The sequence below is a fragment of the Xenopus laevis genome, chromosome 4S (assembly GCF_017654675.1).
Source record: "Xenopus laevis strain J_2021 chromosome 4S, Xenopus_laevis_v10.1, whole genome shotgun sequence".
Lineage (NCBI taxonomy): Eukaryota > Metazoa > Chordata > Amphibia > Anura > Pipidae > Xenopus > Xenopus laevis.
In genome coordinates, this window is record NC_054378.1 from 90,263,206 (window position 1) to 90,407,384 (window position 144,179).

A 144,179-nucleotide genomic window follows, 5' to 3' on the forward strand; every position below is an offset into this window, starting at 1 on the left:
TGCTTTCCTTATAGGAGATAGCCACGGAGGAGAAATCAAGCGATGCACAATGGATCGTCGCTGTGGCGCCTTTTCTGAAGAGGAACGCAAGCGGAATTTCTGTACGTTATCTCTTAATAAATACTTAGCGATTCAACTGTTTCATTTGTCTTTGTGTTTTTTTTTTGTTCTATACTAACTAAGAGTCGTAGTATTTCTGGTCAGGTGATCTCTGAGGCAGTACAGAGACAATCACAAAATGGTGGTTCAAGGCAAGAGATGTAAAAGGGCAATATTTACTTAAATATATATTCCAATTTGGTAAGATTCTTTAATACGCCACTTAATTTGATATAAACTAATTGTTGCTTAAGTATTCATTTTGGGGGTATAGTTTTCTTTTAAATAAGGGACACTCCAAACAAATACGGGGGAGTATAACAATAAAGGATTGTAACGGGCCTCAAATTCTGTCATTATTTTAGTTTAACATAGTTGTGCCATTGAATCATTCCACCATCATCTTCCTCATCTTGGCTCTTCAATGTGCAGATGATGAAGGTTTCAGCCCAACCACTTGCATATTTCCATATGATCCCCTGAAATCACATCATATTTTTGTTGTAGACTAAGATTTGTTAATTTAATCAGTTAACTGTTGGCATGTGAAATGTTGTGTAATTTTTGTGTGTCTTGGAAGCAGCAGAGCAGTGGAAAGGACTGCGCATAAGCTTCCTGCACTCATGGTCATGTATGTGTTCCGGTGGTACCAAGGAGTCTTGTGATTTTCTAACCATAAACATTTTCCTAATGCAACTGGATCACAATCCAAAAGAATAAATCCAGGTGAACTCAGGACCCTTTATAAGAAACCAATAATGTAAGATGAAACACTGAGCTCTAAAGGAATGTTTGAGTTTAGAGTATAAAACGGTGCCAGAAATTTGGCTCCTTATTCAAGGGGGATGATCTGTGCTGTGTGGGAAGAGCATATCCACCTCATCCTTCTCCCATGGCACTTGCATAGTAGAGCTCCTCCTGCCTTCAGTTCCCATATCCCAAGTATAAAGCAGAGAGGTGGGACGTTCAGTGTTCCCAGCTGCAGTGGTATCAGTGATGATAAATGTTGGAAATTCTGACTTGCGACTATCATTGTCTTGACAAGTCTGCTCATCCTGACTTCGCTTGCGGGGAGAGGGCGGGAGATGTTTCCTGTATAGCACACTGTCATCCTGTCCCAGATTCCATTCATCCCGGGAATCCTGGCTCAGGCTGGTTTCAGTGGGGGGACATGTCTTGTTCTGTATGGAAAAAAAAAATAGAACAAATATATGGTTTAATGAATAAGGGTGGGTTACTTTCACTGAAACAAAAGCAATGTGAGGCGGCTGCACAACTTTCATGTTCTTTATTGTTATATTATGTTAAGTTTTCTTTATAAATATTGACACAGGGGATCCCTGGAGCTACCACCACCTTCAAGCTGGCTGTAAATTCTGGGCTCCCACTGTGGCCAATGTCTGAATCACGCACAAGGGTTGGTTTGATACTGAGTGCCGGAAGTAGATGCAATCCCGCCTTAGCACAATTTTGGCCACTTTGCAGCAAAATTAGGCACATGTTGATGTGTCAGGCACAACTTTCCCTCAGGGCAGCAATGATGCTGGAATTCTGTTCTACCGGTTGTAACCCATATCTCACTTTGCACCCAGAAAAATGACCCCTATAGTATTTTAATATATTTTTAACACTCTTTCATAACAAAACATAGGCACAGATAATGACCTAGGCTTAATCTGACCAGGGATATTTAAAATGTTATATTCTCTGGGTGTCTTATTTTCCTCTTATAGAACAAAAAAACTACTGTTGAATGAAATGGCTCACAATAAAACTGATAAATAAAACTGACCCTTGTGAGTTTAGGTGACTGCAATATAAAAATGATGCCAGAGCAAAGCCTGATGTGAATGATTAACAGTCCTTGAGTAATATGTCATCGCTATATAAGGATAATAATACTGTTCATCACTTTCATAAGATCACAATGTCTGCACACTAACCCTAGCCCTCTCCATCCTCCTGCATCGGCTTATTTTTGGACCATGTATGAAGAGCTTACAGGATCTTTAGATATTAATATTAGGAGTGGACTGATTCTTCTGACCTTAATCTCATTTTGCAAGAAGAAATAGTAAGTCATAGAATAAAGACAAAAATCTTAGTATTGTAGGTTTTAGAACAAATTGCTATGTATTGATGTAAAGATGCAGGTCGTTATTTATAGTAAATCGTTTTGATGAAGGCAAGTGATTGAAAGCTTGGGGGGGAGCTGGAGAAATGTTTTGAAGAAAATATACTAGCCTCTGGCCTGTACAAGCCTTAATGACCCAGTCACTGCCCAGGGCTTTCCAGCGCTGAAGGTATCGAAATAAATAAAATAATAAAAACAGTTCTGTGGTTTCATTTTGTAGCATATACCCTGGATAGTAAAGGGTGGTGCTTATGAAATCAAACAATAATGTGCAGTGGCAGCAAGTGACTGATCCTAGGGGCAGCTCATTATGCTTCTACCCATATGCTAATGAAATATGCCTTGGCACCTCACCGTGCATCTGTAATTCTTTGCTCAGATACAAGGCAAGACCTGTCATAGCAAGGCTATAATACTAGCTTCACACTTCAAATGACAGATATGTTACTGATGATTAGTGCAACCTGGTCTCACATGCTCAATTGTATATACTGACATAGGCTGGCTAGAATGGCCTTCACACAGCATAACAAGGCTTTGTTAGGAAAATGTTACTTATAATGAATGAACCCTACATGGAACAGCATTTTGAGAAATTACACATATACAAGCTTCCTCAGACTTGTTCTATTTTGAAGACTAATGCCTGACATGAGGTTTTCGTGAACCTGAATCATTTACTGCTGTAGCTGCCAATAACGAAATATTCTTAAATTGCATGCAGTCAATAGATTGATAACTTCTCCCAATAGCCAGACAATTAGCACCAATCACCACTCACGTAGGCCAGTAGGCACATTTGTTCCACTAACAGTCAGACCAATTGGGACAGGGTTAACTGGCCTTGTAAGAATATACATTCCTCAACTTGTATTGCAGTCAGGTTCTACCAATGTGGTCTATCTATCAGACCAAATGTGTGGTATTCTGCACAAGAAAATGTTGCAAGTTTGAAAGGCACATAAATGTAGGTAGGGCATTCTTTTCTAACTCAAATAAATAAAACCGAGAGGAGCATCATGCCCTAATGCTTGGCACACTAACTGCATGTTAGAGAGTTAAATTATATAAAGGATTAATACCAGTCTCCTCTTATTGCCTGCTGAAAGTGTAAATATTCATCATAATAATATATAATAATTAGTGATTGAGGTGTGTCTCATCCAATATACTGTAACTTTGTCTTCATACACAAAAACTGGCAGTTTTGGCAGAGTGGAGTTTTGGCCCATACAGACTGTCTGCAGTTCAGTAATTGCCATGGGCGATTGATTGACTTCTATTTGTAGCCAGGGATGGGAATTAAGAGGTACAGTATATGTAAATATATGAAAAAAACTGTTTACAGATTACATTAACATTTAACCCCATTCATTTTACTTCCATACAGGAGCCTTTTCTAATCTACTCACCAATTACATAGTTACATAGTTAAATTGGGTTGAAAAAAGACCATCAAGTTCAACCCCTCCAAATGAAACCCAGTGCACATACATATATACACACACCCACTGAAACTATATATAGGTATGGGATCCATTATCCTGAAACCCCTTATGCAGAAAGCTCCGAATTATGGAAGGGCTGTCTCCCATAGACTCTATAGTATCCAAATAATTAGAATTTTTAAAATAATTCCCTTTTTCTCAGTAATAATACAACAGTACATTGTACCCAAGATATAATTAATCCTTATTGGGAGCAAAACAAGCTCATTGGGTTTATCAAATTTTTACATGATTTTCTAGTAGAATTAAGGTATGGAGATACAAATTACAGAAAGATCCCTTATTCGGAATGCCCCAGGTCCCAGGCATTCTGGATAACAGGTCCCATACCTGTATATACAAATATCTATTTTATTGTAGATTTTAGTATCACTATAACCTTTGATATTATGCTTGTCCAAGAAATCATCCAAATTCCTCTTAAAAGAATTAACATTATCAGCCATCACAACATCACACAGCAGTGCATTCCACAACCTCACTGTCCTCACTGTGAAGAACCACCTACGTTGCTTTTAACAAAAGTTCTTTTTTTCTAGTTTGAAGGGATAGCCTTTGGTCTGATGATTGGAGATTGGTGTGGAAATACAAGACACACATTTGGCACTCCTCTCATGCTGGAGGCACACTTGTCAAAATGGAGTTCTCAAAGGAATTTTTATAGCTCACCGAATACCGATCTTTTTAACCAACTTTGATATTTAGCTCACAATATTAAGCAACTGGATAGTATTGTTGTATAACTATAACTGTGAAGCTATTGTAGTCGTTAATGTTACCATACCATACCAGAACTTTATAGTCCAAATCTTCTGCAGAACGAAAGAAATCCAGGCTCTTAGCAGCTGTTAGGCGTCCAGCCCCTGGATCTAAACTGTGTGTGCTAAGGGAGTCCAATATTTCCCCAAGAAGGTCCATCTGTCCCCTTGGCCTGGAAGACAAGCTCACATCATCAAATGAAGTATCACTATCATCAAAATATCCTGAAGCTTCTTCACTGTCCTCTGAAGACAACCTGAAGGAGAAAGAGAAAATATGTATTAACTGGAGATCATGGACTGTGAAAAGCATTACAGTATGAAACTCAACTACTAATTCATTAAGATGTAGAATGCAAATATCAGGTTAGGCATTTTATCATGTATAATAAAACTGAATATGATATCAAGTAAGAAAGAAATAATGGAAAATAATGGAAATTATAGGAATTGAATACAAACTCCAGCCTAAAAACGTTTTTGTTTTTTTTTGCAGAAAGGAACTTTCCAATATACATTAATTAAAATGGCTTTAATGTTCTATGCAAATGTAACTGCAATAGAAAGAAGTTTGTTTATCCCCTTCTGTTCACTGGGCAATGTAAACAATGTAACAGGAGTCTTTTGCACAACTGGCTTGAAACATTTTTTAAGGACAGATACTGCTTTCAATTACTTTCACAAAAAACAGAAACGTTTTAATTAAAGAACATTGCAAAGCTGCTTAGAATTGCATTTTCTTTCACTATGCAAAAGACAGTGTTCAGGTGAAAGAGCCCATTAAAATGATGTGGATAGGGTTAAAATTAGATAAAGTTACTGTAAATGCAGTTCTCTATTGTAAAATGAAAACTTTTGTTCTGTGGTTAACATTTGCACACATCGTTGTATCTCATTTATAAATAACGAAAAAAGAAAAGAAAGAACCCCTCTTCTGACTAGTAATTGGTTCACTTCTAAAAATCAAAATTCTAAATTCATCCACTTGCTGGGTACTTTAAATTAATTCTATAGATGCAGGATCTTAAAAATATAAATAGTGAGTATTTCAATTGATTAAAATTAAATGAAGGTGCTACTTCCGTGCTAATTCATTCGCTTGTTACGAAAGGCAGACTAAATCAATTCAATTCTGCCATTAATTCATTCCTTTACAATTATTCAACTGCCTAAAGTGCATGAGTGTTATAGAAAATAAGTTCATTTAAATACTTAAAGTGCAAGTGCATTAGTCCGACCAGGGACTTAATAAACTGTGAAAAATAAATTGTTGAACCAAATTAATTAGCGATAAATCAATTACCCTGCAACTCAACCCGATATAAAAGTAGGAAAAGGATATAAAGGAAGGTGGAGTTGTCCCAAAAATTTCTACCTATTGAAATTACTATCCCTGGGACACCACAAAGCAAAAAAAGGCAGGAAAACCAGGACTGTGGTCTCGATATTTAACTCTGGCCCTGTCTTATTAAAGAGCTATTCAAACCTCACAAAACCACAAATCCTGGTCCCCTTGAGAATCCCAGTGCAGGATACAATAGACAGAGAAGAAAAAAGAGTAGGGTTTGAGTGCTGATTTCCACCAACCAACCGCCCCCCTTGACCAATTCTAATAAGTTAAAAGGCTTGAAATTTCTATTAAAAAAGTCTTGTTTAACGTCCTTATTAAAGGCCTATTAAAAGGCAGAATTCGCCAACGCGCGTTTCGCAAGTAATGCTTTCTCAAGGCGAAGAGATTTTGAGAGGTGTTTCTCACACTAGGGGCTCATTACTTACTTGCTGGCACTATCACCAAGATCAGAATCCTCCAGTCCTGAGATATGGTTACCCACGTGGGTCAAGGGCCTGTTTGCTTGTGTCTGTAGAAAAAAACAAAACAACAAAGTGTCAGCAGTACTACCCGTTGTGTAAATTTGTGAATGTTACAAGGAGCTTCTCAATAGATTTTAAAGAATGTTACATAAAGGAGGAACTTGTCTGTAAAAGCAAAAGGCTCAACCTAGAGGAAAATAAAATAGGTTACATAATAAAACATGTTGCAGAACATGTGACATAAACTGGAGAAAATGTGTTAAGAACAACCAACAGACATGGTTAGATATTATATGATTTCATGATATTATAGGCACCAATTTTCCTTTAAAACTATTTTACAAATGACCTTTTATCAGCCACTAGAGGGCACTAACATACTTTTTTTTCCCCAACAGTCAAAATGTACTATTTTTTCACCTGCAGGGTAGCAATATTGCATTTTGAATTACGTAAATGCTTGATCATGAGAGAAAATCGTGCAAAATTATTCTGTTCCATATTATTATTTTTTACATGTGTTTCCTAAATTTGTGTTTGCCTTTCCTCACTATCCGATACACACACTGTAGGGATTAAGGGTACTCTAGGGTTAAAACTGAATTAATATATAACGATAACCAATACGAATCATGGAGAAGCTACTATTTCCTGATCAAAGGAAAGTAACCGTTATTCAAAATTTCCAGAATTTCCTCAAACAAGAACAAAAGGAGACAAAAAGACAAAGATACTTTGCAAACCAAACCTACAGGCCATCATTTAGACCAGATCTCCAAATGACTAATGTGGACTAATTAAGTCTAACTTAAAAGAATGTAGCTATTAGCATTGATGTACTAAACCCCTACCTCACCCTGGTAGGGTTTAAGGCAGTTAAGTATTTGCCAGGAAAAGAACTGTGCAATTGCAGAAACCCCTGTTCAAGGGCTGATATAGGCATCTAATATTGCCATGAATGGAACATTAGAGAACATAAGGCTGATACAAGGTCAGTTCAACACAGCCCCCTTATTTTAATATTTGCTGCTACAATGTAAATGATTGAAGATATGTCATTCTAACGATTCTAAATCACTGGCCATTTAAAATGTGAAGTTTAGAAAGCACAATGCACTAAAGTCCTCCAGTCTTTGTCCCAATAAAGAAAAAATGGTTATTGCTCGTGTTAAGGATGTGGAGAGTGCAAATAAGTTTCTGAATTACTACTCCATTGCTAACAATACACTGTGTCTGGTTTATCTGCAGCTGCACAAGTTGAATATTGCTTATGAACAGGTTGTTTTAGATAAGTAAAAAGAACACACAGTGCCTTGCTTGCCATGATGGCTCTCTAATTTGACCATTTAGTTGTTTATTATTTTGTAGTGCTTAAAGCTAACTTTTGATACTGTCCGGGAGGGATTTTGGCCCATTCTTACAGATTTTGAGGCCAATTTGTTTCACTTTAGTCAGGTAATGCGTGTGAATCTCAGTTTTCAATTAGTTCAAGAAATGAGTAATATTAAAAAACTATCAACTGGACTGAAATTGGGGCTTTGACTGGGCCACTGTGCGACTGTTCTTGAGCCACTGCAGTGTTACAGCTGGCCTTCTGTTTGGGATCACTGTCCTGCATAAAGAAGAATTTTAGCCCAGTCACCCATGTTCTTCTTTTAGAATTGCTGTGTATTATGCATCACACAACCCCCAACGTGCCCTACATGCTATAACATGGGATAATAAAGTTATTATTAACATATATCACTTTTAATCGCTTAGTATTTCTGTGAACATTTGATTTTGAGATCAGATTATATTTCAAGGGCAGTGGCACATGCAGTACTTACTACACTTTCATGCTAAGGTAACCGAAATCTCAGTAGTCTTTTACTGCTGACTACAATAGTAAGCATAGTCCATGATTATTACCTGAAAATGGATGATATTTCCAGGTGTCACAAGATACATTGCAATGAGACAGATATTAACACTGCAAAAATGTTTTAATGCTTTTAACTAAACAGGGAAATTTTATAAATGTATTAAATCATTCATACCCCAGAGCGAGTAGTATATGAGACAACTACAGTGATCAGACAAGTAACACAGATATTCACTTTAGTACTGGTAGAAGATCATGTACAATACATTCTGCAGCCACACAGAACATCAATTACACAATTCTTTCATTGACATTATACCCAGCATTAATTGCTATGCACTGAACAACTTCAACAAAAACAAATTCATTATGCAAGCACTGGAACGGTTTCCTTTAATCATTACAGGTGGATTAAAACTATCTGCTAAGAAGGACAATTAAATATTTCCAACACTGAGATTAGTAACCCACAAGGCTTAAACTAGTTCACTACTGAAATGAAAATAAGAGCAGATAAAGGGCTCCCTTGTTCCTTTGTGATGGCAATGCCTGCCCGCAAAGCAACTATAGGAGAAGATCATTATAATTGTAAAACTTTTCCATGACAGTATTAGTTTTGCAACAAATGCTGATTAAATAGAAAGCTAAATCAAACTAATATGTAGAATAGTGATTACAATACCAAAATAATGCAAAGATTTCAAGCAAAGGGTACTAACAGAAGTTATATTTGTTTAAAGGAATTGTTCAGTGTAAAAATAAAAACTGTGTAAAAAGATAGGCTGTCAAAATAAAAAATGTTTCTAATCTAGTTATATATTCAAAAATGTAATGTATAAAGGCTGGAGTGACTGGATGTCTAACAGAACAGAACACTACTTCCTGCTTTTCAGCTCTCTTGGTTTACACTGATTGGTTACCAGGCAATAACCAATGAGAGACTTGAGGGGGGCACATGGGTCATAACTGTTTGCTTTTGATTCTGAGCTGCACACTGAGAATCCATTGCAAACTCACTGAACAGTTTTGTTCCAAGTGGCCCCCCTTAAAGTCGCTGACTAACTCAGAGTTAGAGAGCTGAAAAGCAGGAAGTTTTGTTCTGTTAGACAACCAGTCACTCCAGCCTTTATACATTACATTTTTGGCTAACTATATTAGAAACATTTTTTATTTTGCACAGCCTATCTATTTGCCTAGTTTTTAGTTTTACACTGAACTGTTCCTTTAAGGGCTTTCTATGCAATGAAGCAGCATACTTCAGACAAAGACTGGGTATATTTCCCAACCTATTTCCCCCTTGGCTGTCAGAGAGCACAAGAATGCTGGGATTTTTTTTCCAGGCCTAATTGGGGGATTTCTTTGAGCGGAATGTTGACATTTTCACAAACGCTGCCAGGCTAACGAGAAAGTCAGTGTTACTAATTAGTGGAGCAAACTAGAAAGAGGAACAAATTCAGCAGAATAGTAACAAGGTGATGGTGAAAGATGTGATACTGAGAAAGGAGTAGAATTAAGGTACATTTATGAAACAGCATAGGAGTCTGTTATGGCAATGGGAAACCAACAAACCCAAAATGCAATAATCTAGGCAATGGATAAAAATGTCAGCACAACATAATATCACAAAAAAACACTAAACAAATACTTCAAAGAATACCCTCATTTTTATGGTTCTATCAAACTTTAAAATAAGTAAACAGGATTATAACAATACATTCATGGAATTCATGGAAACCCTGTTGTATCAATATTATTATGCATGCATCTATTATTGTATTAAATAATTATAAGATCAAAATGCACTTAAATTGGCAAAGAAACTATGGGCAGTGGAAGAGCATTTTGGGGGCTTTGATGCCCTGCTGTAGAACAGATTTAAATGAAAATCTTCCCATGTGCCATTAGCCTAAAACACTATGTTACACCCAATTAAGACCCTGCCTCCCCCATAAATCCAGGAGACCCATGAAAAACCTTAGTGGGCTTAGAGTTGTATAATACCCCAAAATATTTTTGCAGATTTGTACAATGAAATGGAGAAAACTACAAACAATACAACAAAGACAAAGCAAATATTAATAAAGAAGCAAATAAAGAGATGAGGACAATTTGCACTGACTGTGACAAATACAAGGGGAAAAGGGACATTTTAGAATAGTATGTCAGTGCAATAATTTGTAATTTTTGCTGTTTCATCAGTCTTAAATAACCTACAATAACAAGCTTATCGAATACGCAATGTTGCTATCTGCTAGATTAATACTCCTTTGGTTTTGACAAATTTCTGTTCCATCAGTTCAGCAATAAACATAATATATAATACAGAATGCCAGATGTCCTATCACAATTCATATCTCAATGGGCAGTTTAGTTTGTCTACTATTTTAACACTATTTTCTACTCATGGGTTCATATAATCTCTGAACTGGTATATAAATGCACTATTTTCTCTGGACACCTAATTTGGTCCTTCTTTCCTGAGATAACACCCCCCTACATTTATTGGAAAGCTTTCTAGTAGTTGAAGAAACTGTGAACAGTATATACTACCATTCCACCACAAGAGTACAGGTATGGGACCAGTTATCCAGAATGCTCGGGACCTGAGGTTTTCCGGATAATGGACCTTTCCATAATTTGGATCCTCATACATTAAGTCCACTAGAAAACCATTTAAACATTAAATAAGTCCAATAGGCTGGGTTTGCTTTCAATAAGGATTAATTATATCTTAGTTGGGATCAAGCACAAGCTACTGTTTTATTATTAGAGAGAAAAGGAAATAATTTTTCAACATTTGGATAAAATGGAGTCTATGGGAGACAACCTTTCCGTAATTTGGAGTTTTCTGTATAACAGGTTTCCGGATAACAGATCCCATACCTTAGTGAATGTGGTCACTAATGATCCCTGGCTCAAAGTCAACGTTCTAATTCATCCCATAAGTGTTCAGTTGCGTTAAGGTCAGGGCTCTGTGCATTTAATTTCTTCCACTCACATCTCAGCAAACAACTGTCAAGGAAATGTTAGTATATTTTAACATTAAGGCTTTTACTGGAACCAGAGACCAGAGCAGGTTGAACTGGCCCAGTGGTGCACTGGGAGATAAAGAAACAGTGGCCCCTGATCCTGTTGGGCCTCACCACCCTGGCCTGTCAGCAGGAAGTGCTATAGGTGCTCCCATCCTGCCATTCCCATTGCTAAATCACTAGAAGGGGTGGGAGTAGTGCGGCAGGCAGGTCTTTGGTTGGGCCAGTTCGACTCTGGGCCCTAGCCCACACCATGAAAAGAGCTTCAGACAATTAGCCATCCTTCAGTGCATTTACATATTCAGGCACTGGCATTGGCCAAAATCAAGGCATGTCCACCACACAGCCAGAAGGAGGAGACTGCTTCATAGGCAAAAGGTAAGCTTTACAACACTTCAGATAAACGTGAGGTATGGCTTATGTACGACTGCATACCCAATAAAAAACATGGTCCAGACAAAAATGTCTTTTGCTCATATCGCCTCCACTGAAAGGTGAACCTGGCAGGAGGGGGTGGGTACTTTAAGAAACAGAATGTAAAATATGAAAGTAGAAAAGTCATCAATACAGCAGAATTTATAAAGTGGGAATAACATTGGTTCGGCTTCAAAGAAGTAGCCCATTTGGCCTGTGGCTATACATAATATGCAGATCATTTTTAATTTGGTCAAGCCTACTGTGATCCATTAGTATAATAGGATTGTCAGAGTATAGTGAGAATGACATACATGCCCATGCTGTAAGGCAGTATGGTTAGTATTGTCCAAAACCAAATCTGGACATGTATGAGCAGCAGTTAAGTGCCCCTGTATAGTTACCCCTGACCTGATGACACTGTCAGACAACCAGCATGAATAAGAAGATTGTTATTGAGAAAAATAACCACTAGCCTAAGGAAAGTGCTTCTTACAGGAAAACTATACCCCCTAAACAATGTAGGTCTCTATAAAAAGATATTACATAAAACAGCTCATATGTAAAAACCCTGCTTCGTGTAAATAAACCATTTTCATAACAATTTACTTTTCTCGTAGTATGTGCCATTGGGTAATCATAAATAGAAAACTGCCATTTTAAAAAATAAGGACCGCCCCCTGGGATCATACGATTCACTGTGCACACAAACATACCAACAAAACATACTTGTTAAGTCACATGAGCCAATTAACAGACAGAGTTGTGTCTTTTGCTTCCACACTTCTTCCTGTTACAGTTAGGGTTGTAGTATTTCTGGTCAGGTGATCTCTGAGGTAGCACACAGACCATCACAAAATGGTGATTCAAGGCAAGAGATGTAAAAGGGCAATATTTACTTAAATATATAGACTAGTTTGGTAAGATTCTTTTATATGCCACTTAATATGATGTAAACTATCTGTTGCTTAAGTGTTCATTTTGGGGGTATAGTTTTCCTTTAAGCTGAACTCAGGTTTGCCAGAGCATAGGACTTGAGCTAGAAAACAATGTGCCTGCTTTCCCAGTTTCCCTGGGTTTTTAAAGATACATTGCCTCACCTTTCTCCTCTGATCACTTTGTCGGTTTGAGTAGTTTAATGGGAACGTGTTGGAGTGTGTATACTCTAAATTATAGTCGGAATCTTCTTCCTCAATGTCCTGTAAAAGAAATTTGCCCCCACAATCAGATTCACATTTAGATTTAGGTCCAAATCATTTATCCACAGGTCCTTTGGTACAGTCTCTGTGAGAACTTGCAGAAGATGTTACACTATCAACCTTGCACTATACTATATCTGTGATATTGAACGAACACGTGAAATGGGAATATAATACTTAGCTTCAACTTGCCTGCATAATATAATTAATACAATTCATAATATAATGAACATAATAATATAATTAATAAAACCCCATAACCTACAAGTACACCAACACCAATATAAAGTGCTAGCTAATAGCTAATGTGCTAGGGCTTAATTATCCCAGGAACCAGCAGTAGTGTAAAAATGTCAGAACAGAGGGTGAATAGTGGAGGCCTGAAAAGAAAGATAAGCAATAACAAATAAGAAAAAGCTGCAGTCTTTTAGACATTCAATCCACTACTAAATTTTGAAAATTAAATTTAGATCATTAGATGGCCCTTGGCTACTCAGGTGTTGTCAAGGTCTTAGAGGCAATGGATTCACATGATTCCTGCAATTTAAGACAAGAGCGGTTAACAAATACAATAATGAGACAGCGAAGGTTTTTTTTTGCCAGCTTTAGACTGCCTTAATATCAGGCTTTTAGCTCAACTAAGGGTCACATCCCAGGTGTTGAATATAGGAAGTGTTTAGAAAGTAGTGCATAGAAAGTTTAAAGAGCTTAAAAGAGAGCCATGTGTTGAAATTGTGGTACTGGCAGTATAAAATTGCTAATATTTCAGATAGCACTAAAAAAAGAAAATTAATGCATCACTCTGAGCAAGTTTACAACTATTCATTTTTTTTGAAGATCATATACTTCATTTTAGCCCTCTTATGTAGGTTTAGCTGCAGTTCAGCTGGCATAACACCATCATGCCCAGGGGTATAGATGTGTTATTTTATACAGGTATTGGATCCCTTATCCGGAAACACGTTATCCAGAAAGCTCCGAATTATGGAATGGCCATCTCCCATAGACTCCATTATAATGAAATAATCCAAATTTTTAAATATGATTTCCTTTTTCTCTGTATTAATAAAACAGTAGCTTTTACTTGTACTAGCTTGTACTTAGTACCCAACTAAGATCTAATTAATCCTTATTGGAAGCAAAACCAGCCTATTGGGTTTATTTAATGCTTACATGATTTTGTAGTAGACTTAAGGCATGAAGATCCAAATTATGGAAAGATTCGCTATCTCGCAAACCCCAGGTCCCGAGCATTCTGGATAATAGGTCCCATACCTGTACCTGTATTTTCAAGTGTACATGTTTCATATAAAAACTGAATACAGGTATGGGACCTATTATATAGAATGCTTGGGACCTGGGAGTTTCTAGATAACAGATCTTTTTGTAATTTGGGTCTTCATACCTTAAGTCTTCTAGAAAATCATTTAAACATTAAATAAACCCAATAGGCTGGTTTTGTTTCCAAACTAATTTTATCATAGTTTTGATCATGTACAAGGTACTGTTTTATTATTACAGAGAAAATCATTCTTAAAAATTTGGATTATTCAATTATAATGGAGTCTATGGGAGACCGCCTTTCTGTAATTTGGAGCTTTTTGGATAACGGGTATCCCATACCTGTACTTTAAAATATTGTTTCTTCTATGCCTTTGTACCACTGAATATGTAATATAACAAAATCTTGTAGCACTTTGCATAGATAAAAACAATGCAGTCCAGGAAGCATAACAAAATTGTTCAAATGGGGAAAAAATATACCAGTCACATTTAATATTACCATTTTAAGGACAATCATCTCACCTTGTGCTTAAGTTTGCTCTTCACCTCCTTGATACCATGCTTTGCCTGGTTTTTAGCCTGTGGGAACAGACAACCCATCAACGGAAAGGGTTAAACAAGGATGCCAGATATGCAATGGAAGAGGCATCTGTTCTTAACTGGAAATCTAAGTAAAGGTGGCCATAGACTCAAAGATCTGCTCGTTTGGCGACATCGCCAAACAAGCGGATCTTTCCCCGATATGCCACTAACGGCATAGCTATATCGGGAGTAATTCGAACGTTTGGCCGTATGGCCGAACGATCGAATTACGATGCGCCAAGGGGCTCCGACGGGTCGGTCAGTTAAAAATCAAACCTTCCAGATCGATATCGTGGCCAGATATCGATCGGGAAGACCCGTCGGAAGCCCCCATACATGGGCAGATAAGCTGTCAAATGGGTCCAAACGACCGATATCGGCAGCTTTATCTGCCAGTGTATGGCCACCTTAAGAGTGTTACACTTAAACTTAGACTGTAAACCTAATCTTGCTGACTATATAATATATAACATTTGTCTGCAGTTTATACACATTCCTTAGAGATCATGACTTTTAGACATGCTTTGCTTTAATATAATGATGAAATAGTAGCATTTCTGATACACTTACAAACTTATAGGCACTCTTCATAGCTGGGCTGGCTTTTATCACTGCAGTATTAATTAGAGATCCTCCCTTCTGTAAAATGAGACATAATTAATAACCATAAACATAATAAAATAAGCTCTAAAAGTGATTTGGCCGCAGTGTTTGTAGCCATTCAGCCTCTTGGCCCTATTAACATTTATTATCAAGTGCATCTGAGTAAATGTTTAATGAGCACTGAAGCTGAATATATTTATTAATAATATATGCTTATGTACTGGCTTTTAAAAGACCTAGCTTTTTATAGCTTAGCCATCTATTATTTTTCTTAACTCCTTTAATATTAAACATACAGGAAGGGATATTTTACCACTACCAGTCTCAGAAATTAGATTTTTAGTTTCCCAAAAAAACAGCATTCCCAATTATTCCAGCAAATGTAGAATGGAGCTGCTTGCTCCCATGTGCAGAGCAGTCTCATTGGCTTAGCACATACAATTCCTTTGAATAATATTATCACTGCATTCCGACTTCCAGGAGAATTTCTGTTGGTGCTTCAGTCCTCTGAGAATAGTCCCAGAACAGAGCTATTTAGGTAATACATCCCAAAACTACACTATTCATCACAAAACTATACTATTCATCACAAGAAAATATATAGCTATTGATTTGAATGAATGTTTCATACTAAAGAACAAGTATACCCCCTTTATCAACAAATAGGGCTTGCGCTAAACATACTTTTTGCTTATTGTCTTCAATAATAAAATATGTATAGTTTTTTATCATTTTTAACCATGGCAAAATCTGAAATAGAGAGTAATGTCTTACTGTATTCTATTAATTTGTAAGAGCACAATAAAAACACATCATTCCACTGAGAAGCAGTGTACTGTAGTGGTGGGTGAATAAATTCGCCAGGCATGGATTGGTAGCGAATTTCTGCGTCTTGCCACCAGCGAATGTGTTCGCGAAACTGCGTCAAAAATTTGCGGTGGAAAATCCACCGCGACACCCATTAACTTTAATGCATTTGGACAAAATAGTCACGCATATAAAAATTGACACGCGTCAAAATAATTTTGACGCCCATTGACTTTAACACGTTTCGCTTGGCGGAATAATTCGCCAAACGGGGAAAATTTGTAAAACGCATTGAAGTCAATGGGCTTCAAAATATTTTTGACGCGCGCCAGATTCACCCTTCACTAGCACTCTGTAAAATGATTCGCTAAGCCAATCAAATGCTTCAACTCTGGAGAAGAGGGTTTGTTTAACAGATGGCTTATCTGTGGACTGGCAATTTATTTTGATTGTAAATAAAGGGCTTGTTCACCTTCAAAAACTTTTTTCAGTTCAGTTAGTTTCAGATTATTCACCAGAAATAAAGACTTTTTTCGATTCACTTTATACTGTAAGACAATTTTTGTAATAAAGTGTAAAGTTGTATTTTTCACCTTCTAAAGCAGCTCGGGGGGGGGGGGGGTTGCCAACACTATTCAGAATTGATACATCTAGTTGATACATTTGTTATCTTTGGCCGTGCTGAGCAGAATCCCTGAGTTTCATTAAAGGCAACTGTTAGAATTTATACAATTATTATAATAATATAATTATTATTATTATAATAGTTGCTAATATTCCACAGCTAATGCCTAGAAATGTATCAACTAATTGTATCAACTAAATGTAGTAAATTTTAACAGTAAAGATGCTCCTGGACCACTGAGCTGCCAGCCTAAGAACACTAGAGACAGGAACATTCAACTTTAAACTTAAATTTTTGGAAAACAGTAAAAAGAAAAAAATAAATAAAAGATGTAAAGGAATTGAAAAAAGTCTTTGTTTAGGGTGAACAACCCCTTTATAAATAACAGACAATACTCATGTTCAGCACAGTACCTTATTGAACTAATAATAAAAACGGTGGTGTAGTGCCCCTTTAATTGGCACATTGATACTGTGTATGTATATTGCAAATATCTGACAAAGTGCTTATGTATAGTATTGTTTATACAACTTGGAGCACTCTGGGCTCCATAACCTTAGTGTAATGTATAGTATGACATGCTATATAGCAAAATAGCATATAATAAGAATACTTAATTATCTTGCCTTCATTGTATGCAGCCATTGCTGGTATGAACTTGAATTTCCTGAAATACACAAGAGGAAGAATATCATTATTAGCCTTTAACTGTAGCAGCACAATGTGAAAACTATATTAGGATAATGGATTTTAACATTTTTTCTTGAATTTATGCATAAAAAATAACTGCCACAAAAAACACCTGAAGTAATTTCTTCTTCAAAGATGTCTGTAAACCCAAGCCCGGAGTTGAGCTTTTCTAGCCGGCCATCAATAAACTGAAATGACAGGAGAAACAAAGACAGAGGTCAGAGAGCTTTATGCATACTCTTTAGCACTACATTGTAGAAATTGTCTCCATCATCTTATAATCAAAAAGACTATACAGTATTGGATGCCTTAACCAGCATCACCTTATCCAGAGTCTGCAAACAGGGACTCAAGGGAGTCCATAAATGACAAAATCCAGCAGCCCTGCCCCTCTAAACAGAATGCTGTGAGGGAAAGGAAATTTTAGACACACATGCCTGGTAACTGCTATCTTGCACAGCAATGGTGATTTACGCACTATGAACCATACTTGCACCAGTGTCTGCCATAGACACTGCATTTCCCATTCAAGTCAATGGAAGCTATGATTGCTTGATTGCCACAGTGTGCCATTGCTCTTAAAGAGGTAGTCTAACTTAAAATTAACTTTTAGTATTATGTAGGCAGCATTTTAAGAGAAACTGTATTAAGTCACCAGTTTCTAATTTTACATTTTTCCCAAATGTAGTAATCTGTGGCAACCAATTAGAGGTTTGTTTCAAACAGCTGATCAGAAAATGCTACCTGTTGATTGGTTGCTGTGGGTTACTAGGCAAGTGGCAAACTTTAGACTATTTGGTACATTACTCCAACGTCAATTTTGCAGCTCCACAGCTGCGGGGAACCTGCCTTTTTAATTTGTTTCAGTTAGAACTAATATTAGTGATTCTGCAACAGATCTCAACCGTATTAACTTTTTGTGGTTCTTGAATTCTCTTCCTATTCTGCCTCTCTAAACTGAAACTAAAACTACTTTCTAGCTACAAATAGAAATCCCATGCCACGTTGGCTGATGCACAAAAAAAGTTAATGAAAAAGTGTTTAACAACAGCGGTGAGGGCTCAATATCATTCCATTATCAATATGTAATAATGATGTCACAGGCAAGAAACATATACTGCTATTGCTAATATAAAGTTTGCTAATATAAAGTCTGCATAATAATTTACTCCACTTTCAACAAAAAAGATAACAGTGGTATGTCTTTCATTTCCCAGGAACATCTGAGTACTGGGGTGTTTTCTGAACAAAGATTTTTAGTGAAGCAGTATTCAGTTGTATGAAATTACATCAAATGTGAAAAACTGGCTGTGCAAAATTGTGGGTACCCTTGTAATTTAAATGCATATAACTGCTCAATACTGATTACTGTCAACACCAAATAAAGGCTCGTTAAGCCTTGAACTTCATAGGCAGGTGTGTCCAGTCATGAGAAAAGGTATTTATGATGGGCAATAAGTTGTGCTTCTGTTTGACTCTCCTCTGAAGCATGAGATCCTCAAAGCAACTCTCAAAAGATCTGAAAACAAAGATTGTTCAGTATCATAGTTTAGGGGAAGGCTGCAAAAAGCTATCTCAGTGGTTTAAACAGTCAGTTTCAACTGTAAGGAATGTAATCAAGAAATGGAAGGCCACAGGCACAGTTTCTGGCGGCTCAAGAAAAATACAGGAGTGGCATATGCGGAGGATTGTGAGAATGGTTACAGACAACTAAAAGTTGAAGTTACGCAGGGGTTGGATATTCCACCAAGACAATGACACTAAATACACTTCAAAATCTACAAAGGCATTTATGCAGAGGGAGAAGTACAATATTCTGTAATGGCCGTCACAGTCCCCTGACTTGAATATTATCGAAAATCTATTGGATGATTTGAACCAGGCTGTCCATGCTCGGCAGCCATCACATTTAACTGAACTAGAGAGATTTTGTATGGATGAAAGGTCAAAAATACCACCATCCAGAATCTAGACGCTCATCAAAGGCGGTATAGGAGGTGTCTAGAGGTTGTTACATTTGCAAAAGGAGGTTCAACTAAGTATTTCTATAATATCTCTGTTGGGGTGCCCAAATGTATGCACCTCTCTAATTTTGTTATGATGCATATTGCATATTTTCTGTTAATCCAATAAATGTTATGTCACTGCTGAAATACTACTGTTTCAAAAGGCATGCTATATATTAAAAGGAAGTTGCTACTTTGAAAGCTCAGTCAATGATAAACAAAACTCCAAAGAATTAAGAGGAGTTCCCAAATTTTTTGATATGACTGTATGTATAAGGTGTGTACTATAGCAGAAAATACATCCCTTAGAAAGGATATTAGAAGTAACCGTGGAAGGCCGTGTCTTGTTTTTAAGTCACTAAGGAGCTACTCTGTAATCTCTTTTACAGAGGTTACTCTTTTTTCAACACATACCAAGCACTTTCCAAGGTAAACTCATGATGCATGTAGAAAAATTATTATTATTTTTGATACCAAGCAGAAATACAGATTGCTTTTGGCTCAAGTTCATATCAGGCTGATTCATGGCCAGAACACAGAAAGATAAGGTGCAGGGTCTCGGAGTCTCCCTTTGAACAGTGTGGTGGTATTTTCTTGGGGGTATTTTCATTACCCTATAACTCATGGAGGATTTGAAATTATCAAGGGTAATTTATGGGCCCACCCTACATATTCCAGCAAAAAGACTGAAAGTGTTTGCCTCTGCTGTTGGACAGAAAAGACAATTTGCTGTAAAATACCAGTAAGCTTCTGAAGAAATGTGATGCATTATACACTGGTAGAAATATTTGCTCATAGGAAAGAGAAAGAAATAAAAGGAAAGCCCTAAACACTTGGGGGTTCAAAAGTTTCATAAACCTGCCCAGCCCAGGGTTCTGTGTGTGAAATTATATTTACAATAGTAGCTTAAATGAATGAACCTATGTTAAAGATTAATGTTGTATCCTTATTTTATCTAAGAAAATAAAATAAAAAGTTTTTGTCTGTTAACATGCGTGCATGTGCATCTTTCACCTTCTGACCATCATAAAGCAACTTTTTTTGTGCTTGTATATTTATATTTAAATATTATATTATATATTATATTTATCAAATACCTGTTTAAAAAGCTGTAGGTTAACAGCAGTCTCTAAGAACTGCTTCATGGTCCTGGAACGATGGGATACAAAGCTTTCCTCACAAAATGTGACAGGCTCACCCTAGAGTAGACAACAAGGGTTAATAATAAGTGAGCATTGAGCAGAACATACAAAAGCACATACAAACAGAAAAATGCCTTTAAACACACGAGGTATCATTCTCTCTTGAGGGGAATTATTTACTGGGAATGAAAGCTAATTATGTGCAATGAATTGCTATATACACTGGGAATGGCATTTGCAAAAAAAAAAAAAGGCTTTGTATCTCACAGGTTTATATCGAAGAGCATCTCTATATGACCCAAACAAAGCAGCCTGGGCTCTGACGAAGGCTCTAGACACACCATCCCCTGTAGATGTAGACTGTTTCTTTAATTTGCTTTTCAGTGTTGCAATCTGAAAGAGGATTGTAATAGTAACATTGACAGATATGAGAAACTTGCTGGTAATATTAATTTTGATGATGATGATGATGACGACAAGGAAAGTTTTGTGTGAAACAAAAATTACAAGATGATCATGAGAGAGGGAGGGTAAAAAAAAGGGAGTTTATCACAACTGTTCAATATAAAAGAAGAATAGAAAGGAAAAGAAAGCATTGAGGAGGAGAGTATAGAAAGAAAGGAAATAAAAAAAGGGTGCATACAATCATATGCCGAAAGAGGAAAGCAAGAGAGAGAGAGTGGAACAGAGCTCACACAAAGTGAATTAGCACTTGGGTAATTGACCCTGTAAGGGGTGAAACATATCCACCTGGCTCCGACCTCAAAGACAAAGGTTCAGCCCAAATCTGTGAGCATTTGTTAAAAAGCATATGCTACACCTGCTGAACTGTTAATGGAAAAGGAGGTGAGGGGGTTTCAAGGTGAGAATACAATATCTCTCACTTGCCTCTTCCTAGGCCTTCTACAAATCTATGTTTCATTATCTATGTCCCTTTTTTGTAGCCACCTCTCGGGTGGAACTGTAACCTATCACTTTCCCCAGAGAAACATGGAGAGCAGGGAAGACTGATGCATTGTATTATGTATCATAAACAGTTCTGTTACACTGACAATTTATTTTGTCTGCTCTGACTAAAGACTTTCCTTGCAGGTGTCCATACAAGATATCTACATTTGCATTAGCAAAGTTGAATGTGACTACTTAGCCAAGCTTTTCAGCAAATATTGCAGTTTGCAGAAAACCAAACATACCTTTATATGCACTGCACTTAAAAGAGGAGGACTATACAACTGGAAGACTGATAGGCCAGAAATAGTTCCTAGCACACTCAAGGGCAGGGGCCATAAAAATCCCAAAGTTGCAGCAGTTATCTAACACATAGTCATATCTTACATTCAACATATTTTGAGCCAAGAGTTTTTCTATTCCTATCATATTTTCCTCATTAGGGTGCACCACCCCTACACCATGTTTGCCTCATTTATTATCTAGGTATGAGTCATACCAAAAAATATATATGCATCCATACAGTGGTGCTTGAATGTTTGTGAACTCTTTAAAATAGTTTTTTTGTAAAATGTTTTCATTAAATATTCAAAAGATACAAAGTTGTACCAGTTTTCTATTATACATTTTCCATATAAATTAAAATAGTTACTGTTACAAATCTGAAAATTAAAGATTTGAGATAACAAGTAAAATTGTGGAATATAAATCAAACAGAGTAACTCATGTTAAATTCAACACATTTCCAAAAGTAGAAAACATTACCATATGTTAATAACAGGCGGATTAATTGGTGCCTCCTGGAGGGCTCAGTTCCAGTTTCTCTTGAAAGAGATAGCATGTAATTTTGTTTCCTTAATGAGTGTTATTCCCTAATAGTTCAGTGTCATACCAGGTGGTGTTATGTAGAGAGAGTGTGTCTGGACAAGGAGATTGACCAATATACTGTAGATTGACCAATGTGAAAAGAATTTTGCTGTATATTGCTCCTTATGTACAATTTTCTCTAGTCAATCCATGTAAAAAAATGTCATGTAGTTGTTGTTTAACCAGTATTAAGGATGGTGAATCAGGTGTGAGCCAACGAGGAAAAACTGGTTTGCTCAGGAAACACCAATTTATGTGACCAAAAGGTTTGTATTTTATGGCAGGTCCAGAGACAGTGTTCCAGGACCGCACCATAGGCATTGAACTTTGTTCGGGAGATTTCCCATTTTATGTCATCTTAATTGGGTTAAATATGCAGTTGTGTTCAGAATAATAGCAGCCCAACATCACTAAACTGATCACTGTTTTTGGTAGAAATTATATTTCTAAATGGCAAATAATTTACTAGTAGGTGTAGTAGAGTAATATAAACCAACAGACCCAACAATGATTACATGGATGCTACTGTTTAAGTAAAAACATGTCAGGAGGGAGTGGCTAATGCGAGGTATGCAAACGGGGGGGGGGCACTGATATGGTGTGATATGGGTGAATGGTTTCTTGTGAATTTATAATTGCATAATGTTATATTGTATTGGTGATGTTGCACAAATAAATGTTTAAAGTGAAAAACTGAACATATTTCTGAACTTAATATAGGAAAACTGCCATTTGAATGGATAGAATAGAAGACACAACCAATGATCAGCTTCAGGAAGATCAAAGAAGGTCTAAAGTTACCTGTGAGTACTGTTACAATTAAAAGATGCCTATGAGAAGACCCCGCAAAGTCCCATTGTTGAAAAAAATAAGTGCTGAAGAGGTCACAATTTGCCGAAGAGCTCATTGAACGGCCTAAAGAGAAATGGTGCAGCATTTTATGGACTGATGAAAGTAAAATTGTTCTTTTTAAATCTAGGGGCCTTAGACAATTTGTCAGATTCTGAATTCAAGCCACAGAACACTGTGACGACAGTGAAGCATGGTGGTGCAAGCATCATGATATGGAGATATTTCTCATACTACAGTGTTCGGCCTACTTATCATATACCAGGGATCATGGATCGTTTTCTATATCAATTATCAAAATACATGGCCATGTTGCTTTATGGAGGAAATGTCCTTGAAATTTGTGTTTCAACAAGCCAATAACCCAAAACACACGAGTAAATGAGCAACATCTTGGTTCCACACCAACAAGTTTGATGTTGTGGAGTGGCCAGCCCAAACTTGGCAATTAATCCAATAGAAAATGCTGTTTCTGAGGCAAACCCAAAAAATGCAGAAAAATTTTTAGAATGTAACAGGTGCCAGAAGTTTGTTGACTCCATGCAACACAGATCTGCAGCAGTTCTCAAAAATTGGTTATACAACTAAACATTAGTGAAAGAAGAACTAAACCCCCTTACAGCTAAAAGCCCCATTTGCCTTCTCCACTGGCCCCCCTCCCTGCTTCCTCCCAGCATAGTATTTAAAAAGAAGACCTAAACTTGCAGAGTAGCGCAGCAGAGCTCTGGGGCGCCATGTTCGGAAGCTTCCGTATGTTGAAGTGAGCAGCAACACTTCAGCCATTGGCGTATGCGCAGAGTTGGAGACAAAAGAAATGTTAGGTTAAGTTTTCCCAGGTTTGAAGTTCTTGTTGTAAGGAATCTATTTTGTTCCTCAGGTTTGATTTATATAAATCAGTGTGATGTTTTGGGATATTTATACAGAGAAATTAGATCTCTCGCTTTTCAAAGGGGAAATATACAGACCAACCTGTTTTTGAGGTATGCCTGAAGGGCAGAGCTTCAGATTTTTCTTAACTGATGCGGAAACTATGGCACCAACTCTATAGTATTGCAGGGACTGTCCACAAAACATTCTTCCAGTATCCTTCCAATTTTTCCACATGATCCTTAGCAAACTGCAGATAGTCAGCCATATTTCTAGGGGAAAGCAGTGGCTTGATCATTGCTACCCTGTCATACACACTATTGCTCTTAGTGTTCTCCTGATGGTGGACTCATGACCATCAACATTGGCCAGTGTGACAGGCCTTCAACTGCTTAGAAGTTACACTGGTTTCCTTTGTAATCTCTTGGACTATTAGACACCTTGCAGTTGAAATTATCTTTGTTCTGGGTAGGGTAACAACGGTCTTGAATTTCCTCCATTTGTACACAATATGTCTGACTGTTGACTGGTGGAGTCCAAACTCTTCAGAGATAGTCTTGTAACCTATTCCAGCTTTATGGGCAACAACTCTTTTTCTGAGATCCTCAGACATCTCCATTATCGAGCCATGATACACAAATCTGGTGTGTGTGATCAGGCTTTGTTGGACCCCCTTTAAAACAAGGTCTTTCACTCAGACTTGATCTCATTGGCATCTCATTGACTCAACACACCTCACTCTGTATGCCAACACTCCCCTTACAGTTATACTGACACAGCCTTTAGTATTGTTTGTACTGCCAAAGAATATGTTACTTTGAAACATAAATGTAGAGATCTGGATTTTAACCTGAGAGTCAAAAAGGGTTAAAATGTCCTGAGAGAACAATCACTAGGGTCTTACTTCATGATTATAATAGAAAAGTCAAGTTTATTTGCATTTAATCCTATAAAATCACTAATGAGGACCAAAAGAAGCCTAAAGAGAGTGAAAAGGGTGGAGAGAACAAAGCTGTGGGTGACAAGAGCATTGGCACAAGTGTCATTCTGTTGTGCACGGTGCTTGTATATAAGCATATCAAAGGGAAGATGATGTCCCACTGGGTGTAATTATCAGGGCGATAGAGAATCTAAAATGGTCTAAAACATATGTAACCCTTTCACAACCAGAGGAGCCTGTATTTACATTGTTTTTATGACCCCTGTAAAAAGCAACCCTGTATTATGATAGGGATATACTTTAACTGCCAGTGTTCATTGTACTATCCACTTGGCTTATTAGAGGAATTTTACATTTCTGTATGCTGTAAAATAAATACATTTAATGTAAAATAAATTTGAAGGTGACAAAATACGTTTTCTAGAATTCCCTGTTTCAGTTTCGAGATAATAATGTTGTTATTCCATTCAGGACTTAAATCCTTTCAGATTTGACAAAATTACTGACACACTAGACATAGAGGCCTAGGTACAGCCAAATACACTACACCACATCTGACTGCCATACATCAGCTGTCAAACATTTTGAGAGTAAAAGTGTTCTGAGTATAATGTCAGTGTAAAAAAAAAAATCAGCTGCTTGAAAATGCTGTGTTAAAAAAAAGTGATTCTCCAGTAGAAGAAAAAAAAATTATTTTTTTTTTACTCAAGCTTTTTGCCACCTAAATGATGCCCCTTTGATTAAAATGGGTTATGCCATAAATATAACTGCATGAAAAAAAAATATTTTACACAGCATGATACATTTTTGGTAGCTGACCCTTTGGAGAGAACTGAAATCCAACCACAAATGATCTTCTGCATCTTAGTTTGGATTTCTTCTTTTGCAAAGTGTTCCAATTCTCCTAGATTTGAAGGACACCTTTTCAGAACTTCAGATCTGTCTAAAAGTGTTTAATGGTATTTATATCTGGAGTCATTGCTTGCCACTTTAAAACCTAAAACCATTCCTATGTACGTTTTGAAGTGGGCTTTGGGTCATTTTCATGCTGCAATACTCATGGTCTGCTCCATAAAAGGCCTTAGTAATCTCCGAAGTTCATGATGCCATGCACCGACTCAAGGCTCCCAGGTCCAGGGGCAACCTCAAATTGTCAGTGAAACTTCTCCTTGCTTAACAAAGAAAAGGGGTTCTTTTCTCTCAAGAAAACAAAGAAATGTTGTGCTTTACCAAAAATCTCACATTTTGTTCCATTTATCTGAAAAACAAATGATGTCATCTGCGAATGCTATGAGTTTCTGAGATGTTAAGTCTGTATGGATGCCTGGGAGTTGTGAATGTATTAGAATATGTCTGATGGGGGGGGGGTCTATTGCTACATTGAAAAAAAAAGAATGATTTAGGCTCAGGTTTGTTTTGGCAAACTTCAATCAAGCTTTTTTATGTTTTTCATGAAGTGGGGTCTTTCTGGGTCTTATTCCCAAAAACACCCATTTTATTAATTTGCCATTGAATGGTGTAAATTGATACAACTGTACATTGTGCCTGATGAACAGCTTGAACTTGTCTGGCAGTTGGTAGTAAAAGTCATATTTGATTATCATTTTTTGGACTGCTAGTTCTGTCTCTTGAAACAATGAAAGAAAAAAAACAGAAAAAAAGGGCAGGAGCATCCTGTATTTCCTTTTACGTAATACATTTGGATGTGGCTATGGCTGCTCACTGCCAATCATATCTGTTATTGGTCTTTTCTATTGATGAACCAGAGCTCTCCAGACCCAGCTGCCTTGAGACAATCAGTACTTGGGAGTATTGGATTTGTTGTTCCAAGAGCAACCACATCCCTGGGCACATGAAATGAAGCATTACTGGTGACTATTGTCTCTGCAACATCAGTAATTCCTTTCACTGCCCCTTTAGGGGGCACATTCCACAGTCTGGAAACAACTGATGCAAGGCCAAGTACAGTAAGCAGGGTCAGGGCAAGTACAGTAACTTTGAAGGTTCAACAAATGGAGTAGGGTTTAAGCTTAAGTTTAGCCAGGGATACATGCTCATAGGACTCATTAAGAAAAGTTGGTGAACGTGGCAGGCTCCAATGTGGCCCAGACTGTTTTATCATCTGGAATATTAACAGCTATGTTCATTATTGGAGAGACAAAACCTTAACGCAAAAAAACAGACAACAAAGGAGGATAGAGGATAATGGTACAATGCACAAGAGCAATGAACAATGCAGAAGCCACAGCAGTGTGGTAGACATCATGGAGTGAATGGGTTGAAATAGTCAAATTATGACCTACACTAATTTATTTGCTAATTAGAACAAATTTGTGAACTAAGCAGTTGATAGATTTATGCATGAATGAAAAAGAAAAGTGAATCGTCACTCGTCCAGTGACTCAGTGGTGAAAAAGCCTAAGGCAACCAGGGAGACTAAATTAAAATATGCCTGAATCTCGACAGCTTCAGAACATCCGAGTTCTACTGGTGGCTAAAAGGAGGGGAAGAAGGGACTTCAACTAAATTAGAATATGCTTCTTCTACACTTTTCACATGGACAGTTAATAAAGGTCAAACTGCACTGCAAAAGCAGAGCTATAGAAAAATACACATACTTATATGCCCAATTCCATTTTAGATATATTCTGTTGAAAACAGATTTTGCTTTAAAACAACATATATATGTATGTATATTATGTATGTACCGTATATACTCGAGTATAAGCCGACCCGAGTATAAGCCGAGGTACCTAATTTTAACTACGAAAACTGGGAAAACTTATTGATTCAAGTATAAGCCTAGACACAACTACAGCCCTGTCTCCCAGCAGCGCACATTCCGCCAAAGCGACCCCCCCCAGCGATCAACCAGACTTCTTTGCAAAGTTGATGGTGACAGAGAATTGCCAAACGGATTACTGTGTGCATTGTCCCACTGTCCCACTACCATGTGCAGAGGGTGCTGTTTGATATTGCCATCACTGTTAATCTTTCGTATAACCAACAGAGGGTGCTGTGTGATATTGCAGTCACTGTTATTCTTTCATATAACCAACAGAGGGCGCTGTGTGATATTGAGATCACTGTTAATCTTTCGTATAACCAACAGAGGGCGCTGTGTGATATTGCCATCACTGTTAATCCTTCATATAACCAACAGAGGGCCCTGTGTGATATTGCCATCACTGTTATTTGATATAACCAACAGAGGGCGCACTGTTATTCTTTCATATAACCAACAGAGGGTGCTGTGTGATATTGCAGTCACTGTTATTCTTTCATATAACCAACAGATGGCGCTGTGTGATATTGCAGTCACTGTTATTCTTTCATATAACCAACAGATGGCGCTGTGTGATATTGCAGTCACTGTTATTCTTTCATATAACCAACAGATGGCGCTGTGTGATATTGCAGTCACTGTTATTCTTTCATATAACCAACAGAGGGCGCACTGTTATTCTTTCATATAACCAACAGAGGGTGCTGTGTGATATTGCAGTCTCTCCCCAAGCGAACTGTTGGTATAGGAATGATTAAAAGTGACTGCAATCTCAGCTACTGCCCACTGACTGGAGTACAAGCCAAGGTAGACTTTTTCAGCACATTTTGGATGCTGAAAAACTTGGCTTATACTCGAGTATATACGGTATGTATATCTTGATTATATGCCACTACTTGTATACACAGAGCTGTATATTCATACAATATAGTAAAAGTACAAACAGGGAAGACAAACATTGCAATAAATTAGGACTAAGTGTCATGTGCTAAGAGACACAAGAGGAAGATCCCAGCCCCATTCTGTCTACTGATTGGTTGCAGTGGGCTACTAGACCTGGAGCATACATTGCATTCGTTATAAATGTACACCCTAAGACAGATGGCATAATGGGCAGTTTCTTATACAGCTGAAAAAAATATTTAATGGACTGCCTGTAGAAGCACTTTTTAGGCTAAGAATTCTCTAGTGAACATTTTTTAATGGTGAAAAGTGCACCAATAACAGTGTTATCAGTTGTTTCATATTCAAATCAACAGGAGGCAGCAAGAAGCAATTTCAGGTGATTTTCAGCCAGCTGAGCAGTGCCCCATGTACTGTAAAATAGGCAAGGGAAACCCTCCAATCTGCTGTGATCCATTTGGGCCCAATACTTCAAATTGCTGAAAACTGCTTTTTTCTCATTTTTAATACCAGCAGAGGAAAGTGGTTCCTCATATCTAGAAAGTTTCTACAGACAAAACCATCAAACAGCCAAAGCAGAAAGATATAGTTAAGCAGCAGATGGAGTGCCACATGTTTTTTTTTTACACTGGAAATTAAATTGTTACATCCCAGAAAAAGGAAGAAGTGCACATGCAATTTCAAATAGCAGAAGCCCTGTTAAGGTGTTTTATTGTATGTAAATATCTGTGGAACTTTTATAAAATGTTGGCAAGAGCTTGTATTTCCATTTGCTCTCCTATTACACAAAAGAAGGAAAACATAGCTATATATGAAATGAAATTGTTTGATATGATATTTCATCCATAAGAAGGGAAGTGTGATTTTTTTGTTATTTTGATTATTTTATTCTAAACCTTTGCAGTCTGATTTATTCTTGCAATCTGAAATACTTTAGTAAGAGCGGAAATGCTACCGGCTGACAGCGTCTGCAACAGCCAGTAAATCTGAAATATTATGTGTGAATCCTGGAAGGCAGCCATTAGGAAGATTATGGTAAGGGACGCAGCGGGGGCATCCCTGTGGAGAAGGGACTCATAATGGGGGACAAGTGTGACCTTTAACCTTCGCAGGGATCAGCACTATCTAGACTAGTAATCAGCATCACATGCTTCCAATATCTTACAGCCTGGAGCCCTTCCTAAGACCAGAGGCAGGTAAGGGCAGTGACATGTTTAATGGGCTCAGTGGGGGGGACTGACACCACTCTAACAATAAAAATCACATGAGCAGTTAAAATATATTTTACATGTTCTTTTACTGAGTGATAAGATTGATTGCAAGTAGGAAAACTGCTTCAAGAGACTGCTTACATTTATTTTAGTACACAATTGTATAATATTGCTGGAAATATTCAAACAAAAGATAGAAAGCAAAATTTAGCAAATACATAAAATGCTAACAGTCTGCAGCTGGCTGGCATGGAAAAAAGTGCGTTACTGACTCAGACATCAGTAGCACTCACACTCCACATATGTTAACACATGGCAAACATTGGGGAGGGGTTTACAGGTAGAATATAAAGGTCTTAACTGCTGCAGAACATTTTTTGTTTGTTGCCTATCATAGTACTTCTTAAAGGAAAAACATCACAAGCTGTCCACAAAAGGGTTGAAGGTATCTGGATATACTTCATGGCCTATTTAGCATCTTCCCATCATGGAGTGTTAAGCAATGCAGAAGAATTTTTATGTGTAATAGTATACCATCCATTTCATACAAAATAAACATCATGGGGCAAATTCACTAAAGGGTAAATTTTTGCCAGCAACTTCTTCGCCAGGCACAAATTTATTACTACGCTAATTCAATAAAATGAGAAGTTGCGAACGCTGTGAATTTTCGCTAACGTTACTTCGGCTGGGCAAGCATTTCATAGCGAATTTTCGATAGTGTTCATTTCTGCCTAGCAAAACTTTGCTAGCACTCTTTCGCTTAGGTTCATTTGAATAGGATGGGTACCTAAAAGTCATATGGACGTCTTTATTAATAATGTTGGTGCAAATGCTTGAAGTGGCCACTTTTTCAAACACATTTCCAATGAGCCATAATAAAGACAGAGGAAATCCTCTAATGCCCTAGACATAAACCCACCCTTTAACAAATGTGGTATGCCCCTAAAATTGGTTAAAATTTTCGCCCTTTAGTGAATCTGCCCCCATGTTCAGTTCTGTATAACAAAGTAATTTCTTAACTTTCCTTCAAGTGGACCTGTCATCTACACACAAAAAAACTGTATAATGAAATAAGGACCACAAATCTTTTTGTTCATTAAAGTATCCATACCTGTTATAAAGGTGTTTAAATATCTGAGCTGTCAATCAAATATCTTTCCCACCTCTATGCCTGAGGAATAGAGGCGGGACAGTCAATTACTTTCACTTTCCATTCAGCACTTGACCTGCATGTCAATGCACTCCTCACATTTCCCCTTCCCTCCTCAGGCTCTATAATTGTGTAGGATACTGTGCATGGGCATTAGGTCCCCCATTCTGGTGCATACACAAGATTTTGGGGTGATACACAGTTTTAATCTTAATAACAGTGTCCACAAAAGGGCAGGCTGTGACTGTGTAATTCCAAGACTGAAGAAAGCTAAATTTAAATAATAAGTATAATGTAAGTAAAGTTTATTTTGCTCAACTAACATGATAGAAATAATTTGGAAATATTTCTTAGGGTGACAGGCCCCCTTTAACTTTAAACAACTATAAACAAGAGATCCACTACTATGATTAGTTTTTGTTTATTTATAATTTGTGTATCTAGTGTCTAAAAAAATATGGGAACTCCCAAAGCAAAGCTTGGACTGTGTAGCCGTATCCATGTTTTCACATTTGATAAATATTTTTTAATTCGGGTATAATGCAAATATTCCTTACTATTGTTCTTAATGTATTTCTTTATTGTCATATAAACAATATATAGTGTACATTTGGAAACCTCTGCTGAAATTCATGAAATTGTTAAATATGATGTTGATGTATTAGCCAGTTACATGTTTATCACATGGGACAGATGTTACTGCCAATGCAGAGTTCTTTACTTAACTACAAGGTTTGCTAATTAGATACACAGTTTTTTGGTAAAAGCCTGCATGCTTTGTCCATTATTAAATTTGAAAAGCAGGTTTTTGCAGTTGAGCAAACTGATTACATGTCATAGCATCTGGTTATATGCACATGCAATATGTGAAATGCAACACAATGCAAACAATGAAATGTTAACCACATTTACGGCTGCACTAAGCATCTGCCACTTTAATATAATCTAGACAACAAAGTTCCTCTTTAAATAAAGATATATCTGTGAGTATAAATGGTTGAGAAATATTTCCTTGACTAAAATCCACTAGAAGTCCTGAACCAGGGGTAGGGCGGCTACTGGGAAATCTCTCTTTCGGGTATGACCCCTCATTTTTGATAATAAAATGTAGCATTGAACAGAAATAAGCATAGTGTCTGCACCAGACAAACAGATGTTTCTCTGGAATAAGAGTACTGATTTATTTTATTGAAGATGAAATATATGTATTAGTGGTATAGGATCTGTTCTCTTCAGACAGGTCCAAATTACGGAAAAGCGTTCCCCCATAGATTCCATAACTAATTGATTCTAATTTTTTAAATGATTTCGGTTTTCTCTGTATTAATCAAAAAGAATGTCTTGTACTTGATGGTAACTAAGCTGCATGAATCCATATTGGTGGCAGAACAATCTATTGGCTTTATTTCATGTTTAAATCATTTTTTGCAAAACTAAAAAATCCCAGGTCCTGAGCATTCTGGATAATAGATCCCATACCTGTATTTGATCCTGGTAAACAAAAAATAAAAAACGCTTTCCTATCTTGGCCTCTGATTTAACATTATGTCAAAATCTCTTATGGGATCTGGTACTCCGTTAGACGCCTACCCAATGGGTCACAGTGACTCTGGAGCAGTGGAGTAACTACATATTACTTGGCCCAACAGCAAATTATTTTTCAGGGCCCCAAAATGTTTAGAGGTTGACTTGTTTTACCAATATTTATTGAAACTGTATATAAATTTGGGCCCCATGGGGCCCCTATACCTCCTGGGCCCCCCTGCAGCTGCAGGGTCTGCTTCCTCTATAGTTACGCCCCTGCTCTGGAGGGAACAAATCAGTCCTCAATTCTGTTCCTTGCCTCTGCTTACACTGAGCCAGCCAAATGGCTATTAACTAGCAAGTGTACAAAAAAAAATTCTTTAGATGAGAGACATTTTGAAAGTGAACAGCATCATTTTCAGCATTAAGGCATTTAATTTTAAACAAGCGATCAGTAAATACTTCCTGCTGACTGGTTTCTATAAGTGATTAGACCTGTATGAGCCTTTCATTGCATTTTTCCAAAAAGGTTGCAGTGCCCCTGTATCTGATCCATTATAGATGGACACACCATTGATGTTAAGCAGTACAAAATCTCATTTTACAATTTTGAGGAAACTAGAAGAAATGCTGTAAAATATGTTTTAAAATACTCGGGGGCAAATACACTATGCGCCAAAGCGCCTAACGCTAGCGTCAATTCGCTAGCGTTGGGCATTTTCGTTACTTCGCAAATTCACTAACGGACACTGGCATAACTTCGCTAGTGTAACTTCGCACCCTTACGCCTGGCAAATTTGCGCAACGGACGTAACTACGCAAATTAACTAACGCGCGCATTGTTCTGAACGCTACCTTTTACGCTAGACTTCCTTCGCCACCTCAGACCAGGCGAAGCGCAATAGAGTAGATAGGGATTTCTTCAAAAAAAGTTAACATTTTTTCTAAGTCCCAAAAAACGCTGGCGTTTTTTCTATTTTATGGGTGATAGGCTGAAAAAGTTCGAAATTTTTTTTGGGGCTCTCCTCCTTCACCCCTACATTTCCTAACTCATGGCAACTTAACTATACAGTGGGCACATGTGTAGGGCAAAATAAAAATTTTATTTGATGTTTTGAAGGTTTCCCAGGCATTTGTAGTGCTGCTACATATTCCTCCATTGAAATTTGAATTTGGCGCCGTATGCAAATTAACCATCGCTAGCGTAACTTCGCTTAGCGAATCAACGCTAGCGCAACTTCGCAACTTACGCTACCCCTGAGCGAAACTTCGGATTTTAGTGAATTTGCGAAGCGCTGGCGAAACTACGCCTGGCGAAGTGCGGCGAAGTTACGCCTGGCGCAACTACGAATCTTAGTGAATGTCCCACTCAAAGTTTATAAACACCAGAGTAAATTTTTGTTTAAAGTGAAATGCTTTACTGTGTTAATTAGGAGTATGGAAGTCACATGCAAAATCTAACACAATAAGTAATTTGTGGATGTCTGTGTTAGGTGTGAAAACTAACTGGAATTTACTATTTACAGAAGAACCGTTGGTAAGAGAGTCATCTGGTTAGAATACTCACCAAAAACAAAATTCTCTGTGTAAAATGAGTGCCAAGTTTGAGGAAATGCACCTACTAAAATGCATTAGAATAGGTAGGAAGGCAAAAAAAGGCATAAAATGTGAGAAAGTGAAACTGACTGTGTTATAAAGTTTTTTGTTTAGCAAATCAAAAGTGGATGCAGTAAATCTCCTGGCTACAGTGTGCTTTTAACAAAAACTTACCACATTACTTGGAAGTGAGCAGAGATCGTTGAAAGGTGTTTCAAGTGAGTTGTTATCTACATTTAGAACGACAACATCATCAAGTGAGCGGCTTTTCACCCTCTGACAAAAAATATATAAACAATGAGTTAGGCTATCATTAAAGATTACAAATCCTTAGTAAAATTCATAAATTAAGCTTTATCACTGCTTGTAATATAATAGTTTCACAAATAAAATAGTGTCTGATAACCCTGAAGTGATATCATTTTAGAATGAATAGCCAACCAACGGTGGTCTTTCCTCTTGCTGTGCTGCAGATACTTTGGCGAGAACTCTAATGGCAGAGACATACAATCAGATCCGGGGAGATTTAGTCACCCATCGATTTATCGCCTCTTCTTTGGGTGAGTAATCTCCCCGAACTGCCTTCCCTTGCTTTCCCGCAGGCTAGAATGTAAATTGCCGACAGGATGGCACTCGGAGCGCTACGTTTTCCAAAGTCACCGAACTTTCCTCACATGAATTGGTTTAATAAATGTGCCGCCCCAAGAATCATCATCATCATCATCATCATTTATTTATATAGCGCTGTCAAGATACGCAGTGCTTTACTGCAGTTATAGCAAACAGGGAATAAATGGTGGATAACAGACAAGGATTACAGAGTACAATAGGGTTTACAAACTAAAAGGTTAGGGTACAATTGAGACATTAGGATTGTATAAACACTTTGTCATTTTTGATACAGCAATGATTAATTAAGGTACATCGAATAGGCCTCTTTAAACAGATGGGTCTTTAAGGAGCGCTTGAAAGTTTGGAAAGAAGGAGAAAGTCTGACAGCTTGTGGCAGAGAGTTCCAGAGAAAAGCAGAAGCCTGAGAGAAGTCTTGTAGACGAGAATGGGCAGAAGTGACCAGAGGAGAAGTGAGGCGAAGATCAGAAGCAGATCGTAGGTTTCGTGAAGGAGTGCATTTGGAGATTAGAGATGAAATATAGGGAGGGGTTTCATTATTAAGGGTCTTGAATGTGAGTGTAAGTAATTGAATTTGATTCTAGAAGAGATTGGGAGCCAGTGAAGGGACATACATATGGGAGCAGCTGATGTTGAGCGGCGAGCTAGATGAATGAGTCTAGCGGCCGCGTTTAGAACAGATTGGAGTTGTGAAAGGTGACTTGTTGGAATACCTGTGAGGAGTAAGTTGCAGTAATCAAGGCGGGAGATGATGAGAGACTGAATCAGTGTTTTAGTTGATTCTGAACTGAGATAGGGTCGTATTCGAGCAATGTTGCGCAGTTGAATACGGCAAGATTTTGCAAGTGTTTGAATGTGTGGTGAAAAAGACAGATGAGAGTCTAAGATGACTCCTAGGCAGCGTGCCTGTGTGGTGGAATGAAAGGTTGTGTTGTTTACGGTGAGTGATATCTGAGGGACAGGGGAAGATCTTGGAGGAAATATAATGAGTTCTGTTTGAGAAAGGTTCAGTTTCAGGTGGCGCTGTGACATCCAGGAGGAGACAGCAGAGAGACAGTCTGTGACTTGGGAAAGGACAGAATTAGAAAGATCAGGAGTAGACAAGTAGAGTTGGGTGTCATCAGCATAAAGGTGATACTGAAGTCCAAATGACTGAATGAGTTTTCCTAGTGAAGTTGTATAGAGCGAGAACAGCAGGGGGCCAAGAACAGAGCCTTGAGGAACTCCAACAGAGAGTGGGAAAGTAGTAGAAGTAGAGTTAGAGAAGGAAACTTTAAAGGAACGGTCAGACAGATAAGATGTAAACCATGAAAGAGCAGTGTCCCGAATGCCAGATGAGTGTAGAATGTCAAGGAGGAGTGTGTGGTCAACTGTGTCAAAGGCTGCAGAGAGATCTAGAAGGATTAGAATGGAATAATGACCTTTAGACTTTGCCAATAGAAGATCATTGAGTGCAGTTTCAGTCGAGTGTGATGGGCGGAAGCCAGATTGCAAGGGGTCGAGGAGGGAGTTGTGAGTGAGATGCTGGATCAGGCATTTGTAAACAAGCCTTTCTAGTAATTTGGAGGCGAATGGAAGAAGGGAGACCGGTCGATAGTTAGTGGGAGAGCTGGGATCAAGGGAAGGTTTTTTGAGGATAGGAGTGATTAGTGCTTGTTTGTATAATGATGGAAAGGTACCAGTAGAGAGTGAAAGATTGAATAGGTGGGTAAGTGCAGGAGAGAGTGTATCAGAGATTGAGTGGAGTAGGCGAGAGGGTGTGGGGTCAAGGGAGCAGGTGGTGGGTTTTGAGCAGGCTAGAAGTTTACTAACTTCATCTAGAGTTGCAGGGGTGAAGGAGTGCAAAGTAGATGTGAGTGGACTGCACGTTAGTCTGAGATTGTTGTCGGACGGTATGCTCAGACTAATGAGATCGATTTGAAAGAAAGAATAAATAAAAACGAAATGTCTATGCATTAAAAATAAAAAGTAAACCATCATAAATCGAAAGGAAAGTCACAAGCTGGAAGTGATATAAAACACTTTTCATCAAGAGGCTTAAGCAAAAAAAATAAAATAAAAAAAATCTGATTTTCTGCATTTGTATTATTTTAATTCGATATGAATTTCATAAAAGACAGCAATTATCATAACTACATTCATGAAATATATTTTGTGGATCGAGCGGAAACATAATGCAATTAAATAAAAAAAATTGGTTAATCCATGTGGATTTGCATTTTGTAGAGTGCAACAAAACCAACGCCAATCAATCTGTAACATTTTAGCCTGTCCAGATAAATTATGAATGGCATTTGTAAGGATAAATCTGGAGCAGGCACTCAAATGAAGGCAGTCTTCCATCAAATAGTCAAAACAAAGTGAAAGTTTATTGCGTAGGACACTCCATGTTTTACTGCACTATGAAATGGCATTTGTGTTTAAAGAGTTTTTTTGCAGGATACAAATGATTTCTCTGTCATAGATACAATAATGGCACAGTCAGTTTAGTGAAGTTACACAACAATCAGTTATTTATCTGTTATGAACAACAAAGCCTGTCATCCTGTGTATTCAGATGAATGCCAGTTTTTGTATCTCACAGTATAGATGTAACAAAAATAACACTCAGAAGACCTAGGTTTTAAAACAATTAATATGTTTTGGTAATCAGCATCAAGCAAAACTAAGGGACATGGTTACCTGGATACCAGATTGCGTTTTTTTAATGATTTGAAAAAAAACATAAAGGAAAAGATGAAAACTCAAATATAATTTTATATTTTTATTTTGGGATGGGACCTGTTATTCAGAATGCTCTGGTTTTCCAAATAATGGATCTTTCTGTTATTTGGATCTTCATGCCTTAAATCTACTAGAAAATCATGTAAATATTAAATAAACCCAATAGGCTGGTTTTGCTTCCGATAAGGATTAATGATATCTTTGTTTGGATTTTATTAATACAGAGAAAAAGGAAATCGTATCTAAAATATTGAATTAATTGATTATAAAGGAGTCTATGGGAAAAGGCCTTTCCGTAATTCAGAGCTTTCTGGATAATGGGTTTCCAGATAATGGATCTCATACCTGTATTTGAATAAAAAAACACAGCACATGTACAAGTTGCAGAGTTTTTGTAGAAGTAAATGGGAATGGTCTCTGAATATTTTAAGAAACTGTATTTGATTTATTTTTACCCAGTTTATTAAAACAGTCAAGACTTTCAGCCTAAATGAAGCAATGTGATTTCCATTTGAGTGAATTTGATTGGGACCATTTTGTTCCATCGACCAACCACTCTAACTCACTAAAGTGAATACGTTGTGCTATATTGTCAGTTTTTCAATTGGAGAGTATTTTATAATGTCTTTGTTGTTTGTTTTCTATGTAACGTTCAGTTCTTAAATAAGATTAAATATATATTTAGCATAACACCTATACTAAAATAAGCTCTTGATAAAGAAAATCTGCTTTTCTACTTGTAATTTCCCAAAACATGACTTACCTCCATGAGACTTAGATGAACTCCAATAAGATAAGGCATGGGTGCACTAGAACAGGAGAACAAATAAAATAAAAAATAGCAGAGTGTCAAATATAAGCAATCTGGGTTGAGGCTTCAGTCAATTGTAAACAATTTCACCAACATGAAAAATCGCCTATAATTTACTTGGAGGAGGAAAAGCTGGTCAGGAATTGGTGATTTTTTGTTCAGTCTGTTTCACACCAAAGCTCATGCAATCTGATCTTTTGCTACAGTCATGGGTTTGTCCTAAGACTGTGTCAATACTTCATAAGACAGTATAAAAAAGTGTTACATAGTTACATAGTTACATAGTTAAATTGGGTTGAAAAAAGACAAAGTCCATCAAGTTCAACCCCTCCAAATTACAACCCAGCATCCATAAAGGATACGTGTTTTTATTTTAAAATACATAAAAAGACTTTAAACAAACCCCAAAATGACCTACACCTCTCCCTAAACTGAGTCTAATATATTTACTAAGATAGAAGCTGAAACCTGTAGCTGAAATCAGCAACTTCTTTATCAAGCTTGACACTTCGCACCTTTTAGTATACTGAACTTTCCTTCTAGTTTGAACGGGAAGTTGGTCATTAAGCTTTCATTGTGGCATTGGACTAGACTGCCCTATTGTCAAGCTGTTTTGGGATTACAGAGTTAAATTCTAGAAGGCCAATTTCATTGACCAAAGACAGGCAGTTTTTTGTCTGCATGCAGCAAGGCCAGAATCTTATTTTCTGAATGTCACTGGAATGTCACAAATTTAATTAGATGGATAATAAGTCACGAAAAAGGAGCAGATTTAAACAGCCTGGGTTGCTGATTTTCACCAAATTAATTCACTTTAAGGAGATATAAGACAGTCCTATGCAAAACTACAGCTCTGTCAGTCTTTCAGAATAATTTATCTGTTTCCAACACTAATTATCACATCAGCAGCATTCTAATTTCATTTCTATGATGAACAGAAATGCCACCCAGAAGCCACAGGCCACCCTGCATTCTTTGTAATGGTGCTATATACACCAGACAACTTCTGTTATGGAGATGCCAGATGATTTTGAGAAAATTTTAAAAAGTGAAAGGAACCCAATGAGCCACTGTATGCCTAAAGTCCGGGTAGTCTCATCCGCAGTCATTGTATCCATTCATGGATATGTTAAAGTCCAGTTTTAAAAGACATGTAAAGCCTACATTTTTATAGTTGGGCATATCTTCCCCACCCAAGCCACATCATTTATACTGCATATACCCCCTCCATTTGCCAGTGCCTTTACATTTTACGAAAACAAATAGCCGCATTCACAGCGGCCATTTTCCCTCTGACACGTCATCAGTAACATTGATATCTGCAAACAGCAGATGTATGCCGCAAAGTTCATGCAATGCAGAATGCAGGTTTACACCGGTACAACATGCTTTGATAAAAAGTTCTGCTGGGGTTGAGCACTGTAATGGTTAAACTGAGCTCAGAAGAGGCGGTTAGGAGAAAAAAATAGGATCAGACAGCTAGACTACGGGAATCTGCAATGCTATCTCTTCAATGGCTGTTAGACTGGAGAGTGTGTTTAGTAATCTGAGCTGAGAAGATCTGAGCATGCTCATGAGCCAACAGCCAAAGTAAATTCCTGAGGGAGGGGGCAGAGTGGATTAGAGGAGCAGAAGGAATTCTAAGTGATTAAAGGGCTGCCGCCTTACTGTTAACCTTTTAACAACCAGACTGGCAGTTATCTAAATATTTCACAGATGTTGCTTACTGATTACATTTTTGTGGGTTGGGTTTATATGTCCTTTAAAATGGGTCTCTTGAGAAGTTCTGTTTTAGTGGACATTTACTGTCTCAGAGATAAAAAGTATGTAATTTAACACAAAGACAGCACCTGCTTTGCTGCTGCTTTCACAAGTGAATGGATTCATGCCGCGGAAGAGGAGCAACACACTTAGTAAGACACTTGTACAATGTTACATTCTGATTCAAGTATGTTTGGGTTTCATTCCTAGGTCATTTTATTGTGACTTTGGTTGAGTATCTACCTCCACTGGTTCCAAAGTTTGTCCTGTAAGCTGATCAGTGACTTCTGATGGCAGAATTAGAATAAAAAATTGTATCTGTTTTAACCTGCTTTTTTAACACAAAAACCCAGATATACCTGATTACACAGATTTAAAGGAGATCATGCTAGTCTGTTTATGCTCCAGGTACCTGCTCCCCAACCCCCACCTTAGGCTATTCCATTGTAAAGTGATGAATTCTGGGATGTGAATCCCCTCTGCTTTCCAGAAAGTCCACACACCACCCACTATGGAAAGTACAGGGACTACAAGTACTAGAATACAACAGAACAAAGAAATAGAGGGGTTGCATTACATTGTAAACTGTAAAAATGGGGCATATTTTCCCTTTCAACGGCCTGTTTAACTGTAGAACTGTTCCAGTTACTTCCAAGTGAACTGTACCAGGTATCCCAAGTGTCAATGAAGTATCTATAATTAACATTCATAAAATAAATACATATAGACACTAAACTGTACAATTATTTTCTATAAAAAAATCATTTTTGATCAACATTGATAGGGTAAATATTTACACATAAGTCATCAAATAATAAACACCCAGTGACCCCTTTCTTGATAAGCAGTGGTTACATGCACGTTCTACTAGCATAAATGATGTATGAATGAACATAGAGCATAGTCTCAGTCTTCTTGTAGTTAGAGTTAGCTGAACAAGGGTAAGAAAGTTTAAAGCACTCACCAGCAGTAGTCAAGAAGGTGTGGGGGAAGCACAGGGATGTAAATGTGCTGCCAGTACATTGGATACAGAAGAGATGCTGAGGCATGGACACAGGCTGTAAGCTGTATGACAATAACAGGCATATTAGATGTAATCTCTGCTAATATCACTGCCAGTGATGTACCTGTATTTGTGCCTTATTCAAAAAAAAAAAAAAATAGATTCATAATCAAGAGTATATCTACACACACAATAAATGAATAAGGTTACTTATATATGTGAGCAGGGTTCTCTGATTCCTTCATTTTCTCCTATATATAAATGATGTATATAAGCAGAGTGTATAAAATGTTATAACATTAATGATTTAATAAATATAAGGGTATGTATCCTGGAAGTCCATTGTACTCAATACAATCAAAGGCAGATATGTAAAAACTTGCACAGAAACTGGTGTACTTGGAAACATTTTTAAAATGTACTTATCATAACAGCATCTATACAAGTTTTTCTTAACTTAGGCAACTTTTTAAATTAACTATTTACTTGGAAACACTATTCATACAGTGCTTTATCATTAAACAGTTTTTTACAAGCATATTTTCTTAACTTAGGCAACTATTTAAATTAACTATTTACTTGGAAACACTATCCATACAGTGCTTTATCATTAAAAAAATTTTTATAAGCATTAAGTGGGGTTAAAAGTGGGTTGGAATTTGTAACTCCAAGATAAAGACAAACCTGAAACATACTACAAGATTTAAAGCTGTTATTGCTGCAATTGTGAGGACTGAACAAATATGCTAACATAATACAGTAGAACTGTATCAATGCTGTTTTTCAAGATCCTATACAGGCAAGAGGCATCTTATATCTGGATTTTTCTTTTTTCCAGTATGGACACTGTGCCTTGGAAAGTGTAAAATGTGGGTTCTATTGTATTACTGTATTGCAGTTTTTTTTTTGTATAAAGATGTATTCTCTTACATGGTACATAATAACATACCTACATACAGTACCCTTATATTCTAGTGACCCAAGTTTTAGTGAAACATAGATTAGAAGATTGGTATTTACAAGGCAGTTTATGTGGGCCAACGTTTTGGCCCACAATAGGGCATTTATCTAGGACCTTGATAAAGGCCCTAATATGGGCCGAAACGGATGCACAAGTTTGAAAAATAAATAAGGGTGGTTCACTAGTTTTAGAGTGTGAGTCCTGAACTGTGTGCGTGTATATAACATACATAGAAAACTGCAGCTCTATCACAAAAGTAAAACAATTGCTGTCTAAAACAAATCAATGGCTCGGGTATGTGAAACTCCAGGACTAAATAAAATCAGCAGGCAAAAACCATAGCTCATCCGATGCAAGGCTTGACCTGGGTGTATGAACCTAGGTCCGTCACTTCCTGGCACAGCACACTTGGCAGGGTAAATGAAACCAAGTAAATTATGATTTGCACTCACCATACAGTTCCCCCGAATCCATAGCTTCAGGTGGAGATGCAGACAAATTGAAGAATGAGCATGCACTCCTGAGACACACCAGCATTGATAAGTCATTTTTTAAAGGAGAAGGAAATTTGCCTTGCACTTGGGGGTGCCAAATGTTAGACATTTGGCACCCCCAAGTGCAAATCAACTTTCCTTCTCCTTTAAAAGCATCAGAGGATAATCCAGATGTTGCAAAGAGAATACACCCTTATGTACTTTATAGAAGTATCCAGTATAGAGATGTTAACTACAGTATATTGTATACTGGTTTGTGAATTTCAGTGTCTACAGAACAGAAATAATTGGGCCTGTGATAGGAGTTCATTTAACCCCACTAAATATGGCTAGGACTATGGCCTAAGAGCTCCCAAGAGAGCTCGTTAGGGCTGATTGCCAAAACTAGGAAGAACCAGAAGACTGCAGGAGCATCTGGAAGAGGTCGTGATAGCGGGAGGTGAGCTTATCCTGCAGAACATTTTCTCCTGGGATAAGGCTGCTCTCTGTCACACACTGTTACCACTGCCTGACCAGCTGTCTTGTGATGACAGGGCCACATCAGTCAATGTTTAACCCCCTCTTAAATGCATGTCTTTAACTCATCGTTGATTACAAAAAAAAAATACCACTTTCATCTTTCTCTGCTCTTCATATCTTAACACCATGTATTAAATAAAGGTTTGTCTGACTTCCTTTTCTTGGTACCAATAGTGAACAGCAGGAGGTTGAAAAGTTCTATTAAGGACAAATGTAGGATTTACATAGGACTATATTTGGCATAAATAATTACAAAGGCAGGCAAAAATCACATCCACTGCCGTCTACAGATATGGGGTGGTAGTGCAATTAGATGCTTTTCTACAAGAACTAACATAGGTCAATTGTATCATGTCGCAGCCAATCTCACTTTCAGCTCAATTTCAACAGAGACAATGGGTGCAATTTATAGGTGCTGTTGCAAGCTTTAATCAAAGATCTGCATGGCTAAATAGACCTATGAGTAAAACAACAGACTCATCTGGTTAATAAATGTACACTTAGAGCTCATTGCTTTTGGCCCATATAAATGTGTAAAATTTGGAAAGCACTGTATGAGATCAGCAACAGGAATGTCTTCTTAGAAAAAATATGAAAACAAACAAAAACAGTGTGTAATGTTAAGTTAGCCATTGAGGTGTTGAGAAAAGTGATTAATTTAGGTCCTTTTTTTGTTTGACAAGTTGCTCTTTCTCAAGTGACTGTGTCTTCCTCTCCCTAAAAAAATCTGCAGGCCCGTGATGCTCTATGAATGAGATTTCCACTATCTTTACAATGAAACAGATGTCATATAATCTAAATCTAATCTAAAAGCAATTTCTTATAGCACATTAGCATGACACATTGCTTACTGCTGAAAGATAATTTTCAGAAAAAGAGCTTAGATACAATGTTGTTTGGGCTTTAATCTGGCAGAAAGCAGCGTGGGTCAAACTGCCTACTATAGTGATATGTACAAAATCATATGCCTATGTTAGATATTGTAGTGACAGACAGACCACCACGTTTTAGCTGCTGCTTTTTTCCACCTATTTACAGCAGTGGTCAAATTGTCTAATGTATCATAAACTTGAGAGTTTTGCCTTTTAGTTCAAGACTTGATACCAAGACAGAGATGCTGGAACAGGAACACGACTATATTGAAAAAAAAACTATGCAGCGGTAAGATACCTGACAGTCTTTTAAACAAAGCAGAGATAGCAAGAGCTCTTCTTATCTGTAAAAATAAGTAACCAAAGCAGTATCATGGTGGCAGGCAGGCTAGGGGCTATCTTTGCAGGAGGCAGCCTGGGATGTCATGGCCAGAAAAAGACCCAGAGATCACTAAAAATAATGGAAAAAATGCAATAGCTCATACCTAACAACATTTTGGAAATAGAAAAAGAAATAAAAAAAAAATGTTTGTCCATGCTCATTATTGTGGCCACACCCCCTAATTACCATGTTCATTTTACAAATTTTGGCAGGTTATGAAAGTCTAAACACATTTCTATGGTTTTTATGAGTTATTACAGTTTTGCTAATAAAGGTGAATTGCCCGTTTAAGCTGCAGGCCACAGTTTCCCCAAGAGACCGGCTTATCTTAAATTGTTACAATTGTTTCTGTACATGTATTCTGGGCTCTCTGCCAAAAGCCAATTAAGTTAGAAACTTTGTATCTTTTTCTGGCTGTTCAGTGCAGGAGATCTAAGAGAAATTTGGGACATTTCAGTAACAATCTGGGACTGCGGGTTGAGCTGTAAAAATTGGGACTGTCCCACAAAAATCAGGACAGTTGGGAGATATGATATCTAGAATAAATGCTGAGAGCTACTGTTGTAAAGTCCAACAGCAATGTCACACTGGGTGATTCCAATCGCTTCGGGCGTCACTTTTTGAAAAGTCAAAAAACCCTTGGGTAAAAACCCAGAAATTACTATTCATTATTCAGGCAAGTGCCTGAAACCAGCTATAATAGTGGCCAATATTGGGCATTTAGGACCTGTGTGGGGCTAATATGAAACGCAAAGCATAAAGTGGTTGAAATCTCTCCATGTGCCATTATTCATTTAAAGCCTATTCCAAAGAGCTCATTTCCTAATCCCAAATACAAACTGAGAGAATAAGGAAGAAAATAGCTGTTTTTTTTTCCTGCAATGTATCAATTCCTTCAGAATACCAGCATAAATAGCAGGCCTCCAGAAAATCCAGAAAATCCAGAATCTAAGTTTTTGCAATTCTAGGGGAAAAAGACAAGCCTTTTATTGTAGTTTTTTCTCACATTCATATTTTTTTCCCTTGAACTCAAAAATGGAAAAATTGCCTCCCTGTGTTGAAATTTTATAAATAGTACATGTTATGAATAGTTTAAACTAAATGTTTTGAAGGCTGGAAAAAATTCGGGTTTCAAGTATTTTTTTGGGTACTTCGACCATCGAATTGATCGAATCGAATGATTCCAAGTAAAAATCGTTCGACTATTCAACCATTCGATAGTCGAAGTACTGTCTCTTTAAAAAAATACTTCGACTTCATACTTTGCCACTACCTACCGAGGTGCAATGTAAGCCTATGGGGACCATCCCCAGCACTTTTCTAAGCTTTTTTTTTTTTTTTTTCGAATAAAAATCATTCGATCAATCGCTTAAAATCGTTCGATTCGAAGGATTTTATCGTTCGATCGAAGCATTTGCGCTAAAATCCTTTGAATTCGATATTCAAATTCGAAGGATTTTACTTCGAGGGTCGAATTTGAGGGTTTATTAACCCTCGAAATTCAACCCTTGATAAATCTGCCCCTCAAGGATGCTACTATATTCATAAACATTTTATTTGGTATCACTGCCATTTTTTCTTACGGTTGCACTTGTACCATTGATTCTAATGGTATAAGCCAATGTGGCATAAAAATTTGTGTTATTTTTAATGCAAATGGAAGCTTTCGCACACAGAATGGAACCTTTTTTGCACAAAACTACACAAAAAGGAAGCCTGCCATTGTACGAGCTTTAAAAATAGGCAGTCTATTTTAAAGCCACTTTTTCACTGTACTTCTGGTATTAAGTGTTGATGGGGCTTTTACAGTTAAGCTACTGTGTGCATGATTAAAAATCAACAGGAAAGGACTGCTATTTTGCATGGCATTACAGGAACACTTTCAGTACTTGGAAAAACCCATTACCCAGCATTCTTTGAAAAACTGCAATGCCTTTATCTATAGTATACTGTTTTATTAAATTGATTTTTAGCCGTTTATATTGATGTCATAACAATTCTTTATTATTTTCCTATGTTTCTGTTTGTTTAATTAGAATTCATACATGGACTATAGGCTCCATGTCTATACATGAGACAACTGCATATTTACCAGTGGAACCGAATGAATTCAGCTACTGTAACTCAACAAAAGTTTTAAACACATGTACAGACTCAATATGTTTCCAGTTGTTATGGTTTTTAAAGGGGACCTGTCACCCAAAAAAATTATTCAAAATCTTATTTTATAACATTATTCAAGAAAAATTAACTTTAATTACACTATATAAATTATTTGAATCTTTCTTCCTTCAGTCTGGCATTTCAAAATTATAGCAAGCAGGCAGCAGCCATTTTGTGGACACTGTTATTAAGACAAGCCTTGTATCATCTCAGAATCTTGTTTGTGCACCAGAATAGGGGACCCGATGTCCATCCCCATGCCCTGGTTACACAATTAAATGGTAAAGAGAACGGGGGAATGTGTGGAGAGCAGTGACATCTAGGAAGTGCTGAATGGAAAGTGAAATTGGATTTCATGTTTAGTTTGAAAAGGACTTTTATTATACAGATTTTTGTGTCTGGGTGACAGGTCCACTTTAATTAAGAAAACTAAACCTCATAATAAAGGTTATATGCAAATATGCAAATTTCCAAAAGTATCTAAAAATCATGTCCTTACTTATTTCTTGCATGTTAAGAAAGATGCATTGCTAGATGCCTGGTAGGTTTAATCCATCTATAAAGCATGCTTTTAAGTAATTTTATATTGATAGAGCAAAGATGCAAATGCTAATTATAGTGATTGAGGACACTTGTTGGTTGTTTATTTTGTGGCTTTTTGGTTAAAATATCTGCCTGTCAACCAAACATTTGATAGACATCCCTTACAAATGTTCATACTGCAGGGTTGTAATATACCCAGTTCTAAAAAAGTAAGGCATTTCCATAAATGTTTTCTTTTAAATGGGAGGTCTGGCATTTCTCCTGAAAGGTCTAGGTTAACTCCTTCATTTGTAGACTCCCTGGAAAGCTGAAGAATCCTGTAGACGCCAACATTATCAGACACACTCTAGTTAACATATCACAAACAGCACTGGACCGAGTCCTGTGTCAGGAGCAAGCCAGTAAGGCCTGGTTTGGCTGGTTATGGGATGCATGCTGAGGGGGAGCAATTGTACAAGCATATGACAGGATTGCCTACGCCTGGGTGGGTCGAGAGGATCCAACACAACTCCAAAACAGGGATCCGGCTCGTTGAAGGCTTTGAGACAGGCAAAGGGCAACTGATGCCTTCTTGTACAACCATGATTTATTCCTGTGTTGTGTGTGTGCATGAGATGTGTGTGCCTTTCTGTGATGATTCTTGTGTGCCCTGCATAACTTATTCAGAATGTAAAATGACTGCACTTTATTCCTCATAATACAGAACTCTGCAGCTGAAGCTTAGGCCAGAGGGAAGTGAGAAAAGGGTAGTGGTTTCAGGCTGCTCAGAGAAATGTTGAAAGTGTCTTGGATGAAGTAATGAAAAATAATGAGACAAGCCTTATACTATACTGTGCATTAAAAAAGTTTAAGCAGTGAGGTGTTCTGCAGGTAGAGAAATAAATAATCCTAACGGCTATGGTGCAGCTCCTTGCAAAAATATTCATATCCTTAACTAACGCTCTCATTTTGCTGAATAATAAATCCAACTCTGAAATTGTGTTCTCTATGAGACACGTGACAATGACAATGGTTATTCCTATTATTTTACTGACCAGCTTTGCATTTCTCCAAGTAGATTTGATGGTTGATTCTGGTGCTCCTGCAGCTAATATTTTAAATAGTGCCACAGATAAGGACGTGCGAGTCTGAGCCATTTTGTTTTGCGAAAAATTCGCCGCCGATGCTATGGAACCACTGAGGGATTAAGTCAACAAAAATAAAAATCACTGGGGTGTCATAGTCTCTGGCTTTGCACCCCAGGCTGGCACTCCACTTCTTTAATAAACATATCAGCCCAGGGTCCTTTCTTGCGAAGTTCATGTTTAGACTCGTCACAGTTATTCCTTGGCATGCGCAATAAAGTACTTTGATTGTGAATTGAACGTTAATGCACTGGACATACACCAAGCTTATGGGACAAGTTTACGCATACCAAAAGTTTTCTGCAACAAAGTATCCCAGGGCACTGTATTTGTTAGATAAGAATTGTGTCATACTGTGGAAAAGGGTTAGCAATTTTAGTCAAAGGAGTTCCTAACCAAATGGCACCCTCCGGTTTTTTTTGGTTTTTTTGCAGCTTCTCTCAAAAGGCAGTGCCTTTACAGTCTGAGCATGTACAGAACGAGAATAACTGCTTGAGCCATAGGCCTTATATTTGCAGCGGTATGCAATATGGCAGCTCCATATTTACACATATAGATAACAACCATATGAAATGGCCTTAACCCAAGGGGTTAGATTAAGAGCAATATACAAATGCACAGGATACATTTATTAACACATGTATAGAGTTATAAATAATTTGCAATGTTACATATCTCAACAATAATAACATATCTTCTTTGGGCCTAATATCCACTTGAAAATCAGATTTAAAAAAATAATGTTGCACTTCATATTGCTTAAAAAACCTGCATTAAAAATATACGTTTTTGTAGTCAAAAAAAGTGTTACTGTAACTTTGGGGTGAGAAAAAATCCTGGTTTTACAAAGTATACTAATCACGGTCATAAAGATTCAAGTTATTTCTTGATAAGATTGTCTGAAAGGTGCAGGGTTATATTTACTTGTAATTGTTAATGCCAGTTAGCTATGTGGGCTGTTTCCTGTGTTTCTCTCCCCAAATCCTCTATCAAGTGGAGATTTACAGCCCTTAGCAAAATAAGATATATAGAAATAGTTTTGTGTTGGGTTACAGCAGGGCACTTTACAGATGTCCTACTTTTGTATATCAGCCTTTCTTGTTCAGATAAAACTATAACTTGCAGACTGGCATCCTGTGAAGGTGAATCATATCAAGCCTGCCTCACAGGCACACACACACAATCCAGATAAGCACAATTCACTCCTTCAGAAGGAATGCATGAGGAGAAAAAAATGGGACATTCTTTGCTCCAGAAAGACGCCAGCAAAATATTTTCTCTTGCAAAATCTTTCCCCACTTTCACGATCAATAGTTGTGTAGTTCTGCTCTGCTGTCTCTTTCTTGAGGATTACTCTGCTACTTTACTGATGGGGAAATAAATATGTCTCTTTATGGCAAATTGAACAACAACAAAAAAAATTGCAGTTATTGTTCTAGCTCCAAAAAAAACATATATTTATAGATCATATCTGTTTGTTGAAGAGTTGCAGTTTTTTTGTTTTCAGATGTTAGATGTGTAGGAAACCATGAATAACATTTGACCCTTATCAGCAACTGAATGGATAGTCCACCTGCACAAAACGCATGGTTTGCCACCCCAAGGACTGAATGAGGCTGTTGGTCAACAGCCATCTGAATTAACCTTATGTATTTTATAACAACACTGGTAGATAAAATACAATGAGCTATATTATGGGTATTATATTGTAAATGTACTTATATTCTTGCAGATGAGATCACTGTTAATCACAGCAGCACATTTACAACAAAAGACTGTGACAGGACCTATCAAAGTCCTACTTTTTTATACTATTATTTACAATAATTATTATACTAAATAAAAATGTTTTCCTCCTTTCAGATTTTGGGATTATTTTTTAGTGTTCAGTTGGGTCATCTTCCCATTTCTGACCTCTCATTAGAGGTTTGTAATCATTAATATGGGCAATAGTATTTAATTCTACTCTAGGCAACCTACCAAAAGGTAGGGTTGGGGGAAGTTTAAAATCTTAGGGGGTTACGTAATAAAAGGCACTAAGTTTGTCCAGGAGCAATAACCCATAGCAACCAATCAGCAGGTAGAATTTACTGTTCACCTTTTTAAAAGCAAATATCTTATTGGTCGCTATGCGTTGCTGCTCCTGGGCAAATTGTGTGCCTTTTATTACATACGGGGGTTAGTCTCTTTGTCCTATAGCATATAGAGGCAGACAATCAAAGTGAAACTGTGCCCCTGAAAAAGTAAAGGGATGAGTGCACTTCTGTAAGAACCCCAATCCTGGTCCAATCACATTTCAGACTGCACAATTTCATAGCATCATAAAACTACAGAATTCATTCCTGCAATCTGACTAAACAAATTGTGCCACACCATAGAGCAGTGTATTTTAGCAAGTGACATAACATTCACCTATGGGATTTCAAAGGTGTTGAGTTTCAATGTGCCATCCACTGACCCCAAAATCACATGCTTCCAGTATGATCAATGAGCTTGCGCTAGTCCATAGTATTAGAGAAGAACTCAGCAGGGCAACGTGTGGTAAAGGACAAAACATATCCCTAGCTGAGCTTTAGTCTGCTATGTTTACACCAAACCAAATGGCTATCATCTGACCAATGAAACTGCGTCATTCCATAGAATCAGAGTGCATTAATGAAAACGATAAACCATATACTTTCAAAGGTGATGAGCTTGGCTATTTGGCAGTCTATTGTCTGCAAAGTGGATTTACCAACTATTGGGAGTACAGTCACATTAAACTATGTGACTAATAAAATTGCAGCATTTGGCAGCTTTGGAGTAGAACATCAAAGTCTATAGTGTATATTGTAGAGGACGTGTGTGTGTGTGTGTGTGTGTGTATGTTTATATATAACCTCTGCAAATGCCAAGCAGATATTGTCTTGAGAACAACCACCAAAAACGAACACACACACGTTTCAATAAAGGTTGCTAATGAAAATACAGTATGGATGTCATAATCAGTACAAAGGGTTAAAAGAGATTTAAAATTCAGGGACATATATACTTGACATGTTTGTGTGATAAAGGTATAGACTAAATCTAAAGGAGGGGTTGAGAGAGTGAACAGGGGTGTGCAGAACACACTTCATAAAGATCCCTCTTTGTTCACAGAGAAATATCTTTCTGTACCCAGGTGATGCAGACACCTATTGTAAGTAGCTCTTCACTTGGTCTATCTCTGCTTTCAGCATGTGTGAATAATCAGAATCATCATTATACTGCTCAAGAGTTCCTTGTAACCAGTGAAATGAAAAGCTTTAAGAACACTCGATAAACACAAAAAGAAGGAGAAAAATAAAATAATTAACTTTACTTAATGTATTTAAAAATCTCCTTGTATATAAGTCAGGTTCTTTATATTTTAAGAGATGGCAAGCAGGTGGGTATTGAGGAAAAAAAGAACACAGGTGAATATTAGGTTTCACATGGCAACAGCATAGAATGTTTCCTGTATGAAGCATATCTACTGAAAGTTATTCCAATTCTTTTAATTATAAAAAAATATTTTCTTACAGTGCTTAATTTTCTGGAGGTAAAAATGATCCTGCGTTCATGTAGCATGCTTGCATAGATCTGAAGCATATTATTCACGTCCACCGCCACAAAATATTCTGTCAGGTTCCTCTGTGAATGGGAGAAAACACAAAGATCATTAATTACATACAATTAATGGCAGTTATACAATTGTACTGCTTTTAATCTTATTGGTACAGTAGCCCAATTCCCTGTAGCACCATGCCAAAGCCCTTTAGAGAACTAATGCTTGCCTACTGGGCACCATCTCATCTGATTGCCCCAGGAGTGGTGGTGCAACATGTGACAAAAGGATGTGTAGGATTTCTGTTCCTAAGAGGCAGTATATCAGCTTGATGATAACAATAGATATAAAATTATTTTAGCTTTTAGGGGCCCTAAAACAGAAATGACTATGATACAAATATGAAAACTACAAGCTGACAAACTAGATTCCAAGTAATATTATAAGTAAATGTCATACCACATAGCTGGACCTTAGCCCAAACTGCCCATTAAAGGCCCCAATCAGATGTTTTTGCAATCACCCACAATGACTAGACCATTAGAAAATGCAGACAAGCTTGATTGGTAGATGTTTGCATACAAAGCTGAATGATAAAAGGTTTGGGATAAAAGGGCCAAACTTGGCAATGCTAAGGGCCCAGGTGCAACATCCTTTTAAGAAAATTAAAGAAAAATGTATTATACATCTATATTCTGTGATGTTTCTGCTAAAAGTTGCTTTAAAGCTATTTGAGAAACTGTGAATTTGTAACCATCCATACATTAAAGGGGTTAGTTACTTAAATCCAAAAATTTCTCATTATTTTTGTAAAACCAAACTCCCACCCACATTTTTACCGTATTTCTCAATAAATTTACTGGAAAAAATCTGATGCGGTAGAAGACCCGCTAAAATCATGAAAAAGTCTGAATTTGACACCCGAAGAATTTTTTGGATTATCGCCTGAAAACCACAAATTATTCAGATTTTTGTACGAAACCCAGTGACAATTATGATATCTTCCAATTGTAAAAGGGACATCTACCATTGACTTCTACATGAACTCGGCAGGTTTGAGACTGAGTACTTTTTAATTGGACTTTTAGCATCTGGGTTTAATACATTTTGAAAAATTAGATTTTTGTTTCCAAGAACAAAATGGTGTTTTTCTCCTTTAAAAAAGAAAAGAAATCGGACTTTAGTAAATAACTCTGAGTGTTCAGCCAAACAGAATTTGAATCCTTTTAATATATGTTTTTAAAGGTCTAAACTACTGATAAGCAACAGGTTATGGTTTAGAGACAATGCAATTTTTTGATATTTTCCCCTCTAAAACTCACACCAGAAAAAAACGGACATCGGTAAATAACCCACTAAGTCTTGAAACATCAATCTCACGTGCAATGCTTTTAGGAACTTAATGAGTTAAAATAGAAATTGCAAGAAATGAAGAAAATCATTTCTTTACCATATCTGGTCATTTAATAAAGTCACGCACACAGGCACCACTGTGCTTAGGCCTTTATTGGGCCTTTCTTTAACACATGCTGGCTCTCTCATTTAATACAAAACAGATAGCACATAGTGATTAAGTTAACAAGTGAACAGACTCTTTCAGGGAAAACAGAAAAGCGGTTAAAACCCAATTAGATACATACACTTTCTGGGATTGTCGGCAGTCCAGTTACGTCAGGAGTAATGAAATACGAGTGCTAGGAGAAGAGTAGGGTGGAAAATATAACACAGGTTAATTAGGATTTAATAAGGATCTTAATTGGTAGTTTGGAGAGAGGAGGGGGAATAATAGGATTAATGAGTTTTATGGTATATGTATGCACAATTATTACTACAATGACTGACAGAAGAGAATAACGAACACCCTCGTTTGATTGTAACCAGAGAGAAGATGCAGGAGAGAAAAGACAGCTTCACAAGACAAACTTGACAGGAGGAATGGAAGTCTGTGTAATAAAAATGTGAGTGCTTTATAAAATGTCAATAAGAATGTGTGGTTACGTCTATTTTTACTCCTTACTTCCCAATGCTCTTTTTGCTCTACCATAATAGTAAAAAAATATGTTAATTGCAAATGATGCTACATATATATCACACATTTACTCTAGGATATGTACAAATAGCTTCCACCCCTCATTAGAGCCTAACCAAAGATGTCCTTTAATCCACTACATATCTTAACTCTTTACAGAGAGCTACCGTGCTAATAAACAGTTTGTTGTAGGGTCAATAAACCCCCAGTGAGGGGAGACACAAACATATTGACCCAACAGATGATTGTTTCTTAATGTTTCTATTCTTCTGATTAAATGGTTTTACATGTTAAAATCAGTCAAAGTAAATTATGACCATCAGTCAACCTGTCACCATCAGGTTTGTCATGGGCACAGCATTTCCCACACATTTATGTATGATGAAAGAAAAAGGTTTCCAGAAGTTCCTCCCTGTAGCTGTTTCTATCCCGCTCTCCAACGGGTGAAAAATTCAAATGCTTTTAAAATCTGAGGGGGGGAATAAGCCAGCTTCAACAAACACAACCCCCAACACAACGGATCGGGTAGAGACGCTTGGAAACTGAAAACAACTGCTAAGTGCCCATTTTGCATGTGAGTGTAACTTTTAATTTATGATTATTTATTAAAAAAACGTTTTTACACTATATGAAGCACATCTCTCATAGCATATCCGGATTGAATTTCGCATAACAAGGATAACAGTATCCCCAGATAGGCACAAAATAATCTTAAACGTTTGTGAGTACCCATTTTGCCCTGATGATGACCCCCTAGAAACTATGGTGAATGCTAGAGTGGGTTTCACAAAAAATTAACTACTCACACAAAGAGGTGGCCAAATTGGATATAATCTACTACACTATATTCCCATCATTTTCTTTCTGTTGTCTTTCCCTGAGCATCCTTGCGGAGCGCTGCCACACAAGAGGATTATTCTAATTCTGAGCACAGTGGTAGTCAAAATACCCAAGAACCCTAAAGAGGAACTATCGTGAAAATGAAAATTTAATATAAGCTGCAGCATACTGAAATAAGAAACTTTCTAAATACAATCAATTAAAAATTCTGTACTGTTTCTAAAATAATCAAGTTTATCTTCACTATTACTCTCTCAACATCTGTTTCTCCTCATTCTGTCTTCTTTCAGGAGTTGGGTGTTAGATATTCACTGACAGATCCAATATATTTTATAGGGGGGCTCCTTTTGCCTAGAATATGTATTAGAGCTCACTCTATTAAAATCATCAGAAATCATGTCTCTCTACATGCAGGATTTGTGCAAAAGGCAGTTATTGTTAGATTTTGTTTGTACTGGAATCAGTACAGTTCCCCTTTAAGAAGACACATGGGTGAATGTGGTAAGTGGGGTTAGTGCATAAAACTGCTGGTACCCCTTATGGAATGATTGCATCTTTATGCTGTTTTTTTTTTTTACCTGTTCACTTCACTTGCATGGCAAAATAGATAAAATTGGATAAAAGACATAAAATACATTTTGGTTTGCACCCATTTTATTGTACTTGTGCCATTTACAATTTTTTTCCCCATAAGTTCAATCAGAATTATGATCAATCTTTAGCTCTACACCAAATGGAAGTACAGGTATGGGACCTGTTATCCAGAATGCTCGGGCCTGGCATTTTCCGGATAACAGATTATTTGGTAATTTGGATCTTCATACCTTAAAGTGATACAGACACTAAAAAACTACTTTTTAAAATATGAATTTACATTAAAAGTTACCTATAGGTCATGCTTGGGCAAATACTTTATGGCAAAATTATAAGAAGCATGCAAAGTAAATTTTATGGTAGATGTATAAAAGGTTAAATTTCTGGTTTCAGTGGGGGTCATTTATAAACTTCGCACAAGGCAGATTGGTTCACAAAGTGAATATATTTGCCCTGCGCATGGTTATTTTTATAAAGCTGAATAAGTGTGGTGCAAACAGAATTGCGAATTTTTTTTTAACATTGTGAATGTCTATAAGAGCTTTTTTAAATATGTCAAAAATCACAAATTGCGAATATTTATGCGCACACTCTGCGGCTGAATATTCGCAAAACAGTTTTGCAAAGTGTGAATTTAAGTTACTGTCAACGCTATTTTTGCACACAACAACCATTGCACATTGGGTGCTATCGAGCAAACTACCATCTCATTTGCGTGCCATTCGCTAAAATTTATTCACAATGCGAATTCGCAAAAACCAGAAAGACGGGCAGAGCAGTGCAATATATTAGCGTTCAAGAAAAAACATGGGCAATACAACCTTTTGTGAAAAAATATGCACTGTGTGAACTTAATAGATGACCCCAAGTATCTCTTTAAGTCTACTAGAGACTCATGTAAACATTAAATAACCCCAACAGGCTGGTTTTGCTTCCAAGGATTAATTATATCTTAGTTGGGACCAAGTACAAGGTACTGTTTTATTATAACAGAGATAAAGTATATATTTTTAAACATTTGGATTGTATGATTTTAATAGAGTCTATGGGAGACAACCTTTCAGTAATTTCTGGATAAGGAGTTTCCAGATAATGGATCCCATACCTGTACCCTTTTACTATCATTACCAAAAGTAGGTGGACTCCTTCAACACAAACAGACCAAAACATTTAGCATGTTATATCAACCCAAATAACTGCAATCAGAATCACACAGGTTCACTGCTTTTCTCTCCTTTCATTACATCCTTGTAGTTCTGGGAGATAAAAAATATGAGGGAGTCATTTAATTATTTCTCCAAATTTGCCAAATTACAGCATGACTTACCGTAAAAGTACAGGTTCCAAGCCTAGGTCTCATGCCAAAATTGTAGTTGTTTCATCATGAGGCTAGCATAGAAACTCTTGCATTGGTTCCTTTTTTAAAGGTAACACACCTTTTAATACACCATTTATGCATTTATAATGATGAAAACAGTTGGCTTGTGCATGTTTAGATGATATTCCCATCTTGGCGAGATGCAATGGTGAAATAATTGTGTGAATATAGTATTAGTTACAACACCAGGCTAAATGATGGGTCTGCTTCTGTTTGAAGGAATAATTGAATATTTTAAAAAATGGATAATATATATGAAGAGGAAATATTAATTTATTATGTTATCACCAAAAAATTGTGGCATACAGTAGTGAGTTATTGTAGAATTAAAAACAAAACAAATGGAAGAAGTTGTATTTGTGTTTATCTTTAGAGCAGAAGATTGTTCTCTTAACAATAAAACTCACCCAAACCTGCAACTTACCAACAAAGGAGAGGGCTGTTTTTTTAAAACAGGTTCACTTGAAATAAACAGCTGTTGGTTCTTGTAATAAGAAACAGAAAGTCTGCTAGTACATCAGTAAAGCAATGTATTTAGGCCTATGGTTATTAATACCTGTGTGATGCAAGTTTCAGTGGTTAAGTATGACCATAACTGTTAGGATCTCTTTACTAGCTTTTCAATCAATATCTCCTTCTTTAGTCATAGCACTTAAGCTATAGCACTTAAGTCATAGCTCTTAAGCTATTTGTCCTATGATCCTGTATATATTTATTATGTGATTTGTCTCCCCCATGTATACATACCATGTATGCTCCTTAACAGCACTTCACAAATAAAATTATACATACATATACATATCTTGTTAATGCCTTTAGGCTGGTGGCACACAGAGTGCTTTTCGGCTTTCTCAAAATTACCGTACCTCAAAACACAGCTGTCGGGCATTAGCCAGTCAAGCCAGTGGAAGTTGTCAGGCAGTGATTTTCTGTACATTTCAGGTGGCTGAAAAGCACTCCATGTACCATCAGCCATATAACATCATCCCATTCAGGTAGAAAAATGCCTAAAATTCAAGGCCATGTACATGTTTTTATGTGTTTTATTGAAAAAAATCTGACGTTTCAAACACCAACCGTGCTCTTTCTCAAGGAGCGACAAATATTCACCGGCTCACAGGTAATGCAAGCAGGTTAGACCTTGCTTAAGATTTATTGCAGCATGCATCGTTTCGGGGTTACATCCTTTGTCAAGCATGTGCAAGTGCTTCTTGGACTGTTCTACTCTTTCTCAAGGATACACATATGCATGGTTGCAGCTTATATGATCCAATGGATATTCACTAGGCTGCTATGCTACAATAGGTTAATATTTAGGTGGTTGTAGCAAGGTGAAGGGTTACTTTTGTTAAGATATTTGACTTAAATCAACATGCAAGTTTAAAAATGCATTGTATTCAAACTTAGTAACATTTGGATTAGCAGAATGAAAGCTATTTCATGCAAAAGGATATAAAAACTTTTTTTTTCTGTCACTATCAAAGATGCTGTGCAATGCATAGGATCAGACTAGAAATCTGTATAACGACATCCATACTGAACCTATGACTAAGATTAATACCATGTAATTAACACCAGTTTACAATGAAAGACAGAAGAGCTGTTTAAAGCCAAATGTCGTCTCAGCTTTCTAAACATATGAGACATGGGATGTTAGAATAATTTTGTAGACAGGTACCTACCAGGCTCAGGCTGACAGGTGTATGTGCTTCAGGAACTGGATGATTGTACCAGGATTTTAACATATCATTCAGGTCATTCTCCTGTTGAAGTAACAGAAAGTAAAACAAGAAAATAAAAAAATAAAAAACCTGTAAATCATATTTCAAAGGATGACTATGCCAATTTAATAATAGTATTGTTAAAGAAACAGTTCAGTGTAAAAATAAAAACTGGGTAAACAGATATGCCAAATAAAGCCTAAAGTTTCAGCTTCTCAATAGCAGCAATGATCCAGGACTTTAAACTTGTCACAGGGGGTCACCATCTTGGAAAGTGTCTGTGACGCTTACATGCTCAGTGGGCTCTGAGCAGCTGTTGAGAAGCTAAGCTTAGGGGTTGTTGCAAATTATCCAGCAGAAAATGAGGTATGTCTGTAATATAAGCTGATGCTACAGGACTGATTATTACATTCTGATGCTAATAGCACTGGTTTCTGTGCTGCTATTTAGTAATGATCTATATTAATTACTTATCAGCCTTATATTGTGACATTTCTATTATATGTGAACTGTATTTTGTGAGTGGGTCCCTAAGCTCAGTAAGTGACAGCAGCAGCACAGAGCATGTGCAGTGAATCAGCAGAAAAGAAGATGGGGAGATACTGGGACATCATTTGGAGGCACATATCTTTACTGCTAAAGGGCTGTGGTTGCCTTGGACTGGTACAGAAGCCCACAAAATAATTTACAGCATTTCTAGCCTAATTCTTTAAGCTTTAATTCTCCTTTAAGGGGGGCCACATGGAACATAACTGTTCAGTGAGTTTGCAATTGATCCTTAGCATTCAGCTCAGATTCAAAAGCAAACAGCTGTGACCCATGTAACCCTCCCTCAAGTCACTGATTGGTTACTGCCTAGTAACCAATCAGTGGAAATAGATGGCTGCAAAGCAGGAAGTAGTGTTCTGGCTACTATGTTAGACATCCAGTCAATCCAGCCTTTATACATTACATTTTTGGCTAACTAACTATATTAGAAACATTTTTTATTTTGCACAGCCTATCTATTTACTCAGTTTTTATTTTTATACTAAGCTTAGCCTTTAACCTATATAAACCTGAATAATAAGTTTCCACCTATGTATTTCATGAAAGGTGCACTATAAACCTGTCTTCAAAAATATGTGAAGTTTTTTTTAACTAAAATAATGCACGTTTCAGTATTGTTGCAATGGGCAGCAATGTCATGGTCTTATTTTGAACATATTTACCTCCCACTTAAATCAGCAAAGTTAATATCAGGAAAAGTAATGAGCACAATGAGACTCTCTCAACCAGTGTTATGCAGAATTGAAAATAAACGAGTGCATTGTAAAGCCTATGACCCATCCAACAACAGACACCTCTTTGTGCCACCTGTTATTTAAATGAATGGAAACCAAATCACCATTTGTGACAGACGGTTCTCAGGGCTAAAGTGAATATTTGCATGTTTTCAGGCTGAAAATGACCTTCCACTGGTTTGCATTCCGGTGGCACAAAGACATAATGAGCATTTCTTCTCATAAATGCTACATGTACCATATCCCCAGATGTACCACGATTGCTCTGAAGAACAAAAAACTATCAGTAAATAACAAACAGAACAAATTTTGAACCCAAGCAAAACTTTGTGGAATCATGTTGAACCTAGATAGGTATAATTTTCCTATAGAGGGATGAGACAACACCTCCATATCTTTGTAACTCCATCCCAACCAAAATACGCAATAAGCATATTAAAAACAAGACTATGTCATCTTACTCTAGTAACATACATGTATTATTGCAGATACATTTTAGTGAAGCTTCTTAAGGCACAATTCACACTACTATGTGTTTAGGGATACATTTAAAGAAATATGATGCCAAGGGCTCCCAAAGTTTTGGGAAGTGCATTTTTTTACCTAACAAACACTGAATGAAATAACATCTCAAACGTGACATTGCTTCCCTTGGTAACATGTTAGCTCTGTATGGAGCCAGCAGCCTAACAATGCCTGTGATCACGTACAGTCAACAATTGCCTGCTTTTATCAAAATGTCAATGTTTAATACCTGTTCTTTCACTAGGTAGTCGGCCAAGGTATTTAACAGTTTGTAGTAAATTTCAAACCAAGGAAGATAACTGTAAATATAAAAACAGAGTTCACACATTATTATAATAAATACATGCATATTAAAAGATCAACATTTAACTTATATAAACTGCATTGCTATATAGTCTCTATTACTGAATCCAGCAGGTCCATGTGAATATATGTGTATATATACTGAAAATGGGCAAAACAAAGCCACTGTTAAGCCATAGTTAAGTAATCATTCACTAAACGTCATGGGCTGACTATATTATATGGGCAGAAATAAAGAGTCTGAAAACAAGCTGGGGAAGAACGGCTGGGGTTATGATACACGTTCCACACTGGGCCACTTTCACATATGCTGTTCCTATTCATTCTGAGTTTGCAGCAGTTGTATTATAAACATTCTTAAACAGATTATTTAATGCCTATTGGCAATTGGAATTTTTGCAATTTTATCCAGGTTAGGGTTCTAGGGACCGAGCAATACAGGACATTCTGATCAACTTTCTTGAATATACACAATTCACCAGTACTTTTCTGATATGACTTTTCACTTATGAAATATTTCCTACTCTTGTAAAAATACCAAAATCTCTCAAACATACAAAAAATTGAAACACAGATTATAACACATTGGTAACATGGCTTGGACCACAAACAGGCTTTCACATCTTGGTTTCATTTCTAGTAGTGAGTATACAAATGAAAGAAGGAATGCAGTTACTACAAGCTTTATAGGACTCAGACAGGGGATACAAAAGCTGCAATAGGCTACCTTGATCCCCCCGAAGGCATGTTTGCTTCTACTTGGACCATATGGCAAATAGCCTTGTTAATCCTTGTTGAAGTGTTCTCAAAAACTTTTATTCAAATAGTAGACAGACCTTTTGAGAGATGATAATTGTAATCCAATGTATTGTTGATGGGTTACTGGATTAGAGTTTTTTTTAGCAGAGCTACGACTAAAAGGGAAATACAGAAGGGTTACCAGCAGTTATTTTTTTTTTTGGATTAATAAAACTTTCTATGAAAGGCATGGAAATTGTTTAACTGCTGATATGAACTTGTGTCAGTTCATTAGAATGTATTTAACGGCTTTGTGCTGTTGAATATTAATACGTTCAATGGGGTATAAGCGCTCAGCAAAATTTAAAAGCTTCTGAATGCTTAATCCCTGATGCCAATTGTATGTGTAGAGAAAGGATTAAATTATTTTGAGTGCTGAAATGGACCTTTATAGGAAAACAGAAATTGTTATATCCAAAGTTATCTCTTCTGCTGTAAAAATATAGTTGACATACATAATAGGTGATACATTAAGTCCTGTATGTAATGTATACAATAACATAGGCCTACAAAAAAACACTGCTGGGTAGTCTGACTAAATAGTCAGTTTATCATAGTTTGGTAAATTTCATCATCTGTCTAATAACAAAACAGTACTTTGTACTTGATGGTAACTAAACTATATGAATCCTATCAAGTCTATTTAATATTTAAGTGATTATTGCAGATTTATTTATGGTGATCCAAATTACGGAAAGGCCTCTATCTGGGAAACATCCTGAGCATTGCCACCTTCAAGTACCGAGCATTCTGAATAACAGCACCATTATATTTCCCACTGAAATGGTTCATTTCATAGCTAGAAACAATTATCCTAATCCTTTCTCCCCAAACACAATCTACATGGTGAAGCATGGTGATAGTGGATACTACCATTCCACAAAACAGAATGCTGTTTGATTGCTCAAAGAAATATTTCTGTCAGGAATCAGGGAATTGGGAAAAATATAAACTACAGAGAAGCCTTTTATAAGAACTAGAGCCCACATCAATCCTTTCCTCCCTACTAACCCATCAAGTGCATCTTTTGAAATGTGTGGATGTTGCCCCCTTTATACTATGTAACTTTATAAATGCTATTTTACAAATTACCTCTGTGGAAACCCACCATCCATGGTTCCACTCTTCCATAAATAAATGTCTTTCTTACTCTTTCTCAAACTTTTATTCATTTCTGTGAAATATATGTGGACAAATTCACATATATCTAGTCCAAAGTCAAATCAATGTGTTTAGTCAATATGGCAAAATCTTTTATCAAAGACATATCTGTAAATATAAATAGGAACTGCAGGTATAAACACTAACCAGCACAGACTCACAGACAAGACATGCAAAGAGAAAATGTACAAGCACACACACACATACACACACACACAATATCTTGTAGCAATGCGGAGGACCAGCCCTGATTTATCTTCCCAAGAAGACACTGTGCTCCTCACTGCAGTGCAAAGCCATTTATCATATTATTGCATGAATATTGCCTTCTACTAGCTTATGAAAAATAGCCTGTCCCCTGTGTGGGCATCTCCCACCTCCTCAGGGCGGCAGATTTATGTCCCTTCTAAAGAGGGATTCTGATCCTCACTTCACTGTGCCGAAGAGGTCATGCATTTCAATGTTGTGTCAGGCTGGCCCCTAACTCTGCAGCAGATCATTATCTGGGGGCCATTATAATATACATGTACTGGACTGATGAAACAGCAACTCTGTATACAAGACAAATATGCTAGCATTCCAGTTTTAAAGCAAGTTAGGCAAAGGTCTGATTACTGGTACATGCGCTTACATGCAAGTATTTATTTATTTTGTGTGTCTGCATACAGCTTTAAGATAAAGATGCATAGTTAGCAATCACACTCGCCATTTTCTACTGTCAATCTCTGATACTACAACGTAATTTGCTATGGCTGAAATGTAATAACAACAAATACTGTACACAGACAGAGATTTTTAAGCGTAATGCCCAAAGGGTTAATTTATGAATTAGTTAATTAATTCTTGTAATTAATTAACCCTTGGGGCACCTTTCCTTTTTCCTCACTGAACTGATTTCCATGCCTTTTATACTACTGAGTGAAAAAGACACTGCGGCAACTCAAACAGGATGTTATTTTGCAGCTTTCCTTTTCACTTCATATAGATAAATGCCTTTATTTCCTGCATTTAATGTATGTGTTTATATATTTGTGCATAGTTAAGAATGGAGAATCTTTGTACCTTTCTTCAGGCAAATCTGCATCTTTTACAGTTACCAATGAAGTGTCAGATATTTTATGTACCACTTCAAGTAATGTGTGATGTTGGCCCCTCTAAACATTATATACTGAAAGTGAGGGGTTTGCTGATTTTGGGCCTAGTGTGAAATATACAGCTCCAGAAGGGCCTGTCAATGCTAACAAACCTCCCTATATTTCATTGCTCATTAGAAGGAGATTCTAAGTGTTTCCTCTGGAAAGGATTCCCAAGTCTGCTAGTTATTAGCAAACCCAGCCTCCCTTCAGGCTCCTGTGTCACATGGGTGCCACTGCCTGGGACACTTTTTAAATTGAAAGAGTCATAGGTTAAGTGACGGAGAGGAAATGGCTGTGTAGAAAAGGCAGGTGAACAGTTACTGCTCTGAATTAGTGAGGGACCCTCACCTCTCATGCTGACATCTTAAGGGCAAGGGAAACTGCCTTTCCTCCTGTCCAGACGTCTATATGTGGAGGGGGCAAGGGATTTTTCTGTCTGGAATATGGGCACAGAGGACTGAAAATTGAAAACATTTGTTGGTTGATAAAATGGCACGATAGGTGGAGGGAGAAAGTGAACGTTTGTAAAGGAAGATTGGGAAGTCGGAGAAAATAATGGTTAAGGGCGAAGAATTTGCAGAAGTCTACAAATAAAAGAGAAAGTAAAAAAATGCAAGAGGCTTGTGAAAGAATAGAGGAAAATGAGAGACTGCAGATGACTGAGATGAAGGATAAAAACATAAAAACTGGAAGGTTTGAGAACCAAGAAAGAGCAGGAGAGTATGGTAACTACAGTGAGATAGGAAGTACTGTGATATTATGGCCACTAGGGATAATTTGAATGCTTATTCATTTTTGACCAACTAGTTCCACCCAGATCATGTCATAAAAGACACAGGGGCAAATTCACTAAATAGCAAATTTTCGCTAGCGTTACTTCGACAATGTGAGCATTTCATAACGAATTTTGACTAGCGTTACTTTGGCAGTGCGAGCATTTCGCTAGCGTTCATGTCTGCCTAGAGAAACTTCATTAATACTCTTATGCTTAGGTCAATTTGAATAGGGTGGGTACCTAAAAGTCGTATGGACGTATTTATTAGAAATGTGGGTGCAAATGCTTGAAGTGGCCACTTTTTATTTAGAAATGTCCAAGGAACCATAATAAAGATATAAAAAATCTTTAATAGTTAGAACTTTGTAAACTTTTGTTTAAGCATCAACTGACCAAATAAGTTCATAAAGAGACTTTTACTACCACATGTATCTGCTTATAACCAGTAACTGCCTTAGGCTATGGACACACAGGCTGTTGGCTCTGTGTGACTGCGCACAGGCTGATCGGCTTCAAATCAATGGAGCATGACTGAGCAGATCTGCTTCTCTCAGTCTGCAAAAATATGCAGGCTGAAAACAGCTGGAGTCAATAGCCTGTGTGTACCCACAGCCTTAATAAGTATGTGCTGCATCATCAAATGTACCGTATGGCCATCAAAGGAACAGTTACACCAAAAATGAAAGTGTTTTAAAGTAATGAAAATATAAGATAAAGTTATCCTGCACTAGAAAATCTGCAGTGGTTGCTTTAAAACTCTACTATAGATTATATAAACAAGCTGCTGTGTAGCCATGGGGGCAGCCATTCAAGAACAGGATACACAGTAGATAACAAATAAGCTATGACGAATCCTGTTGTATGCTATAGAGCTAATCTCCTTTTTCAGCTTTGAATGGCTGCCCCATGGCTACACAGCAGCTTATATAAACTATAGTAGAGTTTCTGAAGCAAAAACACCAGTGCAGTGCAGGGTAACTGTATCTTATATTTTCATTACTTTAAAACACTTTTTTGGTGTTTCTGTTCCTTTAAAGCATGCTGTTGCTCCAGAAGAACTGTACCTCATAACAAAGTGACTAACACATAAAAAAGTGCTAAATATTACATGCATGTTGTCCTAAATAAACATAAAATAATAATAAATGATTAAAAAAAAGCAAGAGTTTACAGACACAGAATGGGAAACTGGACTACTTCTCTTTACAGTAAAATCACAGACAGCCTCATTAATAGAAACATATTCCTCATGCTGTAATACCGTAGGTGGAAAGTTGGCAAATAGAACCAATGCAAGAGCAGAGAACTGTCATATAGTACAGAAATTCTAAATTACAAAGTAAAAACTTATGTTTGCTGGATGTCACATATAACACTGTTAAATTAATATGCAATAATTGAGTAATGTTTAATTTACCTTAGGATGCATAAGCAGATTTTACCTCCTGACGTCAGACGGCAAAATCCAAACCTCTGCTTACTTTCTATATCTGTTAGAACAAAGGTAAAATGCTGTCCAATCTGAGACTGAGTCACCCTGCAATGAAAAAAATACAAAAATAAAGTGTCAATATATATATATATATATATATATATATATATATATATATATATATGGGAATCTATCTATAGGGGAATATAATATTGGTCGCTAACGGAAAAATCACCCACAATTCATTCGCAATGCAAATGTTCTTATTGCAAACAAATTTGCCTTTGCGAACATTTTGCAAACTGACAGTAGGATAGTGATTGCAAATGTTATAGTTTGCGATAGTGTGCAGTGTATGTAAGAACATTTCTTAATGAAAAAGTTTGCTCCAAAAGTTTACGCCACATTCAAGCCCTTAAAAGATGGTAATGCGCTATTAAGATGCGCAATGCAATAAGTTTTTTACATTGCGACATGTATATTTTTATTCTTGTGTGTGTAAAAAAAGGTTCTCTTGTTTTATTACATTTCCCACATATAGTTTTAAGAACCCTGCATAACTTTCTAATTATATAGCACAAATATATAATGTGATTATGCAACACAGCCAGTTTATTCACAAGTTTCAGCAAGGAGTAAAAAGCCGTGTGCCACTGCACAACAATGAAAAACAGTGCGTATATGAAAAAAAGCGATACATACAAGCACAGATTATACTGTAAATGAAACATTATTTAAGGGTTTGGTAAGCTGCATTGCTCTATACTGTATGTTTTATATGCACTCTGAACTGTCAGGGTGTGCTGGAAATTGTAGATTAATAAGATGTGGAGAAACAGAGGTTGCCCATAATTTGAAAAGGTATCACATCAACAAACGCATTCAATAAATGATGCAGAGATATGTAGCATTACATAAAGCAGAAGCCTTTCCAATTAGAGAGGAAAAGTATTCCTTCCTGACTCTAAGGTGGCAGTCAAATCTTTGTATTTTACCCTTGCACACACGAATATACCAATATTTACCTTTCGATGGAAAAAGGAAAGCAAAACTTTGGCACCATGCTCAGAAGATCCTACAAAATGAAATACAGGAATTAGATATCAATACATATTTTGAAAGTATGTATTTTCAATTAACATTTACAGGTATTACAGTTTTTCTATATCATGCACTTGAAGTATGCATTTCTGTTTTCCAGTAGGTTGTGGGAGGCTCCACATATTAGCAGTATTAAAAGAATGGCATACATTTTTATAGCTTAAAGGAGAAGGAAAGGCTTGCAGCACAAATGTTAGGCACCCCCAAGTAATTGTAGTTACTTAACAGAAACCCGGGTCGGTGCTCCTATCAGCAGAAAATTGCACCGGGCCTGGGTTATACCAGTGAGCTATCCAAGAAAACACTGGCACTCGAAGGGGTCTCATCCCCGAAACGTTGCACGTTTGCAGAATAAAAACGCAAGGGTATAACCCTGCTTTTGCTAGCCTTCGAGTGCCAGTGTTTTCTTGGATAGTTTGCTGAGGAGGGTGCCGATCCCTCCAACACCGTGCTCCAGGCGCTGAATTGTTGAAGGTCAGGGTGTGCAAGGGGGCTACAACACATTATACCAGTGAGCACTATGGAGAGATCCACTTCTGTCTTCAAATTTCCCGGGGCAGACGCATGCTCAGTTGAGCAAAATAGCCGACTTTTTAGTTAAAGTTCCGATTTTCGTTCTACTGCACATGCGCAGCCGCGAGAAGAAGGAGGAAGAAGATCGCTCCGTGGTGCTCACTGGTATAACCCTGGGCCAGTGCAGTTTCCTGCTGATAGAAGCACCAGCCCCAGTCAAGCTGGCATTTAAATATAGCTGTCAGAGGTCAAAGCAGTAAAGCAACACAAATGCTTAAGATAAGACAGAAAATAAGAATAAATCCTGAATGAACAAGCAGCCCAGACTGAGGAGGAAATGTTTTTTTTAACGGGTGATTTTAAAAAAGGTTAAAGGGATGTATCTTTCCATTCTGTGTCTCTAATATACTGCTGAGTCCTACAGAAAGGAACTTCAGGGTGAATTTTAAAGCAGGTCTCTGAAGGGAAGCTGCAATTCTCACACTCATGCTGAGCTTCTCTTTTAATAAAGCCATATGGCTACCACAGGAAATTCCCAGTCACATGGAGAGATCCCGGTCCCCTTACTTATGTGATTTGTGACAAGCATTTTCCAAGTGCTATCTCAATTACAAAATTCACTGGGTTAGTCAAGCAGCCAGAAGGAGGTTTTTCATCTAGTTGTTACATTACACTAAGGTGTCACTAAAACCATCCCCAATAAAATCCAAATATCTAGATAATCATAAACATTCCCAATGTTTTACATGCCATTTTGTGCTTGCCTTTCATTGTATTATTTAAGATATTAATATTAAGGATATACTTATATAAATATATGTATATTTTCCACACCACTACCAAGGTCAGCAGCAGCAAGCATTATTGTTATTTATTATTCTTTATACAGTATACTGTATAACATTAACATACAGTATTTACACAGCAATTTACAGAGATTGTTTATCATACACACAAGCTCCTGCCCTATTGGAGTTTACAATCTAAGGGCCCTATCTAATTCGAACAAGTATCAATTTCATCAGGAGCCACTTAACCCCTCTGTATTCCTGAAAGTATGCGAGTACTCTTGCACTACATATAAATAATGCTCATTTTGTTAAAAATGGCTGATTATTAATATATTTAGCTACACACAAATAGCTAAATTGCATTGATACAACCAATTGGTCTTATCAGTCAAAATGCCATATAGTATGAGCCTAGGTACCAGGCCGCCTAATGAAGCTCAATATATGAGAATAATGAAGGGTTCATCTGGCTTTTTTTCCCCATTCTGATACTACAGCTGAATACAACACACTGTACATGTATGTGGGCAGCTTTATAGTCTAACTGGGTGGATAGCATACACACACAAATTGGAGGGCAAAATATACACAAGGATTGGGCACTGGCCATTAAGCACAGGACTAGTCTAGATAAAATAATGTTATAGCACTCCAAAAGACAGAATTTGAGTTTTTTCTTTAAGCTATTAAGAGAGCACTCCTTACGGAGGAACTCAGGGATAGAATTCCAGAGGTAAGGAGCAGAAAGATAGAAAGGTTTAAGACGAGCGTTAACATTGGGTGTGGATGGTGTAACAGTGGCTCTGAGAGGAGTGGAGAAGACGGTCAGGCGAATACAAGGAGAAAATTGAAGAAATGTAGCGAGGAACAAAGTAGTGAAGAGCTTTGAATGTTAGCAAAAGTATTTTATATGATATTCTTTGCTCAACAGGCAGCCATGATAGGGATTTTACCAGTGGATGAAAAGGTTCCCCACTAAGAAGAGAACATAAGGATCCTAACAGCATTTGTATCCTCCCCTTCACAAGTAGGCAGCAGGATTACTTGCACCAAATACTTACTTTTCCATTATTTCCTTACAAGGCTGTCTGGAGTCACCCTTCATTGTTCTTAGTAACCTAAAAGCAGGCCTTAGGTAGCCTGGGATGGTACCAAATGTGACCAAATTACACATTATTCTCTTGTATGTCCGCAGCCCAATTGATTGCATTTCCAGTTGTATAAATTGTATGCATCCAAAAAAATAACATCTGAAAGGTCAACTAAATGCCAGTGAGCTGCCTCATTAGCTGCAAACTAGCATCACAAACCCTTCAGATTCTGCAGGAATGAGCCTATTAATGTACAGAAAAGGACAATTGTTCAAAAGAGAACAGTTTTTAAAACTTGTTTGCACAGTGTGGGTCAGAGCAAATACTACATTATGGGGCAGATTTATCCAGGGTCGAATGATAATTTCGAATTCACAAATTCAAATTTTAATCCCCCTATTCTAATGTAAATTCGAATGTGAGATTTATCATATATTCGCCACCTTAAACCTGCTGAGTTCATGTTCAAGTTAATGGCAAAGGTCTGTTGAGCCATTTGGAGATGTTAATAGCCTCCTTGACATTCAAGTTTTTTTTCGGGAGAAAAACTTGATTCGTATGAATCAAATATTATTCAAATTTTTGGGGTCGGAACCATTTGATCGAATATTAGACATTCAAATTTTTTCTTGAATAAAAATGTACATGAATTCGAAATTCGACCTTTGATAAACTGTTTTTCAAGGGGCAAATTTACTAAAGGGCGAAGTGGCTAACGCTAGCGAAAATTCGCCAGTGTGACATCATTTTGGCACTTTGCCGATTTACTAACAGGTGCTGGCATAATTTGTTAGCGAAGTACACCTACTATAGCACTACTTTGTACCCTTACGCCAGGCGATGTTGCGCTCTGGCTAAGGGACGTAACTACGCTAATTCTCTAAGTTGCAGATTTTCGTGAACGTTACCTCTTGGGCCAGACTTTACTTGGCCACCTCAGACCAGGTGAATTGCAATAGAGTAGATAGGGATGGTCAAAAAAAAAAAACACGGGCGTCTTTTACTTTTTATAGGGTGATAGGCTGAAAAAGAGCGAATTTTTTTTTAGGGTACCCTCCTTCCCCACTACATTTGATAACATATGGCACCTAAACTATACTGTGGGCACATGTGTTGGGTATTAGAATACATTTATTAAGGTTGCCTGGCCTTGTGTAGTGTAATGTGTTTGCTGCTGCATATACGGCCAACTGCACACGTATGCTAATTTGCCATCGCTAGCGTAACTTCGAACCGCTGATCATAACATCGCTAGCACAACTTCGCATCGATCGGTAATTTGCGCAGCCCTGGCGAATCCACGCCTGCCGAAGTGCGGCGAAGCCAACGCTGGTGCAATTTCGAAGGTAAGTAAATTTGCCCCCAAGTATACACACTGTGCAAATGCTGCTCACGCTTTTTATGCATGCTCTGCTGTAACCCTGCTGAGATTTCCCAGTACAGAAAGTGAGTGTATGCATAGGAGCATTATGTATACACATAGTAATCTTTCTGTCTGCTCAGGTAGCTGCACCTACAATACACCCGCATTCACTCACAAGGTTTACAGCAGAGTGCATAACACTTTCCCTTGTAAATAAATCGGTGCACTTTCAGTGTGCAGAGAATGTCTGCTGTCAATATAGCCAGCTCACTAAGGGAGGTGGCTGGCCATCTGCCCGAAAGAAGGTCACTGGCCAGTCTAACTATAACATTGGTAAAATACATGGGCAACAAATCATATGACAAACTGCAGGGACACAAACTACTTAAGTCTTTCCTTAGCTAGGTAAACCACACAGAATGATATCTAGGAAATAACAAGGCATGCTATTTTTCCGTTGGACAAAAAAAAAAGGATGAAACTGATCATAAAGATCAAACTGCACCCACTGGATTATTGATATTGTTAGATCTGATTATGCCTTTATGTATAGAGAAAAGAGGACAAATGCACACGTCACGCCATCATTTTTAGTTCTAAGACACAGGTCAAGGAAAGTTATTGGCAGGTAGACCTGGGGCTTTCCGGATAACGGATCTTTCCGTAATTTGAATCTTCATACATTATGGGGTTTATTTATCAAAGGTTAAGTACTGTGAATTTTTTTAAACTCTTATTTATTTGATTTTATTAACAATTCGAATGGTATGTTATTTATGAAAAAATGGGAACGTCTAAAATTCAATCAGATAGTCCCAAACCTAAAACTCGAATCGAATTCGAATCGAGTATTACTCCGCAAAAAGACTCAAATTGTTTTGATGTGACATTTTTTTTCTCCCATTGGAGTCTATGGGGCCATATATTTCGAAGCGAAACTTGGCTCGTCACTGCTACCAACAACAAATAGTTCAATTGACTTCTACATGAACTTGTCTGGTTTTAGGTGGAGAATTAGAACTGTTTCTAGGGTCGACGTGTGATAAATTTCACATTTGAAATCAAATTCGAGTTGGTGGTTTTAAATTTGAATTTGTGAGTTTGACCAAAAAAAAATTCTAAAATATGAATTTACCATTTGAACCTTAGTAAATCTGCTCCTAAGTCTACTAGAAAATCATATAAACATTAAATAAACCCAATAGGCTGTTTTTGCTGTTTTTTTTGGATAAGGGGTTTTTCGGTGATTTGGATCTGCACACCATCATTCATAAATTTAAACATAAAACAAACCTGGTAGGATTTTTTTGCCACAGATAAGGGAGATGTGTTCGGTAAGGAACAGGACTCTATTGCATTAAATTTAAAACAGCAAAATGTATTAATTTCACATGACACTTGTGTACACCCTTTCACCTTTATCAATATATATATATATATATATATATATATATATATATATATATATATATATATATATATATATATATACACACACACACACACACACACACACACATCATACTCTGTTTCAGGTTTAATATTAATCTTCCTCAGGCAGAATGTCATACATGTTACAATAATACTGCGTTCTCTCATTAGCCATGAGGTGTCTCTATAGTTCCTTCTTGCAGAACAACTCACTGTATGAATTTGCAGCTTTGCACAAAAAAAATTACAATTCAGGATTCGTTTAGATTTGTTTTAAGCGCTTGAATATCTTTTCACTGATCATACATTCCTAAATTACTAACAATTCACGAAGAACAGTAGCATACAATACATTGATCTTTCTCATTGCTTGGACACTTGCAGAGACACCAAATTTTTATATTTCCTCTTCTGATTTAAAATCAGTCAAATTCCCTGTCTCCCTCGTCTCTATATTTTACAATAACATTTTAATGTATAAGCATGTATAATGTATAATGTAGAGAGCATTTACATTTTACAATAAAACATACTATTTTATGAAGGCAAAAAAACTACAACCTAAAATAATTATTCTGTTCCAAGCATGATCATTTTCATGATATGAATTTAGGAACCAATGCTTGCCTACCTTACAGTTTACCGTGACACATGTGCTGACAATACTGATCACTGCACACCTATTCAAAAGTTTACCCTTCTGTCTCTGCACATAGGCAAAATCTTGATTAAAATGGTCTAGAATACTTTGAGCTCCGTTCCATGTACACACACAAAAGCAACATATACTGGCATTTCCATACACACACACACACACACACACACACACACTGTGTGCATACATTTACATGAAATTCTTTCCCTTCACCAAGTCTGACTGACTGAATCTTTGAAACCTGCTGGCAACTTTCACTGCATTATTAAGCCAGCTCCTGGATGTAATGGGATTAAACCACAGCGCATACATTATTTTAGAATATGTCTAACAAGTAGGTTCATTATCCTCTGTCTTTTCAGGAAGCCTTATAATGTACAAATGCTACATTTTATTTTTTATTTTTACCAACAGCTGGGAAGGGTGAGAACCCAGCCCATTCTTGGTTTTCACAACATGCAGCGGTCTTTTTTTCAATTTCATTGTATTTTCTGCAGCAGAAGGGGCGGGGTGGTGGTCTTCTTTTAAAGATCAATTCATATTTCCATAATCCACGCTTGTGGCTCTCCCCGGGGTGGCGTGTATCCCTCGTGTCCTGAGCTGCGTTCTACAACTGTCAATAAGTCCCAGAAACAATGAGACTCAGACAAAGGGACTTTTGGCAGACAAAAGAGGGTGGTTAGGGGGGGACTTGGCTGGTGCCATATGCTTATGTTGTTTCCAATAGCCCCCTCCTAATAAAAGAAAAACAAAATCTCCATTCTAAATCTCCAACCTGCACTTTTAACCTCTCTCCTTTTATGAACTATCAATTATTTTGTATTTTCTTCTAGTACTGCATTATATTATAGCACACTGCATCATGATGCAAAGAGCCACTACATCCCTGGTATTTATTCTGTAACTTTTATTTTTCTATGAAGTTTGATTGAAAATTGAAAAACAGGATAACATTACATAAGCCAACTTAAAATTAAGTATATACGCAATATTAAAGGATTTTTTTACATTTTACATCAGTAACAATGTAGCCAGGTCCTTGTACAATGCAGAAGATCCATGCAAGTATAAATTAATTTATTTGATTGCTTGTAAAGGGCTTGTTTGGGAGAGTATTCATTTTTATATTCTTAAATATGACAATTTCCAGCATTTAGGCTGATGTTGTATAAACCAATAGTTATTTGCATTATGCATTCCAACTGACCAACGCTTATCACAACTGGTTGTTTCCATTTTGTATTCAGTCTGTATCCCTGAACTTTTAATATACTGAAGATATTGGGGTACATTCTCGGGAGCTGCCACATTGTAGACTTCACTGCTCAGTCAAGCCCCTTTCTTGAAAAGCAATTCTAAAACCTTTATAGGAAGCAAACAGTACTGCAGTCTGACAATGAAATGAACAAAGTATATTTTTTTAATTGATATAAATCTCTTAATTTACTGATTATCAAACCCATCTCTCTCATATATTTATTTTAACGCATTATACCTCAAAATGAGTTCTTCGTGTGATATAACATTCTTATAAATAACATGAATTTGCTAATTGTAAAAGTATTTAGTCCCACCCTTTAAAATTTTGTACAGTTACATTGTGCATCAATAGCAGCGTTAAAACAATTGGAGTAAGCATCTCCCAACTTGTAGATTGTTCAGAAGTGGTTTTGGGCTTTCTTTCAAGCAGATTTTCCTAGAATTCTCAGGTTAGTTGGAATAAAGCTTATGCTTCAGAATTTTTAATCATTGGTCAATATAGATGATAGCAACATAGAAGGAACTATTCAGAGAACTATGTGAAAGCATGCATTAGATGTAAATTGGTTGATGTAAATTGGTAAAAGCATCATGTTATTAAGGTGAGACTGCTTTGAGCAAAGTTACAAATGATCTTCAGGTTGCCAAAGCCAAAGGTCACTTCTCCATCCTTCTCCTCCTTGACCTATCATCTGCATTTGATACAGTTGATCACTCTCTCCTGATGCAGATTCTCTATTCGCTCGGCATCCGTAACCAGGCTGCATCTTGGCTCTCTTCTTACCTTTCTAACCGATCATTCACTGTCTCCTATGATAACAAAACCTAATCTCCAGTTCCACTTAATGTGGGGGTGCCGCAAGGCTCCATACTTGGTCTGCTGCTGTTCTCCCTATACACTCTGTCTTTGGGAGATCTCATCCATTCATTTGGCTTTAATTATCATCTGTATGCTGATGATACCCAAATATATTTATCCACCCCTTCATTAACAGCTGAAACAGAGGCTCAGATCTCTAACTGCCTCCTGGCTATCTCAAATTGGATGAACCAGCGCCACCTCAAACTCAACCTAACAAAAACTGAACTTATCATCTTTCCACCTAAGCCTGGTCCTACTCCCCTATTTACTCTCTCTATTGATGGCATGCTCATTAATCCTCAGCTCTCTGTCTGGGGGTAATCTTTGACTCCCCTCTCTCCTTCTCTGTTCATATTAACACCACTGTTAAAACCTGTCACTTTTTCTTACTCAATATTGCCAAAATCCGTCCCTTCCTTTCACCTGATACATCCAAGACGCTCATGCATGCTCTCATCCTATCCAGACTAGATTACTGTAGCCTTCTACTAACTGGCCTCCCTAACTCCCATCTCTCCCCTCTACAGTCTGTATTAAACACTGCTGCAAGAATTATCCTCCTCTCATCCAAAAGGGTACAGGCCCCTCCGCTGCTGAAGTCTTTATTATGGCTTCCTATAAAACAAAAAATAACTTATAAACTCCTCCTCATAACCTTCAAAGCCCTTCATTCCTCTGCACCTAACTACATCTCATCTCTTGTCTCTCTATATGTTCCTGTCCGAAACCTCCGCTCCTCTCTGAGCAACCGCTTGGTTGTACCCCCCACTACTACTGCTGTTTCCCGTATCTAACCCTTCTCTCTTGCGACTCCTTATATTTGGAATGCCATTCCTGAATCTCTCAGGAGAGAATCCTCCTTCAATGTTTTTAAAACAAAACTCAAAGACTACCCCTGGGAGCACCTGGATAACACCTGAACTGGCACTTGTATAACAGTGTAACAAACTGTAACCCACAGCACCTTATTAAACCTCTGAATTGTGTATGTATGTTACCCTCCCATTTAGACTGTAAGCCCTACGGGGTAGGGTCCTCTAGCCTTTTGTTTCCTTTACACTGGGCACTTAATCTGCATTTTAATTATATTTTATATTTATGTGAATTGTATTCTAATAATGCACTTATTGTTACTTTTTATTCCAATGACCCCTTGTTTGTTACTACTAATTTATTGTTTTGTTGTACAGTGCTTTGCCCTCAAGGAGCACTTTACAAATAAAAATATACATACATACATGTTATGGGCCTGCTCTTCATCAGCATAGACTAAAGATTGTAAAGAATACTTATGCAAACAGCATTTTTCTGCACACACACACACACACAGCACCTCTCACCAAAAAGCCATGCCCATGTGCATGGAAAAGGTTTAGATATAATGAAATCAAAAAACCAGCACCAAGGGTCTTGAAGTGAAAAAACTTGTATTATTATTATGTAATAATACAAGTTTTTTCACTTCAAGACCCTTGGTGCTGATTTCATATATATATATATATATATATATATATATTATATATATATATATATATATATATATATATATATCTCTATCTATTTATTTATTTTACGTTTGAGGGCATGCAAAATGAAAATAAAAACACAGTAAGATTTTGGTGTTGGGTTTGCTATTGAATAAAAGAGAAAGAATTTGTTAAGGGTCAAAATACTTTTGCAAAACATTGTATATATTACATGCACTCAAATATATATTATTATATACACGCAAGGGCCAATTCCTGCAGTACCCCAGAGATGCATTCAGAGGCTGAAGGCTGAACATATCATTACATCCACTGCTCCACGCTGGGGTTTAATGCTAACAAAATCAAATCTCTCTGTGATGTTACCGACCTGGTCAGAGAAATCCTCTGGGAACTTCCACAGCAAGACTGGGTCTGTAAATAATTGACAGGAAGCATTAATCAGAACAGTGAGGACAGAATGCAGCCACCAGGGGCATTAATATTAACTATTTCTGTGGCAGACATATATTAGCCACAACTATTTGCAGATACGTTGTAAAAAAATTGCATGCATTACTAGAACATTTATATGTATGTAGATACACGCATACCTAGACAAGTATATGTAAGTTAGTAGCATATAAAGACATAATAACAACTGATTAGCTTTATAGCTTTCAAGGCACAGTTACATTATAGTAATCAATGTAAAGGGATAACCAGAGAGAGAGAGAGAAGATTGAATTGGTTATTGGAAACTTAAGAAATAAAAATGTAAAAATGCACTGAATACCCAGTGCAATAAAACTCCAAAGTGTTTTATAGTGCTAAATATCTAATTGATTTCTACAAACAAGTTATGTTGAAAGTAATATGGTATAGACAAAACACTAATGCCTGACTTGTCCTACCACATCACAGAGCTCTATTAAAGGGACAAATATTAGGGAAATTTCAGACCTTTAAATGGGAGGTGGTAGTGGATGATAAAGTGACTTCTCAGAAGCTGAATGAGTGAGTAGTGTATCCAGTGTCTCTATGAGCTTGTCCCGCTGATACAAAAACCTCAAACAATACACATGGGAGCCATTGCTAATCTGTTTTTATAGAAGCTCTGTTCTCGAACATGACACTTCAAGTGGTTACAATGTGACAAAAGATTCTGAACAGGCATGTCACTTGTCACACTGATAACCATGTCTGGGTTACAATACAGTACAGAATGCAATATTTTACACCATGGTATGCAGCATTTCATTTAACACAAAGTTTTGTACTTACAGCTCCCTCTTTTACAATTCACACTGATCTTCCCTTTTCCTAACTTCATGCAAATAACAAATGGCTGTTTGCCAGAATTATTACATTTTAATATAACATTTCATTTATATACTATTTTATATTTAAATGTTACTTTTATGGGAAGCCATGTGTCAATATCCCACCCTATCTCTGTCTACCTCTTTCCATACTTATCTCCCCTCTTTAACTTTCATCTCCTTGTCTGTCTTACCATCTCTCACCCCCCACCGCACTCCAGTATTTTAAATCAGTCCCTGATTTACAGTGCCATACCTCCCAACATTTTGGAAGCAAAAAGAGGGACAAAAAATTTTACTTTTGGTGGTCCCCCTCACTTGTTGTGCCTTGGTTTGTGCAATCTGTCTCCCTTAAAAGCCATAGATGCTAGCGGCATGGGAGGATCTAGCCGTGAAAAAACCAACGTCCCATTAGACACTTTTCTATGTACACACACACTTATTGTATCTTTCATTTATTTCTCTTCTACACCCTTTCATTCTATGCTTACTTTCATACATACTCCCAAATACACATACACTTTCCCTTACCACTACCATACACACCTTCACATTTCACTTACACATGGATACACACTATTGTGCAACTGCACATATCACTCTACTTTGTTTTTAATTACAACACCTGACTTCTACTTTTCTAAAATGGGCGTTGGTTAAGGCAGTCTCTCCCTCTTAAAAGCCGCTTAGCAGTTGGCGGGGGAAGATTTAGCACAGAGTTTGAAACCAAAGCACTGGAGATGTTTACATAAAGAATTGTTACTACACAGAGAGGTAATGTTCCTTTTTTACTATGACTAAAGATAAATAAGTTAGGGACCACCATGTGGGGTTTTACCTTGACGTGGTATGGTGGCTTATCAATATTATGATCATAACTTTGTAACAAAAAAACCCTGTTTCAAAATTACATGCACTTGCATATTTACTTGAATCATTTAGACAGGGCTTTAAACTTTTTGTACGCGTTTCGCACCCACAGGCACTTATTCATAGGCATGCCTATGAATAAGTGCCTATGGGTGCGAAACGCGTAAGGCGGAGCATCAATTGGTCTGTATGCCTACTTTTTAATATTTATGATAAATAAAGAGTAATTTTTTAACTTTAAGTATTGACTGGAAATATATTTTTGAACTTTTGATCTGAGTGCCCTTTGGAGTTGGGGGCTATATTCCAGCACCTTGGCCCTTTTTTGACAGGCCTGTATAGACTGCAGCAGTTGAGTAGAAAAATTTTTGGAGGTCATGTAGAACTCAATGGCAGATGTTCCTTTTACAATTGAAAGATATGATCTGCACTGCATTTCGTCCAATAATCCAAAAAAAGTGTGATTTTCGTGCGATATTCCAAAAAAATCGTACACTTTGGATTTTCCCGCATTTTTAACTAATCTTTGGCCACACCACATTTTTTTCAAGTTAATTTAGTGATAAATAAGATAAAAATGTGAATGAGAGTTTGATGAAGCGGTTTTACTTTAACTGACTTTTGTATTCTTAAATAGATTGTTTAATTTCAAGTGATTATTTTTTTGTTTATAATTGTGTTATTTATTATTTTTTTTTAATGAAAAGCTTGACAAGCACAATACTGTATGTATTCCCAATTGACACTCAATCCAGCTGTCTGGTATGCAGGCTAAGCAACCATATCACACAAATATCAGCATATCTCGCTAGCTTTTATTTTATATTAAAATCCTTTAACAACTCTAAAGAGATAAGATGAATAAAGGCTGACTGACTGTATTGTACTATCCCTCATAGAATAGTAATAAAGAAGCTCTGTATAAGGAGAGCATCAGTCCACCTCTGTGGTATAAAATCATCCCCTGCTTTTTTCTTCCCTTTGCTGCCCAAAGTTAACAAGAAATGGTTTGCAATGGTCTCTCAGAGGACAATTCATGTGCAATACTGAGGGTGACAAGTTAGATGCTGCACATAAAGAGCTAATATAAATTACCAAATAATATGCTAAATGATCATTTAGATTGCTATAAAGAAATATGGCCCTTTCCTGTTACAAGTTCTATTTATTAGTAACCTACCTTCCTACTCCAAAGCACTCATTCTGGGCTCCAGACACAAGTTATCCAAATGTGCCATTAGTGTTTACCGTATATTATAAATGCATTTGATTTTCCCATATTATATGCAAGAATAATTTTACTTTATACAATTTAAAGCTACTCCATTAGCTTCATATGAAAATGTGAAGAAAGAGAAAAAGAGAGTCCAAACACCAAAAAGAAACACTACTTTTCAGAGGAAAAAACGTATTAATAAGATAAATTAGTCGACTCATCGGTACTTCCCAATCAATAACAGTTTAAATGTACAGTAACAACAAAAAATGAAAGTGTTTTATAGTAATTAAAATATAATGCCCTGCACTGGTAAAATTGCTGTGTTTGCTTCAGAAACTATACTTTTGTTTATATTGTAATTGTAATTGTGGCTAAAAAAACTTCCTAGAATGCACATATTTGCTGCCTGTACAAAGTTGCATATACCCGCAATAAAATTACTTTAACAGTACACTTTACAGGACAGGGACATCCTTCTCCCGTGTCTCTTACAAGTGGCGACAATAGATGGCAGTGATTTTGCAGTGGCTCAATAAAAAGTTAAAAGGGAAATAAAGTCTAAAACAGAATAAGGCTAGAAATGCTGTTTTTTTGTATATTTTGTATACTAAACATAAACATGAACTTACTGCACCACAAGCCTAATCAAACAAATGATTTATGGTTTCAAAGTTGGCCACATGGGGTCACCATCTTGTAACTTTGTTAAACATCTATGCAAGACCAAGACACGCACATGCTCAGTGTGGTCTGGGTTGCTTAGGGATCGTCATAAATTATCAAAACAGCACAAGTCAAATATCTGCCAGAAGCCGATACAGCAAGACTGATTAATAACCAGAATAGGCAGAGTGCACTGGGTCCTGTCTTGTCATGTAATCTAATGTGGATTTTATAGTTTTTGTATTGTTTAATACAAACTTTCTCCAACTCTGCAGAACCAGTGACTGTAGCAAAATAATCCTCCAAATAGAATCCCAGTTTATCTTTTTAAACCTGGCTCCATGATCTTTGTCCTTGCAGCTGGAGTTGAAAACTGTAAAGGCAAAAATAAAATCCAATACAAATCTCTACACAGTCGCCGACTGCTCTACAGGGAAACAAACAAAGCTGCTTGAGCGGGGGCTCCCCCTGCTGTTCATAAGTATGATTGTTTCCCTGCTCAGCAGTTAGTGACTGACAATGCTTATCCACAGCAGTAAATGAACGGAGAATTACACTGCACACAGTCAGGTTTCTTATAAAAATGGTACACATTTTTTTCATTAAAGTATATTGGCGATAGGTTTCTTTTTCGTTAAAGAAAGTAAAAATGGGATTTTATTTTTTTGCCTTTACATGCCCTTTAATTACAATAGTCTGAAAATGCTTCTAGTGAGTTGGAGGAAGTCTGCCCCGATCCAATGTCACATGTGCAAAATTAACAAATCAGATTTTTGAGGTATATTTTCATGCAAAACTCAAATGCGCAGTATTTACCATATTAAAGAAACTTGAAACTTGAGTTAAATATGAAAACAAAACACAGAGAAATCACATCACAAAATAGCTTGCGTTTTGCAAATACAACTCATTGACTTCTGCATGAATTTGCCTGCTTTTAGATGCCAAGTTTTCTGCTAAAAGTTGAATTTGAATATTGATAACTTTGTCCTAACATGGCCTCCCAAACTCACGGCCCAATGACTATTAGCTCACACCTCTGGTGGGTGAAACAATTTTACCATGACAGTAGTCATTTAACAATAAAAAAAATCAAAACACTAAACCACAATAAATAAATATTAAAAAGAATAATGCCGTCAACATTATACAGATAGATGATTTAAAGGTGAATTACTGTTATTGAATACTGTAATCAATAGTGACCCCCAGTACTGGGAAATCAAGATTGTTATTGATAAGGGCAACAAGCATAAAATTCCTGAGCTATCTATTGCTTTATCCAACTTTTATTTTAGGATACTACAGATAAAGGAATTTTGGAGAGCTCCAGGATCTAATGCCCAATTGTTATTTCAGATGAGTAATAAAGACTGCAAGTTGCGTGTAACTTCACTCTGAGTTGATTTACTTCCTTTTTATCTTTGAGAAAACATTTCCGTTTTACATGGCATATTTAACTTGTACAAATGATACAAAAAAATACAGTGTTTATACTATTTTGGTTTTTGATAAATATCTTAATTTGCAAAGCATGATGTGGCTTTGCTTTTGTCAGTGCACTTTAAGGTCCTTGATTCTCCTGTTTTTAATAAAATATAACTTACTGATCCTCCATAACCCAGTTAGGGAATGCTAGGACTTGAAGATGCATTCCCTACCTATATAGCGTTCTTTTAAATAAGTCCTCTAGCCATAAATTGGAATCCCAATATCTGAGATGCAATAATTAACTTAAATAACCTTCTGTTTGAAATGTTTTCCTTGAATCCACAGTTTCCCTAATTTACCATAATATATATTTGCCCTGGGCATTGTAATGCTCAGTGGGTTGTGGCACCACCATTTTTAATTAATATAGTGGATATTATGGCAGAACCAATTAAACATATAAATGAATGAGAACAAATTTACACTTGGGGGCAGATTTACTAAACTAGAGTGAATAGTTTGAATGCAAAAATATTCAAATTTCGAAGTATTTTTTTGGGTACTTCGACCATTGAATTGGTCAAATTCGATTGAATCGAATGATTCTAACGATTCGAAGTAAAAATCGTTCGACATTTTGACCATTCGATAATCTAAGTACTGTCTCTTTAAAAAATCCTTCAACTCAATACTTTGCCAAATAAAAGCTACCGAGTTGCATGTTAGCCTATAGGGACAGTGTAGAATAAAAATCATTTGATCGATCACTTGAAATCGTTCGATTCGAATTCGAAGGATTTTACTTCAAGGGTCAAATTAGACGGTTTTTTAACCCTCGAAATTCGACCCTTGATTAATCTGCCCCTTGGTGTTGAACAAGGAATAATGTTCTGGGCTGTTTATCATGGTTTGGGCTAGTTTTAAAGGAACAGTTCAGTATAAAAAATAAAAACTGGGTAAATTGATAGGCTGTGCAAAATAAAAAAATGTTTCTTATATAGTTAGTTAAAAATGTAATGTATAAATAGAACCCAACTTCCTACTTTTCAGCTCTCTAAATCTAGAGTATGTCTGTGATTTTAAGGGGGGGATGCGGGATATAACTGTTCAGTGAGTATGAAATTGGTCCTTAAAGCGGAACTATCACAGAAATAAAAATTGTATATACTCGAGTATAAGCCGAGTTTTTCAGCATCCAAAATGTGCTGAAAAAGTCTACATCGGCTTATACTCAAGTCAGTGGGCAGTAGCTGAGATTGCAGTCACTTTTAATCATTCCTATACCAACAGTTCGCTTGGGGAGAGACTGCAATATCACACAGCGCCCTCTGTTGGTTATATGAAAGAATAACAGTGACTGCAATATCACACAGCGCCATCTGTTGGTTATATGAAAGACTAACAGTGACTGCAATATCACACAGCACCCGCTGTTGGTTATATGAAAGAATAACAGTGACTGCAATATCACACAGCGCCCACTGTTGGTTATACGAAAGATTAACAGTGATGGCAATATCACACAGCACCCTCTGCACATGGTCGTGGGACAGTTGGACAGTGGGACAATGCACACAGTAATCCGTTTTGCAATTCTCTGTCACCATCAACTTTCCAAAGAAGTCCGGTTGATCGCTGGGGGGTCGCTTTGGCGGAATGTGCACTGCTGGGAGACAGGGCTGTAGTTGTGTCTAGGCTTATACTCGAGTCAACAAGTTTTCCCAGTTTTTGTAGGTAAAATTAGGTACCTCGGCTTATACTCGGTCGGCTTATACTCGAGTATATACGGTAATCTTCAGAATACTGAAATAAGAAACTTTCTAAATACAATCAATTATTCAGACATTGACTGGGGTAATGGGGTTACCAAGACAGAAAAATCTAGTAGGTTTGTAAATATGCTGAATGACAAATTTTTATTCCAGCTTGTTCAAGAACCTACTTGAAATAACTCTCTTTTATAACATGATCCTTTGAGATTCTGTTGCAGAAGCAATTCTATAAGGGAATAGCGAAAACACAAAATTTTAGATGTGCAAACTTTGATAGTATAGGGGCATCTCTGCAACATATTAAGTTGGAAATGCTTTTCACAGGGTTAAACACAGAACAAAAAGGGGAAGTCTTTAAAATGCTGCTTAATAAATATACATTAAAGTATATTCCCCTTGCAAGCAAAACCTTTTTGGTTTTATAGAAGTGTTGGTGTTGAGGTGGGTAAGAAAAGAAGTGCTTTTAAGGCTTTCAAATTAGCTGGGGCAGCCAAATCATTTATAATGTACAAGGAGGCTAATAAATCATGCAAAAAAGATAACATCGATATGGAAAAGGATATTGCAGCAAGCAGTAAAAAGAATGCAAAATTATCTGCTAATGTGGTGCCGCTATTCAAAAAGATATCCCGTTCTCAGCCTCAAAACTATAGGCCAGTTAGTCTGACGTCAGTGGTAGGAAAGCTTTTCGAAGGGTTAATAAAGGATAAGATACTGGACTTCGTAGCAAATCATAATACTATGAGTTTGTGCCAGCATGGTCTTATGCATAATAGATCTTGCCAGAATAACTTTTAATTTCTTTTTATAAGAAGGTGAGCAGCGACCTTGATTCTGGGATGGCAGTGGATGTGATTTACTTAGACTTTGCTAAAGCATTCAATACAGTGCCCCACTGGAACATAGTATTTGTACCTAGATAGAGAACTGGCTAAAATATAGATTACAAAGAGTGGTGGTAAATTGAACATTTTCTAATTGGACCAGTATTGTTAGTGGAGTACGGCAGGGCTCTGTACTAGGTCCTTTGCTTTTCAACTTGTTTATTAATGACCTGGAGGTGGGCATTGAAAGTACTGTTTCTATTTTTGCACATTATACTAAATTGTGCAGAACTATAGGTTCCATGGAGGATTCTGCCACATTGCAGAGTGATTCGACTATGTTGGAAAACTGGGCAGCAAACTGGAAAATGAGGTTCATTGTTGATAAATGCAAGGTTTTGCACTTTGGCAAAAATAATATAAATGCAAGTTATACACTAAATGGCAGTGTGTTGGGAGTTTCCTTAACTGAGAAGGATCTAGACGTAATTATGCCTCTTTATAGGTCCCTGGTAAGGGCTCACCTGGAGTATGCAGAGCAGTTTTTGACTCCAGTCCTTAAGAGGGATATAAATTAGCTGGTAAGAGTGCAGAGACATGCAACTAAACTTGTTAAAGGGATGGAAGACTTAATTTATGAGGATAGACCGTCAAGGTCGGGTTGTCTTCTCTGGAAAAAAAGGTGCTTGCGAGGGGACATGATTACACTTTACAAGTACATTAGAAGATATTCTAAATAGCAGGGGACCTTTTTACCCATAAAAGGATCACCACACCAGAGACCACCCCTTCAGACTAGAAGAAAATAACTTTCATTTGAAGCAACGTATGTGGTTCTTCACAGTGAGGACAGTGAGGTTGTGGAATGCACTACCAGGTGATGTTGTGATGCTGATTCTGTTAATGCTATTAAGAGCGGCTTGGATGATTTCTTGGACAGACATAATATCAAAGGCTATTACGACACTAAACTCTATGGTTAGTATAAATTCCAATACAAAACTCCAGCAGCACTCCGGTATAGTGAAAGAATTTTATTTGTGCAAATGAAGCAACGTTTCAGGCATAACCAGCCCTTTATCAAGCTTGATAAAGGGCTGGTTATGCCCGAAACGTTGCTTCATTTGCACAAATAAAATTCTTTCACTATACCGGAGTGCTGCTGGAGTTTTGTATTGGAATTTGTACTGGACCTGGGCAGACAGAGTCACAGCTGGCACCCGACGCTACAAAAAGCGGTGAGATTGATTGTGTAGCACTACACCCTATGTTTGTCTATGGTTAGTATAGATATGGGTATATATAATTTATGTGAAGCTATGGAGAGGTGTGTGTATGGATGCTGGGTTTTCATTGGAGGAATCTGATGGACTTTGTCTTTTTTCAACCCAATTTAATTATGTATGTAACTATATAATTAAACAATCTGTACTGTTTCTGAAATAATCAAGTTCATTTTCACTATTCCTCTCTCAGCATCTGTTTTTCTTCATTCTCTCTTCATGCAGCAGTTGGGTGTCAGAGATTCATTGACAGTTAGATCCAAATATCTAATAGGGGGGCTCCTTTTTACTAGAATAAGTATTAGAGCTCACTCTATTAAAATAATCAGAAATCCTGTCTCTCTACATGCAGAATTTGTGCAAAAGGCAGTTCTTTTGTTAGATTTTGTTTGTACTGAAATCAGTTATTTGAATGAGCAGGTTCAAAAGCAAACAGTTATGACCCATGTGGCCCTGATTGCTACTGCCTGGTAACCAATCAGTGGAAACCAAAAGAGCTGAAGAAGTAATGTTCTGTTATGTGACACATCCACTCTAACATAACAGAATATTTTAGTATATATACACACACACACTGTATCATTCAACTATCAAGTATTATTTCCCAGTTAGTTAAAAGCCTAGTTAAAAGAAATTAATATAATTGTTGGAACAGTTTGTACAACAATTTAAGTTATAGTTTGCTTGAAAATGTATAGTATAAGTTTTCCAGAAATAAATTGTTATAAGTACCGTATAATAGGTAGGAAACAAATGATGCAAGTACAGTACTTTTTTAGGACTTCATTACAAGTGGTCTACATAGAGAAATGTTAAGAAACACATTAATTCAATTAAATAAATCAAATTGCCTTGATGACAGTGTTAAAAAATAATCACGCTTTTTATGCCAATAGTCACCCTCAATAAAAGGGGGGAGGGCAAACAAAGTAACAGTATGAACAGGTTCATACAGAATATAAAGAGATCACTAAGTTTGTTTCAAAAATATAACCATCTGCTACTTGGGGCAGATTTATCAAGGGTCAAAGTGAATTCGAAGGAATTTTCTAAGTAAAGAAAAATTCGAGATTTATCACACCCGGACCCTGAGAACAACTCGAATTCGACTATTTGCCACCTTAAAGGAGAAGGAAAGCTACGGAGGCATTTTATTGCCAATAGATTAGCTGCAATAGTGCAAGCTAGAATGCAATAATTATTCTGTAGAATGTTTTACCATACCTGAGTAAAAAGCTCTAGAAACTCTCTGTTTGTTTAGGATAGGAGCTGCAGTATTAACATGGTGTGACATCACTTCCTGCCCGAGTCTCTCCCTGCTCTGGGCTCAGATTACAGCAGAAAATGGGAGGGGGGGGGGAAGAGGAGCAAACTGAGCATGCTCTTGCCCAGGGCAATGAGGTTTAAGCTGAAGGCATGAAGTCTGATACAGAAGCCCATGTGTACACAATAGAAGGAAAGAAATGCAGTATTTCTTTTGACAGGGGACTCAGAGCAACATTACTTTGGGGGTTTACTGGTATATTTAGATGGACCTTTCTGATAAGGCTTTCTTAGTTTAAACCTTTCCTTCTCCTTTAAACCTGCTGAGTTAATGTAAAAAGTCAATGGCAGAGGAGCAGTGACCCACTTTAAGATGTTAATAGCCTTCCTGGCATTCAAGTTTTTTTCTGAGAAAAAACTTGATTACAGTTTAGTTGAATTAGATTTGAATTTGATTCGAGTTTTCGGGTTGGTAATATTCGTTCGGGTTTTAGACGTTCCCATTCGAGTTGTGAGTATATTCGAATTTATTAGAGTGAAAAAATTCACATTAAATTTAACATTCGACCTTTGATAAATCTGACCCTAAGTGTGTCAATGCTTTTAAAGTGATGACAGATTTCCCAAACTTCCATACTAAAGTATAACTAATACTGCATTGTGCATAGCACTATTATCATCACACATTTATAAACTCCCAATATACAGTATTATGCAGTGCTGTACTTGTAAAAATGACCAATTTTAAACATTTAGGTATAAAAGTCCATGTGATTTACAACCCAATGGTATGCTTTTTAAATAAATGTAAATCCAAATAGATATTAGTCAAAAACAGGGGGAAATAACTAGTGCAACACGTACAGTATAGTAGGTCTGACTTCCAGGCTTCCCTAAAATAGCTTAAGGGTGAGAATTGAACATTGTCACCTACACAGTAAGTCATTTTACATTTCTCACACGACTTAGAATAGGTGACAAGAGGAGGTCAAACTTAACACATTCTTGTATGTGGCCCCAGGAGCTATGAACACATTAGACCAATGATTCCCAACCAGTAACTCATGAGCAACATGTTGCTCACCAATCTATTGGATGTTGCTCCCAGTGGCCTCAAAGCAGGTGCTTATTTTTGAATTTCTGGCTTGGAGTTTTAAGTTTACTGGCAAACAGATCCTTCCCTGGGCAGACAGTTCACTTAGGGGCTACCAAATTCACAATCACAGCATTTATGTTGTACTACCCATGATAATTTTCAAGGCTTGCGTTGCTCCCCTACTCTTTTTACATCTGAATGTTGCTCATGGGTAAAAACGATTAGGGACCACAGATTTAGACCATATTTCATGTATTTATTTTTATGTTATGGAACACCACAGTATCTGTACTGTAGATTTAAGTAAACAACCATTAGGATCCCGATTTCTCCCCCACCAACTCATATAGCTAAGCAGGACTGAAGCTGCAAAATGCCACACAATCTGATTTTTCTGTGCTAGGCCTATGCCATTGTGCCAAACATGTTGAGTCTTTGTTGTACAAGACAAAAGAGTTTCCTTTGTGCTCATTGTATGTGCATGGCAGAGGGGCCAGATCACACAATATCCATTCTACAGGGGCTTCATGGGCCCCCTTTGGGGTGGGGTCAAGAGAATCCTCTCAGTCACTGGAGTGGAAATGTGAAGAGGATCCTGTGGTGCAGCAGATCATCTCGGCACTTGGGCATATGGAGAAACAGGGCATTGTTCAGTTGTCCAGTAAAAGACTTTACACAGTCAGAGATATGAGAAAGAGTCACTCAGGTTTCCAAGACGTGAAGCAGCTGACTGCCCCTCAGGCACCCAAACAAGCTACAAGGTGTAAATGTTTTCAGCATTATTCGGAAAGAAAAAAGTATTTCTAGACAATTTTTTGCTAAAGATAAAAATGTTCAGACCTTACAATAGCAATTTTTATATATTTATAAATAAAAAATCCTGTATTTCTGTATGTAAAAACAAGAGAAAATAGAGGAAAGGAGTTTTGAGGTGTCTTAATTTGTAGTCACCCCCTCCTCCCTCCCTTATGCAAACCAGTTCGGGCAGAGCTATAAAGTCCAATATGAGTAAATAGCTAGCGTAGCATTTAAAACTTCACCTTTAATTGTATCCATTAAAACTAATAATCAAAACATTGGGCCATGCCCACACAGCAAACCAAAGAAAAGAAAATTACTACAGACTCACTGCTCCAAAAGCCGAAAGCTGATGGCAACTGCCACACAGAACATAATGATGTACATGTATGGAATTAACATCTAGATGAAAATAAAAATGCCCTGCTAATTGAAAAAATAAGTTAATTCATTAAAAATATATATATACGTATATATATTCTACACAACTGAACACTGAAGTGTCAATACTGTTTTTAGATGTAAAATATGATGTCATTAAAAAAAACAAGTCAATTTATATAACAAGAATCTGATTGGGGGTTGGGTTGGCTTTTTGTTGATATGAATAGCTTGAACACTTTTACTGGAGATAAACGAGGAATAAAACAGATATTTTCTTATTCACATATTCCATGTTCCCTGGAAGTCACTGAGTAAGGAATTATCCTACTCTGAAAGAACTCTGAAAGAACCCTGTGAATGAGGATTAGCACGGATATCCTACTGTAAGAATTACTGTGCTGAGGGGCTGAAAAAATTTGAGGTCACTTCCAGAATAATGTCTTCAAAATAGTAAGGAAATTAATTGTCTTAATTATGTCTTTTTTTTTATTCTATAGCGTTTAATAAAGTTATAATCATATATCAACAAATGGATAAAATCATGAAGGTAAATAAAAAAAAGCAAATGAAAAGTACAGAAATATAATCAAGATAAAATAAAATTAAGCCAGTGCGTAGTTTGACCACATTGACATTATGGACATTATCATTCCTATGGTAGTTTAGTGAGAAATTTTTCCCATGGTGACCATATGGATGTATGGAGATCTAGTTTGTCCTCCAAGAGGGCAGATAAATAGTGCATAGACTGGATAAATTTAAGCCTATTGATAACATGTAAGATAGGGAGAGAGGGAGCCAAGCAATGAAGGGCTATGACCAAACATGCAGCTGCCAGTATTTGGGATACAAGTTTGCATGGATGTGGAGCTAGTTTAGGGTAAGGTTGGGACAGTAGTGCTGACTCCATGGATGGTTCAATAGTCACCTCTTTTAAGCCACTGATGGAAATAGTAGATAAATTAGTAATTGTGGAGCAACATTTTAATAATTGAATCTCCTTCTCCTAGTGAAATGAGTGACTGAATAACCCTGCGTACACCTGTTTGTTGTTTGCTTATATTTTTTTTGCACAGATTATGATGTGTACATATCATTTTTTTTTCTTTGTGTTTGCATAAATACTGTATATATGTATGGACATTGTGAAATTGCTTGTCTTGGCACAACAAAAGTAGCACAACGAGTGGTAAATAATGAATGACCCAACCATATATTATAAATGTTAATATGCTGAGATGGTATGCTTTTTTTTAACATCATGTCAAATTAAATGTTTTTAGTCTCCATTGCAAAATTAATGCAACATCCATTACACCCCTGCAAAAAAAATCTTAATGAGGTGTAAATAACTGACTCACTCTTCTGTTGTACCACAAGTCCTGTGACCAACGTTTCCTCTCATTCCTTGTCCTTTGTCCTTGTATGCAAAATTTTGTGAGCATTTTTACAAAACTATGTGTGCACAGCGATGGGTGAATATGATTAAGTATTGTTAAGTATGTTTTCATACAAAATTCTCTGTGCATGCTATCATTTGTTTTGTGTGTGTGAAAGCATAAGTGCAGAAGAAGGCATTCGACCATTCGATAGTCGAAGTACTGTCTCTTTAAAAAAAACTTTGACCCCCTAGTTCGCCACTTAAAATCTACCGAGGCCAATGTTAGCCTATGGGGAAGGTCCCCATAGGCTTCCTAACAATTTTCTGATCGAAGGAAAATCCTTAGATCGATGGATTAAAATCCTTTGAATCGTTCGATCGAACGATTATTCCTTCAATCGTTCGATCGTAGGAATAGCGCTAAATCCTTCGACTTCGATATTCGAAGTCGAAGGATTTCAGTTCGGCAGTCGAATAACAAGGGTTAATTAACCCTCGATATTCGACCCTAGGTAAATCTACCCCAAAGACTGGGGAACCCTTCCTACAAAAAGTAATAAATAAGGAAATGCTTTTTTTCAGTGTTTTGCTTTATTTAAACAGCAAAACTTATGGACGGAATATTATGGCAGAAGCTTGCATAATTGGATTTGGTGCAATTATGTTGCTTGCCTCAAGACAGACTTTTTAGGCTTGACAAGAACAGTAGCATCACTAAATCTAGAGAATGTCTCAAAACCAAGTGAAATCAAAAACGCAAATAGTCAAAATAACCTGTATGGTCTCTTTATGATACTTATTAGAAAATAAGTGAAGTAAGACAACAAACCTAACTAAATGGATTTGGCAGTTGGCCCTATTGTAATGCAAGAACTGTAAATAGCTGTCTAGTATAAGATTGTGTATATATGTACTACTTTGATGGCCACACATTGATTTTAGCTTTACAAAAAGGGGCCTATTTATCATGCTGAGTAAAAAGTGGAGAGAAACATTACTGGTGATGTTGCTCATAGCAAACAATCAGATCTTTGCTTTCGTTTTCTAACTGCTGAAATGTAATTGCTGATTGGTTGCTATGGGCAACATCACTAGTAATGTTTCACTCCACTTTTAACATAGAATGATAACAAGGCCCCCATGTGTGCTAACATGGACCAGTGCAGTTGGCCATAGCAACCAACAGTTATTTTTGATCAGTCTAATGCAAGTTCCTTCACTTTTAATGAAGTAGCTACTATGAAATCAATGATAGACCCCAAAGCAAGTGCCCTGCAAGCTAGTGATGCGCGGGTCGGGATTTCACTAACCCACACTCCCTTGGCCCGCGGCTGCCCGCATCCGCACTTCCGGGTTGCTTTTAGACCCGCCTGACACGCCCCGCTGATGACGTCACAAAAGGGGCAGGGCAAGCAGGCACAGCGTCTATAAAACACGAAACCCGGAAGTCGGAAGCCAGCATATGCACCATGCGAGGACATGTCCCGCTGGTATCGGGTCGGCCCGCACATCAATACTGCAAGCATCTGTGAAGCAACTGTTTGAACTATGGACTTCAGCATTTCCAGGCAAAATTCACCTGACAAGCACTTACACAAGCACCTTCAGGAGACTCTCAGAGAAGTGAATGGGAGGTGGTTTTGCTACCTTAGCTACTAAAAGTCAAGGGATCCTTTATACTGTTGCCCTTGGAAAACAAAACTTTCATAATTTCTCAAACATAACAAACAAACCTCACTGTACACACCAATAAATAAGTAATACAAATAAATACAACATACACTCTTAATATATGACATATATAATATATATTTCAGTGTTTGTATGCCTGTTTATGCCAAATCTGCCTACCCAATAGTCAATACTCAAGCAATTAAACAGACTGTGCAGATTTATGCCACCAACTGAAGTCGGTAACATAAAAACCTGACACCTGACTATTTATTAATTTTATGTTTTTCCTTGTTATTCGTGTCTTTTTTTGTATCCCATTTAAGCTTTTAATTGTGCAAAATGCATTTTAGTTCCCCTTTCTACCAAGATTCACTAACTAGCATTTCCCTTCTGGTTTGGCACTGATTTTAATATTGGAATTATCTTGCATGATTTCTTGTGCTTTTGTCTGTTACTTCCTTTTCAAAACTCACAATTACAACACTTATGGGGCTTTAGATTCACATAAGAATAAGTATGAAAAACTACAGGATACAATATGAAGTTACAGCATGGTCTATATATACACACACACACACACACACACACACACACACACACACACACACACACACACACACACAAACAACTGAATAGGTGCACTCAGAACACTAATAAATGCCTAGGTGCTGGAACCTCAATTTATATTAAAATAAACAAAAAGTCTGCACTCATAGTGATGCAAAAAACCACAGTATTTAGTCAAAGTTTCAGTTCTAAGACTCGAGCCGTCACCACTTCCTGATGACAGCTCGAGTCTAAGAGCCGAAACGTTGAATAAATACTGGGGTTTTTTTGCATCACAAGATCTATGAGTGCGGACTTTTTGTTTATTTTGTTTATATATATATATATATATATATATATATATATATATATATATATATATATATATATATACACACACACACACACACTATATATGCATATATATTTATATATATATATATATATATATATATATCCTTGAATGAAAATGCTAAGCTTATAGTGTCTTTAATAAAGCAACAGACATTAAATAGTGTTGATCCCAAGGTCTCCCGATGAGTTCCTGTGTTTGTGTTCAAGCTTCAGTCTCTTTTGAAGTTTTGCCAAATCTCTGGTGTTAATGACACAAGCAGGAAATAATAAGGAAGACAACAGCTGTGTATTATTCTGGAGTTAGCTGTGAAAATATCTCAAAAACTTCCCTGGAAGTCTAAGTTGTGAAAGTGCTTGAGATCAAGATGGCAATGTTTTAGATGCAAAACAAGTTTAATTTTAGTGCAGTCCAAAGGAAAAAAAGATTTAGAATAGGAAAGAGTGAAAATAATTTATGTTGTAAAATTAGAGGAAGCCACACACCAAGAAGACATGTTAGTGCATCAATCATATCACTACACTAAGGGAGAATATACCAGTGGAACAGCAGGAGGAATCCTGCATCAAGGGGCTAATAATTTAAAACTACGCATTATTTTTAAGAGAATCTACATATTTGTTTCCAAGACAGGCTGTTTCAGCTTGGAAGTGTGTTGTTTAAATTATAATGTGTTTATAAACTCACTTTGATAGAGGTGTTACTAGCTATATCACCATCAAGGAGGCAAATTGTTTTTTTACAACATAACTAAGATGTCTACTGAAGAAAAACAGTTGAGTAAATGTATAAAAGTGCAGGAATGACCAGAGTATTTTTAAGTTACTCCATGTGGCCCCAAGCATGTATTACTTTTTTTTTTTTTGCCATAAAGGTTATCAGAGAAAACAAAATGAAGGGGTCGATTTATCAAAAATCGAGTTGGCAGTTTTTCCTTTTGATTCATAAAAAACGCAGAAAAACATGCGGACGTGGGAAAACCCACATAACCGAAACCTCAAACAGTCGGAATTTATTAAAGGAAAAACAAACAGAAAAAACTCAGCAAATAAAAGCTGGCAAGAAGTCAATGGGAATGTTCTCTAAAAAATGAATTTTATTTATTTAATTTCCCAGTTTATTAAAACATTCAAGATTTTCAGCCTCATTGAAAATGAATGGTACAATGAGATTCTCACTGGCATGTGACTTTTTTCTGCAAAAAAACAGGAGCAGGAATATTCTGTTGAGTTAAATAAACTAGCATATAAGAAACAAAATCGCATGTGTTTTGCCTGTTTTTTTTTCCCCACCAACTTGTATTTTGATAAATCTGCTCTTAAATATGGTAAATCAATCTGCTAACTGCATTGTCAACTGAACAAAGTGATAATAAAGCTGATTAATAACAATGTAACAAGTAAGAAGGCGATGTGCTTTGGCAATGTTATTAGGATGTATGATCTAAGAGGCTGCACATATGAGGTGAAGGAGACAGCAGAAACATAAGACTCAAGGTCAGAAAACCTGATTACATGAAATAATAGTGGAGGCCCTGATAGTGAAAAAGCAGCAATAAGGGTTATGCTAGAGAGAAGAAAAAGTTTGGTTTTAGCTATGTTAAATTTGAAGTAGCAAAAGGACATATGAAGGGAAGCAGCAGTTAGACACATGGACAAATGGGGAGAAAGAAAAGGCCAGGGACAGAAGTTGGTATTAACAGTCAAAGGAGCTTTTCAGAGTATTAGCGGAGTTATAGAAAAAGCATGCCGTCTTGGGCCTATAAAGTTTCATGCAAAAAAGAGATAGAATAGTTATAAGAGTATGAATGATAAAAGGCTCCCTTCACAAACTACTGACTATTCATTTTTAAAAAAAGATAACAGCATTTATTGTCCAAGAGGTGTAAAGCTGTGCCCAAAAAAGGAGCTAAATTTCTGGGTTATTGCATCAAACCTAGTTCACATTCCAAACACGTTATTTGTATTTTTCACAACAGAAACAATTCTTTTTTTCAATGGCTTTTTTTTTAGATTATGTTTTTAAGTTTAATTTTAAACTCTCTCATGTATCCCAGAAGCAGAATTAGTGGGAGTTGCGGATTCTCTGCAGCAGCTTCAGTCCCTACAGCAGTCCCTGAGCTTTACTAACATCTCTAACAAAGCAACTGTTTCAGCAGTTGTTATTTGCTGACATTCTTCATGATGGTGCTGAGATATGTATCAAACAATACAGAAAACAAGAAAACTAACAGTTTAGAGTGTTACATATATACAGTAGTTCCCTAAGGTGCTCCTGAGATGCAACAAAAGAGCAGAAAATTAAGTGGGTGTTTGGAAGAAGAAACTGTAAAAATATTACACCAGAGCAGATAATGTTGAAATAACAATGAGATACACTACAGCAAAGGTTGTATTTGCTAAAAGAAGGGATCCTTTGTATATTACCTGGCAGGGGACAAATTTGAGGAAGTAAGTATTCAGTCAATTCAATGAGGGGAGAATGGCTAAAATGTTGTAACATATAAACTGTGAGTATATATATATATATATATATATATATATATATATATATATATATATATATATATATATATATATATATATATATATATATAATATAATAAGGTCCGCACTCTCAAGGACTTCTTAAAAGGAAAGAAAAGTAACTTCTACAATAAATCATTGTATCCTTTTAAGAAGTCCTGAGAGTGCGGACCTTATTGCGTTTTGGTTTGGATAAATACGTGGGACACTGCACCCAGGCATGTAAACCTTTTTGTCGAGAGTGCTGGCAACATAGAGGTTATATATATATGCACGCTAGGTCGGTGCACACAGAACACAAAATGGATGCCTAGGTGCTGGGACATTTACATCAATAAAAGCAAAGCAACAAATAGTCCGCACGCATAGGTCTTAAATGAAAGAAAATGAGTGTAGTTTATTCAACGTTTTGGCTCAGCTACATGAGCCGTCTTCAGGAAGTTATAAAAAAATCCAAAGGGCTACCAGCACTCTCGACAAAATCAATTTGCATGCCAGGGTGCAGAAACATCAATATTTACATCATACTTCACGAAGGATCTGCACTCTCAGGACTTATAATATAAAATATCCAAGGCCTTTCTGAAAGTGCTGAAACATTGTCAGTATGCCTTAAATCTACACTTTTGGCGGGAAACCAACAGTGTCACAATGATGTGTCAGTTAAGTTAAAATACATTAACCCCCTAGTTACACATACCTCAACAAACATATATCCCACAAAAGAAACAACAATAATACATATAAAGAACATAAAAACAAAGCCCAAAGTAGCATGTTTGTATCTAATTATTAATAATAAGTTTCACATTAATTTATATAATTAAGTTTATTATAGTATACTAACAAGGAGGGTTCTCATCACATTTTTTAGGGCGTGGGGAGGGCCATACTAATAAATTAATGGAGCAGCCCGCAATGGGTTAATCCAATGGATCGAAATAATTGAGGAAGTGTACAAATCACTATATTAGCCTTTTAGAACAGCTGACAGCCTCGGATATATTTAATAGATCGAACTTATCTGCTCAAGAGTTTTACATAGTAGCAATATTTTGTAATTTATGTGTAACTTATTATTAATAATTAGATACAAACATGCTACTTTGGGCTTTGTTTTTAACCATTTATGTTCTTTATATGAAGTTATAAATAGTGACCGTCTAAAGCACCACACACTGCCTATGATAAAGCAATTTGCGAAATGCACGTCGGCAACTGATCCTTTTAAAGCAACAGTCTATACCATTTTATACTAAACCTTGGTTTTTTTTTAAAAAATACAACTTTTTTCGTATTGCACCCTTTTGGCGCAAACTGCTTGGAAATCCAACTCTTTTTTCTCTACATCTATTTTCTTTCCTAAGAGCACTGGGATTTGTGGTTTTATAGTTAGCCAGCTCTTTCCATCAGCTAGATATGGTTACCACAGAGACCACAGTCCCAGTGTCCCTGACTTCTCCTCTTTGTGGGGTCTCTCAGATAGAAAAACAATAGACAGCTCTAACGGGACTTCTCCACCATCTACCATTTCCTAACCATTCTTATCTGTGCTTTGCTATTACTCAATTTAATTAATTAAGAACGTACTCATAAGAATTAATTTTCAAGTCACAAGGAAGTGTTGTTAAATAGTATCCAAAAAAAGTTTTTTTAAGGGGTAACTTAATCACGTAATTAGGAATGTGGAAATCAGGGAATTTTATTGAGCAATAAATCAATTTAATTGCGGATAAGAACTAGTCAGTCGCACAGAATTAATTATTGCACTAGCACTTTATAATATTGAGTAATTGAGTAATTTATGGGAGTTAATCCCTGTTATTTGTATTATTTTTTTCTTCTCTTAAATATTAGTTACAATTTATTGTGTGTTTATAATTATTGGAATACATTTTGGTCAATCAATTTTATTACATGCTATAATTAATTAAGGGGATATCTTTTTTATCTTGATTAACACTGTCACTTTCTCTGACGTAAGTCAGTTCCCTTTGGTTAATTAATTCAATTACACCAGGTGATCTATTTGCTACTTGAATTTTATGCCATGTAATTGGCAATGTCCTAAAATGAATTGCTCACCCATAGGCTTATACTCGAGTCACTAAATTTTCCCAGTTTTCTTAGGTAAATTAGGTACCTCGGCTTATACTCGGGTCGGCTTATACTCGAGTATATATACGGTACTACATGTGGCAAACCAAGATAGCAAAGTGTCCTGTATTAAAAGGCAAGTACAGATCCCTTTTCAGCATGAACTAAATATTAAAAAAATAGTGCTTGTATGAACCAACAAGAGAATATGACTTGACTTTCAATTTCAGATTTAGAAATACTGAGAACCACCAGAAAAGTGTGTTCATGTTGTGAACTACTCAAATCTTGTAAGAGTGTGATAGTATGTGGCAAAACACCCTGTCTGTCTTTTCCCTTAAACACCATAAAAACACATTATAGGATTTTTCCATCAAAATGCTTTTATGCTAGCTTAGGGAAATGGCGTTTTGATATTTTAAAGAAAAAATAGGGGTGGAGAAAGAAGAGGGGGATGGATAGAATAATTAACATATCCAGTGCCAAGAAGTTAAACAAATGTACATCTCATTATAGATAATTCTTGCATTGTAGTCCTCGAGTCCATTCTCAATTTTTGCAATCAAATCAACAAGTGCACTGACCCATGTATCGTTAATGTAAAAGTCCAGTGAACAATTGATTATATCATACGTATTATAAAAACTCATGTGTCTTAAATCCATACAGTCCAACACAGTGCTTAGTGGGTAAATTTAGGCTTTATAAAGGGCCCAGTGTGGCCTGAAACGATGCCATGAATGGATGTCTACCTTTTGAGCCAATAAAATCACCTTTGCATTCATAAAAACAGATCAGTGTGCTTTTGGATTTTCATATTGGCTTGTTTTGACCCTGAGCAGGGAATCTTTCAGACTGTTTACCACCTGACACCTAAAAAGGTATACGGATAACAGGTACAGCACTCTAATATCATGATTAACAATACTGTCAGCGCCGTTTCTGGGGAAGGAGCCGCCTGAGGCGGCTCCTGCAATGCCGCCCCCCGCACCGACTTACCTGTCGGCGAGGGGAGGCAGGAACACGATTGCGGAGAGCGCAATTGCGCTCTCTCGCAATAGCGCAGCCGAATTTCCGGTTTAAAAAACGGAAATTCGGCTCTTAAAGGTGCAGGAGCGGCTTTTTGCCGCCCCTGGAATCCTGTCTGGCGCTGCCGCCTGAGGCGAGCGGCTCAGCTCGCTCATTGGCGGAGCGCCCCTGAATACTGTCATACATAAGTCTACCTTGTTCCTCAAGTTACTTCCTGAAAAATACAGTTACAAATCATAGGCGTACATGACATTCTTATTTATTATTTTTCTGTTGCTAGCTAGCAGTAACTTTTAGCCAAAGCAGAAAGTCCAGATAATGTTGGGTTGCAATTTAGCAAGGCATTCCCAGGCACTCCCAACTGCTAACCTGTAAGTGCTGACCAGTAGTGATGAGTGAAATTTGCTTTGTTTTGCGACTTTTTGGAGAAGCGAAACAGGACAGATTCGCCATCACTACTGACTAGTGCCCTTCTTATTTAAAAACCTTGCAGGTCCTGGCTGTTTTTGTTTTTTAGAGACTCTAAAGGTGGCCAGATCTCGATCGGATGGGACTAAAAATCCAGTCGCGGCCGCATCCGTTCGTTGATGCGGTCCCGCAATCCGACCGCCCGTAAAGCCTCCATTAGGATCTGATCGTTGGGCCCTAGGACCCACAATCGGATCAGCCCGATATTGCCCACCTCAAGGTGGGCATATCAGGGAGAGATACGCTCGTTTGGCGACATTGCCAAACGAGCGGATCTCTCCTTGTATGGCCACCTTAAGGGGATTATTTATCAAAGTTCAAATTTATCTCAATATTTTCTGCTACAAACTCTCAAATCAGCTCGGGCTTTTTACGTTTATTTATGATTACATTTTCCTGAAAATTTGCTTTGCGGTAAATAAAATCAGATTTTCACATTTTTTTTAGATTTTTTCATCTGATTTTCAAGATTTTTTGTCATTTTCAAATGAAAACTTCAGGGTATTGCACGAAACCCAGCACACATCAAAAGATCATTGGGATTTCTCCCATTGACTTACCGTATATGCAACCTCGACACGTCTCAGATGCCGGATTTTCAGATTCTGACTTTTCCATCCTCAGGATTTAATAAATTCCAAAAAATTCGTGATTTTTTAAAAGTCTGATTTTATAGAAAATAAAAATCACAAATTTTTCGTGATTTTTGCATTAGGAGTTTAGTAAATAAACCCATAAGTATGCGAAATACAATTAGCTGATCAGGGAGCAGTAAAATATATGCACCACCTACTTCACATTTTTATGTTGTTAGTTAACACCGCTTTAGAACTTTTTTAACTTTTGAAAGTTCCAGTGGGAGTCGCTCGAAAAAATGCATTAAAAAAACATCATTTTTTACACAGTGAAGCCTGGCAATTTGAGGTGAATTTTGTTGTTGTTTTCACACCACATAATAAATCTGCCCTCAATTCTTTATGTTACAGAAAGAGACAAGTTAGTCATTTCAGCATGATCTTGAAATTCTATGGAATGCCCCTGAAAGTGCACAAAGATTCAAATACTATGCTAATACTGCAAACATTTCACTTTGATTTTAATTCTATTGTACAGCGCTGTGGAATAAGTAGGAGATGAACCGAATTATTGAAATACCAAACAAAAATAGGCTTTAGACAGAAGTTAGAAATTAGTTTAGACCTTGTAGAAAGTTGGTGGACTGCGAAGAACCAAATGTGATCAAAATCCTACTCTAATATTCAATGCATTAATAGTCATGTCTGAACATTTTCCTCTTCTTCAAATTCTACTGAAAAATGTTTCGCATCATAAGTCTTGCAAAAACCCCAAACCACATACACTCTTCTTCATTTAAGATGCTAGCAGGCAAGGTCTGGTTGGACAGTGAGCATTGAGTCATATGATACTTACATCGAAATTATGGTTGTTTGAAAAATAAAGCCAATATTTTATGATTGCTGTGAGCACTTCCAACCACAGGAAGTATATCAAGCCATAAGAAGATGCATACAATTTCAGCCTAATAGAAAGCAAGTTTTTAATGTTTGAACAGAAAACATTACTCATTTATTTACCTTCATTTTCAGAGGATGGACACTCAACTTTTATCACCAGATCAAAGGTTCTCTCTGGCTTTTCCCTGAAACAGAACCAAACAGATGCTTTAGCAGGTTTCAAGAGAAGTTATTGCTCCAAGTCAGAAGTATAAAAAAGTTCAGCTGTTCTAACCCCTTCAAACTGGTTGCATGTGTTCTTACACTTTTGTGTTTTGTCTAAGGCCCCCATTGATGATGTCACAGATGCATGCACATAATGTTCAGCAGACGCACAGTAGTCAAAGACCTACCATCTGTACTTCTGCTGCCACCCACAATTTGATGTCCAGAACAAGCAATAAGGGAAACTAAGAGGCACTCCTAAGATATTAGTTTATCACTGTAAATGCTCCCTTAAAGGAAAACTATACCCCCCAAACAATGTAGGTCTCTATAAAAAGATATTGCATAAAACAGCTCATATGTAAAACCCTGCTTCATGTAAATAAACCATTTTCATAATAATATACTTTTCTAGGAGTATGTGCCATTGGGTAATCATAAATAGAAAATTGACATTTTAAAAAATAAGGGCTGCCCCCTGGGATCATAGGATTCACTGTACTCACAAACATACCAACAAACCATACATGTTAGGTCACATGAGCCAATTAACAGACAGAGTTGTGTCTTTTGCTTCCACACTTCTTCCTGTTACAGTTAGAGTTGTAGTATTTCTGGTCAGGTGATCTCTGAGACAGCACAGAGACCATCATGAAATGGTGGCTCAAGGCAAGAGATGTAAAAGGGCAAGATTTACTTAAAATATATTCCAGTTTGGTAAGATTCTTTAATATGCCACTTAATATGATATAAACTATCTGTTGCTTAAGTGTTCATTTTGGGGGTATAGTTTTCCTTTAATTATAGTATACAGACACACAGGGGATTAACCAACCCATATTGCCTGTCCCTTATTCTGTCTGTGTATCTGCAATCATTTAAAAAAAGAAAAAGGGATAGGGCTTAGTTACACGTGTATGAAAGAATGCTAAGCCACCTTACCACATGAAGGTAAAGCCCATTCTAACCATTTACCTGATTATATTTTTTAATGGCAGTCACCTCCTAACTCTGTTGCATTATACTGGAAAGCATGTGTCTTGGCCAAAGAACTGGTCTCATCAGCTGATCCTCAATGCTCCAGCATGCCATAGCGGACAATCTATGAAAATTTCTGTTTTCATATTCTCAAAACGAAACATCATTTTCAAGTGAACTGGGGTTTTATATCATTTGATAGGTAATTCTATTTTTATCCTTTACTAAATATGTATCACCATGTCAGAATATTGTAACGTAACCAACAAACCATTTTTATGTGTCTTCATACTCCCACTGTACCAAGGGAATGTATAAAAGTTTAAGCTTGTATTGTTCACTTTACAAAGATCGTTTATGATTCAAATCAATTCCTGCAATAATGCTGCTTACAATCACTGTAACATTTTGGAATCATACAAAACACCCGCTAAGATCAATTTTTCAGCAGGAACCGAATAACAACCCTGCAAGTCTTGGAGAATGGGCAAAGAGAGAATATACAAACTTAATGCAAAAAGTGCCCATGTCAGGATCAAGGTCAGAACTCAGTACTCTAACTACATTGCCATCTTTATGGAGCAAAAACAGCAGCCTTTTGTTCTTTGCTTGCTATAATGTCTTTTTATAACAAACATACAAAGGCCATATTCTTATTAAATGTCTTTGAAAACATTTTTTTATTGCTTTTTAGGTATAACATGCAGTGGTTACCAAAACAGTTGAGATGAAACATGACACATCTAAACAGATTTACCATGGCCGTATGATAATCTATAAATAGTTCAGTATTCCTTACAAAGTTTGGAAAGCAAGACTTTCCTAAACCCTATTAAAGTTTTTATTTATACAGCACTGACATGTATTTGCAGCCCTTTTACAGAGATTGTTCATCATCTACGCCAGTCTATGCCCCAGTGGAGCTATGGTATCTATAAATGTGGTTTTCTGGCTGTTCAGTGCAAGAGATCAAAGAGAAAGTCAGACATTTCAGCAGGGCCGCCATTAGAAATCACGGGGCCCCGTACAACAAAATTTTTGGGGCCCCCTGGGCCCCGCCCACACTGACGACCAAGCTCCGCCCCATATCCCGCCCACATCGCAGTTAAAAGACCACACAGACATCAGCGCTAAAAAAGTAACCCCCCCCCACACAAGTTGTAAAAAGCTATTGATGGTCAGGGCCCCCTTATAAAAAAAATTGGGGCCCCAAAAAAAAAAAAAATTAAAATTTTTTTTTTTTTAAAAAACATTGGTGGCAGGGGCCCCCTGTTAAAAAAAACTTGGGGCCCCAACAAAAAAAATGTAAAAAAAACTAAAAAATAAACAAACATTGGTGGCAGGGGCCCCCTTCTAAGTTAAAAACAAATTGGGGCCCCAAAAAAAATTTGAAAAATAATTAATTTTTTTTTGAAAAAAAAAAAAAACATTGGCGGCAGGGGCCCCCTTATAAGTTAAAAACAAATTGGGGCCCCAAAAAAAATTTGAAAAAAAATTAATTTTTTTTTGAAAAAAAAAAAAACATTGGCGGCAGGGGCCCCCTTATAAGTTAAAAACAAATTGGGGCCCCAAAAAAAAATTTGGAGAAAAAAAAATTTTTTTGAAAAAAAAAAAAATGGTGGCAGGGGCCCCCTTACAAGTTAAAAACAAATTGGGGCCCCAAAAAAAATTTAAAAAAAAAATAATTTTTTTTTGAAAAAAAAAAAAATGGTGGCAGGGGCCCCCTTACAAGTTAAAAAAATTTGGGGCCACCAAAAAGAAAATTAATTTTTTTTTTAAAAAAAAAACCCAAAAAAAAACAATGGTGGCAAGGGGCCCCTTACGAGTTAAAAAAAAAATTGGGGCCCCAAAAACAAAAGTTTTAAAAAAAAGATTGGTGGCAGGGGCCTATAGAATATTAAAATAATACATTGGTGGCCAGGGGATTAAAAAAAAAAAAAAACACAAACTGGTGTTCAGTAGAATTGAACTCATGGCTTCAGTACTTCAACTTCGCCTCCTTTCGTGACTTCGGGTCTTTTCACCGCTTCAGGACTTCGGCTTCGGCTGTTTTCGTGACTTCGGGTCTTTGCGCTGCTTCAGGACTTCGGCTTCGGCTGTTTTCGTGACTTCGGGTCTTTTCGGCGCTTCGTGACTTCGGGACTTCGGCTTTTTCCGTGACTTCGGGTCTTTTCGTCGCATCGGCTTCGGCTTTTCGGCACTTCCGCATTCGGCACTGAAGAGGCAAGACGTACGGCTCGGGCGCTCGTAAGGGGGGCCCGGATCTTCAAAAAAATGCAGCGCTGCCGGGCCCCCCTTCATGCCCGGGCCCGGTACGCTTGTCCCCACTGTCCCCCCCTGATGGCGGCCCTGCATTTCAGTAACAATCCGGGACTGTGAGTTGAGCGGTCAAAATCAGGACTGTTCCACGAAAACTTGACAGTTGTGAGGTATGCTACACTGGGTAGAAGCAGCAAGTAAAAAGCCAATACATATAACCCAAGACACAGCAGGAACACAAGAAGCAAGAAGCTGTGCATGAATTGGCCAAATGATCACAATGGACTCTATTGAAACAACTTGCCAGCACAGCTCTTCAGGGGACTGTTATTAAAGGAACAGTAACATAAAAAGTAAAGTGTTTTTAAGTAATAAAAATATAATGCAGTATTGCCCTGCACTGTTACAACTGCTGTGTTTGCATCAGAAACACTACTATTGTTTATCTAAATAAGCTGCTGTGTAGCCATGGGGGCAGCCATTCAATAAGAAAAGGCTCAGGTTAAACAGCAGATAAGCTCTGTAGAACATAATATTGCTATCGGTTATCCACTATTTAACCTGTGCCATATAGCCTTTTTCAATTTCCACCATTGCTACATAGCAGCTTGTTTATATGAACTATAGTAGTGTTTCTGAAGCAAATAGATCCGTTTTACCAGTGCAGGGCAACAGTACATGATATTTTCATTACTTTAAAACACCTTCATTTTTTGGTGTTACTGTTCCTTTAAATATCATTGCCACTTGCAATATGGTAGCACCCGTTTCAAAATAACCTGCAGTCGCACAGTGCTCCTGAAACACCTGGGGTCGCCAATACTTTTATTGTAATCTAGTTTTGGCAGGGCCCTCTTTACCTCTTGTATCAGTTATTAGTTGTTATGCAAACACCAATGTATTGCCCAGGCCCACACAATATGTTACTGCTTCATGAACACATGTTATTAATAATACTTAAACAGGTTCTTTTAAGCCTACAAAAAAAAAGGTTACAGCCTCTAAAATATAATCAGCAGCATCCTTGGATAAACATTGACTGGTTTATGAAGATGGTCTTGGAATTTGTAGCTCCCCACAACTAAAGAGCAGCTCGTTGACATCTCAGAAAATAGTAGCATTCTATTTGTTTGATGTCACAAACCTTTGGCAATTTGGTAATGTCTACCTTACTATTTCATTTAAAAAATGCTAAAATTGTATGAATCTGAGATTTAAAGGATGTCAAGGCTGTTGCATATAAGAGCATGTTCAACTATAAAGATATTTGCTGAATGACTGAGCCAATTACAGTCTATTTATATATTGGCTAGCCTAGTTGAAAGCTATATATAGCCCGGGCCAATAAATAATTCTGAAAGAAGTTGTAATAAATACTATATAATTAACCTTACATTAAGTGCCACCAAATGAATGTTTAACCCTTTCTGTACAGGTGGAGTTTGATCTTTCTGTAATGAGGTTTTTTAGTAGGGATGCACCGAATCCACTATTTTGGATTCAGCCAAACTGCTGAATCCTTCGCAAAAGATTCCGTGAAATACTGAACCAAATCATAATCCTAATTTGCATATGCAAATTAGGATTCGGTTCGGCCGAATCCTGCTGAAAAAGGCTGAATCCTGGCGGAATCCCGAACCGAATCCTGGATTCAGTGCATCCCTAGTTTTTAGACAGCACACGGCACATTATTGATCATGGCACTGGCATATTGGTTCTTGTGTGCCAGACCTGTACATTCAACTATCGCTGGCACATAAAGAGTCAATGTGTCTGTGACTCCATTGTTAGGGCTCTTACTGATGAGCGGTTGAAGCTGCGCTCCCCTGCGTTCCATTTTTCTGCGTTCAGCCGCAGGGGAGCGCAGGAATAGACGCATTAAGCTTTTTTCAATGGGGCTGTACTCACACAGGTGCCTGTAGGCGCTGAACGCAGGTTGAGACGCAACATGCTGCATTTTTCCTGAGTTCGGCGCCTACATGCGCCTAATGCGTCTATTCCTGAGCTCCCCTGCGGCTGAACGCAGAAAAACAGAACGCAGGGGAGCGCAGCTTCAACCGCTCGTCAGTAAGAGCCCTAAGTGAACACAGGACTTGCAGGAGTGAGATCTTAATAACAGAGACCCTGAAATCAGACTGGGGCTGCGACTGGAAAAAAACCAACAGGTGCGTCTGCTGGGGAGGGGAAGCCAAAGGCATCAATCATTTGTCATAGCTCAAACCACTGGTCATGATACACATTTAGAGGCATTCCCCCGTCTAAAATCATTTCATGGCAACTCATCCCATTCCCCAGTGTATAATGTTTCCCTTACATATGGAGAAACATATAGATATATTTGTACATATATATATAGAGCAAGTACAGTGAGGTCTCACCTGGTCCTGGAGTCCATGCTCAGCTCATGTCGGTCCCAGTTAAAGCTAAAGGGGGATTGGTCACATGTCAATGGCTGTCACAGTTATGGGGGACACCCTGTATGTCAGTACTGCAAGTGAATGTCCCACTTCGCTCACTATTCATGTCCCTCAGTCAGTCTCGTGACACTTCATCACTATCACAAGCTGAACTGCTTCCAGGTAAATTGTTATCTCTGTCTGTGGCCCCTTCTCTACAACACTGACATCACTGAGCCCGCCCCTGTCTCTCAGCAGCACTCGCAGACTACCTGCTACACTCGCACCCACTAGCAAACCTGTCTGACTTCGTGTCACACTTCTAATCGTTCTCAGTTGGCCTGGCTCTTTCTGGCGCTTCAGTCTCCCTGCTCTTTGCCGTACTGTCGCCCCACAGTAGCCCTGTCCCGAGCCGTCTCTCTCTCACTCTGAGTCTGACCAGGAAGTTGCCGGTGGAGCCTCCGCTGACGTCACCAGTGGGTGGGGGAGGCAGGGGAGAAGTAGGAATAGAGATAGAGGAGAGGTGATGGGAGAAGAGCACAGCAACTTTCTACCTGTGGCTTTGTCACTGCAACTTCTAATGAACTACAACATACCTCCCAACTGTCCCTTTTTCGGAGGGACAGTCCCTCTTTTGACAGCTCAACCCGCAGTCCCTCATTTGTACTGGAAAGTCCCTCTTTTCTATGCACTGAACAGCCAGAAAAAGAAACAAAGTTTCTCACTTAATTGGCTTTTAGCAGAGAGCCCAGAACAACTAACAGGTGCAAATAAGATACTTTGTAACAATTTTGAGACACAAAAACACAGTTTTTCAAACTTTCATAACCTGCCAAATTTTGTAAAACAAACATGGTAATTAGGGGGTGTGGCCACAGAAAGGGGTGCGGGAAAAACATTTTTGTCCCTCTTTTTACTTCCAAAATGTTGGGAGGTATGCTACAATTCCCGTTACAAACTGACTACTTATGATACAACTACAGTGGCAAAGCCTCTGATGTACAGGAAGTTGTACAGGAAGATGAGTGGAGTCGTTGAAGGCAAAAAAAAAAAAAATACCATGGAGAAAATTCATAAACCTCTGGAAATTCACCAGCGATGGCTTCACTCACATCAACACACTTCGCCAGGCAAAAATTCGCCAGGACAACGCTAACTCACTAAAATGCAAAGTTGCGTCCAGGGCGCCGAACGATGGCGAAGTTTCACTAGCGTTAATTCGGCAATCAAAGCGAAGTCGCGCTAGCGTTGCCTAATTTGCATACAGCGGGAAGTTAAAGTTAAATGGACGCATATTTTGCAGCAAATACATTACACTACACAAACCCAGGAAACCTAAAATAAAAGAAAATAAAGTTGTTATATTGCCCTACACAAGAGCCCAGTGTATAGTTTATGTGCCATATGTAAGGAAATGTAGGGAGGAAGCCGGGTACCCTAAAAAAATTTACGATCTTTTGCAGCCTATCACCCTGACCAACTGAAAAGTTGCCAACATTTTTTGTGACTTAGAAAAATGTTAAAAATTTTTTGAGGAAGTGCTATCTACTCTATTGCACTTTGACTGGTCTGAGGGGGTGAAGGCAAGTCTGGCGCAAGAGGTAACGTTCATTAAAATCCACATCTTAGTGAATTTGCGTAGTTATGTCCATACGTCAGAGCGAAAATTTGCCTGACATTAGAGTGCGAAGTAGAGCTAGAGTCTATCTCCTTCACTAGCGAAGTTACGCCAGTGCCCGATAGTAAATCGCCGAAGTCCAGAAATGACGTCACGCTGGGGAATTTTCACCAGCATTAGTCACTTTGCCCTTTTAGTAAATTTGCCCCCATGAATACTTAAATGGCTTATTCGTTATCATCATCTATTTATATAGCGCTGAACAGATACGCAGTGCTTAGTGTTGCCACCTGCTCAGTTGTGATCCGAACAGTTCGGTTTTTCTAAGACTTGTTTGGGTCTTAACTTTCTGTTCGGTTTTCAGCCTTATGAAACCCCAACAATAATCTGGCCAATTGAAAACCAATTAAATACCAGGATACTCACCTTGACATGGCTTTGTTATTATCAAGTGCAGTTCATTTCTTGTTATTACAGAAACAGAAATAAGCAAACCAATCAAAAATAAGAAATATTTTTTCTAAATGAGCATTGTTCTATTTCGAAGCTTTCCGGTTGTGTATGTGACTGACAGAGAGGCCTTGCACATGCCCCCATAGTGTAACATTAACACTGCAATGTTTAACCCTTGTTATTAACACAGTAAATATTGTATCTCAAAGTAAAACAAACTCCTGTGCTTATATCCTTTCAGTACTTGAAAAAAAGTTACTTTAACACATTTCCCTGATTCTACATTTTCCCGGATTTTACATAATTTTTTCCCTGTATTTACCAGACCTTTGTGGCCTCCCCCCCCCATGGGATAGAAATGACTCCCTTGCTACTGTAAGTGGGCACAGGACATTGGGGACCTAAACCAAAATCAGTGGAAGAAGGTTTTTCTATAGAACCCCTGAGCAACGTCACAGGATAAGCCCAATAAAGTATGTCTAGCAGAGATGATGGGGTCTATGAATCAGGCAAATATTACTGGAGATGTTGCCCATAGCAGCCAATCAGTTTTTTGTGTTCTAACTTGTAGGTGACTGTTAAAATCTATTTGCTGATTGGTTGCTATGGGCAACATCACCGGTAATGGCCTGCTTCCTCTATAGTTAAGATAATAGCCTCCCTAGCTCTCCTACCTTGGTGCAAATAGACAAGGAGTGTGTCAGTGGGAGTAGGGGGTGGGGAAGGGCTTGTTGTTGTGCGTGCCAGGCCCCGCTGAAGATTGTTTTGTGTCTTATAGTTATAGATGGAAATTTGACACATCTTATGAAAAAGCAGATAAACGTTTCTGCAAATAAATAAAAGTGGCGTTTGCTGCCAATTTGTTTGGCTAAGCCCCAGCAGCAGCCCCCCCCCATAAATACAGTCATTAACCTTGGACCCAAGACTGTGGCTCCTCATTGCTAGGAAAAACATGCAGGCCCAGGGCTGTATTTTCTATATAAGGCATGTGCTTAGGGTGGCAGATTTAAGGGGGACAGTCTATGGCTGCCCCAGCCTTAAGGGACAGCTGGGAAGTGAATAAAGAGGACAACAGCCACAAGTGCACCCATATCAGTACCCTGTTGTCTTTGCACTTTGCGGCAGGGATAAGGCATTGTAAATAAAGCCCCAACAAACTTTGACTTTGGCCCCAAGTCTACCATCAACATCTGAGACACTGGGCAAAGCTGTGGAACAGAGCCTTTCATTTAATTGTTATATTGACTTTTTAATATCAGTCCCACTGCCTTCATTGTAATAAGAATAAATTGTCACATGTTTCTAGCCAAGGCTGGTGATCTATTGGTCTAACAGCCACTTTACTTTTTCCAGTGACAAATCTACCTGGAAAGTCCCCAGTAAAATAAATGTCACCTTGAGGTAACCATTTCAAGTTTTCAGATTAGATAACTATTAGATTATGCTAGGCCGGCAGCATACAATAGTTTATCCTTGAATGTATGTACTATGGTCACTGCTGCACATTAACATCCTAAATATATGTATGATATATATAAGTGCTTGAAATTATACTGATTATACCACAATTTGCCATATTTTACTCAGCATGCAACATATAAGTGCTAGTTACAATCGATACATTAGTTGCATTCCCAGTAGTAAAAGCTTGATATGAAGCTCGCTAGCCACTAATGTATCAAACTATAAAAGCTACAGATGTAACACACTGGAACATTTGAAGAAGAATAGGTGACTGCTGAGCTGCTACTAAGAAACACAGACAGGGGAAATAAAACAAATTCATTAAAAAGAAATCCGCTAATAAAATTGACATTTGTGAATCTGACTCATTTCATTTTGTCAAAAATTTCACAAAACAGCAAATAATTTGCCAAATGCATTGAAGCCAATTTGGTGTTTGTTGCGCAACAATTTTTAAACTTTGTGAAATTTTTTAACATGAGTCTATGGGTGCCAATGCAAAATGCATGACCACCACCCATCCAAAATATTGTGGAACCTGTCCTAACCTGATCCTCCTTTGCCATTACATGGCACTGGAATTTTAGACGTTACTGTCTCTTTAATACTCTTTAATTAAGTCACATTGCAGTTGTAACATATTGTAAGTAGAGTTCAGTGGAGAGGAGTCCTACTAACTGAACTTGAAGATGTAAACATAACAGCATATACCAATGCATATAAATTTGAGGATGAAACCAAAGCTACATATAGAGAATAAATTAGAAATGGGTAAGCAAGTCTGCTGCCTCTCTAGTTGTCCACTGCTAATGACGAATATTTGGACCCAGGTTTCTAACTCCATTCTATCATCCTCCTGGATAAATCTACACCACTTCAAATGGAAACTAACTAAAACAAAACTATATAGGGGCCATTTACCTTGGTATGTGCAATTGTGGGCCCACAAAATTCCTCACACTCAATTGCATGTAAAATCCCATTCATTAAACATAATTGCCTTCTTTCTACCTCCCATTCCTGCTGTGCCTATTCACACAAGGGAACCTGGAAGCTACTGCCATCTCTGAACCAGATCAACCACTCTGGAGAACCAGTATCATCAAACAAGTGATCATTTATTTGGTAGCACTACATGTTTCGGATCTATCTGATCCTTCCTCAGGTGCCAGTGTTCGGCACCTGGAACACGGGCACCTGAGGAAGGATCAGATAGATCCAAAACATGTAGTGCTACCAAATTAATGATCACTTGTTTGATGATACTGGTTCTCCAGAGTGGTTGATTTGCGTGCCAAAAGAATAGGGTGCACACATCACTGTCTTGCCAAATGTCGGAAATGATGCCACAGCCGATATTGCACCAGGCACAGCTACCAATGGTGGACTGCAACAACACTGGAATATCAAGATCCCTTTTAGTTATGTGAGGGTATAGAGATTTTTTACCTGTGCTGACCCTCTTTCAAACCAGACCCAACATAGCCTGTCCTGCCACCATGATTTATAAAACTGCACCCAACTCATCCATTTCTGTAGCTAGAACCCCGTTACTCTTACCTAAGAGAGGCCCTTCTCATCTCCTTTAGAATTTGCATTAAACAAAGGACAATGTACAATACCCTTCAAAGCCCTTCACTCCAGTGTACCTCATTGCATCTCTTCATATGACCCTGGTCGTTTGTTTCTTTCCTATCAGAACCACTATAGTTTTACACCACCCAAAACTACTTTCATCTCTGGTCTTATACCTTTCTCTAGAAAAAGATTCTTTGGCATTCCTTCCCAAAATCTAGCTCATACTATCTGACTCTACTAGCAAATTTTATAGTCCAGTTTTGTGAAGTATGGGTCAGTGTCCCATGTGTAGCATCATTTTTGTCTGTAGATTGTAAGCGCTATACGACTTCCACCCACATGTACTGTACAGTATTTGCAAGTAGCATTATCTAAATAAAGCTGTACAAAAATATATTTGTGTATTTAGAAAAAGTGTACTTATTAGTCAGAGCTATGAGGCCCTCACCAATATCTCATCCTTTGTTTCTTCCAAGCGCAATACATGTCTGTTTGTGCAAAAAATGCGAGAGGAAGCATATTCACTTGCTTATGTGATCCCAGTGGTTTTGAGCAGTAATTTTTAATTCACATGACATTTCAAGTGTTTTCTTGCCCCTGCATATTCCAATATCGCATGGGCTCCAAACCACTCAGGGCCAGAACTAGGGGTAGGCAGAGTAGGCACTTGCCTAGGGTGCAAAGCTGGGGGGGGGGGCAAGGCACATACCTGCTGTGTCGCCTACCCCATGTCTCCCGTCTCTCCCTGATTGCGGCTGGAATTTTTTGCGCAAATGCCCTTCTGCGCATGCGCGCACACCCTTTCACGCAGGCCCGTTCGATCGCAGTTTTGCGCATGCACACTTGAGAGCATTTTCGCGCATGCACAATCAAGAGCACACTCAGCCGCCGCCGTCGCTGGCCAGGTTGCCTAGGGCGACTGGCCGGGTTGGCCCGGCTCTGAAACCACTCCACCTGACATTGCCATTAAAGTTTGCTGATTTATTGCTATGGGTAACTGCACATGTGCAGTTTAGCAATTTTGTTAGTAAGGGCTGAACTACACGATGCGTGTTCTTCAGATCCAACACAATGAGAGGAAGCGCAGGCAGCACATCGGATGTGCCGTATATAATGTAAGGGCTGAAACACACGGTGCGCCTTCTTCAGATCCAACATGATGAGAGGAAGTGCATGCGACGGATGCACCAAATATAATGTAAGTAATAGGAATGTCAGACCTACAAGCTGCATGCATCTGACAAGACACAACTGTCGGATGCAAATGCCACACGTTGCATCTTCATCCGACAGTCGTGTGATGTCGTATGCACGCAGCTTGTAGATCCAACATTCCTATTACTTACATAATATTCGGCGCATCCGTCTTGTCGCATCCACTTCCTCTCATCACGTCGGAACAAGCCACATGGTGGCAAATGTCACAAGTGTCACATCTACAAACTGTGTGCATACAACACGACTGTCAGATGAAGACGCAATGTACAGCGTTCGCATCTGACAGTCATGTCGAGTCTGATGCACACAGTTTGTCCCCTCTTGAAAAAGTGAACGCACATGCAGAGTGAGCGCAGCAGAGCTCACAGGTGCCATCTTCTTCTATTCAGTAATCTTCATTTCTTCTTCCTCCCCTTCGGCAATTTCCGTCTCTTTCAGCGACTACGCAGGTTTTGCGAACTGGAAAATCGCTCCAACTGCGCATGCGCTATTACACCCAGGGCCGCCATTAGAAATCACGGGGCCCCGTACAACAAAATTTTTGGGGCCCCCTGGGCCCCGCCCACACTGACGACCAAGCTCCGCCCCATATCCCGCCCACATCGCAGTTAAAAGACCACACAGACATCAGCGCTAAAAAAGTAACCCCCCCCCCACACAAGTTGTAAAAAGCTATTGATGGTCAGGGCCCCCTTATAAAAAAAATTGGGGCCCCAAAAAAAAAAAAATTAAAATTTTTTTTTTTTTAAAAAACATTGGTGGCAGGGGCCCCCTGTTAAAAAAAACTTGGGGCCCCAACAAAAAAAAATGTAAAAAAAACTAAAAAATAAACAAACATTGGTGGCAGGGGCCCCCTTCTAAGTTAAAAACAAATTGGGGCCCCAAAAAAAAATTTGAAAAAAAATTAATTTTTTTTTGAAAAAAAAAAAAAACATTGGCGGCAGGGGCCCCCTTATAAGTTAAAAACAAATTGGGGCCCCAAAAAAAATTTGAAAAAAAATTAATTTTTTTTTGAAAAAAAAAAAAAACATTGGCGGCAGGGGCCCCCTTATAAGTTAAAAACAAATTGGGGCCCCAAAAAAAAAATTTGGAGAAAAAAAAATTTTTTTGAAAAAAAAAAAAATGGTGGCAGGGGCCCCCTTACAAGTTAAAAACAAATTGGGGCCCCAAAAAAATTTAAAAAAAAAATAATTTTTTTTTGAAAAAAAAAAAAAACTGGTGGCAGGGGCCCCCTTACAAGTTAAAAAAATTTGGGGCCACCAAAAAGAAAATTAATTTTTTTTTAAAAAAAAACCCAAAAAAAAACAATGGTGGCAAGGGGCCCCTTACGAGTTAAAAAAAAATTGGGGCCCCAAAAACAAAAGTTTTAAAAAAAGATTGGTGGCAGGGGCCTATAGAATATTAAAATAATACATTGGTGGCCAGGGGATTAAAAAAAAAAAAACACAAACTGGTGTTCAGTAGAATTGAACTCATGGCTTCAGTACTTCAACTTCGCCTCCTTTCGTGACTTCGGGTCTTTTCACCGCTTCAGGACTTCGGCTTCGGCTGTTTTCGTGACTTCGGGTCTTTGCGCTGCTTCAGGACTTCGGCTTCGGCTGTTTTCGTGACTTCGGGTCTTTTCGGCGCTTCGTGACTTCGTGACTTCGTGACTTCGGCTTTTTCCGTGACTTCGGGTCTTTTCGTCGCATCGGCTTCGGCTTTTCGGCACTTCCGCATTCGGCACTGAAGAGGCAAGACGTACGGCTCGGGCGCTCGTAAGGGGGGCCCGGATCTTCAAAAAAATGCAGTGCTGCCGGGCCCCCCTTCATGCCCGGGCCCGGTACGCTTGTCCCCCCTGTCCCCCCCTGATGGCGGCCCTGATTACACCGCTCACTTCACAAAGATTATAGAAAAGAAGAAGGTGGCGCCTGTGAGCTCCGCTGTGCTCACTCTACATGTCCGGTCACTATTTCAAGAGGGAACAGAATTCAGGGGTAAAACTCTGTAGAAGGGAGGCAGGGAGTGGGCCAACGGAGGGGGTTCAGTGGGGACTTAACATCGTCGGGGGTTTATTCCTCCTTTAAATAACTAATTAGCCCAAGAAAAACCCAATCATCAATGTATTAAAAGGCTCCAGAACAGTTTAAAATCAGATCATCAAAGTGTATGGAATATCTGATATCAATTTTGCAGAACATGCTTTCCAGACTATTGGTACTCCGCTTTAGATAACAACCCGTCAATGTATTAAAAGGGTAGTTCATCTTAAAATAAACTTTTGGTATGATGGGTTTTTTGTGAGTATCAGGGCCACCATCAGTAATCAAAAGGCCCCATACAACCAAGTTACATGGCTTGGAGAAAACCCATGGAGGCATGGGAAGACCATACATTCAGTATGCATTGTTAATAGTGCTCTGGCTGGAATAAAGCAGCAATGATAACTACAGAGTCACCATGCTGCCCAAATTGTGTTTCAAAGTAGCTGGAGGGTGTTCATTTCGGTATCACCAGCAGAATGTGTCCTAGCAAATGAGGAAATGTGCCTTTCACAAGGAAGCTGATTCATTTTGTGTAGTGAGCTGAAGGAAAGCAAAATAAGAAGTCTCTCAGTTACAGGAATGGTTCCACACTTCAGCTCAGAGCACTTTAAAAATCATTCTTTCCATCAGACTGTTAGTATCTTGGCGTCTGAATGAGTAGGAATATACAATGAAGTACAAAATCAATAAAATCATGCTCATTCTTTGGATACATGATGAAAGTTATTATATACCTACACAGATAACATAAACATATTTTTATTCATTGGCAGATAGATGTTCAGAACATGTAAATTTAAAATTAAACACCCTTAGTGCATGAAGAGTTTACAGAGATTTAGTACAGGTGATTTGCTAGCAATGCAGATAACTAAAACTTACCTTCTGATCAGTTGTTTTTTTTGCTGATTAGTACAGGCATGAGATCTATTATCCATCCAAAATGCTTAGGACCTGGGGTTTTCTGCATAAGAAATGCATTCTTAAGTGGAGCACCATGCCTTAATTATTCCAGAATACAAGGATTGTTCTAGTACAAGGTACTGTCTTACCCATATTAATATTGAGAACATATCAATTGCTTTTGTAAATAGGACAATACAATACATGTTACTACTGTATTACAGAGCTGTTTGGAAACTGGGTTTCCATTATAACAGATCCCATACCTCTGTAAAAAAAACATTGCGGGGGGTTTAGTTCTCCTTTAAATAACTAATTAGCCCAAGAAAAACCCAATCATCAATTTTAACAGTAGATATTGGTAGATATTGTACCTTATACTCAAACATTAAGGTCCCTTAAGAAGCAATGTAGTTGGAACTATACTTATAGGTCAGAAATGTCCTACTCCTGGAAACTGAATTTCACACAGTTGAATGGATGCTGGTTTACATTCTCTGCTGCAAGGAGGTAATGCTTTACATATGGAACTAATCTTAGTTTTCAGCTTACGCTATACAAGATAAAGTCATAATGGCATCATATTATTAAAGGGGCTGTTCACCTTTGAATTAACTTTTAATATGACATAGAGAGTGATATTATGAGACAATTTGCAATAGGTTTTCATTGTTTATTATTTGTAGTTTATGAGTTCTTTAGCATTTTATTCAGCAGCTCTCCAGACTGCAATTCCATCTGGTTGCTATGGTCAAAATTACCCTAACGACCATGCATTGGTTTGAATAAGAGACTGGAATATAATAGGGGAGGGTCTGAATAGAATGATGAAAAAGTAGTACTGTACTGTAGCCTTACAGAGAATTTCTTTTTAGATAGGGTCAGTGGCCCTCATTTAAGAGTCAGAAGAATACAAATCATTTAAAAAAAAAAAAAACTATAAAAAATAATTAACGAAGACCAATTGAAAAGTTGCTTAGAATTAGCTATTCTATAACATACTAGTTAACTAGATGCTGAACCACCCCTTTAAATAAAATAGCATTTTGAAATAAAATAATAGTCCTTTAAAATGTAACAATAACACATTTCTATGATATGTTTCTTCTACCACCTATTGTTCTTTCTCACTCAATCCAGAATGGTTTATGCACCCTTTCTTATAATGCTTTATCCCACCTTTTCTAAACCCTTAATAAAAAAGCACCTGAACCTTGTTTACTTAAGTCAGAATAGCATATAGCAGAAGGATTAGGCACTGTGTTAAAGGCAAATGTTGGCGACAGCACAACTGTGGTATGGATATTAATGGAACAATATTACTACTGCCAGCAAGTCTTTGTGAGAGACAATGGTTGCATAGTTCCTACTGGCTTTGTGTACAGTATAGATGCAAGAAATCCCTGCAGTAGTTAATAAATGCAATTTCAGTGAAGGCAAAAAATAAAAACCTTTCTCACTGCCTTCATATTGCTTATTGAGAGACTAATGTTTTGTCTTGTTGCTTCAAAAGCATGCATGGGGTCATTTACAATTTCCCCAGGCAGAAGTGCACTAAGGGGGTTTAATACATTTCCCACTTAGGGGGAAATGTATTAAAAGAGCAAAACTTTGCAAATAAAAATGTGCCTGTCTCAATGTAATATTCTGCATTAGGCTTAATTGCATTGCGAATCTTAATTGCATGTTGCAAACCTTAAACACCTGCTCTGGAGTGGTTTGCAATTGTGAAATTTTATCACATACACTGCGAATGTTTACAAAAGCAATTTGGTCACAAATTTTGCAAGGAAGTCGTTGAGGTCTTAAATCAAAAATGGCGCAAACATTCGCAAAGTTGTTTGCGAACGTTTTTTTCTTTCTTTTAAAATTCTTTTTATTGAATTTTCATTAAAATACATTGAATTAAATATATGAACAATCATATAATGGGCGAGAGTAAAATAAAAATTCATATGAATAAACTTCAAGAAATGTTTTCATGTGAACTAAACAATAAACGTGAAATGTCCAAAACAAAAAGACCCGACATTAAGACATGGCAAAGCAGTACAAGAACGTTTTTTGAGCAAAAACATATTACATTTTCCCATAAGTCTGAAGTGCATGTCTCTTAATACTCATTCAGGCAGCACTTCTGTCTGGGACATGGCTGGCCTGTGCACCAGATAAGAAATCTGTCAGAAGTTGCACAGTGTCAGAGTGCGCAGGCCAGCTTTAATGACAAAGGGAAACAGGTCAAATTAGTAATTATAAAGTTATGGTATGATCTTTCCACTGTACGCAATCTGCTTAAAATCTGCTTGATTCTAACAAATACTTCATTGAGATTTTGAGAATAACTATATGGGGCACTATATGGGGCACATTTACTTAGTTCAAGTGAAGGAATAGAATAAAAAAAACTTTGAATTTCGAATGTTTTTTTTGGCTACTTCGACCATCGAATTGGCTACTTCGACCTTCGACTACAACTTCGACTTTGAATCGAACGATTCGAACTATTCGGGGTTCCCAATTGCACCCCCTGCTCCCCTGGTAGTTATGCCACTGCATCTAACCATATTGTTTTACAATGTTGCTGCAAGGTTGAAAGTGAGGCTTACAAAGAGGATTTAGCCAGTGGCAAAAAGAAGGGCCCAAAGTGTCATTCATAGATATATATGCTATAAGTTTACCTTTCTGAACAAAAACATAGACTTTATCCCACAACTGATATAAGCAGTGCTCTAGTCTTCTATTTGTATTGGATTTTGGAATGCACTGTGTGCATTTTGTTTTATTATAGTTGATTTTTTTTTTAGAGGGTTTTTTTGTGTGGATGTGCCGGCAGCAAAAAGTGAACAGAAATATAAAAGTGAACAGATAATTATAAACACATAGGGGCAAATTTACTTATGGTCGAATATCGAGGGATAATTAACCCTCGATATTCGACTGCCGAATTGAAATCCTTCGACTTCGAATATCGAAGTCGAAGGATTTAGCGCATTTCCTATGATCGTACGATCGAAGGAAAAAACGTTCGATCGAACGATTAAATCCTTCGAATCGAACGATTCGAAGGATTTTAATCCATCGATCGAACGGTTTTCCTTCGATCAGAAAATTGTTAGGAAGCCTATGGGGACCTTCCCCATAGGCTAACATTGACTTCGGTAGGTTTTAGGTTGCGAACTAGGGGGTCGAAGTTTTTTTTTTAAAGAGACAGTACTTCGACTATCCAATAGTCGAACGTTTTTAAGTTCGAATCGTTCGATTCAAAGTCAAAGTCGTAGGTCAAAGTAGCCTATTCGTTGATCGAAGTAGCCAAAAAAAACATTCGAAATTCAACGTTTTTTTTTTATTCTATTCCTTCACTCGAGCTAAGTAAATGGGCCCCAAAGTGTGTTGTGGTAAGAGACAAAGGAGGAAGGAGATCCCTGCAATTTAGAGCTTACAGTCTAAAGCTCCCCATAGACGCGACAATTCTACATGCCGAACGACCGATTTTAGGGAAGTCCGACCAATCCTTCGAAATTATTTTGTGGTTAGTGGGATTCGAACAATCGTACATCTAACGATTTTTCGGCCGACATCTGTCAGGAAATTGATCGGCCAGGTCAAAAAATCTTTGTCGGCCCCAGTGCAATCTATCTATGTTTGCAGGCCAAGCATGCAGCTTATTTTGCTGGCAAATTGGTCTTTTTAGTTGATGGTCAATTCGTACGATCGTTCAGAGAAAATCGTGGTCGCACGATGAGGATCGGATCTTTTAAAAGTCTCAACATCTATGGCCAGCTTAAGGCCATAGGTTAAAATTTCTTTGGACTGAGGCACAGACAGTTGTTCTCACACAGCTATGATAGAAAAGCAGTTTTTTTTTTAGTATTATTGGTATCAGAATTTGTGCTCTAGAGAAATGCATTTTTTAATTCTGTATTACTGAGTAAGATATGTGAATATGGAACCCTGTGTGTTTGGGCCCTATAAATGCAAGAAGCTGAACCTACTGAAAATCAAAGAGAATGATTTAATGGGCTAGAACACTGGTTATAGGCATTGAGCTCTGAAGTAGGGAATCCTGGATGTGATTCTTGTTTCATCTAATTATGACCTTGGGCAAGTCACTTTATCATTGCATGAATCAAAATTATATTTCTATGTCTGTAGGGCAGGTATTCCATGATGTGCTTGAAAAATTCTGTTTAAACTGCTGCACAGCAATACAACATAGTGCTACTAAAGAATCAAGAGTTATTATAGTCTTGGCTTCCCTCCACTACATTATCATTGTGGGCACAACATCATACCTAGCCTTGAGCTCTCAGTCGTTTAAAAGGAAATATCTGAAAAGTAAAAAGACTAAGACATTAGCAACAGTGTTTGGGTGTCACCGCTGAAAACACTGCACTTGCCCTGGACCCCCAGCTTTAGAAGGGCAGATGTGCCAGAGTTGACATTTGTAATAAAAAGTGGTAACTTCAAGCATTTCTAATAAAGACCTCCAAACAACTTTAAATTACCTGCCCTATGCAAATCATTTGACTATTTGACCATTGAATAGTCGAAGCACTGTCTCTTTAAAATTGACCTAAGCGCAAAATTGACCTCTTTAAAATTGACCTAAGTGCAAAATTGACCTAAGCGCAAGTTCACTAGCAAATTTCATTATTGTGCATTATCGCTGTTAAAATAATTAAAATGTACATAAATTAGGCAATATAGTAATACCTATATACTAATACACATAAAGGGACACATTTACTCGAGTGAAGGATTCGAATGATAAAAACTTAGAATTTCGAAGTATTTTTTTGGGTACCTCGACCATCGAATAGGCTACTACGACCTTCGACTTCGATTCAAACTAAAAATCATTTGACTATTTGACCATTCGATAGTCGAAGTACTGTCTCTTTAAAAATAACTTTGACTACATACTTCGGCAGTTTAAACCTACTGAGGTACAATGTTAGCTTATGGGGACCTTCCCCAGCACTTTCCTAACCTTTTTTTGATCGAAGAAAAATCCTTCAATCGATGGCTTAAAATCAATCGAATTGTTCGATTCGAAGGTTTTTATCGTTCAATCAACAATTTTTACTTCGATCAATCGAATTATTTGCGCTAAATCCTTCAAATTCAAAATTCTAATTTGAAGGATTTAAATTCAAGGGTCGAATTCGAGGGTTTATTAACCCTCGATATTCGACCCTTGATAAATATGCCCCAAAGTGTGTGCACTTTATACAGTAGAACCCTCGTTTTACATATTTCAGGCAACCAGAAAAAGAATGTGTAAAATCTAGGAAAATGTAAAATCAGGGAAATGCATTATGCATTGTATATTGGTAGGACCACAAAAAGAAAAAATGGTGTAAAATGAGGGAAAACTTTACGGGCTGATTTACTAGAATTATGGTGTGAGTTAAGGAACTCACACAGGGTTTTGGGGGGAGGTATTTTTTCTCCGAAACCCTGTGTGAATTTGCATGAGGGGTTTTCGACTATAAATGAGTTAAAAATAATCTGATGATTATTATTGATAATAATGATGAATGTAAAAACTAGAATCTTCTCTCAGGGTGCCTCATGTATAATTCTATTTTTATTACAGAATATGTTTAAATATATTATTACAAAATAATACATTATTTATAAAGGGAAACAATATAGTGTTTTAAAATTAATAGTATATTCTTTGCACAAAGGGTTTTGTTGTGTTTTCTTTTGTGAAACAGTTTGAACAATATTATTTCCAGGTGGGAAATTCATTGACTGTGACATCTGTTTTTGGCCATTGGAAGTGTTCTGTACCTTCTGGGGACTGTCCCTTGAAGCATGCTGGGGGCAGAGTATTGATAGGTTAATCCTCTCTCTGAAAGACAATAGAATTGCATCTAAACAGAGAGAGAAAGTGCTTGTTATAGCACGTGTAGTATAATCAGGAACAAAAGCGAATGAATTTAAGATACAGTATATGATTAGATGGACATATAAGTACTTTGTATCTAAAGCACTGCGTATCTTGACAGCGCTATATAAATAAATGATGATGAAATGATGATAATTATATCAAATATTTGCAAATAATAGACAATCCCAGGCAAACAATAGGTAAAAAAACTGTATAAAAAGTATAAAATACTACACAGTGCTTCTAGACACCAGCTCTATAAACAAAACACAGTATAACATCAAACATTCCTTATACTGTATACAATCCACTAGTATAACCAATTGAAAAGGGCAGTTGCAGGTAGGGTTGCAGGTATACCTGTTGCAGGTTGAGTAGTGTGTCCCATCGTTTCCATTTTTATAGTTTCGGTTCCGGAGCTGCTCTAGTTTATAAGACATAACTGTTCTTTCCAGGCTGTTTGCAGTTCATCTATGAACTCTATCAATATTTTTAATTAGTGTGAAACCGAAATGACTTCAGGCGTTTCTGTCTTACCTTCATTATGAAATTCCCATATGTGAGCTGGCGGTCAGTAGCAGAATATCCTAATGTATTCTTACTTGGCCAATTCCAGCATTTACAAGAATTACATAGAGCTAAATCTACACATTCACCTAAGGGATGTAAAACAAAAATAAAATTTGCCTATTCAAAGAAAATATCATTCTAAGCAACATTCGGATATAAAATGTCGGTGGTTCCACTAAATGGAATCCTGTCTCTAGCCAAAATTAGATGGTGTCTTCCATGATATTTTACTCCTGTTAAAGTATCAGAATGGACAGACATCTATTGCTTTCAAAAGCAGTTATATTTACAGTAAATTTATTTGGGAAAGTTGTTTAGAATTACAATTTTCTTTAGTAGGAAAATGTGTATTTTTGGGTTTCTTTCTTCTTTAAGAGCTCCTTTAATAATAAGTATAACAGTTCACTGAAAATGATCACACCTGCTATGAAGTTCTAGAGTTCAAAATGCTTTTTCTTCCTTTTCCACTGCCCTTCCCAGAATTCCTTGCGTTACTTTATTTAGCTTTGAGGTGGAGTTTATGCTTCACTAGCTCTGAATGGGTGAGCTGGAAAGGTTTCTGCAGTGGATAATGCATTACTAGATTATATTAATACATCACATCACAACGGATTATAAATATATATCCTTGTTAAAATGCTCAGGGTAAATATGTGGACAGATTAAAACAGCAACAAAGCATTTATACAAATAGCACAGGAAAAAAAGGTTTCATTATTGTAAAAACACATGTCTCATTTACTAATGCCTATCCATGAATGTGATTTTGCTATGTACCCCTCTATCTTAATTTTTTTTGTCATTTTATTTGTTCTAGCCAGTCAATCTGTTTGTCTGTCTAGATGTGTATAGGCAGTTGTTGTCTTGCAACTTGGGGGGGGCATTGCTGATTATAAACAAAAAAACGAACGGTTTGTTTCCAAATATTCCACATTTTAGTTATTTTAGGCAAATACTGAACCCAAGGGGGAACAGAGAAAGAGCTAAAGAACAAGTTGTGGGATGTGTGGAAGCACACGAAAACAGAACCAAACATTTGAACTTTTTTTGCGGCCATTTCTAGAGTAAGAGGGCAAACTTTCATATTTCACTTGTCTTTTTTTTTTGTATTGCCACAATTGAACGAATGCAGTTTATTGCATTCACACCAACTGTGTGTCACGGCCTGACTCAGTTCTTCGTTTCACATTCAATTTCTGATTACATTGTGAACCATTTCTATACCTCTCTGCCACCATCCAGAATCCGTGTGCCTTTTCTCAGCTACAGCATTTGGATCCTGACAAAACACTCTGTTGTAGGGGGAAACAACTGAAATAGAAGAATCTGAAATATTTATCTTGTGTGTGTGTGTGTAGGCTTTGTCACAGCAAGTTTTACTTCCCACATGATGCATACCAGTTTCCTGCTCTCTTTAACTCTAAAATGCAAATTATTGCACACCCAAAAGGCCTCTGTATACATACCAAACAGACTGCCCACTACTTTCATAGTCACTGAAAATGCCCACTGCTTTTACCCAGAACACTTAAGGGCAATACCCAATACCAAATACATTTACCATGCATTACAAATATTACAAATTTTGTCATCTAGAACAGTGCTGTCCATCTGGAGCCTATGGGTCAGAAGTGGCCATCTGGCCCTCCAATATGAAAAATGATCGGCTCACTATTTATAATGAGTTGTACAACACTTATCTAGCGTGTTCCTGATTTTAAAGTATCTGCAACCTTAAATCACACGGCAAATAGCATAGAATAGGCACCAGTTAGCTTATCATGCACCTGCAATTTTAGCTGCTAAAAAACAGTGGGGCTGATTTACTAAGATAGATGCCAAATTGCAGCAGGGTGGTTGTCGGTAGCAGCCAGGGCAAAGAAGGGAGTAGGGCAAAAGGTGCATTTGTTTAGTGTCCACCAGGGCAAGGGATTTTTTTCTGTTCTAACTAGTAGTAGACTGATCAAAACAAAGGGGTTCCTATGTAAAACTACACCTATGTTACCAAATAAGCCTGTATTTGCTGAGGCTCTAACTTGCTTTAGTACTGATTATAGTGGTAGAGATTGGCATAGTAAAAAAAATGATATTGGTCTTTTAAGGGAAAACTACTTATATTACTTAAGTTTTAATTTCTAATTTTTCAAATTTTTAATGTGCGGCTGTAAGAAGATATTCATCAGTGTATATTTCACTTCCTTACTTACAGATCCGTTCTGAGCACATTCATATGAAAGCTGTTCTGAGGAACTTTTCAGAAGGAAGTCTTTTTTTTTAATGAATCCTCAACAATGTTTTCAGTGGCCAGAAGTTTAACAACGTATGTTGCTAGATTTGATTGCTTTTATTTCCTAAATGGGATGTAAACTCTTGTAAAATCTCTCCTCCTACGCCCCCTAGTATTCTAAAGCTAATGGCTTTTATTCAGGCCCGGATTTGTGGAGAGGCCACCAAGGCCCGGGCCTAGGATGGCCGGATTTTAGGGGGCGGCATGCTGCCCAACCACACCCACATTGGTTTAGAAACACTGGGGAGGCACAGGATATACAATAGTTTTTACAATTTCCTGTACAGCAATCCCCATTGCTCTGGTGCTGATGATGAGAATTTTATTGAATAAAAGGAAGGGGACGGGGCGAAGAATAACAGCGGGCCTAGGGGTGCCTGCTATGTAAATCCAGCCCTGCTTTTATTACATCTTTACAATTGCAAGAGAATCCAGTTTACTAGTTCTATGTCAGTCATCCCTGTACTAACACAGAAATATTACCCTGGCAGTATTACTTGACTTCTCTATATTACAGATCCCAACATGCTTTAATCCCTAATAATGAACATGGCCAGAACCAGCATCATTTGGATGCCCCATGGTTTATCAGAAGTATCACCTGGCAAGATAACAGTTCATATATCTGTACTCAAGGAATAATCATAGTCATAACTATGTTATATTCAGAGTACTTACATTCAGACACTTTAAGAACTTCACTTGCTACCCCCCCCCCCCCCCCAGGATCTTTACCTACTGTGATAGTGACTTTGGGTAAGCCTTCTAAACTGTTCTACATTGATACATTAGTTGATACGTTTCTTATCTTTGGCCCCCGTTGAGAAAATCCCTAAGATTCATTTAATTCAGCTGTAAAATTAATAAAATAATTGCTAATATTCCACAGATGCTGCTGAGAAATATATGAAATAATGTAGCAAACTGTAACAGTTTAGAATCTGCACCTGGATTATCTGCACCTGAAACACCAGAGACAGGAACATTAGACTTTAACTTCTATTTTGGAAAAATGGTACAAAAAATAATAATGGAAAGCAATTGAAAAATATCTTTATTTCTGGTGAACAACTAAAGTTTGGCAGGTGAAAAACTCCTTTAAGATAACCATCCCTTTTACTTTAGATGAGTTCCATTTTCTTCTGGGTGTGCATTTTCTCTCAATCTGTTTTACTTTGCTGCTTCTATTTTCTGGGTCCAGCAGAACAGCCACAGAACAGCCCTCCTGCCTGCAGAGACACGTGCCTCATGAGAAAACTTCTGGCGACTTCAGGAAAACAAAAGCTCTCCGTGTGCCATCCTGTCGGCGATTTAGATTGGAGATTAGTCGCCAGAAGAAGATTTGTCACTGGAAGACTAATCTCCCTGAATCTCCACGTGTGTCTCTGCCCTAGGAGTTTTCTCTCTGCCCCTCTAGTGCTCAGGGGGGGTCATTTATCAAAATTGGGCAAATTTGCCCATGGGCAGTAACCCATGGCAACCAATCAAATTGCTGCATTCATTGTTCTACTTGCAGCTGGCTTCAAAAAGCTAATTACTAATTGGTTGCTATCGGTAACTGCCCATGGGCAAATTTGCCCAATGTTGATAAATGAGCCCCGTTGTCTGTAACTACACAGAATTGAGCATCTCTTCTAGTTCCCATTGACTGACTGATGGATCTGGCCACCTGCTAGGGTTTTGCTAGAAAGGGTGTTGTGCTGAGGCTCTTGCAGCTCTTCTTTTCTTTTTTTTTTTAATATTTTCTGCATGAGACTTGATCTGCAGGTCTGAGACACTTGCTTACCTTACCTGAATTTCCTAATCAAGGGATGCTAAACAACCAGCATGGATGGTATGCCTTCACCATGTTAATTTTAGGTTTAAAAAACAGAAATTCGTCTCTTAAAGTTACCAGGATTAGCTTTTGCCGCCCATGGTAACTTCTCGGGAGATACTGCCTGAGGCAAGGTACTCACCTTGCCTCATGGCAGAAATGCCCCTAGAGAGAGGAGCTACCTAGGAAAGATAAAAGGCCTGTGTTGCCACACCTTAAAGCTCTCCAAATACCTCCTAGAATGTAGGGAAGTGTGGTGCTGCTGGGAACAGGGCTGGAACTAGGGGTAGGCAGAGTAGACATGTGCCTAGGGTGCAAAGCTGTGGGAGGGAGCCAGGCACGTACCATCTCTTTCTCCTACCCTTAGTCAGTTTGCCCCGCTCAACTGTTCCGGGCTGTGAGGAAGTGCGCGCTCGTCTATTTGTGCTCCCGTGCCTATCCCCTGTACGCACGCTCGCACCTATCCGCTTGCCCACGCGCATCAGTACACGCGATGTGCCGCAGCCAACCAGGTTGCCTAGGGCGTCTGGCTGGCTTGGCTGGTGCTGGCTGGGAGAGACAGTGTCTGGCAGAGGGGGTCTTGCTGCCAAGAGAGTTCCAGAGGCTGGTGAACCTAAATCCTTGGTGGGGGAAGAAAGGTAAAGGGAAAATTCTTTGAGTGTGTGCTGTTAAAACGCTGATGAACTGTGTTCCTGTGTCACAGTGACTTTATGTTGGAAGAGTTTTCCTAAATAAACCTGTGTTTATTACCTGAAGATGCTGTGTCCCTGTCTTTAAGATCCTGATCCTCTGTTTACCTGCCTACCATAGCTAACTTCCTCCGAAATTACGTCTACAGGCAGCCAGCTTGTCTATATCTGTCTATGTCTGTTTATGTCTAGGGGGTATATTTATCAAAGTGTGAAGTTAGAGATCTCCACGGGCCGCTAGAGTGAAATTCTGCCGCTCTCCATTCATTTCTATGGAATTTTTAAAAGAGTATTTATCAATGGGTGAAAATGAAAATTCATCCTTTGATAAATATGCTTTTCAAAATCCTATAGAAATGAATGGAGAGTGCCAGAATTTCACTCTAGTGGACCGTGGAGATCTCTAACTTCACACTTTGATAAATATACCCCCTAGACATAGACAGACATAAAAAACGAGCATGCACTCCTTGAGCCAGCCTTAAAGTAAAAGCGTAAAAGTTTATTCCATGTTACTAAAAGTTACATGTCCTAACGCGTTTAGTATCTACCGATAGGTAATCATATGCACCCCTGTATGTCTCTCTCTCTCAAGGTGCCCCTTCGGCACGGATTTTTTCCCGGTGTCCCGATGTGCCAGTCCGACACTGTATATAAATTAGCATGTGTAAGCTACACACCTTGAAATGAAAAAGAAACCTGGGTGCTCATGCAAACAAAGAATAAACTGTCCATAGTGATGACACTCACAGGATTTACATAACACCAACAAAGTGAAGCCAAAAGAAGGTTTATTATTGATCAGTAAACCTTCTTTTGGCTTCACTTTGTTGGTGTTGCGTAAATCCTGGGAGTGCCATCACTATGGACAGTTAATATTGTGACAAACTGGTAGGTTGTTAGGGTTGCCACCTCACCCCTTTAAAACTGAACACATATGGAATCCACAGCCTGCATGGCTAATTAGCAATTCATTTAGATGCATGATGCATGGCTGCACATAAATCAGTTCAGTCTGCAGCATGCATGTAAATGAATTGCTAATTAGCCATGCAGGCTGTGGATTCCATATATGTTCAGTTTTAAAGGGATGAGGTGGCAACCCTATAGCTTGTACACGTAAATTCTGGGGCTATTAGTAAATAGTAGGCAGGCAGCATAGGTCAAAGGAGCCATAAGACAGTGACACCATGGCTCTTCAGGGTAAACACGGGTTTATTTTCCCAAGTGTCCAACATACACAGTACATTCCAGCCTAGGGGTGACCATTTCAGAATACAAAACATAACACTGGGCACTACCTTCACACATTTGATGAGTTCCCTCATTAAACTTGATCCTTTGTGGACAACCAGCAAAAGCAAACAGTTGGCTCACCCCTCTACTCACAGTACTCCTTTTTGTAAAGTCCTCTGCCTCACTCAAGACTCTCTGACACTTGATCACGGCTCCCTCTGCCCCTTGCAGTGCCAGGCAGCACTCCAGCCCCTCAGGGAGTTCCTCTACTGCCCTTATTTTACACCATTAATTAGGACGAAACCTGCTGATATTAATCTGCACTGATAGGGGGCAGGATTGCTTTGTAAATACTGACCGATTTCAGCAGGTTTCTTGGTTTTCCTTGCCTTTGTTCACCTCTTCATGTGTTCAATACTTATTCCCTGTGTCATTCTACTTTATTACACATAACCTAATCTATGGAATTATTAGTTTTGAGCTCTTTGTATGTGCGGATTACTTGGGTTGTTACCGACATCTGGTGTAAATTTATGTTGATAGCCCCATTAGAAATATATTTACTGAGAAAAAACGTTGATGTGTTCAATACTTCTCTTCCCTTCTGTATGTACAAACATACGTGTGCACAGCTGTCTTATAAAACCTGTACCTGTAATTAGAATTGAGACACTTTGAGATGCTTTTACTCTTTGCTTAGAGGTCTTAGAATACCCAAAGCAGAGGTCCCATAATCTCCCTCTTTAGCGTTACGGTTTCCAAACAGCATCGATTGCAAATTGTCCCAACAATGGTTTTATGTCTTTAATAAAAATTATTGGAGATAAATCCAACCATAACATTTTGCTTAATGAAATATAGTTTTAGCTACTTTCCAATATATGTGAATTAGAAAATATCAGTGATTGTAAGTACCTTAAAGCTAACAACTAGGGCTACCATCTTAACCCCTTTAAGTAACTAGAACCACAAGCGATATACCTTCCAATTGCAAGTTATTTGTAAATGTAAACACTATTGAAAGCTATATTTTCTGTATTGTCTCTTTTCTGCACTGCTGGTTCTAGCTCTTGAAACAGTCGAACAGAGGTCATCTCTTCTTTATCCAATCAGGGGTGATCCTGCCCAATTTGCCACCTGAGGCGGCCTTCGTTTTTCGGGGGGGTCCACGTCACTAGTGCAGATAGCGCATGCACTAGAAGAGCCGAATTTCCGGGTTGAAAACCAGAAATTCGGCTCTTAGTTACCAGGAGCGTCATTTTTGCCACCCCTGGCAACCAGGGGGGTGCTGCCGCCTGAGGCGAGTGCCTCAACTCACCTCATTGGCGGAGCACCCCTGGATCCAATACTTAATTTCCCACAAAGCCTTGCATACATCTTCATACATCTGTTATTATTCTGCATTATTTCAATAGACCCAACTGCCGTGGAACAGAATGTGTACATCCAGAAGCGACTCCATTTTTATACAGTATATAACTTCCAGAACATTTTATTACAGTATATATAATTTGTAATCGATTTAAATCTAGGATGCTTCTAATTATATTTTACTTGATATGGTAAAATGTTATTTTTGGAATTACAACGGTTTTATTATTAAAAATAAAATTATCTTGACATTAATGAATAACATTTAAAAAATGCCTAGATGAGTTCAGCTTTATTTTTTTTAATATATAACGCATTACTACTTAAGTGTATCTTTTATAAGACATATATTTTATTTTGACAGGTTATATAGATTTAACACGTCTTCTTAAAGATTGCAAATCCTGATATTAAGGAAGAAAATAAAATGCGTCAGAGCTCTTTGCTAAATCCTATAGGCAAGTTGTCAATATTTTCAGTGACCCATGGCAACAGCGAGCTTTTGGACTGGTTTGCACAACACTGATCAGCGGAGGAACTGGTTGGGCCCCCCCAAAAAAAATATTTGGAGGGGCCCAGCATGTCTTGCTAGAATTTTAAGTGAGTAAGACGTAGTGCCCTAATACAGTTAAACTCCAAGTATAAAAGATATGGTTTGACCATAACTATTCATAGATTCTTTATTTTGATTTTAATGTACATTTCTGAGATTTCCTATTTAGTTTTATGTTTATGTCTCAAAGCAGAGGGGGTTAAGGGGTCTGGAGCAAAAAGAAATATCCTTGAATTGTATTAGTGCTGTAATGCCAGACAGTCTTCATTACCTAACCATTAGGATGCATTATACAGTTTGTTGTCGCAGGCTCTATAGGCCTGTTCTGCTTACTTGACTTGAAATATAGAATATGGAAAGTAATTTGATCTTTCTTCGAAAAACTCCATGTTTCTTGTCTTAAGCAATTTTACAGCATGCAGTGAGTGTCAGTTCCCATGAACAGGCGCCTCATAGATTTTAAGTTGACCATGGGCACCCCAATTAATGCGGCATGTGGAATGGATAATTCGCTTTGTAGAGAAATTGTTGGAGCATAATGAATTGATTATATTTAAATTCCAGTGATATATGTTTTGCTTTCAACACTGAAATGTTGATGTTAAGCAGAGACTGAGCGTTTATCCTCCCTCACAGGGCCATATCCTTTGTTGGATCTGTATGTGAGAAGAGAGTGACAGAGAAAAGAGTAGCTACAGTGACACAAACTGGCAGCATACACAATCTAATGAGATCACAAATGATAGCTCAAATTATATTTTCTTAAATCCTGTGACTCAAGATAGGATTGATAAAACAAAGGAAGTTTGGATTAGTGGGGCACAGTTTACTCTTTACAGATTCATTGTCTATTCTCTTCTTGAGTTCACCCATGCTTATTTATTTAAAACAAAATAAAATGTTTTTTTTTTCCTGTTCACATATGTCTTATAGGGGCCGATTTACTAACGGGCGCTGGTGTAACTTCGCTAGTGAAGAAGATAGGCTCTAGTGCTACTTCGCACTCAAACGCGAGGTATATTTTCGCTCTGGCGAATGGACGTAACTACGAAAATTCACTAAGATGCGGATTTAAATGAACGTTACCTCTTGCACCAGACTTGCCTTTGCCACCTCAGACCAGGCGAAGTGCAATAGAGTAGATAGGACTTCCTAAAAAAAAAGTTTTAAATGTTTCTAAGTCCCAAAAATCGCTGGCGACTTTTCAGTTTGTCAGGGTGATAGGCTGATCTAACATATGGCACATAAACTATACAGTGGGTAGGGCCTTATAACAACTCTATTTTATTTTATTAAGGTTCCCTGGGCTTGTGTAGTGTAATGTATTGGCTGCTACATATACGTCCATTGAAATTTAACTTCCCGCCATATGCAAATTAGCCAACACTAGTGCAATTTCACTTTGCTTGCTGAATTAACGCTAGTGCTACTTCATTCGGCGCCCTGGACGCAACTTTGCATTTTAGTTGTCCTGGTGAATTTTCACCTGGCGAAGTGTGGTGATGTGAGCGAAGCCGTCGCTGGTACAATTTCGGAGGTAAGTAAATTTGAACCAGAATTGCTCATGTGAGAAGAGGCAAATGCTCTGGATGGATGTAGGCATGTAAGTATTTCCATAAATATATAAGAATATATCCTGCTGTTGTGTAAATACTGTGTGGGAATTTTCAGAGTGTGCTTACTACATGTCTACAAACTCTGGGACTAAAAACAGACATAAAACATGGCAAAGTACAAACATCCCTGTATTTTGTTGTCTGTTGCACTTCTAGAAGGGGCATTAAGTTCACTTCTCCCTGTAAATTACGCATTTGACGTACAAGTGGTAAAGCACAGGTTCTCCAATAGCATTTGCACCCAAACCAATGCTAAGTCAGCCATACAGTTATATGGATTATGATATTTGTTGTGATTTAGCTATTTTTTTGGTGAGGGCTAAACAGGGTAATAATGACAGAGCAGTCATTACACTACATTACAACCCCTATAACAGCATACTAGAATGCAACAAAGAAATTCCCACCTATGTGACCCCAGGGAATAGTTGTTGGAGCCATGGCTGCCCCCATGCCACACATTTTAAATCCTATCTTTAAAAATATATATATATATATATTTAACAGCGGGCTAATGATCATATACTGCATTCATTGGTAGTCATATAGGCTGAGGGACAAATATCACTTTGTCTGCCTTCTGAAGCCTGCCTCTACCTTGTCATTTTCAAGCAATGCTTAGTAATTGGTCTATGTAGAAAAATCATGAGTTATAAGGGGGGCAGTGGGGTAGCAGAATGGTGGTATTGATAAAGCAAAATGTAAAAATGCAAAACAAAGAAAACGAGAGAAGAAAAGGAAATGTGTAAAGTATAAGAAGATAAAGGGAAGCTCAGAAGAAGAGAATGGTAAGGGAGAAATAGTAAAACTGAGGTGGGGGGGATTTAGTGGCACAGAAGTGAAGAGGGAAAACTGAAGGGAACAAAATAGAGAAGATGGGAAAAGTACAGAAAAGAAAATAATATATTGAAGAATTTATTTAAGAACTTATTTTGTTCTAGAGGACAGGTATCTCTCTTTTCAGCCTTTTCCTTTGTATGAAAATTGTGCATATGTGGGATTGTTGAGAACAAGTTACAGTCATATTTTTCTGGATGTCTATTCCTATATACTGTAGGTAACATACAGTGTTGTTGTAGTCTAACACAGTTCTTCCCAAATTCAAATGAACTTGTTTCATGATGGTGGGAAATCTTCCATTTCTTCCATTACATACAGTAGGATCTAACTGCAACCTCATGCTTAGTAGTCCGATAACCTTGGTGAACTGTAAGAATAATATAAGTAAATGGAGTCCTACTCATTTCATTCAGTGGACCAAAACCACACGTTCAAGGGTCAAAATATAATAAAATGGTGATTTAATGGAACACATCCGTCGTAGGTCGGAGGCCATAAATATCTGTTTCTAGCAGAACATTACATGAGTGACTGAGACTTCACGTGTGGCTTCCAGGCTTTTAGGTATGTGTCTGATGATGTGGTCATTTCTGATTCCTGCATTTTCCATGTTCCTTATTCTTTTGTTCATAACTTGCTAGAATTGCGAGTATGTACTAAATTTAAAATAAAGTTTCTAGGTACAAAATAATTTTTTACATATCTAGGGCTTCCAAAATACATAGAGAGTCAAAAAAGTAACCAATGTGGAGCGTTCAAACTTAAGCACTTACAGCCTTGCACGGTGGGTCCAGGTGCACATGCCCCAGACCCTCAGCAGAGGGAGTATGCACAGAAACATCAAAGCAGGTTGGTACATACTCAATCACGGATAGTTGAGAAACAGAAGCCAGATTTTAAAGTAGTAAAGAATTACATGATATTTTCCAAAATTAAAACAAAAACCTGACGCATTTTGTGTCGCCAGGGGACACTTAGTCATAGGCTAATCATACGGTACAACAAACAGTATTTAAAGGGGAAGCATCCAATGGGGGTGTATGGGAGGGGCTAACAATGGACCAATCATAAATCACCTCTGGGAGTCCAATAGAACAAGGTTAAATAAGTTACACAAAGTTACCTAACTCCAAAGGTTATATCTATTTACAATTATAACTCAATTTAGGAAAATATACATGTGAACAGAGTAACTATAAAGAGAGGTGACATTAAACATAGCTAGCAAGAAACATCAAATATTAAGCCCTGTGGCTGTCTCATGCCTACGTAAAATAACCATTTTGTTTCCATCCTCAACAGTTCAGAATGGATATTCCCTCCTCTGATATTAGGGACCATTTGTCTATTCCTATTACCTTCAAAAATGAAATAGTCCTATTATTACCCACCTCAAAGTATCCAGCAATAGACACTACAACTACTATAATATTTTCCTGAACTTACTCAACTGTTCAAGAGCTTCATGAATGCCAGTACAAAACTCTTCCTTCCTTCTACATGATGGTGGACCATTGCACTAGGGAGTTTTATCAAACTATGACACAGTCCTTTAAATTATGTCTTGAACTATGTCTGATTATAGAGCAGCATAAAAGATGCCTTTACATACAGCTTTCTGTAGTTTGACCCTGGAGGGTTAGTACTCCGGGATTTCTACTTTTGTGGCCACACATTTGCAAAAACAAGGATGGGCTGAGGTTGTGTTCTGACCCATGTAAAGTTTTTGATTGGTCTTGAAATATTTTCATAACTTTCCTCAGATTAACGAATGCCACTGGTTATCCAGATCCCTAAGATTCATTCTGCCCTATCAGAGGCAACATCTTGAACCATTAAGAGAAGAGACACACTGGCAGATTCGGGGAGATTAGCCTCACGTGGAATCTTCGGGAGACTTTGGAAAACAAAACGCTCCGAGTGCCATCCCGTCGGCGATTTTCATTCTAGCGGGAAGGCAGTTTGGAGAGATTAATCGCCCCGAAGAAAAGGAGATTTGTTGCCGGGCGACTTATCTCCCCGAATCTGCCTGTGTGTCTCTGCCCTAAGTGGCAAACTGGAAACCACTTCATACCCTTCTAAGACATTTATATGATTTCCTGTTATAATTTAAATTATTTGAAAGGAATAGAAATATTTACTCCTTTCCATTCACTGTGCATAATTGTTTCCTTTCAATGTGGAGAAAATACTGGCTTCCAACTGTACCTTCCAACCTACACACAAATAATTGTGAAAAACATATTTAATGGGTTGGTGCTTAATAACACATACAAAATATGCCATGTACAATTTTATTTTTGGGGTGTTATGTGAATTTGATGAACTACTTGTGTAAGTCATCCTCTTGTATAGCTTTGTGATATCTCTAATCATTTCTAAGGACGTGGCAACAATGAAGCTAATTGCTTCCACTTTCGTAGATTCAGCAACAAAGCAAGATGTGTGAACAAACCTTCCCACTGCACATTGCTGCATGTTGATCCCTTGTATGTCTGTCCTTATTATAATAATGCAATTCCATCTTTTTCATGATTTTCATGACAGCAGAGTGCAGATGTGTGAATATATTATGGTTGTGATCGTATATATGTTTCAGAGAGACTTTCCAATTGTCCTATTTTCTTTTCACAGAATATCATTTAATTGGGAACAGAATGCGAGTCTTCATTGTTGTACTGCAAAGTAATATACAATATTAAAAATCATGTATTTTACTCTCTTTCAGTGTCCATATGGCCAAGAGAATGTTAAAGACTCATCAAAAAGAAAGCAATTTAATTCATTTTATTATACGTGACAGCTGAATTCAATCGTTCTGCTATTGTTTTCATTAATTGTACAGATTTTAAAATATAGTACTGCAAAAGCAATTGTATTTAGTCCTGCTAACGATCCTGTCCTCTTAGTAAATATTCTTAAGTAATGAATCCAACGTTAATTCTAATAAACATCAAATGGGTTGCAAATGTTCCTGGTCATTAATGTGTGCGTACACTGTAACTAGGTCCAACTATTACAAGACTGTTGTACTCATGTTTTAATTTAGTTTCTTCTTTTGAAATCCTTTTCTGGCTTTTTTTTTTTAACTTTTATTTCTTTTTTTTTTCTTTTTCTTTTTAAAAATGTGTAATTTTCCCAGCTTTGTTTTTCTTTTACAATTTTAAATTCAAACAAAAATTGGTTATCTGTCAAGAACAGAGAGAAACCCTCTTTTTATTTTGGGAACAGCTAGAAATATCAGTTGGTGTCTGGTGTTCTGTGTTCACAAGTGCATTTAACGCTTAAGTAAGAAGAATATTAGAAACGGTATAGCTAAAATCTTTGTTACTCATTGCCTTGCTCTTTTATGATGTTGATATATTTATATATCCTATAGTGTTTTAATGCTGTAAAACAATTTTGTTTTTTAACTGATATTTGAGAAAAGATTAAAAAAAAAGAAATGTCCACCAGAAGGCAGTTCAGGGCCAAGAAAGATTCATTTTGTAATCTTTATTCATACCCTGCATTCCATATCCATATTGTGTGTTGAAAAAGAATACTATTAAGATGATGTGTCTGGAGGCTTCTCCATCAAACCAGCTGTGTGATCTTGTGAGATGCTAAACAGTTGGAAACACCTATACACTGTACTCCAGGAGTGCCCATACTTTACTAATATAAGGTCTACTTTTAATGATTATGTCCCATTATGATCTACATCCATAAAAGCATTGTTAGCATTCTGTTTCATGAAAAATATTACTTAAATATTGATTTATGAGAAATTGCTATATTTTACAAACAACAATTTCTTATGCAATCTTCACATGATAAACATCTGAATGAAAAGCATGAAATAGGAGGGTGATTTAGACAAGCTGTTTTGAGTCTTGAGATCTACTGATCACCAGTTAAAGGTCTACTGGTAGATCCTGATCTACCTTTTGGATACCCTTGCTGGATTTTCAGATTCAGACTTTTTCAATCCTCAGGGTATAATAAATCATGACAAATTTGAGTCGTTTGTTTTTTTACTAAAACTTTGGATTTTATGGATTTTTTTTAAAAAAAAATCGGATTTTTTGAGTTTTTGGCATTCAGACTATAATAAATAACCCCCTATGCGTTGCGAGCATAGGAATTGTATGGGTGAGTATAACATGAACTGCCAAATATCAGCTGGAATGTGTAAAGATTGCCACCATTAGACCAGGGCCGGAACTAAGGGTAGGCAGAAGAGGCAGCTGCCTAGGACGATAGGGGGGCACTGAGCAGCTACCTCTCAAATTGTGTTCTGCCTACCCCTAGTCTGTGTTTGCACCCCTCATTCTTACTCCCCTTCCTTCCCTCTTTCCCCCTCCCCTCGGTCATTCTCTCCTCTCTCCTGTCACCCTCCCCTCCTTTGCGTTCCCCTTCCTCCTGTCACTCTCCCCTTCCTCCCTCTCCTCTGTCGTTCATCCCTCCCTCGCCTCCATCAATCTCCCCTTTGTCGCAGTCGGGGGTGGTCAGCCGAGTTGCCTAGGGCCCAGCCCTGCATTAGACTCTAGAGCAATGGAAATGCCTTTTCTGGAGTAGCAATTTGACCGTGTTTAGCAAATGTCAGAACACTACCTGTCTGAATGTGCATTGGTGACTACAGTTTGGTGGAAGAGGAATAACAGTCTATTCTCTTTGGGATAGGGTTAGGGCCCCAGGGTTCCAGTGAAGGCAAACCATAACTCATCAGTGTACAGTGACATTCTTGACAATGCCGTGTTTCCTACTTTGTGACAACAGATTGTGGAAGCTCCTATCCTATTTTCAAACCTTAAAGCCCCTATGCAAAAAGTAATATCTGTACAGAAGATACAGAATCTAGTGGAGAAAGGTCTAAAGCAACTGGACATTCTGTGTATGCTTGAAAATGTTTCACCACTCAACTGAGCAGCTTCTTTAGTTCAACAGAGTGGTAGGCAATTCCCTGTTCAGGACTGGCAACTATAATGCTGGAAGTCCAAACGATTGTACAATGTTATCTTCCGACTTGCCACTAACCATTCAAATTAAATAAAGTAGTAAAAGAACAAATCAGATGATGTTCTGGCCATGACAGCAATCGTAGGAAAGTTACGTCCAACAAACAGTAGTGACAGCCAATGATATTGTCAGATAGGCAATACATGCAGAGATATTATTGTAGCTTATTATTGATTTTTAAAAAAAAGTTACAGCCACGTTTTCGAGCAGCGTAAGCATCTATTTTACATTCTACATGTGTACCTATTTTCATTCTTCCAGCTTCTAGCTGTCTGTATTGTGGAGACCCAGGCATGATCAATCATCCTTATCTAAATCAGTATGGGGGAAATTCACTATTAAAGGGTGAATCTTCACCTCGGAAGGCTTCACCACACTTTGCATCACTTTATCAGACATTAATTTGCTACCACAACGCTAATTCTTGAAAACGAAAAGTTGCATTTCGGCTGGCGAAGTTTCTCTAGCGTTAATTCATCACTTCATAGTGAACTTTCGGAGATACTTTAGAAGATACCCACACGCCAGCAGAACCGTCTCTTTCTGCGGCATGGCTGAGAGGTCTGCGGCGTTTCTACGAACATGCGTAGTGAGGACTGAGAAACGCAGCAGACATCTCAGCCATGCCGCAGAAAGAGACGGTTTTGGTTTTAAAACTCATTTTAAAGTGAAACATTGTGAGTGCAATAATTTTTACTATTAAAGAACCATAAAACATTTCCGCACATGCTATTCTTTATTGTCCAAAGGAGGAATCTCGGGATTAACTACAAATTTACCAGCCAAAATTCCAATTAAGTTTGGGAGTATATTCAACCACCAGACACACTGCTAGCTGGCGTGTGGGTATCTCCTTTTCATTCAATTTTCCCTTTAATAAACACAGTGCACTTATTTGATGGTGTAAAAGTATGTTTGAAATGTATTCACTTGCACGTTAAACCTTGGGTGGATATTACAGCACTGATATTGTGTGTGTAAGAGAATCTTACCCTGGTGGTCTAGTGGGGGGATGGCAGGGACGCCTGCCGCCCCGGCGGGGACGGCCGCCACATCGTCCTTCTTCTTCCTTGCAAGTGCCGGTTAGTTAAGGCGCGCGCGCGCGCCTCTTCCTGGATTTTATGCGCATGCGCGCTGACGTGATGACGTCAGTGCGCAGTGGCACGAAATTCAAACGGTATTTAAAGGGATTCTTAGTTTTATACTGTGCCCGTGATAGGATTTATTCCTGGTGCTTCTGAGCTTTGTGCTTTTGTCTGATTCTGTCTGATTATCTGTTTTTGACCCTTGCCTGCCTGTTTGACTATTCTGATCTCTGGAACCTGAACGTTGCCTGCCTTCGACAACTCTTCCTGCCAATTCCCTTGATTGACAACCCGGTTTGACCCTTGCCTGCCTGACTATTCTCGATATCTGCCTGCCTCGACCCTGCCTGTCTGACGATTCTCTTTGCCTGCTCCATTTGTACCGTGACCTTCGGCCAAACTGACTTTTACAACAGTCGTGCCCCTTTGCTTGCCAGAACTCCTCGCTTTGCTCCTCTCGAAAAGTCCAGGTGGCATCTGAGTACGCTGAGGGCTCCTCCCGAAGCCAAAGGCGGTCACATTACTGGTGAAGCCGAGCCGAGACCAGGGAGCTTGGCATTAGTTCTGGTTTAGGGTGCCGACCGTGACATTATCACAGGCCATGGAGGACGAAAGTCTAGACGTTGCTTCTGCTGCTGTTTCCGTTACGCCTCCCCCAACTACCACTGAAGTGCTCCTTACTGCCCTGCTACAGCGTATGGAGGACCATGAGCGGAAACAAAACTACCTGCTTCAGGGGTTTCACAATCTGACCCGCAGGCTGGAAACTCCGCAGCAGCCAACCACTCCAGTTGCCTCTTCCCCTGTGGGTTCCCCTGCTATGTGGGGTGATTCTGCTAGACCCCAGGAACCCAAGATTGCTTTTCCTGAAAAGTTCAGTGGGGATAGAGCAAAATTCTTTGTCTTTAAAGAGACATGTAAATTGTACCTTGGTTTCTTCCCTCACTCATTTCCTACGGGTGAGGAGAAAGTAAGGTTTGTCATGACCCTATTACAGGGTGATCCCCAAATTTGGGCTCTAAGACTGCCCGCCTCAGATCCAGCCCGTTTCTCCTTAGATAATTTCTTTGAGACCATGGCCATACTTTACGATGACCCGGATCGTGCCTCTTCAGCCGATACCGCGATTCGTAGGTTACGTCAGGGGAAACGGGATGCGGAGGTGTACTGCACTGAGTTCCGCCGGTGGGCAGTAGAGACCGGGTGGAACGATTTGGCTCTTCGTAGTCAGTTCCGTATTGGGCTGTCTGATCATGTCAAAGACAGTCTGGTTAATTTCCCCCTGCCCTCTAACCTGGACGATCTCATGTCCTTTGCCATCCAGGTGGATAGGAGACAGAGGGAGAGAAGGGGTGAAAAGGGTTCTTCAAATTTCCCAGGAGCTTGCAGTGACAAATCTGCCTTAAATTCTTCTGATAAGTTCTCTAAGGCTACTGCGCCCTCTCCTCAGGAGGAACCTATGCAAATAGGTACTTCTCATCTGACACCTGAGGAGAAGGCTCGTAGGCGTTCCATGGGTCTCTGCTTATATTGTGGAGAGAAGGGTCATTTTCTAAACTTGTGTCCTAAGAGGCCGGGAAACTCCCAAGCCTAAATGGAGAAGGGGAGCTCCATTTGGGTACAGGAGTTTCCTCTCCCCAATCTGCCTCAAGGATTCTGTTACCAGTCAAGTTAACCTGGCCTACGGGCTCTGTGTTGGTGTCCGCTTTTGTGGACTCTGGGGCGGAGGGTAATTTCTTAGATGCTGCTTTTGCAGCCAGACATAATATTCCTTCCGTTTCTTTAAGTGTTCCCATGAAAATATTAGCGGTGGACAAGAGACCCTTAGGGTCAGGGAAAATTTCTAGTAAAACTGTGTTTTTATCCATGTGTGTAAATAATCTCCACCATGAAGAGATAGCCTTTTTCCTCTTGGAATGTGCCTCCTCCCCCCTTATTTTAGGGTTACCTTGGCTCCAGGTCCATAACCCCCTTATTGATTGGGTGGCTGGGGAGGTTATTCAGTGGGGGTCCCAGTGTGGGGGTGTTTGTATTCCTCCGGTAGTGGCCACTACCATTCTAGAAGGGTTACCATCTGCCTACTCTGGGTTTTCTGATGTGTTTTCTTAAAAGGCAGCCGAGACTCTACCCCCACATCGGCAGTATGACTGCCCGATTGATCTGATTCCCGGGTCAACTCCTCCCCGGGGTAGAACATATCCTCTTTCATTGCCCGAAGCCCAGGCAATGAGGGAGTATATTAAAGAGAACCTGGAGAGGGGTTTCATTAGGCCTTCCTATTCCCCTGCGGGGGCGGGCTTCTTTTTCGTAGGGAAGAAGGATGGCGGTCTTTGTCCCTGTATTGATTACAGGGGACTCAACAAGATCACTATTAAGAACCGCTATCCTCTACCCTTAATATCTGAACTCTTCGACCAAGTCAAATTTGCTAAAATTTTTACCAAGCTTGATTTTAGGGGGGCTTATAATCTAATCGAATCAAAGAAGGGGACGAGTGGAAGACTGCATTTAACACCAGGGACGGCCACTACGAATATCTTGTAATGCCTTTCGGTCTCTGTAACGCTCCTGCTGTGTTTCAGGAATTTGTTAACGACATTTTTCGGGACTTGTTAGGAGTATTCGTAGTGGTCTACCTTGACGATATTCTAATTTTCTCTTCCAATTTATCTGAACATCGTAAACATGTTTGTGAGGTCTTACGTAGACTAAGAGAGAATAATCTATATGCAAAACTGGAAAAATGTACTTTTGAGGTTGCTTCTGTTCAGTTTTTGGGGTTCATAATTTCCAGCATGGGTCTAGAAATGGATCCAGGCAAGGTGAGAGCAGTCCTGGACTGAACCCAACCCCTTTCGTTACATGCGACTCAAAGGTTTCTCGGTTTTGCGAATTACTATCGTCAATTTATTAAAGATTTTTTCATTCTCGTTGCTCCCATTACCAATTTAACCAAAAAGGGAGCTGATCCCAGCTTATGGCCTCCAGAGGCTGTGCAAGCCTTTGAAATTCCCAAGAAAGAGTTCAGTTCGGCCCCTATCCTCCGATATCCTGATTCTTCTCTTCCATTTATTGTAGAAGTAGATGCTTCGGAAGTAGGAGCTGGGGCAGTCCTTTCTCAAAGGCACCCAACGACCAACAAAATGCATCCCTGTGCCTTTTTCTCTAAAAAATTTTCACCGGCAGAGGTGAATTATGATATTGGGAACAGGGAATTGTTGGCCGTTAAGTGGGCCTTTGAGGAATGGCGGCACCTTCTGGAAGGTGCAAAACATCCTGTAACGGTTTATACAGACCATAAGAACCTTTTATATATAGAGTCTGCCAAACGCCTCAATCCTAGGCAAGCCAGATGGGCTCTATTCTTTTCAAGGTTTAACTTTTCTTTAACTTTAACTTATCGTCCTGGATCTAAAAATGTCAAGGCGGATGCACTGTCTAGGAGTTTCGAAGCAGTTTCTCCTGACTCCAGTGAGTGTACTCCCATCATTCCAAGGGAGGTAATTGTCGCAGCCTTAGAGTCTGACCTCTCTTCTTTGTTGTCCTCTGTACAGTCTTCCGCCCCTGCTGAAACTCCGTCTGGTAAATGGTTCGTACCTGAGGAGCTTAGAGGACAAGTGTTGAGGGAGGTTCATGATTCTAAGGCAGCAGGTCATCCAGGTATTGCTAAAACAATTTCTCTGCTTTTCCGTCATGTTTGGTGGCCATCTTTTAAGTTGGATGCTAAAACTTTTGTTAATTCTTGTCCAATTTGTCAAAGATCTAAATCCTCCCATAGTTTATCCCAGGGTTTGCTAATTTCTTTACCCATTCCTGTAAAACCGTGGTCCCACATTTCCATGGATTTTATTGTAGATTTACCAGAGGCGTAACTAGAGGGGGGCGGGCCCTGGAACGGGACGTGCAGCCGGGCCCCGCCCCCTCCGTACGTCCGGAAATGGCCGCAAAACTGAGTGGCGCCCGAGCTGCCGGGGGGCCCTGAGGGGGTGCGGGCCCTGGCCCAATCGCACCCCCTGCTCCCCCGGTAGTTACGCCACTGAGATTTACCTTCTTCTCAGGGGAAAACTGTGATTGGTGGTAGACAGGTTCAGTAAGATGGCTCATTTTATTCCCCTTCCCCAGCTTCCTTCTGCTAAAAACCTGGCTGACCTGTTTATTACTCATATCTTTAAGTTACACGGTTTTCCTGAAAATATTGTTTCAGACAGAGGGGTTCAGTTTGTTTCCAAATTTTGGCGTGCTTTCTGTTCTTTGGTGGGTACCAAATTATCCTTTTCTTCTGCCTATCATCCCCAGACTAATGGCCAAACTGAAAGGGTCAACCAGTCTCTCGAACAATATCTTCGATGTTATGTGTCCCATAACCAATCCACCTGGTCTGAACTGTTGCCTTGGGCTGAATTTGCATATAACAATGCTTCCCATTCTTCCTCTGGGGAATCTCCTTTTTTCATAGTCAATGGATTGCATCCCAAAGCTTTTTCTTTTTCTGGCTCTACTTCTTCTGTACCCTCTGCCAATGTTACCGTAGAACAATTTGCTAAGATTTGGTCCCAGGTCCACAACTCTCTGTCCGCAGTTTCCTCAGCTCAGAAAAAAGCTGCTGACAAATCCCGTAGAGAGGCACCTCAGTACAAGGTGGGGGACTTGGTATGGCTATCTACTAAGAATATTAAACTGAAGGTTCCATCCCCCAAACTTGGTCCCAGGTTCATTGGTCCATTTCTCATCACTGCCATAATCAATCCTTCCTCTGTTCGTCTAAAATTACCTTCTAATTTCTAATTTCAAAATTTCTAACTCCTTAAATGTTTCTCTTTTAAAGCCTGCCACTAATGTTCGTCATTTGTCTGTTCCTCCCCCAGTGTTGGTTGAAGGTCAGCCTGAATATGAGATCCAGGAGTTCCTCGATTCCCGCCTTGTGCGTGGTAAGCTTCAATATCTTACTAGGTGGAAGGGCTTCGGTCCTGAGGAGAACTCTTGGGTCTCAGTTGATGACATCAAGGCTGACCATCTCAGGAAGAAATTCCATGCTAAGTTTCCCAGGAAGCCTGGGGGTCCAGTGGCCCCCCCTAGAGAGGGGGGTAATGTAAGAGAATCTTACCCTGGTGGTCTAGTGGGGGGACGGCAGGGACGCCTGCCACATCGTCCTTCTTCTTCCTTGCAAGTGCCAGTTAGTTAAGGCGCGCGCGCGCGCCTCTTCCTGGATTTTATGCGCATGAGCGCTGACGTGATGACGTCAGCGCGCAGTGGCACGAAATTCAAACGGTATTTAAAGGGATTCTTAGTTTTATACTGTGCCCGTGATAGGATTTATTCCTGGTGCTTCTGAGCTTTGTGCTTTTGTCTGATTCTGTCTGATTATCCGTTTTTGACCCTTGCCTGCCTGT

General features: G+C 38.0%; 1 protein-coding gene across 5 annotated transcripts; it reads right to left on the minus strand.

The window, feature by feature from the left end:
* Positions 1-267: 267 nt before the first annotated feature.
* On the minus strand, positions 268-107,078 carry LOC108715697 (DENN domain-containing protein 1B). 5 transcript variants are annotated; one of them, XM_018261089.2, is made up of 23 exons: positions 106,551-107,076; positions 100,852-100,916; positions 76,651-76,694; positions 66,752-66,801; positions 65,712-65,831; positions 60,351-60,420; positions 58,275-58,355; positions 57,017-57,076; positions 53,392-53,445; positions 51,727-51,837; positions 41,090-41,190; positions 38,317-38,362; positions 34,374-34,475; positions 20,824-20,949; positions 20,512-20,613; positions 17,521-17,596; positions 17,345-17,385; positions 15,254-15,322; positions 14,624-14,680; positions 12,719-12,817; positions 6,276-6,358; positions 4,531-4,756; positions 268-1,280 (listed from the first exon to the last, which is right to left on the minus strand). In XM_018261089.2, exons 1-23 carry the CDS (start codon positions 106,565-106,567, stop codon positions 936-938), a joined length of 2,145 nt encoding a protein of 714 aa, XP_018116578.1. In that variant the 5' UTR covers positions 106,568-107,076; the 3' UTR covers positions 268-935. The 5 variants fall into 5 exon arrangements, with proteins under 5 accessions (XP_018116578.1, XP_018116579.1, XP_018116581.1 ...); XM_018261091.2 differs by having other exon boundaries at positions 1,144-1,280; positions 4,526-4,756; positions 106,551-107,078; XM_018261090.2 differs by lacking the exon at positions 57,017-57,076.
* Between the last annotated feature and the right edge of the window lie 37,101 nt (positions 107,079-144,179).

Bases quoted from the DNA above. Each gene is read 5' to 3' on its own strand.
- LOC108715697 (XM_018261089.2), bottom strand. The intron at 66,802-76,650 runs GTCGGTAACATC...TTCATTTTGTAG, and splicing joins CAGAGGATTTCTCTGACCAG to GATCTTCTGAGCATGGTGCC. The intron at 15,323-17,344 runs GCAAGATAATTA...CTCATTTTACAG, and splicing joins AATGGCTGCATACAATGAAG to AAGGGAGGATCTCTAATTAA.